The sequence below is a fragment of the Hyaena hyaena genome, unplaced genomic scaffold, assembly GCF_003009895.1.
Source record: "Hyaena hyaena isolate Hyena2069 unplaced genomic scaffold, ASM300989v1 scaffold_366, whole genome shotgun sequence".
In the NCBI taxonomy this organism is placed as follows: domain Eukaryota; kingdom Metazoa; phylum Chordata; class Mammalia; order Carnivora; family Hyaenidae; genus Hyaena; species Hyaena hyaena.
In genome coordinates this window covers 1,644,995-1,767,008 of record NW_024080999.1, presented here as the reverse complement: position 1 = coordinate 1,767,008, position 122,014 = coordinate 1,644,995, and the positions used below count along the sequence as shown (strand labels likewise).

The following is a 122,014-nucleotide window of genomic DNA, read 5'->3' as shown; positions in this document are numbered from 1 at the left end:
GAATTCCTGAGTTTTGGCAGGTACCATGAATTCCTAGCATGGACAGCCTTGACCCCCTCACACCTGACACCCCTGTACTTACTTATTAAGGGGCCTATTACCATGCAGCATCTCATATAAGAAAATTACAAAGAAAGATTATATCCAAGGGTTCTTACTGTTTTCAGAGAAAAAAATGTTACTAAGTTACAATGGATAGAAGTGTAGCTGGAGTGAAAAATATAATCTTTATCTTTGAAAAAGAGCACTTAGTTTAGATATGGCAATTCAAACTAAATATCCTCCCTTCCTCCTTCCCTCTTTCCCTTCCTTTCTTCCTACTTTGTCTTTTTTCAACAAATACAAGTAATAGTACCAGCTAATATCAAGGTACTTGCCTTGAGGCAGTCAGTCCAATTCCCAGGCATTTAGCATCCTAACAGTCCCAGCCTCCCTCAATAGTGGGGAAGCTTTTTTTTTTTTTTTTTTTTTTTTTGCCACTCTTATTAATGACCAATCCTCCAAATCATCTTAGTATTGGTTATTAGCTCTAAAAATCATATATATTAATAACTGCATCCCAGCCACATGTGAATCTTTGCTATTTACTTATCTGTGCCTATTTGCACAAATCTGTCATCATCAAAACTTTGTTATAATTATATTGTAAAAGAATTTGTAGCTCAATGAACTTGAGAAATCACTAGTTTTGCCCTTCATTCTCCATGAAGACCCCATTCAATCTTACTTGTTTTATAGGCAACTGAGGTCCAGGTAGTTCAAGTGACTTTAGAACACAGTTCTCTTACTGTGTAAATTATGTTTCCACCTCCACCCCTCGCCCATGATGAAGAGCTTTCTTCCTCTCTCCTTTTATTTATTAGAAACAATTTTTTATTATGTATTCCTTGTTCGAGAGAGAGACATATACAGAGCATGAACAGGGGAGGGGCAGAGAGAGAAGACCCAGAATCCAAAGCAGGCTCCAGGCTCTGAGCTGTCAGCACAGAGCCCGATGCAAGGCTTGAACTCACAAACCATGAGATTGTGACCTGAGCTGAAGTTAGATGTTTAACCAACTGAGCCACCCAGGTACCCTGCTTCCTCTCTCCCTTTAGAACAGTATATACCAGCTGCTCAAAGCGGGCTCAAACTGGGATGATGTGATTGATCTTAAATTTTTGTCAAGGTGATGGACAGCTTAAAATCAATAAAAATGGGTATCTTTGCCATTGCTTCTGAAACTACGTAGGGACAATTTCTAAGTAAGGGGCCCACATAGTCTGAATTTCAGGAAATACAGTAATGAGGGAGATTCATTCCCAAGGAAACTAAGTAGTTAAGAATAATAGACAATTTACTTACAGAATAATGTTAATAAAGTTCTGGCTTTCACAACCAAATAAAGACAACACTTTTTTCATTACCTGAGATTACCTTTCACTGGCACTGAAATAATAATTAGCAATGTGTCTACACTTTTTCCTCTTGTGCATGGGCCAAGAAGCCATGAATCGTCATCTGGAATGCTGAAGAATAAGCCATAGCTCAGTAAAAGGACTGAGCCACGTGCAGAGGAAGATGTTGTTGGTAAATGTCCTCAAATCCCATAATCTGGAAAAATACAAAGTATATTTCAGTAAATGGGAGGATTAGAGAATTGGGTGATGTGAATCTCTGTCTTCAGGGAAAATCAATCAAGTTGTTTAAAATCTGGGTATTGGTTTTGTTTACTTGGTTTTATTTGGTTTTGTTTTCATAAAATCATTTCCTTCCAAACAACAGCAACAACGAAAATATAGTTTTTGAGATTTATTATGGAATTATGGTACTTAGAAAGAAAAACACCCCATAGAGTTAGGGAAATCTGGAAGACTCTGAGGAGGACAAAGTTTACAATTCATTTCCATGGATTTCCAGGAATTATTGTTCACTAGAGAAATCCCAAGTCTCTAGGGTGAATACTAATTCAGCAGAGAGATTCTTCCCCCGCTACAAGCAGTCCAGACACAGTAGAATTGGTAGAACCCAGCTGGTCTCATTTTCTGGAGTATAGTTACTACTAGTTACTACTGAAGTTCACACCTTCTCAACTTCTACAGCCTTGGTGATAAAAACAACTCAAGATCAGGGTGAATGATGGCTCACTGGGTCCTCACTGATGATCTCAGTATTCAGTAATGTATGAAAATTCCAGAAAAAGAGAAGCCTCTTGAAAAGAACCTCTGTTTTCTAGCCACCATTAACTCCCCTTTCCCTGTAGGATTGCTTTCCTTTCTTCCTTTCTTCTTTTTATTTTTTTTTAATGTTTTATTTATTTCTGAGAGAGAGAGAGAGAGAGAGAGAGAGAGACAGCATGAGGAGGGGAGGGGCAGAGAGAGAGGGAGACACAGAATCTGAAGCAGCTCCAGGCTCTGAGCTGTCAGCACAGAACCCGACGCGGGGCTTGAACCCACGAACCATAAGATCATGACCTGAGCTGAAGTCAGTCGCTCAACCGACTGAGCCACTCAGGCGCCCCCCTCCTTTCTTCTTCTTTGCTGCTCTGTACTTAATGGTTTGAGGTGTGCAGATAGTGGAGGGTGGTTGCTGAGTACTCTTAACTTCATGACAAAGTGAAGGACAGCTAAATGCTAACTATTTCTCTTTAGTTCCCTCAAAGCTGGTGCAAATCTCCCATTGCCAGACTCCCTGTTAGTTTCAGACATGTTATTTTTTTTTAATGTTTTATTTTTTATTTATTTCTAGGAGAGAGAGAGAGAGAGAGAGAGAGAGAGAGAGAGACAGCGTGAGCAGGGGAGGGTCAAAGAGAGAGGGAGTCACAGACTGAAACAGGCTCCAGGCTCTGAGCTGGCAGTCAGCACAGAGCCCGACGCGGGGCTCGAACCCACGAACCGCGAGAACATGACCTAAGCAAAAGTCGGACGCTTAACCGACTAAGCCACCCAGGCGCCCCCCAGACATGTTATTAAGAACTCAGGAACCAAGTTTAGGGCAGTGAGAGGCAAAGGGCCAGTTGTTACAGAATTCAGTGGTGTCATAAAGTGGCCACTGGACTTAGGAAAATAGCTGGTCCATGTTCTGCTACAGTTTGACCTGTGTGACCTGAAGCAAGTCACTTTACCTTTGGGACTCAGTTCCTCATCTACAAAATGAGAGAGTAGAAATAGATTATCTAAGTTCTTGTCTAACTCCATGGTATCTGTGAAACCCTTCTTGGCCTTTAGGGAGCAGGATACTAAACTCAGAGGTTTCCTGTGAGTAAACTGATGTTAAATTCTTAGAGAATTCAGACTTCACAGTTCATATTCCAGTTCCAGATTTTTATGGGAATAGGGAAATGTATTAAATAGCTTCTTTCCAGCATGGTGCACTTTTGTCGCTGAGATCCAAGGGGCTTATCTCCTCTAACAGAGAAGCCCTCATCCTCTCCACACAACCAGACTGGAGCTTCCCAGGACATTCAGGCTGGCAAAGACTGTGAGCATCCTGAACACTGAAGGAGTCCCTCCAAGGAGGCATATGCTTGTTCTCCAACAGAGTTTCCTAATGTGGTCACCACATGCATCACCTCTCTGATATCCCGGAGGTTCTACAAACTGGGGCAATCCCTGGACAAACTGCAGACACCTTAAATATTAGCACTTTCCTTCTAGAAGGCCAAACAGTGATCTTCCATCCTCCCCAATCCATGGTTTGATACATGGGACAAAGAATCAGGGTGAAAGGGTGGGGTGATTTCAAATAGCTAAAGGTGCTCCGACAGCAAAATTTTCCTTGGTTTTCCACCTCCCCCATAAGAATCTTTTTCATCTCTCCCAGCCCTTTTCCCTTTCCCCAGCCACTTTCCCATGATCCATTCTAGCTCAGAGACGGGCTACAACTGATTAGGCATAGCTGACAGGCTAAAGTTGCCATCCATTCTAAGATTATCTACAGTGCAAAGGGAAATCCTTGAAGGAGAGAGGTAGGGAACAAACCACTTCTGGAAGACCGTTGATCTTTGGAAGAAAGCCTCACTTTCCTTCCCAAAAATGTTAGAGAAAGAATAAATTCCGCCTGTAGACTTCCCCATCATTCCATTTGTCTCCTCCAGTCCTTTTTTTCTATCTTTAGCTTACTTCTTTGTGACGAACATTCTTTAGAGATCCAAAGTAGGGTAGGGTAGGCAGAGGCTGGAATACTCCCAAGTTAGGCAACACCTGACCCACAATTGCTAAAAGGCTTGATGTATGCAGAGAACCATCTGGTCATTCTGGTTCTTAATCCAAGACACTAGCTTGTAGATTAGACTCAAGTTATATGAGGATCTGAACATTTATTATATTTATACTATTTTCTGTGTAGTCTGCTAGAAACCAGGAATATAAAACAGAAAAAATTTTCCCTGCACAGAACCTCATAGGCTAGTAGAGAACAGTCATATACAGTTAATTATAAAATAGTATATATGAATAATCAGTGATAGGTCCTCACTTGGGCTGGGGGATTAGGGGTGAAGTGATGATAGTTCTTCAGTCTTTTGAGGTCTAGAATTATAAATTTCTCTATCAGTCAGGCTCCACATGATGTGAGCAAGTGCCTCATATTGACTCCATTGTCACCAAGGTCAAGAACGTTGGGTACTCATACTGCAGGCACTGGTCTCCTAGGAACTTCTTCCCTCCTCCAGATCTAAGAAGTTGTCTGGATATCATGGGAAGGCGGGGGCATTAATTCATTTGTCAACACCACCCTTTTCCTGAAATAAACCAAATGAACAAGCAGCAGCGAATTTATAGAAGAAAACATCATCAAGATTGAAACTAGGGGATGGCCTTAATCTTACAGTGTGAACTTTGAGTCATGTGTGCCTATTCACCATCTCCAATTGGGAGAAACAGAGCACTATGAAAGATAAGTAATACCCTTGCAGCCCATTGCCATTCAAAGGTCCACTGTCTGAGAGCCCAGAGATAAGTGACATTGCTGGATGCTTTTGTCCCCCTTCTGATTCACCTAGCTTCCTAGCGGGAGGAAGGAGGTTTGGAGATGAGGGTATATATAGATATGGAAGACGGAGTTGGTTTACAGCTAGGCTGGAAATGCTCTCTCTATCTCTAGGAATATAAGGATATCTGTTTTTTGACTCTTGGCCAAGATGAGAGCAATGGGATTTATGATGTGCTGTTTAAAGGCTAGGACACTCTAATGATCTGTAGGGTCAGCTTCTTTAATGATGATTTCCAACTGGCCTAAAGATTACGAAAGCCCAGCTGATGACATGGCTAGCGAGGCATAAAACTTGGGAAATTCTGCTCTGAGCTCTCCCAAAGTCAAGATTCCTCGCACGGATCTTGGTAGTTCAGGCAGGAGACAGGGGAGGCAGTGCGGTCTGCATGAACAGATGAGAACCCTGCAGAGTTGAGTCAGGAGCCCTCTCTGGGACTTCTAATGTCCCGCTTCTCCATTTTCTTGCTACACTGTATCCTTTGCCTTTAAATAAAAGTAACTGTGTTCTGTGGAGTCTGGTGAGTTCTTTGAAATACATGAATTTGGGAAATCTTCACAGGGTGGTGTGCATATGTATATATGTATGTTTGTGTGTGTATATATATACATATATATAAAATATAAAATATAATATATAATAATTATATAATGTAATATATATTTATATATAACATATATAAATATATAATATATATATAAGTATGTGTAAGTATTTGTATACATATGTGTATATATATGAAACTTTATAAAATATAACATTTTATATAGCATAGTAAATGTATATAAGATACTAAATAATACACTAAGTATTTTATGATATAGAAGCATGTAATCTAAAAATTCTAGCAGTAAATTTCACAGCTGTAGAGAAAGTTTATGTGCTATTTTCAAGGCACTTTGCTTAATCTGACTTCTTACCAAAGCGGGGGGCCCCATCTAAAGAGGAACAAACTAAAACTCCCCTCCTCCCAGACAGGACACAGTTTTTGCTATCTTTATGGAAATGACCCTCAAACCAGAAGTTTCAACCATACAGAAGAAAAGTACTCATCACAAAGGTCTCTCATTGTGATTTTCTATGGTCCCTGTCTCCCAGTATCCAAATAAACAGCAAATAAGTTAAGGAGATTCTACCTACACCATTTTGTGGCAAATAGTTGGCCTTCGTGGAGTGTTAAACTTTGTTTAAAGATGAGTACACAGAAACCTTAAGGAAGGGACCCATACAAAAGGCATTCAAGCACCTAGTCTAAGAAAATAACTTGCCTACAAAAGGAAAAAAAAATCCATGCATAATAAAAATAGCAGGGAAACATTTAACTTCTTGGCAATACTAAATGATAAAAAAGAGATTTCTGATAGAAAAAAAAAAAACAAAACAGGTGACTCAAAAGAAATATTTTCCAGGGGCACCTGGGTGGCTCAGTCAGTTAAGTGTTCAAATCTTGGTTTCGGCTCATGTTATGATCTCACAGTTCATTAGTTCAAGCCCTGCATCAGGCTCTGTGCTGACAATGCAAAGCCTGCTTAGGATTCTATGTCTCCCTCTTGTTCTCCGCCTCTCCCTGGCTCACTGTCTCTCTCTCTCAAAAAAATAAATTAAAAAAATTTTTTTTAAATAGCAATATTTTCCAGACAAGCTTTTGATGATAGGAAGTAATAAACACTGCAAAACCTGTTTGAGGAATATGACAAGAAAAAATGTGCAGTTAGTAAATAATTGCTAGATGCTAAATAAAAAACAACAAAAAACCCCCAAAAAAACAAAACCAAAAAACCAAGACCTCAGGAAGTAAATCAGCCAAAAACCCTTTCAGAAGAGAAAAACCTATTTTGTGTCAGCTTTCAGCTGAGAGATACATTAGCATTAAAAAGTTATAAATGAGGAAATTATCTGTGATAATTGAGATTACAAACTAAAAGGCAAACTATGAATTCTTGAAAGAAAAGTTACAGAACAACAACAAAAAATTGAGTGAACTTCCAAACTATATCATGCCTATTAAACATGATTAAACACTGTCAATTAAACATTCTTTCCTGAAAAAAGATGTAAGGATTTTTACATTTCCTTAAAGAACTTTTAAAGACTTAACATTTTATCTTCTGGTTACGTAAAAAGGGAAGCTACACATTAAATAAATTAACTAAGCTATTTCTAAAACATCTTCCCATCTTGAGCCAACAATCTTTGAATCACTTTCTGGCGCAGAGCTGCAGATATCTGAAGTTTTCCAGAGTTCTCTGTGCCCTTGAGAGAACTGAAATGATGTAGCATTTCTTAAGTTGCTCTGCTGTCTCCAGGGTTTCCAAAACCTTTCAAGCTATTGGTATCGATTTTGCAAAATTTAATGCTGGCACGTTCCTGATCTTATCAGGAGGGATCTTTGGAAGATTTTCAGACAACAACCAGGACTCTTACCCTCTCCTCAAATGGTTTGAAGTGGTTTGCTGACTGAAGCGTCATCCAGTCACACCAAATGCCTGCACACACAAGCCAAGTCAACTTCATCAACACCGCCACAAGGCGGCAGTTAGTTTTACCTGCCATTGCTTAAGGCATTCCAATTTCAGAGACGGTAACGGGAAAACATGAGTCTTAGAGTAGATGAAATACAGTATAGCTGGCCTGAATAAAATTCTTGAGCTTATTAACAAAAACTGGGAATTAGGAGGAAACACTATTCTAAGTTCCTCACCTCTCAGTGAAAGGATTCAATGACTATATTTTAATTTTTGAAATTGATAAATGTGTAAATAAGGTTCTAAGTTTGCTTTTCTTTTTTAAGTTTATTTATTTATTTTAGAGAGACAGAGACAGCGTGAGCTAGGGAGGGGCAGAGAGAGAGACGAAGAGAGAGAATCCCAAGCAGGCTCCACACTGGCAGCACAGAGTCTGACTCAGGGCTCAAACCCATGAAACCGTAAGACCCTGACCTGAGACGAAACCAAGAGTGGGTCACCTAACTAACTGAACTGCTCAGGTGCCCCTAAGCTTGCTTTTTTAAAAATGTCAAAGTAATTACTAGTGATGAAATAGATTAGAAAGGTAAGTGGAATACATTTCAAATATTACAAGAAAATTTCAAACTGGTTCAAAATATCAAACGATACTAACTTTCTCAAAAACATTATTGTGTACTAATGGAGCAGCCAAAATACACTTAAGAATTCAATGAAAATATGCATAGAACAACGGAAAGAATACTGATCTCATGTTCTAACCTAGCATATGAAAACTAGAAGTTAACAAAAAGATGAAAAAAAGACCCTTAATCCCACAGTGCTTGACTCAAAACAGATTAGTTAAAAAATAATCATAGTGCCGTATTTTAAAGTCTTTGGGAATTGGCCTAATATTTACTTATGCCAAGAAATGTTTCTACTAGTTATAAAAGTGTTCACGTTCACTAATGAACAAGAAGGAATAAATGTGTTTCAAGTACATACGACAGAAAAAGAACATAAAACAAATCTTAGAAAAATGGAACATAAAATAAACTTCAATAAAATAAAAATTAGAAACTGCTGGTTGACTTAATTAAAAAAGAAACCTGTGGAGAAACCATTCACACACAAAATTAAGAAAGAAAATAGAATGATAGTAACAGAGGAAATTAAAAGAATTCTGAGAATAATTCATAGATTCCTATGCAAGTAAATTTGAAAATCTGGATGAATGATTTGTTGGCAAAACATAAGTGACAGAGAGTGGACCCAGAAGGCGGACAAGGAATAAATAGAGAATGTTGTGGGGAATAAAAGTACTCCTCAAAAAGTGCCGAGCCTAGGCAATTCTATGGGTGAGTTCTTTCAAAACTCTAGGGAACTCATAAAGCTGACGTTTTAAATATCTTTCCAGGGCACCGAAGCCAATGGGAATTGGCAGCTTGACCCACACCACATCCGTATGGGATTGTCAGGGACGTGGGTTGATAAATCCCAGCAGGATTAAGTGCATTACTAGCAATGTCAGCAGGTTTCAGTTATCTTGGCAAAGACAGAATGGTGCTTGAAGCAAATAAAACAGCTAGTGAGGGCAAAAGTTCTGTAGGTCTGGTAGGGGGCTGTTGTGATTTTAGTTGAGCAGAGCAACACCTTCTTACTAAATTCGTATTTGAATTGAAAGTTGGATGGTTTTATAGCTATGTTTCATTTTAATTTGTAAATCTGTTTCGGTTGTAAAAACTATGAGCAAAGAAGTTTATCCTTCATGTTGTGTTTGTATGAATTTAAATACATACAGCACAGTAGAGAAAGGCCAATGCTGAAAACTGTGAGAATGTTTTTTCTTCTAAAAGAGGAGAATATATTACTCAATTTCAGAAAGTCAGCTTTAGGTGTTGAAAGGAGGAAAGCCACGGCCTTTCCTTTGAGTCTGGCTTGCTCTGCCTCTTCTCCACACTAGATTGGTAAGAGTTGGTGGAAAAATTCAGGACATACATAAAAGAGAGCCAAGGAGGACCTGGGCTGTGTTTGGTCGAGTCTGTCGGGCCTGTTCAGAAAAGTGAAGGGATTCCCTGTGGCTGCAGAATCTAGTCCAGCTCACATGCAAAAGGGCTTCCGCGTGGGGATTTAGAGGCAAGCCTTGGAATTATAAACAAAGTCATTTCGTCCTGAGTCCCCTCTGCACGTGGACCCTGAAAACCTACAGCAGCAGGACACAGCTGGCCATGGATCTGGGATCCCGGCTTTAGGCCGTCTTCCCTCTACAACCAGCATCCGCGTTCTGCTTCCCCTCAGGACGAGGCACATTGCTGGACCTACCTTTGGTCCTGGGGCCAGTGACAGAGCTGAAACTAGGTTACTGCAAGCCACGCTTGTGGTCCAACCAAAGGCCATTCAGAAACGATGAAGAAAGGAGATTCAGCGTATTAGCTGTAGGTCATAACTGCTTAGACGAGAATCTAAAAATAAGAAGGGACTTCAGAAATCACTGAGGCCAACTTCTATACCAATGAACAAACCTCTTCCAAAGCATCCTGATGGTACGCGCTCTCCCTGAAAACTTCAGTGACCGAGAATTTACTAGTACTTTCTACCACTCTTAAGGAGGGACTTTTGGGGCACCTGGGTGGCTTAGTCGGTTAAGCGTCCGACTTTCGCTTAGGTCATGATCTAGCGGTTCGTGGGTTCGAGCCCCGCGTCGGGCTCTGTGCTGACAGCCAGCTCAGAGCCTGGAGTCTGTTTCATTCTGTGATTCCCTCTCTCTCTGACCCTCCCCTGCTCACGCTGTCTGTCTCTCTCTCTCTCCTAAAAAAAATAAATAAAACATTAAAAAAAAAAAAAAGGAGGGACTTTTGTACTGTTGAAAAGTCATCTGTTAGGAAAGTCTTTGTATAAGGAATGACTGTCCCCCTATAATTTCCCCTGTAGTTTGGTTCTGTAGTGTAGGAAAGACTACTGACACGTGACAACTGTTCTTCTCCCTGGTTATACACTTGACTCCAACAGCACCTGAGATGATAGGATGTGGTTTCTGGAACTCTCACCTTCCAGTTATTCTCCTTTTAAAGCAGTAGTGCCCATGGAAACTAATTTGACAATAAACTATTTGTAAAAAAAAAAAAAAGAAAAAGAAAATTAAGGACAGATGTGTTATCCTAATTAAACAATATTAAAATCATATCATCTATGCTGGAAAAAAAAAAAGAAAATTAAGGACAGATGTGTTATCCTAATTAAACAATATTAAAATCATATCATCTCTGCTGGAAAAAAAAAAAAAAAGCAGTAGTGCCCACAAAGTAGTACAGCGCATCCACACCAGAACCTCACATCTTAGGTCCAGCTCTGTCTTGCTCTCATTAATTGGTCAGTTAACACAAGTAAACCTATAATTACAAATAAAGTAGTTTTAAATAAGAAAACCAAGCTCCATGAACCAGTGAAATCTGCTATTTAATATAATGTATTTAATGTAGGCGACGACTTTGCAAATAATGTAATTTTATCTGTTCCTTAAGATGTTTCTTATATTACATTTCCTAAAAGTGAGGTCTTCCTATATGTGATTTCCTTACCTTTAAAATGAATTGCCACGGGTCGCCTGGGTGGGTCAGTAGGTTCAGCGTCTGACTTTGGCTCAGGTCATGATCTCATCGTACGTGGGTAGACCCCGCGGTCAGGCTCTGTGCTGACAGCTCAGAGCTTGGAGCCTGCATAGGATACTGTGTCTTCCTCTCTTTCTGCCCCTCCCCTGCTCATGCTCTCTCTCTCAAAAATAAACATTAAAAAATAAATAAAATAAATTGCTATAATAATGTAATCTCCCTCTTTCACAACATAGAGTGGTATACCTATGATTATTCTCAGAAGTCAACATTTACTGAAAAACAAAGTCTTAAAAGTTGTGTGAATTTCTTGCCTTACTCCCATTTTTGAAATGAAAAGTACTCCATGTCCCATGTCACATGACAGAGTGATGACTCAAGACATAGGTTTAATAATTGTTTTATTTATAAATCTCCACCAACTCTTGCCTGTCCTATTATTCCAGGTATCACAAATGGATTATAGAACAGTATTTTCATACGTTCATCTGCATGAAAACCAGGGGAAAGAAGAGATATACAGACTGTATGAAAATGACACCTTAAAGTTCACGTCTACAGTGTAGTACTCTGTAAACATTCAGGCCTGTGAGCTAGGCCTGTCCAACTGCCACCCAGCTGCATGACCATGGGCAAGTCACTTCTGCTTCCTCACTTTTTAATTGTCTATCATCTGGATTCTCTACCCCATACTCCACTGACTGCATGCAAAAATATCTCAAAAATACCATGCACTTGAAGTTTATTACTTGAATATTGTTACTGTATAGTTATTTATTACTAGGCTTCCTCATTATAGAGTAACACTATTCATATTCAATGAAAGTCATGTTTGCAAGGTGATCTTTTTAAAAGGAACTCTTAGACATTAGTCTCCCTGACAGTCCATTATGATTCTGAAGCCAAAGTCTTGATTCTTAGGAACAGGATATGATAGTAAGATGTGTAACAAACATGAGTTCTAATGAATAACTGATACAATGAAATGGCTCATTAGTTCTCTAAAATCTAATAATCCAAGAGAAATGAGGTCAAATTGAGGAGAAAAAGTCCACCAGGGCTAGTTTAAATTATTTAAAATCCAAGTGACAATTGTGGTAATTGGGAACAAACATTCACCCAAACTGAAGCTTATTTATATAGAAAAACATCAAAAAATAATCACTGAAAATCAAATTCTCTGTGAATTTCTAAAAATTAAAATTCTAATCTTTTGGTTCTGAAAAATTGCTTCTTTGGCAAAACATTCAGCATAGACTACATTGCCCTCAAATCAATGTTGTAGCCACATAGATGGTAAGGTCCTTCCACCAATTTCTTGTAGAAAGAGTCACATTACTTTTTAATAGCAAAATGAGTTTCTCTAGGGCTTCGAAATTCGAGGGACAACCTGGGTGATATTTCTGATGACAAAGAAGGGAAGACTTTGGCATGCAGAGTAGAACCACATAATTATGAAAATCTGGCAAGCTGATCCCTATTTGATATGTCTAGGGCACAGCTAGTGTGATTACCACACATTTTTTTGGCCCCCTGGAGGACAAGGAAAATAATCTGGGAATGCATACTGTCAACTTAGCAAGTAGCATTAATGCAGTCTCCATACCGTATATTACTCCCGTGTCAGTTCCTCAGAACTTTTTAGCCTTTGGGTCCTCTGAGCCATGGATGGAACTATTTAAGGAGTGTTTAGACATATGCAAGGAATTTTATACTTCAGAAATATTCTTGCTTATCAAAGTGAAGAGATAAATATCACACATGCTGAAAGTGTGCAAATAGTTTCTGAGAGCAGCCAACCATTTGGGTGCCAGTTAGAAAGTATCTTCATCTGACTCAATATCACTTTTCGGTTTGGTAAGTCTTTCCAGTTCTTCTCCATCCTAAAAGGAAATATGAAATCAATAATTAATTAAAACAAAACTAGAAATGCAGCATTTGTAATGATTACTAAGGGGAAACCTTATGGGCAAATGTATTTCATTAAACTACAAATATAATCTAGTCAAATGAAATTCAATAAATACTTATGTTCTTAGAAAGTTCATTTTAGATACATAATAAAAACAACAAAATATCGACAAGCAAGTATCTCCATACTTAAATTTCAAAGTTGACAACAGGACTGTAGTAAGGAGCGCCCTCTGCTGGTATTGAAGGGAAATAACTAGTGGTTAGAGAAACAGGTACAGTAAAAAGAAACTTGGCTACTACCTAAATTGATATATGTTTTTTTTAACCTACAATGTAGGGCAAGCAGTGTTACCAGATCACTGGAAAATAATGCAAAACTTTTAAAACTATACTCTGGCTGACATTAGGGCATTTTGGACCGATGCTTCTAATTTATTTTTTAAATCTTGTTTGTTAATTTTGAGACAGAAAGACAGCATGAAACAGGGAGGGGCCGAGAGAAAGGGAGAGAGAATCCTAAGCAGGCTCTGTGCTGTGAGTGCAGAGCCTGAAGCAGGGCTCGAACCCATGAACCGTGAGATTCATGACCTGAGCCGAAACCAAGAGTCGGATACATAACCGACTGAGGTACCCGTGCACCCCTAATTTTTTCACCTTAGGAATACGTTGTGCCACCACCTCAGTAACATTACTGATGGGAGATCTGCCATGAACACTAATGGGCAAGAGACTGTTTTCCCGAAGAGCGGAATGTTCATTTTGTGCCATGCTTGGTATTTTCGGTGTTCAGGAAAATTGTAAATTTAAAGGTAGTTAGAGGAGTTGGATTCATCTTTTAAACGTATGTCTTACTCCTTACTTGAATCTCCGAAAGATTGGTATTCGTCTGCAAACATCATGCCTGACAGACCTTCCTAAAACATTAAGCAAATGGAAGAATAATGCTTATTCAGAATAACTGCATAAGCAGTATTCTAGAAAAGGTTTTCCTCTTACTTACAAAGATACTTTTGAAAATCACCTACTTAGTGAGTTAAAGCCTGCCTTCTGCCACCGTGGGGTTTATGAGCAACTACAGGGAAAATCAAGGAGCCAGGCCTTCCACTTACTCTTCACAAGACTTACTAATGTCGAAGAAGATCAACTTTTCTTATGAATGAGGCCTAGTTCTCTGATTATGGAAGAGTGGAAAGAGTAATGGACTAGGAGTCAGACCTCGTGGGTTTAGCACAATTTTTTAACAGACTGTCTACAACTCATTTAGCCTCTCCGGGTCTGTTTATGCACTCCACAAACCAGAAAGATGGGACAAGATAACATGTGTGCCATCTCCCAGCTCTGTGGCCCTATAATATTCTAAGATACAACTAAAGGATAAGGTCCTTGAGACTGTGGTTTATACTTTTTCTCAATCACTGATGGCAGTATCACATGCCCTTGCACACAAAAGTCCAGTGAATGTTTGTTGAATAATTTTTGGAAGTCACAGAAATACAATACACCCTTTGAAAAATAAGCACTGATCAGTTTTTCTTCTTATAAGCATGCGCTGAAATTGGGAAGGGCAGGAGAAAGGCAGCATCATAAACTCACCCCACTGGAGCGCTCCCAAAGACTGCCACTCAGATCTCGGATCCTTTCTTGCCTCGGTGCATATTCCAGACCTTGAGGCTTGCTGGCTTTGTAAATAAATATGGAGAGAAGAACGGATGGCGCTTCTAAGAAAAACTCCAGGGAGGGCCTGAAGTCAAAGACCAGGACAGACACTGCTGTGATGATGACAGTGGTGACCTGGGCCATTAAGACGTGGAAAATATTATCTAGGAACTTCAGAATAAAAGCCACTGAGAGGCCCTGGAATGCGGTCACAAAAATAAGGGTGACTGAAAACACATTGTGGCCATAGAAAACGCCGCAGTTCTTAATCTGCATGCTGTGACTGCTCTGAAGGCCCAGTGTCAGTCCATTAAAAAGAACGCCAAAGAAATAGAGTTTGCTGTTCTGTATGAAGATGCTCTCAGTGAGCTGGTTCCCTTCCTTTAGTATCTTTTCATTATAGATATTGGCCATTGAAGAAATAAAACACTGGACTATAATAAGCACATGGCCCAAGCCGAGGCGGATGTGACTGAAAACCACAGCTGTGGTGTTCCACTTAGCTGCGGGAAAAGTCCATGCCTTTGCTGTGCAATTGCCTTTCTCGGGACATTTGCTTTGGAAGAGAAGGCAGGAATTGGATGGGCTGAAGAAGGCATCATGATGAAATCCATGTCCTGCCAGGCTACGCTGTGAAGTTTCAGTCCCAGCAGTGAGTGCCACGATAGACAAGAACAGAATCAAGAGGGAAGCCCACTGAATCCAGCTCAGGTGCCTCCTGTTCAGAAGGGAAAACAAGATTTTACTACTTTTCCCCCACTTCCCATATTAACTGTTCCTACTGAAAACTCTGACACAGAAGTACTTGGCTAAATAAACTGTACCCAGTTTTTGCTAGCATTCCCAACTCAAGTTCAAAGGAGAACTGTTCGTGTCTCTGCTTCTTAAACTAGGTATTTTTATTCATCTTAACAATAACTATTCCTTAATACCATTCAGTCATTTCTCCTCTTTGTAAGTTTCTTTTTAACCTATAGGTTTATCTCAGTCTCCTTTCTACCTCCAGAGCTGATCTTAGAACTTTGTAAAATAACCTTTTATCTTGCTATAAAGTAAGTTGTGGCAGGGATTCTCAACCTGGTTTCCCTGAACCAGAATGTGATGAGCTTCAGAAATCTGTGAGTCCTTGCAGTGGGTGCCAATCTTCTATACAGCTGAATTCCTGTCCCTGCCTCCCCCAATCCCATGAGACCCTTCAAAGCTCTGTCAAATTTCAAAGGTGTTCATGACTCAAAAAAGATATGAGGAGGGAGCTAGCTCCTAGACCCGTGGCCTAATCATGAAGCATTTCATAGCAAACTACTGTTTGGGAAGGCAAGGAAAAAAATATTTTTAGTATTTCAGTTTATGAAGTCTTTTTTTTTTTTTATTTTTTTTAATGTTTTATTTATTTCTAGGAGAGAGAGACAGCGTGAGCAGGGGAGGGTCAGAGAGAGAGGGAGACACAGACTGAAACAGGTTCCAGGCTCCGAGCCGGCAGTCAGCAAAGAGCCCGACGCGGGGCTCGAACCCACGAACCGCGAGATCATGACCTAAGTGAAAGTCGGACGCTTAACCGACTAAGCCACCCAGGAGCCCCCAGTTTATGAAGTCTTAACAGTGCTTTATTTCTTATTTTCCCTCACCACAAACTTGTGTGATATAGATGACACACATTATTGTCAATCTATTTTGTGAGTTTATTTAGTTCAACAGACATTTAGTAAGCAGCTACTATGTGCCAGGCTACTTTGAACCTGGGGAGATAAAGAAGACTCGACCTCCATTCCCAAGGGATTTACACTTTTTTTTTTAATGTTTTTATTTATTTCTGAGAGAGACAGCATGAGCAGGGGAGGGTCAGAGAGAGAGGGAGATACAGAATCTGAAACAGGCTCCAGGTTCTGAGCTAGCTGTCAGCACAGAGCCCGACACAGGGCTCGAACCCATGAACTGTGAGATCATGACCTGAGCTGAAGCCAGACACTTAACTGACTGAGCCACCCAGGCACCCCAAGGGATTTACACTTTAATAGGAGAAGAACCATGAAAGTCCATAATGACAATATAATGTGTGACAAGTGACACACAGAACAATTGCGGTACAATGGGGAAGGAACACTTCAGTATGTAAATGGAGTCAGGTATTGTTTCCAAGAAAAAAGGACACTTGAGCTGAAAACATGAAAAATAAACTGAAATTTGCCATGTAAAAAGGGAGTTGGGGATATAGCCAGGCAGAGGGAAGAGTCCATAAAAAGACAACAAGAATGTACAATGTTAACTAAGGAAAGAGGAGTCACTGACTCAGGTTGGGATAGAAAGGGAGACCTCAGGGAGAACAAAACTTGCAAGTTTAAAGATCTATTAGGTGAAGGAGAACACACACACACACACACACACACACACACACACACTACCATAAGCAAAGTCCCAAGTATAAATAACAGGTAAGAAATAGAAGTTACAAGATTTTGGAGCATTTACTGAGCACCTATCATGGGTCAGGCAATTTCTGTTCTAAGGAAGGAAACAGTACTTTGAGAGGTTAACTGACTTCCCTAAGGTCATGTATTTATGAAAGAGCAAGGAAGGGACCTGAGCGATGGCTTGCACGTTTTCCTCCTGGACCAATGAACCTCTTAAGAATAATGAGTTCTCAAGGTGCATATATAGGAAGATGTGTCTTATTTCACTAATGCTTCCATAGAGCTTCATGAGTTGAAACTGATAAATGCACAGACCAGCCTAGATAGCAGCACATTTGCGCAGTATCATGTCTTCTCATGTATACACTTTTAAAAAGCTAGATCTAGCATTTAGTGATGGGGCTAGCACAGCCCTATGCCATAAGGTCAGAAATTGTTAACTAGTCACATAAATTTCTAAAGGTGTAGCTGGTACACATTAAGTGGTAGAAACTTAATTGATTGGAAACAGGAAAGACATATGAAAAGTGTATGCCCAATTTATAAATATCATTATCTAACCAATTATGGACATCCAGACAAATGAGACAATAACATAATCTATAATTCCTAAAGAAGTTTTCAATTCTGATGGCTGTAGACTTTCCACTAGCATGGACATTGAGAGAAATAATCTAATTAAACAGAGCTTTAAGTTAATCAGTGCCACTCAAACATTACTCATTCAAGGTAATGTTCTAGAAGGTAAAAATTTTTAAGGATTAGGCTGAAAATGGTAGATTTCCAGCAAAAAAAAAAATCAAGCTTAATAAATTATCTCATAAAGTCAGCTGAGGATAGGTGCTCTTACGAATGACTGTGTGAAAGAGTTTGCTCCACAGTTTAGTGGATGAAACAGTAAAAAACTTACCTGATCCCTCCACTGCCCTGGGAAACCTCTCGTAAACCATTTGGATTGCTGCTCAGAGCTGAACACGTACAGCTAGAAGGCTACTCTACCTGAGGGCCTCTGCTCCCAAATGAACTGCTTGCCCACAGAGAGACTTGGTTCCTATGTTTTTGCCAGGTGACCTCATTATTGTAGTTAGATATTTTAATGATTATATAAATGACAAATTATAAGTGGAAGGAAAGGACTGCTATTTTTATGAAATGTTGAATGCTCTGGAAAGATAATGTGCTCTGGCACATTACTTACAAGTTAAACTGCCTTCAAACTGGGTAGTTTTTTTTAAGATTAGGAAATAAAAATCTAAAACAATCTACTTTAAAAGTATTTTTAAGAGCTTGCTCTATTTTTTTTTTTTTAGTTTATTCCTTTTGAAAGAGACAGAGTGAGCAGAGGAGGGGCAGAGAGGGAGACAGAATCCAAAGCAGGCTCTGCAGTGTCAGCATGGAGCCCAACGTGGGGCTCGAACACACAAAACATGAGATCATGACCTGAGCCGAAATCAAGAGTCAGACGCTTAACGGAACGAGCCACCCAGGCACCCCAAGAGCTTGCTCTATTATGAAGAAACTAGAACAAGAAAGCATGGATGATGTAGAATGAATGCAGCTTCAAGTAAGAAGCCAGAGCACTTGGGAAGCTCAGTAGGTTAGGCATCCGACTCTTGATTTCGGCTCAAGTCATGATCTCAGGGTTGTGAGACAGAGCCCCCCACCTTCCCCAGCCTACTTGGATTCTGTCTCCCTCTCTTCTTATTACCCTTTCCATGGTTGTGCATGCACGTGGTCATGCTCTCTCTCTCTCTCTCAAAATAATAAACATTTTAAAAAGAAAGAAAGAAAATAAAACATTCCAATCAGCAAATCCCACACATTCTCAAAGGAAAGGCCTGAGCTCTTCAAAAGAATGATGAATAGACATTTACATATCTTAAACTGTTTAAAGAACATGTTTTTTTTTTTTTTAATGATTTCACTTTGAGTATTCCTAGTAACTCAACAATTAAGTCCAAATTGTATCAGATAGGAGCATCCCTACTAAATTTGGGGATAGTAAAACAGGGCAGAACATAAAAATAAGTGAAAAGATTCACATGACTTTTTAAAACAAAAACTGTACACATTTCTTAGTAGCACAGAGAGTGACCAGTGGCAGATTTGTAATGGAAAATTATAAAAAAGCATTATCGTGTGAATGATTTTGGAGAAATGCTTGTACTACTGAGTGGCGCTTTTATTTATTTCTCTGTTGACTTTGGAGAAACTAAACGTTAACCATAACTTCTAAGACACCCACCAACTGTGCCAAAATGTTCTTCATTGATTTTTTTTCCCCAACAGCTTCCTTTGAAGATATATGAAAATGTATATACTTTTTTTTTTTAGATAAAAATGGTTATCTTTTGCTCCCAGGTCTCAATGTTTAGGTTGATACTACCATTTCCTAAAGACTAATTAAGTAGTATTATACAACTTCACCAAGCCTACCAGGAAGCCAGCAAGGCTTTGAGGACTAATACCAGCCACCAGTTTCCACTGTGGACCAGTGGCTACTCCTCAAAGAACAAATGCACACACTCACATGGGGTTTCTCTAGAGCATATATGGTAAGACATTTGGATGGTGATCTTTTTTGTACCACTTCCAAATTCTTCCAGGAAATTCTTGCATTAGTCACTGGGCTTTTTTCCTACCTGTATAGCCTTATACTCTGTCTGCTTGGGAAAGGTGTTTGGTGGCTCCACCAGAGTCAAGTATAAGATGATGGCTTTCATATTTGCCATGTAAAATGAGTTATTTATGGCAAACACATTAAGAATATGTGACAGAACTCAAGCTGCAACTCTTGGGTCGAAATGTTATTGCTAACGGCAATTCATTCAAAAAGTCCATTCAAGAAGAGTGGAAGTCCATTCAAAAAGAAGGAAAACCAAAAAAACCAATATATACCACCATCAACAAAAAGATCAAAATAGAACAAAGTTGATTTTAAAATATAATAATAGGAGTACTTGGGTGGCTCAGTTGATTGTCTGACTCTTGATTCCAGCTTAGTTCATGATCCCAGGGTCCTGGGACCAAGCCCTGCACTGGGCTCCCCAGTGAGTGTAAGCCCACTTAAGATTCTCTTTCTCTCGCTCTCTCTCTCTGCCCCTCTCCCCTGCTCACATACTCACTTGCTCTCTCTAAAAATTAAAAAATTTTAATTAAAAAATAATAAAATGTAATAATAGATAATATAGTACTTGGAAGACATTCTCAGAAAAGACAGTATTAGATTAATTATATTATTTTAATACTATTAAGAGTAGCTTCAGTGCTGATTTGTGATTCAACTTAAGATTCCCTCTGGGAGCTAAGTTAGTGCTTGTAAAGATAATTTTAAAAAACCAAATGATTTTATTATTTAGTTTAAATAACTTCAAAGGATTCAAAACAGATATTAACAACAAAGCAAACACATGTCTAAGAATATTACTGCTCTGAATATTAAGAGGTAAAATATGTAAAACAAGTTTTTGGGAACTTTAGTTTATAACAACATCAATTATTATTAAAACTAGCAATAATATAATATTTATTATAATTAATAGTATTACAAAAGCAAACATTTCAAGTTTACAGTATAACTAGATTTAGATCACACCAAGAATTAACTTCCTTTCCCCCTTCCTTCCTTCCATCCATCCATCCATCCTTGAGAGAGAGGGGGTGGGGGAGAGAGATTCCCAAGCAGGCTCTGTGCTATCAGCACAGGGCCCAAGGTGGGCTCATCTCATGAACCATGAGATCATGACCTGAGCTGAAATCAAGAGTCAGACACTTAACTGACTGAGCCACAGGCACCCCTAAGAATTAACATTCCTAATACAAATAGTTAAATGCTTAAAAATGTAATGGGCCACCTCTGCCCATATGTTAGCTCTCTCACCCTGATGGGGGCAGTTCAAGTTGTCACTCTGCCTCTAACCCTGCCACTCCACATACTCCCTCCCCCACGGTCAAAGCCACCTATAAATGCTGCAAAATTCCCAGTGGCTCAGTGCACAGACTCCACCTGAAATGACGACAGTAACTCCCACCTCCTGGGGTTGTTGTGGAGTTAAGTCTAGGTAGGAGAAAGGCCCTGGGCTCAGCCTTTAGTCCTGAGGAGTCCTTGGTGTGATACCTTGTCACTGTCCAGCTGAAAGCCTGCCCGCCCCGTTGTCTACAAATCAGTCAGGCCAGCCCTGGATAAGGCCTGAGAGGCCCTTCACCTCAACCTCAGAGCCACAGCTCAAGCTCTGGAATAAATTTATAAAAACAAACAAAAAAACAATAAAAAATATTACATACAACTACAGGCACAGCTAGAGCGATGGGCCAATTTCAAACCTGGCAATATATACTTCAAATTTTTGCTTTGGAATATTTCAATTTTATTTTATTTTATTATTATTATTTTTTTTCTTTAATGTTTTCTTTATTTCTGAGAGAGAGAGAGAGAGAGACAGCGTAAACAGGGGAGGGTCAGAGAGAGAGGGAGACACAGAATCTGAAGCAGGCTCCACGCTCTAACCTGGCTGTCAGCACAGAGCCCGACGCAGGGCTTGAATCCATGAACTGTGAGATCATGACCTGAGCTGAAGTTGACGCTTAACTGACTGAGCCACCCAGGCGCCCCAGGAATATTTCAATTTTAAATTGATACAATTTTGACATAATACTTTGGTCACGTATAATGTAAGTATACCACCACATGTACCCGTAAACTGTCATATCAAAGGAAAAAAATTTAAAAACCCAACATGTTTCTGAGACCCATTTATGAGATACCCTTATTAAATAATGAGACTTTCATTATGTGTCAGAGCCCTTTTTTTTTTTTTTTACTCCATGGACATGCATCTCTAATCTTATCACAAGAATAAATATATATATTACTATATACCTATATGTGTATATATATATTTTTTCTCAGAAATCAACTTTTTATCCTATAAAGTGGCTTTTATGTTGATTTTAAAGACATCAAAACATTTTTGGAATAGCATTCTTTCACTTGCTAGTTGAATTATTTTCACAATTCATAAATTAAATGAAGAACCTGATGCAAAAACAAATTTGAGGGGCACCTCAGTCAGTTAGCATCCAACTTCGGCTCAGGTCATGATCTCACGGTCTGTGAGTGGGTTTGAGTCCCACACTGGGCTCTCTGCTATCAGCACAGAGCCTGCTTGGAATCCTCTCATTTTCTCTGCTCCTCCCCTGATTGCTTTCTCTCTCTCAAAAAAAAAAAAAAAAAAATCAGTGCACTCTAACAGTTAACCTGGATGAAATGTAATGTTCATTTTTTCCCATCTCTCACATCAAGCATTAAATTGAATGCTTCTTCAGGGTAAAAGAAAGTCTTTCAAGAACTCCATATAATTAACGTACTGAATGCATCATGTATTCAACAAATACTTATTAAGGGCCTATGTGCCAAGCCATTCACCCTTCTGTACACATAAATTATGAAAGTGCATAGTATGACATGGAATACTGAGAAATAAGAACTTAAAAGGAGAAAGTGAATGGAAATTAAAAAAAAAAAACAATCACAACAAATATAACGAGAAGGTAAGTTTATTTTTATCATCATCATCAAGTAACAACTTAAACTGGAGTTAAGTCCCCAGATCCTGTTATGCCTTAGAATATGCTGGCCTTTGCTTGGCAGCAGAGTCTATTTACTTAAAAATGTTTACTTTATTCAAAGGTCCTCCTGGCAATAGGAAACACTGGTGACAGCATTTTTAAAAGCGAGAATCTATCATTCTTATTCATTGTAATTTTGACTAGATTCCTCACACAAATCCTTTGCCAATTAGACCTTAAATCATGTATTCAACTCAAGTAGTTTAATAAAGAATTTGCCACTTATCATCTCCAAACTACAAGTAACAAATGTACTAACAATATTTAGGAACTTCCTGGTTCCTTACTAAACTACAGAGATTCTGAAAAAGATAAAAAAGAAAAAAAAAAGCTCATGAATTTGTTGAAAATTTGGCTCTAAAATTAAAATAAGCTGGACAATTATTATTATTATTGAGATGCCAAGAAAAAACTTTTCATACATCTACTTGCAAAGATTTAGACAGGCCAGCACTGGAGCTGCTTTCCAGATGGGTTTAACAACTTGCCCAACACCAATTAGGAATAAAATCCTGGCCTTGGGATTCAGAGGGTTCAGTGCTCTGGGTATATGATCTGAAACAAGGCTGTGCCATTTTAAAGTATGATATATGCTTTCAGAGCAAGTTACTTACTTCAGCACTATCCTGAATAGAAGAGCTGTTGTTATAATGCTAAAATTTGAGAAGATAACAGCCATGGCCTAGAAAGAAGGAGAAGATAGAGTTACAATCCAAACAAAGTAGTGACCTGAGAAATCTCCCAGCTTGCTGGTTCACCAGACAAAAAAAGCTTTCTGGTCAAAAACCTGAGGGGTTATTAGGGCAGCTACTTCACTAGAGGATGAAATTCCATTTTTATTGCTTGTTAAATTTATGCAGATATGATCCAATTATTGTACAGGCTTTGAAAACTTGTTTAAATTCAGCAAATGCCTGTGTAAATAATCTGTATGTGCAGATCAGGGAATACTTATCAACTCTAAATGTTTAGGTCTAGAAATAATAGTGACCTTGCTTAAGAAGCATACTTTTTCAGGCTCTTAAAGTACTTTACAGACGTTTAACACTGTTTCCAGGGGTAGAGAGAAGGCATATATTAGACCCATTTATACATTAAGACAATAGAGGCAGAGGTTTTTAAGCATCTTTACTGTTACAGGAATTGAATCGGTTCTCCTGGTTGAACTGTGGTGATTCGATACCAGTGATTCAGTCCCAAACGCATACCTGACAGTCCTTGGATTTATTTACATTGCTCTAAACACTTAGAAATATGGTAGCCAGATTTCATAAAGGTCAGTTTTTGTGAAGTCAGTCATATTTCACATATGAGAGGATTAATCTAAATATGTATATATTTTGGCTCAAAAAAGTATGAAATTTCATCATTGCTCCTCCATATTTGGATCTGACAATATTAAAAAAAAATTAAAAACAAACCCTACTCATTTAGTTCACTCTACCTTCTTCCCTGCTGTCAGTTCAAATTCCCTAAACCCCAAAGAGTAGTCTTCACTAGTCTTATATAACCAGCAAGCACAGCTACCACACAGGTGAATTAAAGAAATAAGAGTAAATCCAATAAAAACCAGCAAAAATTGCAAGAACACAACATTGTTGTTTTTCTACTGAATTTTTTATGAGAAGCGTTGTTTTAGGAATTTCACTCTGTCCAAATGTTTGTGAACCCCTTGGTAGAAGCAGAGAAAGAGCTAAGGAGGAAAGTAAGTGGCTGGTAAGAAGAGGGAGGACGCAGGGGCTCTGATCAACCACAAAAATGGTGCAGATGCACCTAACCCAAAAGCCTGGTTGGCCTGGTGAATTTGGAAACTACTTCCTATGAAAGAGCACAGAATAAACAAAACACCAGAGCTCTTTGCCCCCAAATTTCCATGCATCCCTATTTAATTCTTTCTAACTAGATTTGGGCACAGCAATACCCAGAATATGTCATGTGATTTATTTTGTAACATCTGTGGTTGTGCACAATCAGGAAGGAAGAGCAAAGCAATAAGGTGGAAGAACAAGGAAGCTGCAATCTTGCTTTCATACTGGGGATATAGGAAAGGGATATAAATTTAAAGCTAACCTAAATAAAGTACAACAAGTATGTACTCATTGATGCAAATAATTATGTTGTTGGGTATAGGAATTCTCAGACCTGAAAGCAAAGTGGAAGTAAGAATTTAGGAGAGAACACATTCTAACATTCAAAATACTTACTAATAATATGGATCATATAGCTGAAAGGAACATGAAGCGATCACCTGGCCGTGGTCCCTGCCTTCAGGTTGGTATGGTAATGTTATTCTATTTTACAAATAGTCATCTTAGAGTAGTTGGGGTTTGCCTGGTTACACAGCTTCTAAACTATGCAAAAGAATCAAATGCTGTTTGATTAGTCCTCTACTGATTCCTTTTTCTTGAGCCACTCACAAACTGACTTGGTTATATGTAAAAGGCTTCACATAGAGAGCTAGGGCCAATAAAAATCCTATTTGTCATCAAAATGCCTGAATTTATTCTTTAAAGGAACTTAAAATACATTTTGGCAACAATGGCAACAGAAATCTTCATGTTATAAAATATTAGGGGAAATATACAAATGCCCCAAAAACTGAGTAATAGGTTAAAGCAGACGCCCAAATTTTAATACTGATTACTAATGAATTCCTAAATTGGCATGGAGGACACCAAGAAAGATGAGAAGCATCCCTAGTATTACCAGTCATAGATAGCATTTATAGTTGCAAGAGTCTATTTTCTACTCTTAAAGAACTCACTGGTTAAATGATAAGAGTAACGGAAAAAGAAAATCATACAAACAGAATACATTTACTATATTAAAGCAGGTGCAGGAAAAAGTAGAACACTGAGTATACAATTTTCCGAGTTAATCATGAAGTCTGTTTGGACGTACCGGATGCTGGAGTTACAGAGGTGGGTGACCATAGGATGGCTCAGAAAACAGGCAGGCTGACTAAGGTTACATAAAGAGGGATGGCTCCCCATTCACTGGCCGGGGAGCAACTCCTCCAGGATAGTCAGCCTGGCTCAATGCAGCAGTCTTTAACAGTGAGAGAATGTGGGGTGCCTGGGTGGCTCAGTCGGTTAAATATTCAACTCTTGATTTCGCCTCAGGTCATGACTTCATGATTTGTGGGATCAAGCTCTGCATCGGGCTCTGTGCTGTCAGCAAGGAGCCTGCCTGGGTTCTGTCTCTCCCTTTCTCTCTGCCCGTCCCCTACTCCCACTCTCCTGTGCACTCTCTCCCCCACTCTCTCTCAAAATAAATAAACATTTTTGAAAAACCACAGTGAGAGAATGTGGCTAACAGACTGGTAATTCAGTATTCAGATGATTCTGGTCAAACCTCAGGGAGACCAATGAGGGTAATGAGAAACTAACATTTTGACAAGGAAAACGATAAAAACATTAGTTCTGGGATTCATTTCTCTGTGTTTTTCTTTTTTTTTTTTTTTATATATATATTTTTTTATTTATTTCTATGAGAGAGAGAGAGAGAGAGACAGCGTGAGCAGGGGAGGGTCAGAGAGAGAGGGAGTCACAGACTGAAACAGGCTCCAGGCTCTGAGCTGGCAGTCAGCACAGAGCCCGACGCGGGGCTCGAACCCACGAACCGCGAGATCATGACCTAAGCGAAAGTCGGACGCTTAACCGACTAAGCCACCCAGGCGCCCCTCTCTGTGTTTTTCTAATGCTATTTTCTATCATATTTACTTACAGGTTGAAGGTAGGAAATGACATAGAAGACAATTAAATTATCCAGGAAATAAAGAAAGGCAGGAATGGACCATTTCATGAAATTAGTGAATTCCTTCCAGGAAGCACATTTCAAGTTTCTACTTTGATGATCTTCTAAAGAAAGAAAGACAGAAATAAACAATCTTGATGAGTATGCCCATATTTTTAGATAAAGTAAGTTGTATTCGATTACTGATACAATTGTTTGAAAGAGTTTTATGAACTTACTTTCCTCAGTGACTATTAATTTAAGAAATCAAAGGCAATACATGATTTCATTATGGTCTCTCATTCTTCAACCCACCACCATATCTTATTACTGACAGTCAGCAACACCCTTAGGAATGCTGATTCCCTTAATTCCTGTTAACTTGAGATAGAAACATCACTTAGAACAACTCAGGATACTTATGGTTTCTTTTACTACTATGAAAGCAAAGAAAGAAGCTAGAATCCAGAGAAAAAAATCAAGTATTTATGTTGGGTTATTTTTCCCCCAAGGGGAATCAGGAAAAGGAGATACCAGCTGAAGATTTATATTTTCAGGAGTAGAGAAATTTAAATTTTGCTAATCCTAGTATGAGTTACGACCCCATCTCCAGAGTTCCAAGAACTCAGGAAAGTACTGTAATAAGAGGATGTAAAATAACACGCAAAAATAGAAAACAATTTAAGTCCTGCAAATAATCCATGAATTTCATGAGATTAATAAATGTATTCCACCAACTGGAAGCTTTGCACAAACTGAAATTTTTAATAATAAAACAGAAATCTTCTTCTTGGAAAAGGCTCTTAATACTTTGAATTCTATGTTTACCTCATATGTGACTGCAGATCAAAGAACAGAGAAAGCTAAGGCTCAATACGGAACTAAGATGGAGAATTAATACACAGAAGGAGTCACAAAAAGCTAGATGGTTTAGATTTGAGGAAGGAAATCAGTATTCCTGCTTGATAACTGATGAAACTGGAACTCAGAGAAGTTAAAAAAATCCCACCCTAGAATACAGTCTCTGACTCCAATCCACTCTACTACCTCTCTTGCAGGAAATGGAGACTGTTTTTACAATGTGCTACATATCAAATCAGACAGCAGTGATTTAGAATATCCTGATTTGAATAAAAATGAACTTGCTGTGTGCTCCAACAAAGGAACAAGTAACAAGGTAGAGCAATGGCCAAGACATGAGGAAAACATGAGCTGGAGTCCTGGCTCTGGGCCCTCCTACCTACCACTGCAGAACATTTTCTCTTTGAGCCTGTTTTTCCATTTGCAAAACATGGGTAATTGTACGTATGTTTGTATCTTCGTGTCCTCATATATAAAATGACTGGGCTAAATTAAATGACATCAAATGTTCCTTTTAGTTCTAAAATGTTTTGATTCTGTGATTTTTAACAAGTATAGAGTTCAAGACTTCAAGACTCACCTTTCTTTAAAATCCAGAATGATACAAGCACACAGAAAACCAGTTTCACCAATTCTGAGCACACGTTCACAGTAGTTGGAAGATAATCATACTTGTTCTCTGAAATGTAAGACATGTTTTCACTATAAATTTTGTTCTGTATAATGCTTATATACAGTTAATAATTGATATCTGTTTTTAAACTTAAAAGCTGGATTTTAATACTGGTTATGTTAAACTTCATCCAATTGGTTTTCTTCTCTTGGATTTTTTAATCAATTCACCTAATGTACTAGCTATCCCCACCACATTCAGTGTTTTATTATTCTTGAACTTCTCATCTTTTCATCCAAGTTGCTGATAAATATGTTGAGGAGGCTAAGGCTAAGGCTATGGGCACAGAAGGCTCTGTGGTATGGCATAAGACATGACCATTATTTAGTGCTCAGAGCCTGACTCATCAAGTAGCTATGGATTTATCTGGCTTGGAATTATGACCCAGCTTATGGTTCCTTTTGTGTCATTTGTCTGCCTTGCTAGAATCAAATTACATGGCCGGTGATATTCCCTTAACTTGGAGTCTTCCTATCTGTTTTCCATCATGGCACATACAGAAAACAGTATTTGTTTGGCACTCTGGGATAAATGGTACATTGTGGAAAAAGAAGGAAGCTACTTGAGCCATGAAGCAACTGCCCGGAGCTCCGGCTACCTCTAAGGCTGAGAGGAAATACTCTGACATGTCGAGACCCACTGACGAGTTGGAAAAATAACTTACAAATCAATCTAATAAAAAATGAGGTTAGGTTAGTATGCCTTGGTCTTAGCTGTTACCTCTATTCCAAATGCTTACAAACAACTTGCTATACAATTTGCCAAGGACAAACATAAATGTTAGTAGGTCTTATTTTAAGGAATGCATTTTTCCTACCATTTGAAACATATGCTTATTTCCCTTGGTCATGATATGAAAAACCAAAACTGGTCAAGTACAGAGGAAAAATGCCAACTCAACACTCTTCCTATAAAGAACACCTTTTTTCTTTTTCTTTTTTTCCTGTGGTTTCCCTTGACCTTCTCAACCTAAACACAGTCAATTCTTTATTCATCTCTAATCCTATAAACCTTTATAACAGTACTTGTCACATTGTATTATAGTTACTTCTGTATATGTCTTTCCCTTGGAAGGTAAGCTCCTCATGAGAGAGGGTCTATGTTATTCATCTTCATAAAACTGGCAGTTAACAGTATTCTGCACTTGGTAGGCACTTAATAAATGTTCACCTGAATTTAATATTTGCCTGTTAAACTTTCTCCATCATTCAAAGCCTAATTAAAATATCTCCTCTCTTCTCTGAGGTTAAAGCTAGAATGAAATCACACTCTACTATCTTCCACTAAAACTTTGTATTGATCTCTATGATACACACGAGTGACCGCGCACACACAGGAATGGGGGCAGGCATCTTCATATTACAACTCTCAAACTCTTATCGCTGCTCCAGAACTCACTTCGGCTTTTATTTATTTTAAGATCTTATTTCCCTCATGGCAGATCCCAAAGTAGGGTTCAGCATCATGTGGCACCCCCTCCACTTACCCTTCTGCCAACACTCATACACCTAACCTACACTGCATTCATCCTTACTGATCTTCCGTTAGTCCAAAGAAAGGGGCCATAGCCCCAATATGACCCATTCTCCCCTTTAAAACTCTCCTTTCTCTTCAGGCTTTGCTTCAGTAAGTATTTCTTCTGGCTTCAGTGTATCTCCTTTACCTTTCTATTAACTGGCTTCTTCCCCTTGGCCTTTAAGGATGCTCAAACAGTCCCACTGGAAAAACAAAATATAGGATCCCACCCCTGCTCCAGCTACCATACTTTCTCCTTCTTTCCCTAAAATAGCATCAACATTCATTATCTCCATTTTAACCACTTGCCATTCAGGTCTTCTTCCCAAGCAATCTGGTTTCTGATCCCATCACTGGATTCAAACTACCTAGTCTCTAAGATTACCAAACATCTTTTAATTTCTAATTCCCAAGTGCATGTTGGAATCCCTATCTTACTATGGTGATGCAATTTCCTCTGTCTTCAAACTTATTTCCTTCCCTTCTACGAGTCATGTGTATTTAGTTCTCTTATTTCTCTAATGATTCTTTCCTAACATCTGAATGTCAGCATGGCTCTTAAATGTTGGCTTCCTTGGAGTTGTATCTTTGGCTCTCATTTTCTCATTCCGTGTGCTTACCCTGAATAAGCCCTCTGGCTCCTATGGTTTTAAACAGCAATTTAATATTAATGTCTCCAAATCTGAATTCTGGAACATTTAATGCTCACTAAGCATATCCACATGAAGAACTACTTCCTACTTATAAATTTAGTATTTCCTTCACATACTTGATGGATTAGATAGTGGAGAATATTGCAATGAACAAGGACATAGCTCCTAACTTCATGGAAGGTACTTAACTAAAACTGTGCAATCTTTCTGAATTCCGTCCTGTCTGCCTACTCCTACTCAGGGCTTCCATCTTCGCTGAGAGCATCATCAATCCACTCAGCACACAGACAGGCAACCTCTGAGCTGTCCCATATTTTATGTCCTTTAATGTCTAAATTCAACACAACCTCTGAGTCCTGTCTTTTCTATGTTTAGTGTATTTCTTGAATCTATCCTCTCTTCTCTATTCCTACCTCCAAAGCCTTGGTCAGTCTTCATCTGTGGCTTGAATTTGCAATAACCCCAGCTGGCTATTCTGCAGTCAGTCTCTTCCCAAGTCCATCCTCTATTTAGCTACCATAACAGTCTCTCTCATTATGTTTATAATCCTTCCAGCATTCCTTATCCCCCAGACTCTAGGGCCTAGAAAATAAAGTCCCAGTTCCTTAGCAGGGCATATGAAGCCCCTAAAGCACTGACCATTACTTTCCCCTCTGGTCACACACTCAATCCTTCCCTCTCTCCTTCAAGCCCTTAAACTTTTTGCTCAGTCATTCTGAAGTACGTGTTCTCACAATCCATCCTTTTTTTTTTTTTTTTAACATATCTATTTGTTTTTATGGATTGTTGCTTCTGTTTTAAGTATCACTGCCCACTTGTCTTCCTGTGCACCAAATTCACCTTATCAGGGACGGGTTCCCTAATCCCTTTGCACTCCACATTATCCTCTCCCAGATAGAACATAGCACTTTCTACTCTAAAACATCTCCGCATCTTTGGTATAGAGCTGCATTTATTATACTGGGTTTTCATGATGTTTCACATGTACAGCTCTCCTAATAAACTGAGTTCTTGAGAACAATGTCTATGTCTGACACACTTTGAACTTTGCTACTAATATTTAGCCTAGTGACCAAGAGATAAATGTTAACCAAAGTAGAGATTTATATACACATCTGACTCCTCAAGCAGACCTTTAAGGATCATGATGTCATGTTTTATGTGTCCTGAATAACTAGTGAGAAGTTCTCAATACAGTTTTATAGAACTAAACTGTTTATCTAAACACAAATTCCTACGTTAAAAAAAAAAAAACCCAGAAGACTTCTTAGCTAATAATTTCAAAGATATCAAAGCAAATAATCTGTATTGCCTCACTGATATAGTAACTATGGCAGTACCTCACAAATGCCAAGTGACCAAATGACACCAAATAGACCTCCTGACTATTTCAAAGTAAGTTATAATTACACGTATTGCTACAGGCCCAGAAACACCTGTTGATGAAAACAATAGTCTGATGCTATGATCTGTTTGTTCTGTATGTAAAGTGTGTGACACTGTACTTAACTAACCCAAATTTCACTCAGCATCAAAAATTGTTCTTGCTGAGGAATAAAAAGTTAAGGAATCAAATTTAAACATGCTTTGTCCTTCACATGAAGCAGAGTACTTGAAAGGGTATTGTCACTATTTTACATACGAGGAGACCAGGGGCCGGAGACATAACGTGGGATTAGATGGAAGTGTTCCCTATGTTCCAAGTCTTCACTTACCTTCATTGGCTGAGTATTTTACCAATAGGATTCGACTTGAGCTTAAAGCAACGAAGACGGTGCCCAGTAGGAATGTATACATGGTTGACAACAGGGGATGACCACAGTACTTGCTTTCCATCCTGCTGGTTTTTAATTGTCTTAAAGAGAACATATTCGTGAGCAACACTGTTGGTAGATAAAGCATAGTACAAATACCATTGATTAGTGACTATCAGAAAAGGAACTGCTTAGATGTTTGGCTATGGTTGTATCTAAATCAAGAAAATTGAGGAGAACAAGGGAAATTATGTGGAAAGAAAATGAAAGTGTCAAAATTTGATGGGGTGGGGGGGAGATTCCAGAGACAGAAAGGCAGCGCCAGATGAGAAGTGCTGAAAAAGCAGCAAGTGAGCAACTGACACTTGGGGACCGCAAAATTCTGCAGAAAACCAATTTTAACTTCCATTCCTATCAGTGACTCTGCCCTAGAGGAAGAGAATTTCAGATTTCTATTGTTCTCCTCAGTAGCAGCTCTTCCCTAGAAAGGGGGAAAAGAGCTTGCTGGGAAAGATTTCACTGCAGTAATGACCCAAAGGGGAATATATGAAACAGTGCTGTGAATTTCCACTTAACTAGTGTTCAAAGTACAAGAGAACTTATAAATCAGTCTCTAAAGTCTTCTAATATATCGAAGAAACTAAACTCTAGGCTGAGTATAAGGGACAGCGCACAGGGCCGGAAGGACTGGTGACAGACGGGCATGAAACGTCAACACCGACAGCCCACCTGCGCGCAAACGTAGAGGTAAAAGAGACACCTCCCCTACCGGAGGAAGCCAGGTTTCCCTCCACAGTCACGGCGGGAGGAGGGGAGGGAGAAAAGACTTCTTGCCACACATGCGCAGTAGTAGGGATCTCGAGCGGCGCGCCCTCCCCTCATACGCACGCGCATTTCTTTGCCAGCCGGGCGAGGTTACCTCGGTCCGTCCGAAGGGTTTTTGACGGAAGAGCGCACATCCTAGAGCTGAAACAGTAACTGTGTGGCTCTGCAAAGGCAGCAGTAGCTCTTAGGGTCCATAGTCGGGGAAGCTACGGAAGGGAAAGAAAAGACGAAAAAGCCCCTGCCCCTAAACCTCCTATTCCGGAACAAAAAAAGCACAATAACGTCCGGACGAGGGAAGAGCGGACCTGGCACCCATTGCGCAGGCGCGCTCAGTGTTACGCTTCCGGAGGGAGGGGAGAAGAGGCCTGAGCCCTCCCCAGCGAGCCCTTTCTCGCGTCACGTGTCGGGAGAGTCCTGTGTCACGTGAGACCCAGGTAGCTGCGGAGCTACGGCAAGAGAGAGAAGGGGAAGCCGGAAGGGGCGCGAGTGAAGCCAGCGGGAGAAGACAGCTCCCGAGAAGGCGAGGGGTGCGCGTGCGCCCGCCTCTCCCTTCAACTCTCCCCTAGTCCCCGCCGCCCTTCCTTGCGGCCGGGGGATACTCCTAGGCCAGGTCCTCCGCGCACTGCCTGGGTTGCGAGCAGCGTGCGCCCTGCCCTCGCGATTGGCGCGGCCGCCCCTCCCCCTCGTCCCGTCCGTCCCGTCGCGTCCCGTCCCCTCCGGTGCCGCCGGCCGGGTGCAGATGCGCGTCGGCGGTAGCGGGGATTTTTTCTGACTCCCGGTCCCTGCCCCCGCTGCCTTTCCCTCCCCATCGCGGGGCCGGCCGCTTCTCCGGCCCCAGGATGCAGAATGTGATTAACACGGTGAAGGGAAAGGCACTGGAAGTGGCTGAGTACCTGACCCCGGTCCTCAAGGTAAGCCAGGCCGGGCTTGCCAGGGGCTGTCAGGTACACGCTCAACTCCGCAGGGACTGGTGAGGGTGGGTACAGGAAACGGTGCAGCCCCAGCGGAGGGCTTACCCAGCTGTTCTCTAGGGCTTTCGGGCTCTTCAGGTAAACTTGGGCATTGCTGTCGCCACCCGTCAGAACTCAGCGCATCTGGGTACGTCAAGTTGGAAGGTGGTAGGCAGCTAAGTAGTTGAGAATGTCAAATCTTAGCATTGGAAGTCTTGTGAACTTCTTAAACGAGGGTTTTGCTTGTCTATTTAAAAACGAATTGAATATTTGGTACTAAAGTGACATCTGTCACTATTCCCCAAATTTCATAGTCTCTTATGATTAGGAGTTTGAAATAGTAAGTTGTGACTGAAGTCTCATCTTGTTAGATCTCAGAGGAACAAGGGGACTTGCAACATTATCTCTAACAGTACTTTAGAGCCTAACAGGCAAAACCTCCCTTTCCTGAGTTTTTTTTAAGTAGCCGAAAAACTATTTGTAAATCTTGGACTGCGGTGATTACAAGGAGCAGCTTGACCCTGCTGGATAGATTTTTTTTTTTTTTTTTTTTTTTTTGCATTGTCAGTAATACAGCGTGTAAAGTAAAAGTGTTCCCATGCTGGTTTTAAAGTAGTGGCTTTATTTTCAAAGATAAGTTTCTACCAGTGCATTTAAGTTTTGATAAGTCTTAAGTTTGTTGTCATTGTAACTTTTTCCTTTCTGATAAGTGAGCAATGAGAATAAATGAATAGTGAGTTCTTGCTTAAGTGCTTTTATTTATTTTTTTAAGCTTTCAATCAAAATCTTACAAACCTTACGGTGGGGATGAAATAGCCTTGGAAATGGTTGGTTCTCTTTATTCCAGAAGTTATTCTGGTAGGCTAAAAATAGTGGATAGTTTTACGTTGCTCCCTTTCCATGACAAAGGGAAATGTTAGTTCTGTACTTACTTTTTAAATTTTTATTTCCAAGTCTGATTTTAAAATGATACTTTGAGCCAGGTTAAAAAGGGGGGGGGGTACAAATGAGAATTCCAAGTTTGCTAAAAACATACATACATTTTTTTTACTGTGAAATCTCTCATAATTAAAAGTACTCGTTTAACTTTGAAAACAATTTTGACATTTGAATCAAATGATTCTTATACATATTATGTCATTTTTCAGAAATATGTCTACCTAGGTATTGCAGAATTTAAGTAATACATGATTGTTAAACTTTTTCCAAGTAAGAGAAAAAGAGTTTCCAAATTAAATATAAAACTGTTGTTTTATTGGCCGGTTGTATTTTATTGAACTTATAACAGAATTGTATTTTGAGGAATCATTTTACGTATTCTCCAAACTGGAAAGCGTTAGCTTGTCAGGATGTACTTGTTAGTGTGTATTTTAGTAATGAGGAAAGCAGAATTACTGATCCTTTCCTTGCCTGTCCCTGTTTACAGAGAGAATCCTGTAGTTTCCTACTAGGCATAAGAAGGCAAGGAAGAAAAACCAAATCCCTTGGAAAGAAACAAAGACTTAATCCTAGCAAGTAGAAATTAAGAAAAGTCTTGGTACAGTAAAGGCCAAAGTCCTCACAATGAGCATCAAGCCTCTCTCCTTGATTGGTAGAGGCCCTTATCTCAACTACTACTTTATTCCTTGCTCACTTTTGTTTAAGCCCGTCTGTCCTCTTTGTTACTCTCTTGCCTTGTGTTTTTGTATTTGCTGTTCTATCTGCCTAAAATGCTCTTTTATAGGGGCGCCTGGGTGGCTTAGTCGGTTGAGCGTCCGACTTCCACTTAGATCATGATCTCATGGTTCGTGGGTTCGAGCCCTGCGTCGGGCTCTGTGCTGACTGCCAGCTCAGAGCCTGGAGCCTGTTTCGCAGTCTGTGACTCCGTCTCTCTCTGACCCTCCCCTGTTCACGCTGTCTCTCTCTCTCTCTCTCTCTCTCCTGGAAATAAATAAAACATTTAAAAAAATAAATAAATAAAATGCTCTTTTATAGCCTTGTGGCTTGTTCATTTTTTTAAGGTCTCTGCTCAGTAGTCACCTATCAGTGAAGTCTTTGTTTTCTTACCAACCTATTCTAAGTAGCCCTATCTCTTCCTCCACCCCTGACCAGTTTCCTCTCTGCCTCATTTTTCTGCGTGGTTTTCATTACCATTTGGCTTTTCTCCCTCCACTAGAGTTTAAATTCCTTATGAGAACAAGGATCAGTTTGGTCTATTTTATTCACTCCCGTAGCCCCATTACTTATAGTGCCTAGCACATACTGGTTTTTCGGTAAATTCGTGTTGAATGAATAATGCTCATAAATGAATCCTTTCATTTTTGTAAACTGTACTACTAAATCTTACATTTAACTTAAAATTTAGAAACATTTGGTAAAGTGCATCTTTGCTTTGAAGGAGAGAATACTGTATCTTGGTGATGTAATGATGGGAAAGAACAAAATAATTTATGACCTCTAAATTTGGTTTCTAATATTACTCTATTAAAATGAGATGTTGGAGATGTTGGCTGAATAGTAAAATGTCTAAACATTTTAAAGACATTCTTAGTGTTGTTTAAAATAAAGATATGTGGTTATTTCACAAAATTATTCTAAGGCTTAATGTATAAACCTTTGGATGTTTTTCCAAAGAGCTTTGTTCTATTATAGCACTGGTCAAATTGCATTGTAATTATTTCATGTCAGTTTCCTTCATTAGACTTGTATATTTTTGAGGTACTAGTGGTACATGCTTTTTTGTATCTCTTCCTTTGCCTGGAAGAGTGTGGGCAAATAACTTGCCCACAGACATTTTTAATTTGAAAGTGGAAGGGTATAATATGTTTTCTTTGCTCTTTCTAGGAATCAAAATTTAAGGAAACAGGTGTAATCACCCCAGAAGAGGTGAGTGTTAAAGATATTTTGAAGCTATTATGTTTTACAATTCTATTAAACTGTGTGGCTTTTTTTTTAAATAAGAAAACATCTTAAAGTTTAATTTTGATTTGATTAAAATTATTCTTTTGACTATATTGGCGATTTTATAGGATTTCTCCTTCCCGTAAGAGAAGATGATGTAACTTCCTTCTCAGTTTGCCACTTCTCATATTTCTGTGTACTTCCTCTTGATTTAGAAATGGTGGGAGAGGGAATGGAAAATATTCTGATGGTCACTTACCCTTCATATTTCTGTTTTTTGAACCTGTGCAGGGGGCTCTTGTGGTGTTTGCTGTGTCATGCCTTTGTCTACATCAAACATGAGTTTTCATGGCTTTTCATTTGGAAACTTTGGCTTACTATTTGTATGTTAAGATTTCTTTCAGTATTTAACTTAAATGTTTTATTGCTACATACTTAAGGCTGATTTTTTTTTCTCACAATTCTTTCACTTTTTCTTCTAACCAAGTAATGTTGAGTCTACCTAATGCTGAAACTGATGGCTATTTTATAGGCCAATTGTGTTTTTTTTGAACTTTAAATATAGAATTAGGTTTTGAGGAATCACTTTACTTGTTCACTGAATCTATATGATAAAAATGTTCTCTCTCTTTTAGGTAGTTTGTTTTGTTATCCTTAGAGGAATAGATACTGTTCTAAAAGTCCTTTTACATTCCAGTTTCATGAATAGTTAATGGTTGCATCAGACTTACTTTTTAGTCTTAATAAGTGGCAAAAAATTTAAGCTTCACCTTTAACTTTCATTAAAAATACCACTCATTGGCAATAGAACTTTACTTACTGTTAAAGAACCGTTTTGAATTGGGCCATGTTTTGTGATCTGGCTGTTGCTAGAAATTCTAAGACCACACCTAAGAATTTATTGATCTTTCAGTTTTCAATTGTGATGGAATCTCTTGAGTACCAAATCCTTGTGAGTTCTGAGAATGGTGTGCTGAACTGATCTTTTATATTGTCTTTATTTTTAGTGAAGACACATGGTGGTATACAAAGAACCAAGGAGATTGGCCTTCTAGACTCATTTCTCTTAATTTCTCCTTTTCTGACTTGGACCAATCAGTTAAGCTGTCTAGACACAGGCCTCACGTTTCCTTGTCTATAAAATGAGAGGTTTGGGCTGGACATTCTCTAAAGAACTAATTCTACCTTATGCACCAAGAGTTTAATATTTTGAGTACCACATAAAATTAAATTTTTATATTCTTAACTTTCTTGCCAAACAAAAGTATAATTTAGACATAGCTCTTAAAACTATCTGAAATCAAGACCAGGGATGAAAGTATGCTATTCTTCCACTCTTTGGCTTTATCTGTGGGAGGATGACTAATTGGTAAATAGATAGTTGGAGTTAGAGATGCAAGTCTGTGGTCATTGGATAGACTTAAGCTAACTGTTTTAAAACAGCTACTAACCATAGAGTGAATAACTAACAGTTATACTCCAACAGAGTTGTATCATTAAGTGGCTTATGAATTTCCTCTTTTAAAAAATGCAAGGCAATAATAGCTCAGCTGGGTACCAACCACATAATGCTAGATTGAGATAAAGCACAGGTACAGAGTTAGATTAGAGCGAGTTTAGAGGAGGAAAATAAGACATAATTTGCTTCAGATAAATGATATACTGAGTTGATCTATTTATTTGTTTTCTCTTACTGTTTTTGGGCTTCTGGCTGTTAGTCTCCAGCTTTCTTTTTGTTTTCATTGAGAGGTATTGGAATTACTGTGTTTACAAAGAGGGGTAGGTGTTATACAGAATTGTCTGACTAAAATTACCTTAATATACATGTGTATGACTTGATTATCAATAATAGAATAGCTTGAAGGATAAAGTTGCTGACTAAAATGTTAATATTCTATCTTGTTGGAATTATTCGGTACAGTACAATATTTAATCACTGAGAGAAGCTACGGCTTGAGAAATTTGAGTCTGCCTTACATTTTGTTTCATTTGAGCATATAAAACATGCAATAATGGCAATTGCCATTATAATGAGGATAAATGTATACATATATTAACTATCTGTACAGTTCTTTGTTCCTTTATAGCTTTTCTTACCTTCTAGTGTTTTTTAATTAAAATTTTTTTTATTTTTTAAGTAATCTCTACACTTAGTGTGGGGCTTGAACTCACAACCTCAAGATCAAGAGTTGAATGCTCTACCAACTAAACCAGCTAGGTGCCCCTATTATTTTTTTAATAGATGCTACTGGAGGTGTCATGGAATAAAATATTAGAGTCAATACAATATCATTAAAGGATTTTTAAGTTTTTAACTGTTTGTTTTGCTTGCATTTTGTTGAGTTAATACTTTTTCAGTAATAAATAGCTCCTGATAACCACAGAGTTAATGGTAGCATTTGATTACAGTGACCTAATATGCTTAAAACTTTGGGGAGGGAGTATTGTTTTCATTTGGGTTTTTGTCTTTACCTAACCTAGTTTAAATAATAAAAAGATTCTTTAAAATGAAAGACCAGAAACATTTGAAAAGTTGCTGTTGGGAATATGCTGCTAAGTCTTATCTTGTTAATGTATCTTCTCTAGGGAAATTACTCTTAGAATTCTTATTTTATAGAATTTTACTTTCTTAAATGAAAATAGACTATTAGATATAGACATTGTTTTCTCAGAAAAGCATTGGAAGATTAAAGATAAGTATTTTTTTGCCGTGTAATAAACCATGAACAAAACATTATTTTAAGTTAGAGCTGTTGTGAAATAGAAGTAATTGAGAAAATCTGTGCATGTGTATTGCTTGAGTTGGGACACTGCAGTTATGCTTAACAGACTTTCATTTTCTGCTCTCAAGAATAAGGAAGATTCCTGTCTTACAGTAACATCAGTTCATGCTCATGTATAATGGAAATTCTCAAAAGGTTAAACTCTTTCTTTCTCAGTCTATTTTTTATTTCTGAAGAAAAACAGACTTGTACAGTGTTCAACCTGCCGAGAAAGTCCAAGGTGTTAGAGGATTCAATTTCTTCACTGTGTTGGTGTTTTCTGAGTCAGTCCCAAAGCTTCTAACTTTTTCTCCATTGTTTGGCACCACATTTCTCATTCTTGTTAATGTGAAAAAGCTTTCAAAATGGGCTGTTATCTAAATTTTTAAAAAACATATAAAGAGAAGTGTGCACTATGATGTAATAAACTATTCTTACATCACAGACCTGTATCTATTTGGTAATTTTTCTCAAAGATCTTCATTGAGTTTTCAGCCACTAGCAAGAATCTCTCTTCATCTTATTTATCCATAAAATGTTTTTGACATTTTAAATCCTGCAGTGTTATCTTTGTTCATTTCATGATACAGTGTCCTTTTGGCATTATTTAATACAATGATAAAAATTGAATTTAAAATAAATAAATAGTAAAAAAAAATAAAATAAATAGCACTCAATACATTTTTTCTTCCAAAATTTAAACTTTATGGATGTAAAATATTTTGCGTTTTAATAGTAATCAAAAATAAATCATCAGACTGGTAGAGCAGGTTTGGTGCTGTTTGTGTTTATGTGATGACTGGGTAACAAGATTACACAGGATGATCACTTAGCTATTTCACCATCTTAAATTCAGTGATGTTCAATTTTTCTTTTTCCTTTTCCTTCTGAATCCTAAATAGTTTGTGGCAGCTGGAGATCACTTAGTCCACCACTGTCCAACATGGCAATGGTAAGTAATCTCAAGTGAGGAGTAGAAAATTAGTAAAAGGTATGACTTCATAATCATGGCAGTTTGCAAAATAAGTTAGGGCATGAACTTTAGAATGACCAGTTTAATCCTCTTCTAGTAATTTTTTTTTTTTGTTAAGCGGTGTGCCAGTGATACTTCAAGTTAAATAAAGGCTGACAAATTGAGTGTTCTTCCTATTTTGTTTTGCTCTATAAGAATAAAAGATATTTTTGAGATAAATGTCTTGCTTTATTAGTATTCCATTTCTTCATAGGGTCTAGGTCTGATCTTATGGTGGATCTTTAAAAATTAATGTTCAGGCATTCAATAAAATTAATGTTCAGGCATTCAATAAATTTGACCATCTCACTTTGTTTTAACTAAAATGTTTATCAAATATTTTTATAACATTAATAAACACAGACATTTTACAGAGTCTTACATTTTTTAATCTTAAGACCTTCTATTCTAAGATTCAAAAGTATGTTCCCATTTTAGGAATTAGCTGAAAAGGTAAGAAGGTTCATGATGCTCATTAAAGTCTTAACTGGAAATTTGCTGGTAATAGACTTTTTACATTTTTATTTTCCTATTAATACTTTTGATTATAAAATTAATTCAAGCAACTTAGCAGATATCATAGTATATTTTAGATATTCTGAATAATAACATTTTAAAACAAATGCTGTTTCAGTACTTTCAGGTACTTAATAGTAAACCTACCTGCCTGTGGTTGAAAAAGAGATCCCAATACTGGCAGAGCTATTTTAATTAGGCTAGAATTGTTTTGGAATTATCATTTTGTTTGAATACAAGTGGCTCATCTTGTTCTTTTTTTCTTTTTTGTTTCTTTTTTCTTTTTCTTTTTTTTTTTTAATTCCCTCAATGACACTTTTACAAATGTTGAAAGATGTAGTTTTGATTTGGGAGCAAGCGTTCTAAAATTAATAAAATGAGAACTGGTAATGTTTTCCTTCTTATCTAAAGAGCTTAAATAGTTAAAGCTCTTTTAAGCCAAAATTGGACCTCTCTTTTATCTGTGGCCTAATACCTTCTTAATTTTTATATTTGACACATACCCAAAATAGTTGTTACTGTTTTTTGTCAACTGCTCTTTATCTTTTAGAACGCTGTTTTTTAATGTACAAAGAAAAGCCATAATGTCAGGTTTATTTTTATGACCTCATCTTCCTTACAGGTATTTCTGTTTCATATGTAGAATTGAGTTAATATCATAGCAGCTGTCTGATAATAGTAAGGGTGATTGGTTTTTTTTGGATTATAAATTGTCTATTAAAAGTATATTTATCTTGATTCTAGTCTATAATTTGTAAATATTTTAAATCAAATAGGTATATAAAATTTAAAATAATACACATTTCATAAAAGGAACTAATGTAGAATTTTCTTTAATAAAATAGATATACATTTTCCTTAGGTTTCTTACTCATAGTCCTTATTTGTCTAATTAGTTCAGATATATGATTTATAGTATTGTTATAGAGGTTTGGTATATGGACAGGCTGTTCCTTTAGCAGGTAGTTTATAGTTTCACTTTATGAAATGTTATGGTTGGAATCATTTTATAATTTTTAATAATTTATAATAATTGAAACTTACAACTCAGTTATACCCTATTCTAGTGTCCATACACTCCAATAGTCATACTGACTGAATAGCTGGGGCCAAAGGAACAATTTATTTTAAACCTATGCTAGAAACAGAGAATTTGCATGTTACATTTTCATGTCTACAGGCACCACCATGACCTTGTTGTATATTCTTCACTCAGAACCTCAGGCATTATCATTTCATTGTTGAATTTGACACTTGAGAATGGTCTAAAGAAGCCTAGGAGACTACTAAAAGATAGTAGGTCATTTCCTGGCTTTATGTATGCTCAAATGTATGGTTTAAACTTTAGACTGAAGCTTTGATAAGGCAGTAGACTACCAGTTTTTGGTTCCATGTTTGTAACAAACCATATGCTGCTCCGGCTCTGGTCAATTCCATTAGGTGACCCATAGAAGAATCTGAAACCAATTCTTCATAGTCCAGAGTAGCTGTGAGAAAACAGAAATGGTTATAGCTGACTCTGACCTACAGAGGGAATAGTTTAAGAGCATTTTGTGACTGTGAGCAACTGACTTCTTTAAGCTAAAATGGGGATGGATGTTAATATTACTCACCTCTTTCAATTCTGAGGAGTAAATAAAAATAATGTATATTAGAGTTTTAAGTCTTACACTTAAAAAATACTCGATAAAAGGATTTTTTTGTTTTCACTCATTATTTTTAACATTATCATCTTGTAATTCAAGGCATCTTTTTTCTCTTAAGTTCCAATTTTATAGAGTGGCGGGAACAAGGATCTTGCCAACCACCTACTTTGTTACGTAATGTCATGCAACTGTTTTTCTTTTTTGCCTCTTCTTGGTTTGAAGATGAGCAATACTTTGGAACTAAAAGAGATCATACTCACTAAGGAACAGCACTTTCTTTTTGTTTAGAGGCAAACATAATAGTTGTTTAGTAGTTCTATATTATTCTTTTTTCTTTAATATGTAATCTAAATTCTGTTAAGTCTGTCTGCATCGCTTAGTGTATTTTACTTAGAATGCTATGTCTTTCCATTCCCTAACATACCTCACTTCACAGTATCCTTCCCTAACCAATCCAAAGACAGTTTTCTCAGGAGTGTGGATTGTGTAGTTTTGGTATTTATGTGTGATAGCTTCTGTTCTGTCTTTGCCTTTTAAAATAATTTCATATTTGGTGCTTTTTACTCTTTAAAGGGCTACGGGAGAAGAATTGAAAGTGAAGGCATATCTACCAACAGGCAAACAATTTTTGGTCACCAAAAATGGTAAGAATTACATTGTATATATCAATAAATTTTGCACAGAGTGTTATATTATTTAAAAAAAAAAAAACCTTAATTTATGCTTGAACCCATACTTATAACTTCTCTCAGATAGTAATTTGGAAATTTGATGAAGTGCTATGTTTTCTTTTGCTGGAGTATTTTTTCCTTATTTGATTTTTACCTCCTTCCTTTTTGGTACTTCTTTTTGCCAAATAGATCCAGTTGTATGGTGTGGAAGAAAAGGACCCAGGCAAAGTTGGAAATGTAATGGCCTTTTTTAAAAGTTGACTTCATAATCATAATTTTTTTAGCTATTTGATTCTGATCGTCTTAAACATTTGTCATGAAATATAAAGTTGATTATTATCTTTGACATCTAAAAGCTCCAAGCTAAAGATTTTATTATCCATTGTGTCCTTGAAAGATTGCCTTTAGGTTTTCTTATTTATGAAAACAGCATCAGAAGATTGTTATAGTTCCTGTCTAATCACAAAACAGCACGTTGATTTATCTGTTACAGGAAAGGAAAATAATGTATAACATATCAGGTTTTCTTTCCTTCCTATGGCATATATTATATTAAAATTGGTCATTTATATCCTGCTTGTTTTTTAAAGAAATCAGGAGTTTAATAGCAGTTTCTTGACTCTGCATCATTGTGTTTTTACCTTATAAATGTTCAGTTCTAGGTTTATGTGGATAATAATAACTGTTAGTTGATACATATGCTATATGAAAAATTTGGCTCCAGTATTATAGAAAATAGTAAAATTCAGCTAATGAATTTTACACTGGCTTATCCATAATGAATAGCTGGAATTTAGGTATGAATTATGAAATACATAATGAAAGTTACTGTAGCATTGCAAACTGGAGGTCACCTCTACTGCCTCTGAGAATGCCAGGTGGTGCCTTCATATTTTGAGAGTAAAGCCATTAAAATAAGGTATTATGATGCATTAGCCTGAAGTTGAACAGTGTCATCTCTGACTTTAGCCTACTGTTCTTCACAGACCCATCAAGGTAAAGAATACATAGAAAATTTCAAGTAGAGGGGCACCTGGGTGGCTCAGTCAGTTAAGCATCTGACTCTTGATTTTGGCTTAGGTCATGATCTCATAGTTTGTGGGATTGAGCCCCATGTGGGGTTCTGTGCCAACCATGTGGATCCTACCTGGGATTCTCTCTCTCCCTCTCTCTCTGCCCCTCCTCTGCTCGTGCTTTCTGTCTATCTGTCTGTCTCTCTCTCTGTCAAAATAAATAAATAGCAAAAAAAAAATTTTCAGTATAGCTTTTCTACCTGTGTTCTGACAAAGCTATTTAGGGAGAGATAAATGTGATCACTAATGTGTCTGATGAATATAACTCTTCAAACTAATTTAAGCACTTACTAGAAATGAAATACAGTATTTCCGTAAAATGGAATAAACTTTATCTTTTTTCCTACTGGGTTTATAGGAAGCAGATTATGTGCTAGTAACTGTGTTTGTCACTTTTTTTATAGTGCCATGCTACAAGCGATGCAAACAGATGGAATATTCCGATGAATTGGAAGCTATCATTGAAGAAGATGATGGTGATGGGGGATGGGTAGATACTTACCATAACACAGGTGAGAGGAGAATAGAATACTGTATTTTAGCTTAAATTGTTTTAAACTCTTAAAATCTTTTGTAACAGCATTGATTTAGAAAACAACAACAACAAAAGATACATAAGGCACAGTTGTCCCAATAGACTTTTGCATAAAAAACAGCAGGAAAACAAATTGGAAAAATAAGAAAAAGTGCCCTTGGAGAACACCAAATTTTGATAGTACTGCTACTTCAATAGCAATTTGAAAACATCTGTATCATTTTCTTTATTTCTAAAGGAAGAAATAAATTGCTATTACTGAATAAGCATACTGCTTTGCTTTGGAATTCTTTATTTATGTGTCATTCCGTTACTATGTGATGAACTTTAGTAACTACACTTATATTTCTTTTTCTCAGTGACCTGACATTTAAAAGTATTTAATAATAATTCATTGAAAAACAAGCACTGTATATTCCATGAAGGTAGATATTCATTGTTGAATCCTCAATATCTATCATAGTATCTGATACAGAAGTTGTTCGATAGATTTTTGTTAAAGGAATTGACTAAATTTAAGCCTTTCATAAGTGTATGTTTGCAGAAGTTGTAAGTCTAAATATGATTTTTTATTCCAAGTCCTAAAAACCTATTTTGCCACTATATTTATTTAACTATTTAGAGATAGATTAATACGTTACTGTAGTTAACTACCATTTATCACTGCGACGGCAGCATTTACTAATCAGCATTTACATAGTTATATGGAGTTACATAATATACAGTTACATGAATTAATTTATGTAACTTAATAGTTAACAATTAACAGTTAATTTACATAGTTATGTAAGTACCATTTATGGCTTAATTTTTAATGGAGAAAATGTGTTCTGAGTTTAAATCTAGGATACTAAAAATAAATTTTTCCTCCTAAGTCCTAGAGAGTAGCAGGTGTTTCAAAAGTAGTAGCAGCGCAGGGCTTCTCAGCCTTAACACTACTAACATTTTGTAGTTATGATTCTTTGTCGTAGCATTTCCTGTGCATTGCAGAATATTTACCAGTATCTCTGGGTCCTGCCCTCTAGATGCCAGCAGTACTCGCCCGATTGTGGTAACTAAGAATGCCTCTAGACAGTGCCAAGTGTTCCGTGAAGGACAAAATTGATGCCATCTTTGAGACCCATGAAGTAGTCAGAGGGCTAAGTAATCTGCACAGGAAAAATTACCTTGTTAGGTCAGTTTTTCTCTACTCTTTAAAAGGGACACTGTCCTGTGTTTCTTTTTGGTGATAGTAGCATAGATTCAGTGCTTGGGCTTCTTCATTTGAAACTTGTTTCTTTTTCTTTCTTCCAAGATTTTATTTAAATTCAAGTTAGTTAACACATAGTATAGTATTGGTTTCAGGAGTAGAATTTAATGATTCATTACTCACATATAACACCCAGCGCTCATCCCAACAAGTGCCCTCCTTACTGCCCATCACCCATCTAGTCCATCCCCCCCACCTTCCCTCCAGCAACCCTCAGTTAGTTCTCTATAGTTAAAAGAGTCTCTTATGGTTTGCCACCCTCTCCGGTTTTAACTTATTTTGCCTTCCCTTCCCCTGTGTTCATCTGTTTTGTTTCTTAATAAGTAAATATGACTGAAATCATATATTTGTCTTTCTCTGACTGACTTGACTTAGCATAACACATTCTAGTTCCATCCTGTTGTTGCAAATGGCAAAGACTTCATTCTTTTTGATGGCTGAATAACATTCTGAAACTTGTTTGTTTCTTAATGTGTTGAATGTTAATGTCAAGGCCTTGAGAAAATATGGTTTAAAATCATTTCAGGGGTGCCTGGGTGGCTTAGTCAGTTAAGCATCTGGCTTCGGCTCGGGTCATGATCTCACAGTCTGTAAGTTCAGGCCCCACATCAGGTTCTGTACTGACAGATCAGCGCCTGGAGCTGCTTCAAATTCTCTATCTCCCTCTCTCTCTGCCCCTCCCTAGCTCACACTCTGTCTCTCTTTCTCTCAAATATAAACATTAAAAAATTTTTTAAAAAACCATTTCAGAAATCATCCTCTTTTCCCCACCAAGTAGTGACATTAGACTTCTTTATTTTTTTATCTTTCCAGAATTGTTCAGCTGCTCTGCTTTAGTTTTCCTGTGCCTGGAAGACCAGGGCAGCACCTCTGTAGGAAAATTGTTGACTAACTAAAGCCATTAGTTGTATCACTATGTTTCTGATGTCAAGTAAATGAGCTATTCTGTTATCTGGTTGTATTCTATCCCATAATCACTAGCTCAAAATCTAGGTGCATATTTACAAAGGAATTCATTACAGAGAGAAATAGTTATCAGTATGATTGGATTCATGAAAGTCTATTAAAGAATATCAACAACTGAAAAGATATTTGCCTTGCTGGAGAGATATACTTAGAATTTTAGTTTAAACTATATCTTGATCTGATTAAAACACTGCTTCCAGTGGACTCAGAAGGCCATGTGCCTGGTTTCTTAGTTACCTTAGTTCTCTTTGCTTCATCCTTGCTTCTTATAGGTTTCTTTTATTTCTCTTAGCCCTTGTATTAGTTACGGTTCTTTAGAGAAACAGAAACAATAAAATGTGTATATAGATATAGATAATAGATTATAGAGGTAGATACAGGTATAGATATGTAGGTATCTGTAGATTTATTTTGAGGAATTGACTTTAGTGATTGTGGTCGCTAGCAAGATTGCAGTTTATAGGACAGACTGGCCAACAGGCTGAAGACCTAAGGTAAGGGTTGATTGCTTCAGCCTGAGTCTTAAAAACAGACTGAAAGCAGAATTCTCCCCTTTGCCTGAGTACTTCAGTTATTTCTTATAAGGCTCTTAACTAATTGGATGAGACCCACCCACATTATGGAGAGTAATTTACTTTACTCAGAGTCTACTGATTTAAATGTTAGAGTCTAAAAAATCTAAAAAAACACCTTCACAGCTACACCTAGAGTGGGTTTGACCAGGCACAAACCCAGTAGCCAGGGTGACATAAAATTAACCATCACAGTCTTTGAGAATTTTACCCTCATTAGAGTCATTTGAGCTTTATTTTTTCTTTGTTAGTTCTACGCTTAGAAGAGTCCAGTTTAGTGGAATACTCCTCCATTATTATATTTAGATGAATTGAAGAGGTTTATTTTCTTTGTTTCTATGTACTGGATTCAGGGAATCATTTTGTAATACCCAAGCATGCTAAGATTGGGTCTTATTATCGTTAGGAAATAATCATATCTATTATGTAATAATTTTTAGAAAGATTATGAAGTAAAATCATTGTGCTAAAGCTGTGGATTGTGACATTTTCTATTACTAAAAGTGAGTTATTCTTTGGTTTGGACATGTTGAACAGATACACCAAAGTTTTAGCAGATTAAAAAAGAAGCAAAGCATATTTTGTATGCAATTTTCTTTGCTAGTGTATCTCCTCCTTGTTAAACTATCAAATTAGAAACACTGACATGTTCTCTTTCTCCCTGTCTTTCTGCCCCTCCCCTGCTCATGCTCTCTCTCTGTCTCTGTCTCTCTTTCTCAAAATACATAAATAAGCTTTTAAAAAAGTAGGGGTGGGGGCTGCCTGGGTGGCTCAGTTGGTTAAGCAGCTGTCTCTTGATTTCAGCTCAGGACATGATCTTGTGGTTTGTGAATTTGAGCCCTGTGTCAGGCTCCACACTGACAATATGTGCCTGCTTGAGATTCTCTCTCTTCCCCCGTGTCTCTGCCCCTCCCTCGCCTGTTCTTTCTCTCTCTGTGTCTCTTTAAATAAATAAACAAACTGACATGTATTTTAAATTAGAATTATTATTTAGCTGACTTGTGGTGCTGCCATCTGCTTAGTGCCACCTTCATTGAGACAAGTGCGTTCAAGGTAGTTGCTTAATGGAGTGCAGTGGATGGAGCATTGAACTAAAAGGTAGCAAATACGGATTTGAATCCCAGTTTATTCACCAACTAACTGTGAGACTCAGCAAGTCTCATTCGTTTCTTTATAAGGAGAAATGATGACCTAATTACCTCAAAGGATAGATAGTGTTTGTAAGGATAAAATAAGCTATGGAAACAATAAAATGGAAAGGTCCATATAAATGTGGTACGGTATTACTACTTCTGGCTATCCTAGATTTCTGAAACAAATAACATTAATATCTTTTTAGAAAATTTCAGTGTAGGTTTAAATAAAGTATAAATATGAATCCTATAGTCTCCTAATGTGTTCACCCTGAGAATGAATATATATTTGATAGAGAATTACACAGGGAAAGTAAATGAGTGATAGAATAAATTAATTCATGGTAAAATATCAAATTGGTTTGTTTTTGAATTTTTTAATTTGAGAGGTGATTTTGGTGTTCTTTATTCCTATTAGTGTTTATCTGTAAAATTACTGCTAACATTGCCTTCTTATTTCATAGAAGTTGTGAGAATTTAGGTGATTTTAAGTGTTTATATGTTGCTTGAATCTGGTAAATGGTAGATGTTTACAATTTAATTTCAGTTATTTTTTTGAATTTTAAACAGGTATTGCAGGAATAACTGAAGCAGTTAAGGAGATTACATTGGAGAGCAAGGTACTGGTTAATTACATTTCTACATTCAGTGTTATAATTATTTACATATATATATATTCTTACTCAAACTGATTACCAAACTTTTTAAAATTCTAGTTATTTTTTCTCCTCTGACTTTTTTATACCAACATATCAAAACTACTGCTTCCCAATGCTTATCTTCCTTAATTTGTGTATGATAAAAAATTTTTTTTGAGATTATAACTGGTAAAAATGACTAATATTCACTAATTGGGAAGGCTACTAGGCTAGTTTAAAAGAAAATTTTTTTTATTTTTAAGTAGAAGTATAAAATTTCAGGTAAATAGAGGTTTTTGAAGAGGTTCATATACTTAAGTGATTAGTAGGTGCTGATGATACATTGTTCAAAATTTGTATTTTAAACATTGTCTTAAGTAATTTATTTATTCCCTCTGTAGTTTCTTAACTTACTGCTATTTTGAGTGGAAGTTTTTGTTTTTGAAAATTTAAAGGTAAACTTTAACTTCATCCTGAATATATTTTGACTGAGTGGGAGCTAAATGAGTGGGGTTTCATTGTATGGTTTATTGTGAGGATGTGGGGTGGGGGGGAGTCTGTACTGAGTGGAATTTTTCTGCTTGAAAGTTTTCAGTTAATTCAAATTAACTTTATTATAGAAGCTTTTCATTTCTAAAGAGCGGATGATTGCAGTTGTCTTCATATTTTTGAAATAAATGTTTGAAATATGAAAAATATAAAATGCCTGTATTCTTTTTTCTTTATTATTTTGTTAATAAATCTCTTAGAGAACAGAATATTTGGACAGAATAATTGTGTTTCTTTTGTCCGTATGCAACGTTTGCTACAAGTTTAAGATACTCTTTTTTGTGTGTTTTGTCATTTGGATCTTTTGGGATTCATAACTGAGTCTTAACAGGAAGGGTTAGAAACTAAAACAAGTTTGTTTTTTTAATGTACAGTGTTAACACTTGCTAGGGATTAAGGTTCAGTTCACTGGCCTGAAAATTCAGCCTTTTGAAATTCTACTTTTCGGAGAGTTTGAATGACTAGGAAACCCCAAAATGGCTTTGGCTACTTTAGAAAATCTTGTTTACTCCAGCTGTTAGTTATGTATGCTTCAGCCTTTGGGAATGATAAATGGCAGCATAGTATGAATAGCATTTTATGATAGGTTTATGGTAATTCTTTCAAGAATTTTTTATAAATCCAATAGTGGTTAATATGGTATTGGTATCCCATCTAACATCCTTATGCTCTACTAAACTATGAATACTTAGAATAAAGTACAACTTGAATATATCTTTCCTGTCATTTTCCATTTAGTATAGAATTTATATTATTTTTCATAATTTAATGTTTAGAATATTTGTTGTCCAGACCCAAATATTAATCTTTCTTGTTGATTTCTACTGTATTCTATTTCAAGTTTAATCACCATGACATCCACATGATTAAAATTTCCCTTAATGATCTCTTTCTCAGATATTGGCTCACCTGATAATTACCCAGATGCTATCTTTCTTTTGTGGTTTCACATTTTGATTATGGTAATGATACATACATACTATTTAAGTTTCTAGTGGTAAATCTTACCTAAGTAAAATTGTAAATTAGGTGAAACTAGATATCCATTTTTTTTTTTTACTACATTGACCTCAGATTTTTAGAATATTGATTTTGTGAAATAATTCTGTATTAGGCTTGCCTCTGGTTAGCATTATTCTTTCATTCTAGTGCATATATAGTTTAAAAACTAAACTGAAATTTTACATGTTATAATAACTGTAAAGTCTAATAATATTACTTAATTCAACTGAAGATACTGTTAACAAATTAGAACATAATACTGTTTGATTTATAATAAGGTTAACTTATAAATGTATTGTGACTTATAAATATATACCTTTTTCCTCTTAAATTACGTGTGTAAGTTATAACTATGAACCAGTTTCCTAATACTAGTGAATTGGTTAAATAAAAATAACATTTTTTTTGGAAGTGCAACTGACAGCTGTTTTAAATGGTTAGCTCAGATGATTCTTGATGCTTCTATAATACTTTCTATATTTTTCAGTCATAGCACTTAGCATGTCACTTTTAACATTTGGTTTATGTATTTGTCATCTCCAGTGGACTAGGAGTTTCTTGAGGATAAAAACTGTCTTTACCACTCTTATTTTCACAGTGGTTTGCACTGTGCTGATGCATGAGTGCTCAGTGTTTGAACTAATGGACATATTTAAGTGACTTTAAATATAATTAATTTCAAAGGACAGTATAAAACTTCAAGATTGTTCAGCTATATGTGAGGAGGAAGAAGAGGAAGATGAAGGAGAAGCTGCAGATATGGAAGGTATTTGTGTTCTAGATTTGCTTTAATCACACTAGAACATTGATTTTGGAGTACTTGTAATTGAAGTGGACAAGGATTCAACTCCAATGAGTACTAGATTTTAACATTTAACAGCCAAGGGAGTATTTTGTTTAAACTTAATTAGTGCAGAACTTACCTTGGTCTTGGACTCTTCTACCTTACCTAGAGCATAGCCTTGATAGCATTATTTCTAGTGGGATACATCTTAGAATAAATTTTTAATGCTGGGCATAGCTCTAATTCTTTTCCTTTTTAATGTTTATTTTAGAGAGAGAGAGAGTGTGCCCGCATGTGTGGGCACACACTTGAGCAGGGGAGGGGCAGAGAGAGAGGGAGACAGAGAATCCCAAGCAGTCTGCGTGTTGTCAGTGCAGAGTCGGATGCAGAGCTCAGAGTCACAAACTGGGAGATCATGACCTGAGCCAAAATCAGGAGTTGGATGCTTAACCCACTAAGCCACCCAGGTGCCCCCTTAAAAGCTAATTCGTAAAAACTATTTCAGAGCAGAGCAAAGTTTGCCATGTCTTATGTATTTTCTTTTTTTCATTTAACCAAGTACATAGAATTTATGGCAAGAATAGAAATGTTCCATAGCATGCACAAGTGGAAGATGGTGCCAAGGAGAGTTGAGGCACTATAATAGCAAGTGGTGTTTGCTCATGAGGACATGACGCATAGCTGAATTGCCAGAAGTCTTGACTCAAAGTACTTTTCAGTTTCATTTTCTAAATTAATTTTGAGTCTTCATGAAGCCTAGCTGTATATCTGTTCATGAATTCTAGTAAGAGTTTTGCCCTTATTTTTTGTGGTAAACTCCCATTCTTGGAAGAAATCCAGATGCGTTACTTGTAACCAGAATTGCTCACAGCAACTTCACATACCATCCCAGTGATCAACTTCCATATCTAAATCTCCAGTCCAGATCTCCTGAACTTGAGAGATACTTATGTAATTTCCTTTGCACCTGGATGTCTCATAATTGTCAGAACCACCTTCTTGAACAAATACTTTTTGTATTCCATCTGTCTGAATGATGTACATTTATCCAAGCTGGGGTGGAGGGTAGAAAGAATTCTGTGAGTAAAGCACTGTTTTTAGAGTACAAGTTGTTGACTTCCTTAAATATCTGACAGCCTTTTAGTGTATTTGTTACATTTCCCTTGGATAGAGCTGAAGAAAAAAATTGCTGTGTACAGAATTTTGCTTAAAAAACTGTGTTGATGGTATAGCAGGTAATATAACGGAATTTTCATTCGTCATTCAACAAATATTTATTGGGCAATATAGTATCTATGGTAGCAGGTACTATACTTGGTGCTAGAGATAAAGCAGTAGACATCTTATGGAGCTTATATTCTAGGTATGGGAGACAAACAACAACAACAACAACAAAACAATAGATAAGGAATATACTTTATTAGGTGGTTATAAATATTAGCAAAATAAAGGAGGAGGAAGGAACAGGGAGTCTTAGGCAGGGATGACTGTTACTTAAAATAGGTTGGTCAAGAAAAATCTCATTTGAGAACATGAGTTTTAAGTAAAGCCTGGCAGGAGGTGAGTGAGCAAGCTATTTGGATGTCTGAGGAAGAATGCAAAGGCCTTGAGGTTAGGAACTTGTGTGGCTTATGTAAAATACTGTGAGCAGGGGCGTCTAGCTGGCTCAGTCAGTAAGGCATGTGACTCTTGATCTCAAGGTCAGGAGTTCAAGCCCCACATTGGTATAGAACTTCCTTTAAAAAAAAAAAAAAAAATCCTGTGTCCAGAGACAAGCAAGGGCAGAGAAGTAAGGCATGGAGTCAGTGAGGTAACCTTGGGACTGGATCATATAGGGCCTGGCTTCAACTCAGTGAGATGAGAAGCCAGTGGAGGGTTTTACCAACTCGAAGAGCTACTTAGAATGAGATTTAACATTTTAACAGAATCACTGTAATTGCTGTATTGAGAACAGATTGAAGAGGGTTAGGGACAATAGTTAGGAGGCTGTTTGGATAATCTAGGCAAGGAATCATAAGAGCTTAGGCTCAAGTAGCAACACTGAAAGTGATGAGAAATAGACTTCTGGACATATTTTGAGGGTATTGTCAAAGGGATTTGTTGCTGAGTAGGAAGTGGCATGGGAGAGGCAGAGTAGCCAAGGATTTTTGGCCTGAGTGTCTGGCAAGGTGTCCTCAATGACACCTTGATGAGGAAAATTACAGGACCGAATAGCTCTGGAGGGGGAGTTTAGGAGTTCAGTTTTAGGTGTGTGCTGTTTGCCATGTACATTAGTCATTCTATTGGAGCCATAAGTAAACAGATATTGTGAGCAGGGGTAAATTTGGTCATCAATAACATTTAAAGCCCTTCAGACTAGATAAAATCATCAAGGAAGTAAGGGTGGATAGAGAAAAGACAAATCCAAAAACAGCCCTTGGTTACTATAGAGTTTAAAAAAGAAAGAAAGAAGAAACAAAAAAAGTTGAGATGAAGAACCACAAGCATAGAAATTAGTAAAGGAGAAGCCACTGAAGTGAGAGGCAAAGCCAAGGAAAGTGTTCCAGGAAGGTGGGAATAAATCATCCAGATGGTCCTGCGAGGTCAGTTAAGATGAAAACTGGGAATTTACCCCTGGATTCAGCAAAGAGGAAGTCACTGATGATTTTAATGAGCACACTTTATGCGATTATATAAACAGCCTTCGTTATACAGTGGAGTCACTAAGGGTTCTATAGTATTGTGCCATTTGTTTTTGCTAATCGACAGTAGCGGGGACCAAGCCTTGGCATGCTAATATTCCCTGGCTTTGTCAGGTAAAGTGCCTGCTGCTTTGAAAGTGTGGAGTTAGCCCACTCGTACCTATACGAGATCTTCAGTTAAAAACAAAAGCAGGGGTGCCTGGGTGGCTCAGTCGGATAAGCGTTCAACTCTTGGATTCGGCTTAGGTCTTGAGCTCATGGTTTTGTGAGTTTAAGCCTGTGTCAGGCTTTGTGCTGACAGTGCCAGAGCCTGCTTGGGATTCTCTCTACCCCCTCTCTTTCTACCCCTCCCCTGCTCATGCTGTTTCTGTCTCAAAATAAATATATAAGCTTAAAGTCAATAAATAAGTACATTAAAAACCCAGGATTTGAATGATACTCTGAAGTAATATATAATTTGGTTTAGGAAATCTTCTTCTACTTGATTAATCTTTTGTTGCTTTTTATAACAGAATATGAAGAGAGTGGATTGTTGGAAACAGATGAGGTTTGTAAATTGATTTTTTCAGTTAACTTTTACTGAATAAACTTGTGGATTAATAGTCCTACTAAGTATCTTGATCTTTCCAGTAAACTTTTATTTGTGTGTTTACATTGGTTGTAGCATATGACATTTTAGCTTTGACTTTTAAGTTTTATTTGTTTTTGGAAAAGAATACAAGGTGGGAAAAGTACCTTTTCTAAATTGTCACATTCATACTAATTTTAATGGGTATAAATTTTTCTCTGTTATTATCAGGCTACCCTAGACACAAGGAAAATAGTAGAAGCTTGTAAAGCTAAAACTGATGCTGGAGGTGAAGATGCTATTTTACAAACACGAACTTACGACCTTTATATCACTTATGATAAATATTACCAGACACCACGGCTATGGTTGTTCGGCTATGATGAGGTACAAACAGATATTTAAAATTTTTGGATTTCATTCCTTTGTCATTAGGTCTGTGGGTATATACTATGGTCTTTTAAATTTTAGAAATCATTTGTTTCATAATTTCATGATTAATATTGAACTATGAATTATTCAGTGTGACCATAACACTACTAAGAATTAAACAGAAATAACCTAGTTCATGTTTATTGCTTGGTCCCTGAGGTTATACCTTCAAAATATAAGAGAAATTGAACTTAGTTTGTTGTATTAAATTTTTTGGGTATTACATTCATTGCATGTATAAGGCATTTACAAAATAATCATGTTGCATGTGTTTTTTTTCCTTAAGTCGGATAACCTTTTTTCTTTTTTAACTTATTTACTTACTTAAATTAAGGGGTAACTGAAATAAAAAAGTTGTTTTAACATGTCATTCTTATGACTATAAATGGGAAATTAAAAAGTAAAACAAGATAGGCCCAAAAGATGAGTTTTATAACTCATAAAATGTTTGGCAGCTATGAACTTGCTTTTTTGTGGGATCTTTACTGCATTGGGTGGTGGCTGAAGTCATATAACCTTGGTATTACCCCTTCCTCCTCCCTTCCCTGGTGTGAATAAATTGTAAACTCTCCCCCCAAATAGTCGTGATTCTAAATAAATAGTCTGGAATTCTGTATTGCAAGTGATATGGGAGGGAGGGATATATCTATTTTAAACCTTGAAGTTTAGGCCTGAAATTTTTTAAGTGTTTTTGTTTCTTGAGAGAGAGCGTTAAGCGAGGGAGGGACAGAGGATCTGAAACAGGCTCTGCGCTGACAGCAGCAAGCTCAAAGTGGGGCTCGAACTCACGAACCACACAAGATCATTACCTGAGCCGAAGTCGGATGTTCAACCGACTGAGCAACCCAGGTACCCCAGGCCTGAAAGTTTTTAAACATTGGTTTCAAAACACTTTCTATCATTTCAGCAAAGGCAACCTTTAACCGTTGAACACATGTATGAAGACATCAGTCAAGATCATGTGAAGAAAACAGTGACCATTGAAAATCACCCTCATCTCCCACCTCCTCCTATGTGTTCAGTTCACCCATGCAGGTGTGTGTGTGTGTGTGTGTGTTGTGTACTTTATGTATTTATTAGTTGGGAGTCTGTAAACAAAGTGTCCTAACAGAAAAGTTTAATAAGCAAGTACAATTCTCTTTTGTCTTTTTAGGAATGTTCTTGTGTTTAAATATATAAGAAAAAGGAAAAAGACACCAAAATAAGTTTAATTCATTAAGAGTATTTTTTGTTCTCTTTGTGGGTTTAGCTATAGTATAGATCTTTGTGGCTTTACTGTTTTTAGCTCCAAGAATAGTTTAGAAGATGCTTTTTAGATTAAAAACTACTCCTCACTTAGACATGGTTTGTCCTATTGTGATGAATCTTACAATGAATGTGGAGTACAAAGTAATCCTTGTGTTTTTCTGTGTAACCTATTTATCTCCTTTTATTGGTTAATGAAGGGAGATGTATGCAGAGTTCCTATTTTCCTTTACTCTCCAGTTAAGAGATTTTTAGCCCTGCTAAACCAAGTGTGTTTTATAATTTGGGATTTTCTTTGTGTCATTGTGTTTTCTTAGGGCCAAGAAAGTGAAGCCGGCTCTATATGCATAATTTATTCTGTTATTTCTAATGGGTAACTCTTATAAATCACTGAGAAATTCTGGTAACTATTTTTCAGATGAAAACTTTGGTTTTCCATTGACTATTTAGATGCAACATTCTAGTTTTTAAAAATTCTTAATATTTTCTTCTTATTTTTTGCAGTCTCTTCTCAGACTGTTTCCAATGGAAAGCCTAGTTCATTTTTCCAGTTTATTTATGTCAAGAGTTGTTAGTATTGCTAGCTGAAAAATAATTCAAGAGTCCTTAGGTTTTAGTTTTGAATTATCTAAAAGGTTTTCATTTTATTCTGTTGGCTCCTCTGATGGTTTGAGGTTTTAGGATGATGCTTATCAAGCAGAGACATGTCTCTTTCTTAGCTGTGTTAGAAAAGAGATAAGTAATTTAACTGGTAATTAATGTTCAACATTTTAATAAATGACTATATTCAATGTAATGTAAGTTGGGCAAAAAAGTTGGGGGCCTATAAGGTAAGATTTCAAGTACATTTTGGGCATGGCCATGGGCCACCTCAGATTATGTTTTTGGATTCTCAGAACTCTGAGAATCTTTTTTTTTTTTTTTTTTTTAATGATTTTTTTAAAAGTTTTTTTATTTTGAGAAAGTGAAAGAAAGAGTGAGCCCAAGAGAGCAGGGGCTTATTTTAGCTTATTCTCAGTTAAATATTTGAGCAGTTGAAATCCCAGCATTGTAAATATGTCTTTGGTTTTTTTTTATTAGCTGTTACCACGTAGCTTTTTTGAATTTGCTTGGTATGCTTCTTATTTCTTAGAGCACAAAGCCTTTGTGCCCTGGCATGATTTTCCTTTCTCTGGTTTTCTGCTGCACTACCCCTCAGACTTCTTCAGCCCCCATTGTAGGACAGCTAACTGGTGCCATTGTGTGTGTAACTACCATAGCTTTTAAAATTTAGCCTGGGCTCCAGTCAAATCGTCTACATGACTCAACAAACTGATATGTTGGGGAGTAGAAAGGAGAATATTTTATCATATGACTATTACGTTAAAATTAATTCACTGACAGTAATAAAGTAGATTACTTCATAGATCAGAAATTGCTTTTCCTATTTTGATCTAATTGCTAATAAGACTTATTTATTCTTTTGCTTTTAGGCATGCTGAGGTGATGAAGAAAATCATTGAGACTGTTGCAGAAGGTGGGGGAGAACTTGGTGTTCATATGTATCCTTACCTGCGTATGTCATTAGTGGCACATTGACTCCTAGGATTTTTTTTCTCTTTGACACATGCAGTATAATGGTAAAGGCACAGTACCTATAACTTGTTTTAGCCCCTCATATCTGGAAGTCTTAATGGGAGTCTTTATTTAGAAAATGCCATCTTGTGGTAGTTATGCTTTGTTCAGGTGATTAGCACATGTTCCTTTGTGCACCTGTCAGCTCTGCCCTAAGACAGAACCTCAGGTCAGTATGTGTTTTTTAGGCAGCAGCTTGCCAATTGCTTTTGCTTGTTGAAGGGGCAATGGCTAAGAGGATATGAGTATATAACCATTGCTCTGCATGGAAAAGAAACTCATTGGGCATAATTTATTGGTGAAAGAAGAGTGACCTACTAATTTAGAAGATAACACATGAATATCGTTTCCCTAAGTATGTTTCCAATGTAACTATTATAAAAAAAATGTGCTTCTCATCAGGTAAAAGTTAGGTTGTGTTATTCTGAGGTCTCTGAAACAAAGAATTCAGCTTAACCAATAGGCTAATAAAAAGTAAAGCACGCAAAGTATATTGCATATATTCTTAAAATATAGTATCTTTTTATTTTAAAAGCAGCTTTTTTATATCTTACTATGGTTTTCCTACTTCGTTCTCTCGGGTTGACAAGAAGAATAAACTAAGTAAACTGCTGGGTCCTGAAATACATGTACCCATAGCATGGGTTATCAAAAGCAGCTAAAGTCAATGAGGTAGATGCCAAATAGTTTGAATCAGCTTGGTGCTAGATTGATCTAACACTTGATGGTTCATGCCACTCAGTGTTGTTAGATGTAGACTCTGAGGGGTCACCCGTCTTGGAACTATAAGTCACCTACGAATTGTTAACAAAGTGTGTCCCTCAGAGGAACACTGGACTTATTTGATATGGATATTGAAACAAACCAAGAACCTTTGGTCCAAACCAGACTGACTCTTGAAACCCTATTACACATAACTTTAGCATGCATCTCTGTGTTGGAGACTGAGTAGCAACTTGTAAGACTCGGTGTTTAATAATTGAGTCATCAGTTCCCCCAATAAAAATTAAGGTCTTAATATTTTCAAGTGCAGTACAACATAGAAAAAAATTTCAGGATTTTATTAAAGACAGTCCAGTGTAGCAGATTCTATGGCAAGTATATATACTAACTAGAATCTGTCCTTTTGGAGGGATTCCACTTAATTTTTTTTTTCTCATTTGGTTCAGTTCTTTTATATTTTTTACACTATCTTATTTTCTAACATACTCTAGCAAACTAATAGGCAGTAAAGGAACCATTTCCCACTCATTTAAACATGAACGACCTTGTTCTTACTTTTATATCAAAAAGTGGGTTCATGTGAACTCATTAGGAGGTTTCACATGTAAATATTAAATGGGAATAGGTCAAGTAGTCTTAAATTTACAGAGAACCTCATATTGAATAGACACAAACTTGCATGAGTATTTTTTTTCATATAGTTAAGATTTTGTCTTATTCTTTTTTCTGAGAAATTGCTTAATAAGAGTAATTACAGTCTTAGCTTAAGTCTTAGCACTATTTACCAATCTATTTTCCTTAGCTAAAGACCTTTAGGTATCTTCTAATTTTCTTGAAGTTCGTACAAGCTGTCATTCCAACAATAGAATATGACTACACAAGACACTTCACAATGTAATGAAGAGAGCATAGAATTTATCCTAATTACTGGTTCTGATTTTTAAAGAATTAACCCATAGATGTGACCATTGACCATATATACCAATATGTACAATTTCTCTAATAAAGGGACTTATATGTTTATGCATTAAATAAAAAAAAGTTCCACTACCAGCCTTATTTGTTTAATAAAAATGAGTGTAAAGAGACTGTTTTTCTTGCTTCTTATCAAAAGGTTATAGCAGTATTTTCTTTAAATAAGAGCTGTGGAAATGGGGGTATCTGGGTGGCTCAGTTGGTTAAGCATCTGATTCTCAATGTCAGCTCAGGTCATGAGATATTTGTGTGCACGCTCACTTGCTCTCTTTCTTTTTCTCTCTCTGTCTCTGTCATTCTCAAACATTAAAAAAAAAGAACTCTGGAAATTGCATGGTAGAATATTAGAATGTAAAGGGATCTCTTGGTTGTATCACATCAGCATATAGATCTGGGTGTAGAAGTTCAGACAGGTCAAATGCTTTCTGCTGTGGGACAGTCAAGGAGTGAGACCAGAATGCACATTAGGATATTCTCTTTATACTTTGCCTTTTGGCTCTGTTCTTTCCATTCTGACATAATAGAATGGCTAACCTTGTCTCTAAGGAAACTTGGGGTTTTTTTTCTCATTCAAAAACTCTCTCCTTACTTTCAGTGCCCCTTTACTTTTTCCTTTTTCCAATTGTAGTACAGTTCTTTTTATTGCAAGGACATCTCCATAATAAAGTTAATGACTTGGTAGAGTTAAGATGCTGTCTGATATGGTGTAATACGGAGATACAAACTTGAGCATCATCTTCTAACATACTTCAGATATCCTGCCTTGTTCGTAAAGCCAGCCAGCTTTTTTCCTTTCTTAATTTAATCTTCCAAACTGATTTTACTGAAATGTTCTAGTTTTGAATACCTTTAATCTAAATGATGTCCATTCTTAGATATTATCACATAGTCAACATGTTTTCCGAGTTAAGTCTTATCACTAGTACAGGTAACCTCAAATCTTTTCAAGTCAGCAGTCATATTTATCTCAGTCACCACTAAGTGGCATAAGCTATTTTGTTGTTCATACCTTTTTAGTTTCAGAAATTTTTTCCAATTGAAATCTTTGTATAGACCCATAATGCAAACAAAATGGATGTGTTAATGGTAAGAATGTGGTTTTGAACTCATGAATTTTATGAGAAATTGATGAAATTCAGATTATGGATGACAGTCTTAAAGCCTTTGCATCTAAGTTTTATATTAGCTTCATGGTATTTTTAAACATCTGATTTGTGTAAATAGTAGCAAATGGCAGTAGTTTTTCCTTTATTTTCTAACTCTATTTTGAAATACTTTTATATTTACAGAAGCATTACAAGTCCTGTATACCCTTCACCTGGCTTCCTCTATTGTTAATATCTTATGTAACCATGATGTTTATCAAAATTAAGAAATTAACATTGATGCCATACTATTAACTGCAGATTTTACTCAAATTCCCCCAAGTTTTTCTCCTTAATGTCTTTTCCAGAATCCAATCCAGGATACTACATTGTATTAGTTGTCGTGTCTTAGTGTCTTCCAATCTGTGACTGTTTCTTTGTCTTTCATAATCCTGATAGTTTGAAGAGTAATGGTCAGAAATTTTGTACGATGCCCCTCAATTTGGATTTATCTGATGTTTTCTCATGGTGAGACTGAGGTTAAAAATTTGGGAAAGAGGGGCGCCTGGGTGTCTCAGTCGGTTAAGCGTCCGACTTCGGCTCAGGTCGTGATCTCACAGTTTGTGGATTCAAGCCCCATGTCAGGCTTTGTGCTGACAGCTAGCTCAGAGCCTGAAGCCTGCTTCAGATTCTGTCTCCCTCTCTTTCTGATCCTCCCGTGCTCATGCTGTCTCTATCTCTCTCTCAAAAATAAATAAAACATTAAAGCAATTTTCTTTTTTTCATTTTGGGAAAGAATACCACAGAGCTGGTGTGCCCTTCTCTTTGCATTGTGTTAGGAAGCAGTTGATTAAGGTGGTGTCTGCTAGGTTTCTTTTTTTTTTTTTAATGTTTATTATTTATTTTTTGAGAGAAAGCACAAGCAGGGGAGGGGCAGAGAGAGAGGGAGACACAGAATCTGAAGCAGGTTCCAGGCTCCAAACTGTCAGCACAGAGCCCGATGTGGGACTCAAACTCACAAATTGAGATCATGACCTGAGCTGAAGTCAGACAGGGTTTCTTATTTTTAAATTCCAATTGTTTATTGCTCGTAATAGGAGTACAACAGACTTACATATACTGATGTTGTGTTCTGTATCCTTGCTAAATTCCTTTTTAATTCCTATTGTTTGTTGCAGGTTCTATAGATTTTCTATATAGACAATCATATCATCTGCATATATAGATAATTTTACTTTTTTGTTTCCAATCTATGTGTCATATTTTTTTTACCTAATTGAACAGTATAATGTTGATTAGGAGTAATGTGAGTGGACATCCTTACCTGTTCTTGATCTTTGGGAGAAAGCACTCAGTTTCTCACCATTAAGTAGGGTATTATCGTAGCTTCTTGTATTATGCCTTTACTAGGTTAAGAAATCTCCTTCTCTCCCTGTTCGCTGAATTTTTGTTATAAATGTTAGATTTGGTCATATTTGTCTTCTGTATCTATTGAAACAGTCATATAGTGTTTTGTATTATGCCTGTAAAGACGGATTACATTGATTGAGACAGCCTTGCATTCCTCAGATGAACCACATATTATTTTTACATATAGCTGGATTCAGTTTGCTGAAATTTTATTGTTGAATTTTACATCTGTGTTCATGAGGGTTATTGCCAGTGGTTTTCTTCTAATGTCTTCAATTTTGATTTTGGTTTTACAGTAATGTTAGCCCCATAATATGAGTTGGGAAGTGTTCCTTCTCTATTTTCTTAAAGATACTGTATAGAATTAGAATTTTCCTATGAAATCACCTGGGCCTGGAGATTTTTTGAGAAGTTTTAAATACAAATTCAGTTACTTTCTTTATGATGTAACTATTCTTGAGTTTGGTAATTTGTACTTTTTGGAGGGATTTTGTTCTATAGTAGAGATAGATGGGAACAGTCTTGGTGGAGTTTCTGCCCCTCACGTGTAGCTGGTGTTGCCCTACCCTAGGTCTGCACCACAGTGGATCCTTCTTAAGCCTCCTTCCCGTCTTCTCTGTGAGTGCCACGTGGAGTCCACGGAAGAAGAGCCTGTAAGAGAATGTGGACGCCCTCCCCTCTCCCTATGTGTTTGGCCCCAAAGGTTTCACAGTATTCTGCATTCTGAGTCTACCTCCACCTGCTTCCCAGCCATACCAGTTTACTCCATCTGCTGGGCTTGTGCCACCCTCCTTTTTCTTGAGGAGAAGGTTTTGGGCCACTTGTTTCCTCTGCAACCTCAGGTCGCCTACAGGTTCACGTAAAGTCTTAAATTTGAAGCTAGTTTTGTTCTTTTTTTTGCCACAAGGACAGAAGAAATACTTTTTCCAGGTCTCTGCATCTTTAGGCAGAGGTCTTTATGTTTTTTACAACACCAATTTCTGGGGCACCCAGGCAGGTCTTTTGGTTAAGTGTCTGACTCTTGATTTCGGCTCAGGTCATGATCTAACGATTCCATGAGATCGAACCCCATGTGGGGCTCTGCACTGAGCATGAAGCCTGCTTAGGATTCTCTTCCTTCTTCTCTGCCCTTCCTCCGCTCATGCGTGCCATCTCTCTCTCTCAAACTTTAAAACACCAATTTAAAAATATACTCCTCGGCTAAGCCAAATGGTGAAAGAACATTTATTCTGACCTCTGCACATAAATGATTTGCCCTGGAAATACATGATAATGTGATAATGACTTGAGAGCTCCTAAAGCACTCTGTGAAACTCCCTTATCTAAACAATACATAATTTATTTTTAGGATACAGACATCTATTTGAAGCCAGGAGGGACAACCAAGCAACTTAAGCCTAGATTTTCCTAAAATACTAGGTAAGAATAACAGGCTTGTTAGAAGGAACTCTTTTATACACACATGAGCTCTAGTAAGTTGATTTATAGATAAAGCTTATTCCTTTGTAAGCTGCAGAATGGAAAATGCTTATAATTCATGCTTTCCACTTGTAAACAGAGATTTGAAGGAGCATATTCTTGCAGTAAAAAGTTGTATATGCCTGAATTGAGGTAAACTTGTCCTGAAGAGAGTATGAAGTAGGCCAAGATAGCCATGAAGGGTAAAATAAAAAACTTTCTAGAAGAAAATGTAGGAAATACCTGTGACCTAGGATATAGAAGTCTTCTTAAATACCAATCCTTCCCCCTACCCAGCATGAATCATAATTCAGAAAATAGATAAATTTTACCATATCACAATTATGAATTTATTTTAAAAGACAATACAGACAAATTTAATAGACAAATGATAGTTTGGGAAAGGATATATATAAAGTCTAACACTGACAAGGGACTCATCTCTTTAGACTATCCAAGGAAGTCCTACAGATCAACAACAAAGAACAATCAGGGTATCAGTTCATTGAATAACAAATTGCCCCAAAATGTAGTGGCTTAAAACAATAATAAGCACTTACTATTTGACAGTCTCTAGGTCAGGAATTTGGGAGTGGCTTAGCTGTGTTTCTGGGTCAAGGTCTTAGTGATGTTGCAGTTGGCATGTTAGCTCTGGGTTGTGGGTGCTTGAAGGTTTTATTGGACCTGGAAGTTCTACTTCTAAGATGACTCACTTGGCAGATGACCAGCAGGTTGGTGATGGCTAGTGGTTATTTCTCATCATGTGGACCTCTCCATCAGGTTCCTTGAGTGTCCTCAGGACATGACAGTGGGCTTTTCCAAGAGCAAGTCCTAAGAGTACGGCAGAATCCACAAGATACTTTATGACCTAGTCTGAGAATTCACACATTGCAGTTTCCTTAGTAACCAACTGGCTACACAGATAAACCTATACAGTGTGGAAGGAAACTATAAAGAAGTAAATGCCACAAGGCAAGGATGATTGTGGGCCACCTTATAGACTAAGTCCACGGCCAGGAATTCTAATTTTTTTTTTAAAAAGATGAAATATGAATAGGCGATTTATAGAAGAAAAACTCAAAAAGCTAAGATGTGTGTTAAGACACGCAAACTTGGGGTACTTGGATGACTCAGTTAAGTGTCTGTTGATTTTTCCTCAGGTCTTGATCTCACAGCTCCTGAGTTCGGGCCCCACATTGGGCTCTTCCATGGCATGGAACCTGCTTGGGATTCTCTCTCTCTCCACCAATTCCCCTTTTCAAAAATAAACAAACATTAATAAAAAAAAAAAAAAAAAAGATACTCAAGCGTACCAGAAAGATGTTGAAACAAGTTGATGCTTGTTTATATCTGTCCAGTCAGCAAACATTTTGTTGGATAATGGCAGGCATTCAAAGACATGTGAAGATATTGGAGTGTATAATCCAGAGGAATGGATGCAGAAGACTTTATAGGGATGTATTAAACAAACTCAGTTTTTGCACCTGTGTTTCTCCTTTACTATTTCTGTAGAACATTTTACTTAGTCACCAAATGTGTGGAGGTTTTTCCCCACATCAAGCAATTTTCTGACATCAGTTGGATGTCCTGTAATTCAGCTCAAATCTCACTACCAGGAAATAGTATCAGTCCCAAAGGTTAAGGGCTCAGTCCCACAAGACTGTATCCACCCTACTTTAGATCCCAGTTCCAAGTAATAGGGCCCCAGGTTACTCACAGCTTAGTCCAATTTGGCTACAAATTACAGGTTCCCACAGTGCCCTTCTCGGTCTCGATTAATTTGCTAGAGTGGCTCACAGAACTCAGAGAAACACTTATGTTTCACTAATTTATTAAAAGATATGATAAAGGATACAGATGAACAGCCAGATGAAGAGATACATAGCGTGAGGTCTGGGAGGGTCCTGGGTGCAGGAGCTTCTGTCCCTGTGGAATTGGGGTGCTTCACTCTCCCATTGTGGCTGTGTTTGGTCAATTGGAAGCTCTCTGAACTCTGTACTATTGAGATTTTTATGAAGACTTTCTCACGTAGGCATAGTCAGTCATTAACTATTTCTCACCCCTCTCCTCTCTCTGGACGATGAAGGGTGGGACTGAAAATTCCAAGCTTCTAATCATGGCTTGGTCTTTCTGGTTACCAGCAGCCAACCAAGAACCTACCCAGAATCACCTCAATAAGAACAAAAGATGCTCTTAGTGTTCTTATCACTTAGGAATTTCTAAGAGGTTTAGGAGCCTCGTGTTCAGAGCTGAGGGCAAGGACCAACATATATATTTACTATTATTTTACAGGGAACAGATAGGAAGAAGCCATCGCTGTTATTTGTGATACCAGGAGGTGAAAGCAATCTGGCTATTTTCATTGGTAGGGTTACCGGGGACTACATGGCCATTAGAAACAATAGATAAACATGACACAACATGGATAGATCTTGAACACAGTTTTGAATTTAAAAAAAAAAAAAAAAGTCCCAGTTATTTCCCTTGCAGTTTCCTCTGATTTCCATTTTGATTCGGCTGTTAGACATTACAAGCTCAACATGTCTAAACCAAACCTCCCAGTTGTGTATCCACTGCCAAACACCAACTACCACAACTGAGCTGCTAAGAACCCATTCCCTCCTTCCAGTTTTCCCCATTTCAATTAATGTCATTACTACCACTCCTTTTGCTGAGCCCAAAATCTTAGGAATCATCTTTGATTTCTCATTCTGTTCACCCCTGCACTAGGAACACATATGAGGCCTTAGTAACAAGTCCTGTCCTCTCTACCTCCATAGTACATCCGGGGGCCTGGGATTCTGTATATCGAACCAGCAATTCACATGATCCTGATGCAGAAGATTCATGGAGCACACATTGAGAAGCCCTAAGAAACACTCTCTCCTGATCTTGATTGAGGAGTAACCTTTTCCATTTTGAAGAATTTGGGGGCTTCCTAAGAGGGAAAACTTAGAAGATACTCATTTGGACTTTTTAGAATAAAGATCATTTTCTTGATTCCATTGTTAGTGAATAAACAGGTCTCAAATGAAGATACTTTTCCAGGTTTATTTCCAATACAGTTGATAGTATGAAAGTGTTGTATTTAGTGAACAAGAGGTAACTAAGAGCTGGTCTCTTGGGCCAGTATTGAATTCCCAGTTCCCTTACTTTCATTGTGCAAACTTAGTTTACTTGCCTTTGAACCTCCAGGTTCTTTGCCTACAAAATGAGAATAGCATTTTCTAGCCATAAGTTATTAAGAGGATTGAATGAGATAGTGCATGTGAAGCACTTAGCACAGTGTTTGACCATTAAGGTTGCTGCTAGTGTGATAATGAGCAACTCTTGCAGCCTCCCTGGACCTAGTTTTGAGGTCACAAGTATCACATACGTCCGGCAGAGGGCAGTAGAATAGCACAAGAATTAAGTAAGCATACTGGAGATGTCAGTTATTAAAAATCACTACCTCTCTCTCTCCTGATGTTTCTTGTAGTGATGGAGGAAGGAAATAGATGGAGGAATGTCCTTTATGTTTAAGATTCTCACTCATCCGTTTATTGAATAACAGTGATGGGTCCAGTTTATTTTGGCTATTAACCCTTTATCAAATACAGTTTGCAAATATTTTTGGTTTTGTTTTTGTAATTATTTACAGTTTTAATCTCATAACACTGTTCCTACCCTTCACATCTATCCTAAAATTAGGGAAGTGGACTTATTATATTTGTCATATCAAAGTATAATTGATCAAATTATGATGTGTTTAATGTGTACAAAGTGATGATTCGATATATAAATAAATTGTAAAAGGGTTCTCACAATTAACACATCCATCACTTCACATATTTCCCTTTTGTGGGTGGGGGTAGGTGGGTGAGAACACTTAAAATCCATTCTCCTACCTAAATTTCCATTTATACAGTAAAGTATTGGCAACTATAGTCACCATACAATTCATTAGATCTTGATACCTTATTCATCTCATAACTGAAAGTTAATGTACCTTTCTTCCAACCCCTTCCTATTTCCTCCAGCCCCTGATGACTACCATTCTACTCCTAGTTCTATGAGTTTGACTTTTTTTTTTTAGGATTCCAAATATAAGTGGTGATGTGTGATATTTGTTTTCTTCTACCAGAGTCATCCATGTTATTGCAAATGACACAATTTTCTTTTTATTTATTTTTTAAATTTTCTTCTTTTTAAAGGCTGAATAATATTCTATTGTGTGTATATGGTGTGTGTGTGTGTGTTTGTGTGTTTGTGTGTGTGTGTGTGTGTGTGTGTCACATTGTCCTTATCCGTTATCCTTCGAAGGACAATTAGTCTGTTTCAATATCTTGGCTATCATATATAATGCTGCAATGACCATGGGAGTGTAGATATCTCCTTGAGATAATGATTTTATTTGCTTTAGAAATACATCCAGAAGTGAGATACCTGGATCATATGGTAGTTCCATATTTTTATTTTACTTTTTTAATGTTATATTTACTTCTGAGAGAGAGAGAGAGACAGCGTGAGCAGGGGAGGGTCAGAGGGAGAGGGAAACACAGAATCTGAAACAGGCTTCACGCTCTGAGCTGTCAGCACAGAGCTCGACGTAGGGCTTGAACCCATGAAGCGCGAGATCATGACCTGAGCCGAAGTTGGATACTTAACTGACTGAGCCACCCAGGCGCCCCCATGTTTTTAATTTCTTGAGGAAAGTCCATGTTGTTTTTCATACCACCTGTACCAGTTTACGTTCCCACCAAGAGTGTACCAAGTCCCTTTTCTCCACATCCTCACCAACATTTGTTGCCTCTTTTTGATAATAGCCATCCCTACAGATGTGAGGTGATATTTTATAAAAGTATGATTTGCATCTCCCTTATGATTAGTGATGTTGAGCATCTTTTCATGTACCTGTTAGCCATTTGGATGTCTTATTTGGAAAAAAAAATATCTATTCAAGTCCTTTGACCATTTTTTAATTGAGTCATTTGGGGGTTTTTTGCTATTGATTTGTAGGAGTTCCTTGTATAGTTTGGATATTAACCCTTTATAGGATATGTGGTTTGTAAATATTTTCTCCTACTCCATAGGTTGCCCTTTCATTTTGTTGATCGTTTCCTTTGCTGTACAGAAGTTTTTTAGTTTGATGTAGTCCCATTTGTTTATTTTTGCTTTCGTTGCCTTAGCTTTTGGTGTCAAATCCAAAAAAATCATTGCCAGACCAATGACAATAGTCTGCTATGTTTTCCTCAAGGAGTTTAATGGCTTTAGGTCTTATACTCAAGTCTTTAATACATGTTAGTTCATTTTTGTGTATGGTGTAAGGGATCCCAAATTTCATTCTTCTGCATGTGTACATCCAGTTTCCCAGGCGTTATTTATTGAAGCAATTCTCCTTTCCACACTGTTTATTCTTGACACCTTTGTTGAAAATTAATTGCCCATGTATGTGTGGGTTTATTTCTGGGCTCTTGATTCTGTTACATTTGTTTGTATGTTTGATTTTATGTCAATACCATACTGTTTTGATTACTACACTTTTACAATACAGTTTGGAAGCAGGCAGTGTGATACCTCGTTTGTTCTAGCTCAAGATTGCTTTGGCTGTTCAAGGTGTTTTGTGCTTCCATATGAATTTTAGGAATGATTTTTCTATTTCTGTGAAAAAAAAATAGCATTGGAATTATGATAGGGATTCCATTGAATCTATGGATTGCTTTGAGTAGTATGGACATTTTAACAGTATTCTTTCGATCCATAAACATGGAATATCTTTCCACGTATTTGTATTATCTTCAGTTCCTTTCATCGATATTTTATAGTTTTTGTGGGAACAGATCTTTCACCCCCTTAGTTAAATGTATTCCTAAATACTTTATTGGTTTTGAATCTATTTTAATTGGGTTGTTTTATTAATTTCTTTTCTGTTTTGTTTTGTTTTATACTTATTTATTTTTGAGACAGAGAGAAACAGAGCATGAGTTGGGGAGGGGCAGAGAGAGAGGGAGACACAGAATCTGAAGCAGGCTCCAGGCTCCAAGCTGTCAGCACAGAGCCCGACGCCAGGCTCAGACTCACAAACTGTGAGATCATGACCTGAGCTGAAGTCGGACCCCCAACTGACTGAGACTCCCAGGCACCCCACATTCCTTTAATTTACTACTAAATTTGGTTTGTTAATATTTTGTTGAGGATTTTTATATTTATGTTCATCAGAGGTTTTGGCCTATAATTTTCCTGTACTGTCCTTGTCTGCCTTTGATACCATGATATTGTTGGTCTTGTAAAATGAATTTCCAAGTGTTTCCTCCTCCTTTTTTTTGGGGGGGGGGGAGAATTAGAAAAGGCTTGGTATTAATTCTTCTTTAAATGTTTGGTAGAATTCACCAGTGAGGCCAGATAGTCCTTGACTCTTCTTTGTTGGGAGATGTTTTGTTACTGATTCAATTTCCTTATTTGTTATCAGTCTGTTCATATTTTCTGTTTTCAGGATTCAATCTTGATAAATTGTGTATCTCCAGTAATTTATCCATTTCTTCTAGTTTATCTAATATGTTGGCACATAATTGTTCATAGTAGTTTCCTATGATCCTTAGTATTTCTTATCAGCTGTATGTCTCCTTTCATTGTGATTTTGAGTCTTCCCTGTTTTTTTTCCCTAAAGATTTTTCTATTTGGTTTAACCTCTTAGTTTCATTGATCTTTATTATTGTTTTTCTAGTCTCTCTTTTTTTTTTCTGCTCTGATACTTGTTTTGCCTTCCTTCTGCCAATGTTGAGCCTCGTTTATTCTTTTTCTGGTTCTTTGAGGTGTAAAGTTACTATTTGTGATCTTCCTTTTTTATTATAGCTGTTTATCATTATAAACATCCATACTGCTGCTTTTCCTGTATCCCATAGGCTTTGTTTTCATTTTTGTCTTGAGATGATTTTCAATTTTCTTCTGATTTCCTTTTTGACTCAATAGTTGTTCAAGGGTTATTTAATTTTTCATGTATTCGTGAATATTCCTTTTCTCTTGCTTCTATTGAACTAGTTTCATTTGTCATCTGATGCATATGTGAGAGAAATCACGAAAGGGCATTGTAGTAGTCTGCCCGCCATAACAAAATACCACAGACTGGGTGGCTTAAGCAACACAATTTAGTTTCTCACAGTTAATGATCAAGATACTGGCAAACTATGTTTCTGGTGAGGACTTTTTTCTTGGTTTGCAGATGGCTATCTTCTGTCTTCATATGGCCTTTCCTTTGCGATGTGCAGGGAGAGTGAGAGAGAGAGATTTCTTCTTATAAGGATGCCAGCCCTAACATAGTAAGGCCTCATTATTATTACTTCTCTTCACCTTTATTACCTCCTTACGGATGCTGTCTACAAATACAGTCGCATTGAGAGTTAGGGCTTTAACATACGAATTTGGAGAAAGGGGAGGGACACAGTTCAGTCCAGACAGACATTTTTTAGAGATGTGAATCACAATTCCTGAAGAAACAGATAATTTCTTCACAGAATAAGTGCTAGGGAAACACTGAATAAAGAGAAAAGTAATAGTGTCAGCCTGGGGTGTGGAAGGCTTTTGTAGGACAAGAGGCATTCACCTTCATTCATTTATTTACTTGGGAAAGAGTTGTTGGGCATTTACTGTATGCCTAGGACTATGTTTGGCATTAGCATATAAGATGAACAGAATATGATAAATGCCACTGATGATCTCAAATTGACGGGCATGTGGAAATGTGCACATTCTCTGACCTGTGCAGGGTGCTGGTAGCCTGGAATCCTGAGTTGGTGAATCATGAATCCTGTTATGTAAACTGGCTCTGTGTTTCAGATAAAGGTTTTTGTTTTAGATTTCCTGTGGTTTTGATGATGTGCCATGATTAGAGATGACTGGAGATTAGCTCAGAATAGTTTTGCAGAAAATCTGGTTCCCTGAAGTCCTTTCTCCTGACCAGCCTTCCAGCCTCAAAACATAACAATACACTTTAAGATATTAGGAGGGGGGTAAAGGCTTCCAGGAGAGGAAAAAAGTTCTTTCCCACTTAGGCATGGAAGTGAGAATGGGCAGAATGATCATTTAATCAGGCCATTTTGGTTTCAACTAACATTTAAACACCATACAATCTAGCCTTTATAGGGCAGATTTAGTCCTCTTACTTTACAAGCAAGGGACTGGAAGCTCAGAGAAGTTAAAAGGCTTGCCAGTAGTCACAGTGCTAATAACAGAACTGGAAACAGCAACCTGTCTTGGTGTCAGTTCCTCTTAGACGACTCAGATATGTTGGTGTTTATATTTACCACGGTGTAAGTACAGAAATTGAAAGTAAGCTTTCAAAATTTTCACAGCCAGTTTGACATTGCCAAAACATCCAAGCGCTTAATCATTTTTTTTTTAGTGATTAACATATTGATTTCATTGAAGTATTGATTCCAACAAACTGAAAAGAAAAAAACTGGTCTTTGGTCACAGGCTGTGAAGTGCTGCTCTACCGTGTGCCATCTGTCGGGTAGTGAGTACGTGGCGAAATGGGTAGGTGGATGTCATCTACCCTGTGGGGCAGCGCGAGCCCTGGGAGACGCCAGCGTATGCTGCAGAATTTGCACCGGGTCTCTGCCCTCCTCTCCATTGATTCATTCCGTCCTTCCCAAGTATCAGTCTCCCCCAAGAGCCTGTCACTGATTCCCTTCTTTTCTTCCTCTGCACTCCCTTGAGTTCTCGTTTACTCTCCCAGAGGTGCATTTTGGGCCTGTCTCAGAAAACTGTGTCCTGCCCCAGCCCTTCTCTGATTCCAGTTTCTCATTTCAATTGTCCTGCTTCTCCCACTCAACATACTTCAAGCTGAGAAGACACAAAATTCTCTCTCCTCTCCAACCATAGCTCCTAGTGATCGTGTAGTTTCAGTTAACCCCGCCTGCTTCAAGTTTCTCAACTCCGTATCCAGTCATTCATCAAGAATCTATTTTGAGATTTCATTCAAAATATTTCTGGCACCCCTTTCTTTGTTTCCATGCCCACTGCCACCATGGCAGCCCAGTCCTTTAATGACTGCCATGGCCTCCTCCCTGGTCCCTCTGCTTCTGCACGCCCTTCCTTTGAGCACATCCTTCGTGGACTCTTAAAATGCTTTTCAGTTGGTAGGAGTCTTATTCCATTTGAAAACGTTCAGTGACTCTCTATTATGAGATCAGTTCTAAGCTTTTACACCGATGATGAAGGCCTGTGCAGCTGCCTGCTCCCAAATCATCTTTCCAGCCTTGTCTCTCACCTCTTTATCGCATACCTACTCTCTAGACAGTTGCAATTTCCTACTGCAATTTAAGACAGTCCCTGGACTTCCCTATGCTGCATTTCTGTCCAAGCTATTTCCTTAGGCTAGCATGATTTCCCTCTCCTCTCTGCCCACTAGATGCTACTTGTCCTTTAAAGACCAGCTCCGATCCTACTTTTCTCTCTCACCATTGTCAGAAGTGATATTTCTGCCTACCAAACTATAGAATTTTGATTGTGCCTGTATTGTGGCACTAATTTCATACTATTTGGCATTGTTGTTATTTGTATGCATGTAAAATCTTTCTAGATTGTCTGCCCCATGGGGACAGAATTGTATTTTATGCATGTGACTGATATGTTGAATAAACAAGTCACATGGATTATAATCAAGACATCACTTTATTATTTTTTTTAATCCTTCACCATTCCTTGAAACTTTATTCATAGGAATAATCCTTCCCTGACTCTGGGTAAAGGCGCCAGCAGGCCCATGAGTGTTCTGGTCTTCCTTGAGTAATAGATTGTCCTAGAATCATGTTTGCAAACACAGTCATGATTCAGTAGCACTGTGCTCAATCCACTCTAGAAGACAAACCCTTCAAATTGACATAAAGTTTTCCCTCTTGGTCTTGCTAGGATGAGCACCCTGCTTTCTGTTTTCTCCCTGCTCACTGCTTTCCTCACACTTGATAGATTTTAATAAAGTGCGTTATCTATTTCAAGGCTCTACTGTCCCACCTTTGACCATTAGGATCCTTTTCAAGTTTTCTCCAAATCCTTTTCCTATAACCTAGTAGTCTTTCATAGCTTCCTTGCTATCTTTCTGATGAGATATTCTAGGTTTATTTTGTACGTTTCTTGCCCTACGCGCTGAATTAACTTTCTCCAACAGCCCCTGGTTTTTGTCTTTGTTTGCTGTTTTGTTTTTAAGTGGGAAATGTTATGTTAAGAGCACAACTCAGGTACTAGAGATGCTTATTGCTTTTGGGTTGGTCAGTTTTTAGGCCTCTTGGGTGGATAGATCTTGGAAGATCTCCGTCCCTCCTTCTTCTGTCTTTTCTTCTCTTCCTCCTTCCTTCCCTCCTTTGCTTTTTTTTTTTCTATCCAACTATCTCCTTGTAGTGTGTGTTTAAAAATATACATACTTTAGAGTAAAATATTTAATACCACCAACCAAAATTTGAGAATGCAACAGTCTTTGACCTCTATATTATATCTCTTTTCTTTCACTGAGACTCATGGTTCTCAGACATAGGAATTGGTAGAATTATATTGTCCTATAAATACATACTTACTTTTTTTTTCTTAAACAGTTTATTGTCAAGTTAGTTTCCATATAACACCCACTGCTCATCCCAACAAGTGCCCTCCTCCATGCCCATCATCCCCATTTCCCTCTCACCCATACCCATCAGTCCTCAGTTTGTTCTCAGCATTCAAAAGTCTCTCATGGTTTGCCTCCCTCCGTCTCCCCAACTATTTTTCCCCTTCGTCTCCCCCATGGTCTTCCATTAAGTTCCTCCTAATCCACCTATACGTGCAAACATATGGTATCTGTCCTTCACTGCCTGACTTATTTCGCTCAGCATAACACCCTCAAGGTCCATCCATGTTGCTACACTTGGCCAGATTTGATTCTTTCTCATTGCCATGTAGTATTCCACTGTATAGATGAACCACATCTTCTTGATCCATTCGTCAGTTGATGGACACTTAGGTCCTTTCCATGTTTTGGCTATTGTTGAGAGTGAATACATACTTACTTTATCTCACATTGCACACATAATAGTCCGGATGCCAATATTTTGGGGTTTTTTTCCAGGAAAATTGTTTAATTATATTTATAAGTATTTTTGTTCTCTTTGTTTTTTTCTTCACCAAGGATTTATATTAATCCCATATTGCATCTTCTTTTTTGGTTTGTTTTTTGTTTTTATAATTTTAATTTAATTTAGTTTAGTTTAATTCAATTTAATTCCACTTTAGTTAACATACAGTGATATATTAATTTCAGATGTAGTGATTCAGCAATTCTATACATTATTCAGTCCTCATCAAGATAAGTGTACTTTTACTCTCCCTCACCTATTTCACCCATCACCCTACCCACCTCCCTTCTGGTAACCATCTGTTTATTCTCTATAGTTAAGAATTTGTTTTTTGGTTTGCCTCCTTTTTCATATGAAACCATATGGTATTTGTCTTTTGCTGACTGACTTATTTCACTCAACATTATACTCTCTAAATCTATCCAGGTTGTTGCAAATGGCAGGATTCCATTCATGGCTGAATAATATTCCCCTGTATATATATTCCACATCTTCTTTAACCATTCACCTATTGATAGACACTTGGACGGCTTCCATAATTTGGCTATTGTAAACATTGCCACAGTAAACCTAGAGGTGCATATATTCTTTCAAATTAGTATTCTCATATTCTTTGGGTAAATACCTAGTATTGTGATTACTAGATCAAATGGTAGTTCTAATTTTATTTTTTAAATTAAATTTAATTAAATTTTTAATTTAATACTGTCTTCCACAGTGACCACACTAGTTTGCATTCCCACCAACAGTGCATGAGGGTTCCTTTTTCTCCATATCCTTACCAACACTTATTGTTCATTATGGTTTAAAAATTCTAATAGGTGTGAAGTGATATCTCACTGTGGTTTTGATTTGGATTTCCCTGATGATAAGTGACATTGAGCATCTTTTCATGTGTCTGTTTGCCATCTGTATGTCATCTTTGCAGAAATGTCTGTTCATGTCTTCTGCCCATTTCTAAATTGGGTTATTTGGGGGCTTTTGGTGTTGAGTTTGTATAAGTTCTTTATATGTTTTGGATACTAATCCTTTGTCAAATATGTCATTCTCCCATTTAGTAGGTTGTCTTTTAGTTTGCTGATTGTTTCCTTTGCTGTGCAGAGTATTTTTATTTTGATATAGTCTCTGTAGTTTATTTTTGTTTTTATTTCCATTGCCTCTGGAGACCTATCTAGAAAAGAGTTGTTATGGCTGGATGATATCTGAGAAATTACTATCTGTGCTTTCTTCTAGGATTTTTATCAGTTCAGGTGTCATATTTAGGTTCATAATCCATATTGATTTTATCTCTTTGTCTGATATAATAAAGTGGTCCAGTTTCATTCTTTCACAGATTTCTGGCCAGTTTTCCCAAAACCATTTGTTGAGGACACTACCTTTTTCCTGTTGCATATTCTTGCCTCATTTGTCAAAGATTAGTTGACCATATAATTACAGGTTTATTTCTGGGCTTTCTATTCTGTTGATCTATGTATCTATTTTTGTGCTATTACCATACTGTTTCAATGACTACAGCTTTATAATTTAATGTGAAATCTGGAGTCATGATACCTACAGCTGCATTTTTCTTTTTCAAGATTGCTTTGGCTATTCAGGGTCTTTTGTGATTCCATACAAATTTTAGGATTATTTCTTCTAATTCTGTAAAAAATGCTATTTGTATTTTGATAGGGGTTACATTAAATCTGTAGATTGCTTTGGGTAGTATGGACATTTAAAAATATTTGTTCTTCCAATCCATGAGCATGGAATATCTTCCGTTTCTTTCATCAGTGTTTTATAGTTTTCGGAGTACAGGTCTTTCTTATTTTTGGTGCAGTTAGAAATGAGATTGCTCTCTTAATTTCTTTCTGCTGCTTCCTTATTAGTGTATAGAAATTTAAGGATTTCTGTACATTGATTTTGTGTCTTGTGACCTTACTAAATTTGTTTATCAATTCTTGTAGTTCTTTGGTGGGATCTTTAAGGTTTTTTATATATAGTGTCATGTCAAAGAAAGAAAGTTTTATTTCTTCCTTACCAATGTGGATGAGTTTTATTTCTCTTTCTCATTTGAATGCTGTGGGTAGAACTTCCAGTACTATGTTGAATAAAAGTGATGAGAATGACATCCTTGTCTTATCTCTGACTACAGCTCTCAGTTTCTCACCATTGAGTATGATGTTAGTTGTGAGTTTTTCATATATGGCCTTTATTTTGTTGGGGTATGTTCCCTCTAAACCTACTTTGTTGAGGGTTTTTATCATGAATGGGTGTTGTACTTTGTCAAGTGCTTTTTATGCATCTATTGAAACAATCATATAGTTCTTATCCTTTCTCTTTTTGATGGGATGTGTCACGCTGATTGATTTGTGAGTATTGAACCACCCTTGCTTCCCGGGAATAAATCCCATTTGATCATGGTGAGTGATTTTTTAAAATGTATTGTTGGATTCAGTTTGCTAATATTTTGTTAAGGATTTTTGCATCTTTGTTCATCAGAGATATTCTCTTTTTTTGTAGTGTCTTTATCTGGTTTTGGTATCAGAGTAATGCTGGCCTTATAGAATAAATTTGGAAGCTTTCCTTCCTCTTTGAGTTTTTGGAATAGGTTGAGAAGAAGAGGGATTAACTCTTTAAATGGTTGGTTGTCTTCATCTGGGAAGCTGTCTGGTCCTAGAGTTTTGTTTGTTGGGAGTTTTTGTTTTCTGATTCAATTCAATTACTGATGGTAATCGGTCTGTTCAAATTTTCTATTTATTTTTTATTGAGTTTTTGAAAAATATATGTTTCTAGGAATTTATCCATTTCCTCTAGTGGTGCAATCTTTGTGCCATATATTTTTTCACAATATTCTCTTACAATCCTTTGTATTTCTGTGGTGTCAGTTGTTATTTCTCCTTTTTCATTCCTGATTTTGTTTATTTGAGTCTTCTCTCTCTTTTTGTTTTTTTATGAGTCTGGCTAAAGGTTGATCAGTTTTGCTGATCTTTTCAAAGAATCACTCCTAGTTTCATTAATCTGTTCTATTGTTTGTTTGTTTGTTTGTTTTTTAGTTTCTATTTTGTTTATTTCCGCTCTAATCTTTATTATTTTCTTCCTCCTACTGGTTTGTTTGTTCTTTTTCTAGCTCCTTAACTGTAAGGTTAGGTCGTTTATTTGAGATTTTTCTTGTTTCTTGATGTAGGCTGTATTGCTATAAACTTTCCTCTTGGAAGCAATTTTGCTGGGGCAGCTGGGTGGCTCAGTCGGTTAAGCGTCCAACTTTGGCTCAGGTCGCAATCTCACAGTTCATGGGTTTGAGCCCTGCATTGGGCTCTGTGCTGACAGCTCAGAGCCTGGAGCCTGGTTTGGATTCTGTGTTTCCCTCTCTCTCTTCTCCTCCCCCATTCATGATCTGTTTCTCTCAGTCTCAATTAAAAAAAAAAAAAAACATAAAAAAGAAAAAGAAACCCTTTTGCTGCATGTGAAAGATTTTGGACCATTGTGTTTTCATTTTCATTTGTATCCATGTATTTTTTAAATTTCCTCTTTGATTTATTGGTTGACCCATTCATTGTTTGATAACGTATTATTTAACCTCCAGGTGTTTATGTTCTTTCTAGATTTTTTTCTTGTGGTTGATTTCTAGGTTCATAGTATGTGGTCAGAAAAGATGCATATTTCAGTCTTTTTGAGTTTGTTGATACTTGTTTTGTGGCCTAATATGTGATCTATTCTGGAGAATGTTCCATGTACACTTGAAAAGAATGTGCATTCTGCTGTTTTAGGATGAAATATTCTGAATATATCTGTTAAGGCCATATGGTCCAGTATGTCATTCAAAGCCATCATTTTATTTTTGATTTTCTCTTTGTATTATCTGTCCATTGATATAAGTGCTGTGTTAAAGCCCCCTACTATTACTGTATTCCTGTTAACTACTTCCTTTATGTTTGTTATTAACTGTTTTTGTATTTCGGTGCTTTCATGTTGGGTGCGTAATTACTTATAATTGTTATGTCTTCTTGTTGGATTGTTCCCTTTATGATTATATAATGTCCTGCTTTGTCTCTTGTTACAATCTTTGTTTTAAAGTCTATCTTGTCTGATGTAAGTATTGCTACTTCTGGCTTTCTTTTCACATTTATTTGCGTGATAAATGTTTCTTTATCCCTTCACTTTGAATCTGCATGTGTCTTTAGGTCTGAATTGAGTCTCTTGTAGGCAACATATAGATGAGTCTTGTGTTTTTATCCATCACATCATCCTGTGTCCTTTGATTGGAACATTTACTTCATTACATTCAAAGTAATCATTTATAGGTATATACTTATTGCCATTTTATTACTTGTTTTGTGGTTGTATTTGTATTCTTCTGTGTTGCATATTGAATCTTTGTCTACTTTCAATGTTACTTGCTCACAAATCCTTTTAATTACTTACTCATTTCTTTTGAATTTAAAAATTTGTTTCATGTTCAAAGGCATTCTGCTGTGCTAATTCACTCTTGTGTTCCTTCTTATTTAGTCTTTGTTTTGAAATACATTTTGCTATTTTATTTCTAATTCTTTTTTGAATTATAACTTTACTTTGAGTTTTTCTGATCTAAATTATATTGTTCTCTCATGTCTTGTGTTATTTAATTGCTTTTAGCTCTTTTGTAATCTCTTCTGCAAACATGTCTTCCTGTTATGCAATACTTTCATTGTTTGTAGGGAAGCTATTCTTTTTCTATTCTCTTTTCTTATAATAATTTTGTATGGGACTTGACCTCAATACTTTCCTGTTTCTTAGTTTTTCCAAGTTTTTAAAAGGAAGAATGATTCAGTATAGCTTTTATAACTTCAGAGAGCTCCATTTTCTTTCTTCCTTTTTTTTTTTTTTTTAATAGAGTTCAAAAATGTTGTGGCTTACTTTTTGAACTCTATTTCCCTTCCCCACCTTTTCTTTTTTTCTTCATCTTTATCATCTCTGTTCTAGTTTTCTCTGATATCACCCCTAATAGGGAGGGCCCTGTTCTGGGAGGGAGCATGGGGCTCCATTTTGAAGGTTCATGGGGACTAGGCTTCTCCAGCCCTCTAATGGGCTCTTGTGTTTACCTGCTGATTGAGGTATCCCAGTTTCAGCTGCTGTTTTCCATTTGGCTTGCTATGTGCTCCAGTGATTTAGTTCTCTCAGCTATTTGGTGGTTCTCTTATTCTCATATCTGAGAGATGCCTATTGCATCCCTCTTATTCCTCTACCACAAAGCTGATATCATACAGATTTATCCCTATTGGTAGTCTGTGTTCCTCTGTGGTCTTTTGGGGTTTTGTTTATTTATTGTGTGTGTGGTGTGTGGTAAATATGATTTGTGAGTTTTTGGTTTTACTATATAGTTGCTCTATTTGTTTTGATGTGGAGACTTGGAAAGATTCAAGAAACATGCTGCTCAACTTCCCAAGATGAATGATGAAGTCCTGAATCATGTTGAACATAAAATTTTCCAAAATTTACTGTTTCTCTTAATAAATCACTTTTGAAAGGAAAAGGTTCCTTTGACTTTTCAGAGCTATCTATCTTTTTTTTTTACCGGTGTTTTTTGTAAAAATATTTTCTTTTATTTGAGAGAGAGGGACAGCAGGGGAGAGTCACAGAAGGAGAGACAATCTCAAGCATAGGGCTCAGTCCCACAACTCTCGGATCATAACCTGAGCCAAAATCAAGAGTCAGATAGTCAACCAACTGAGCCACCATGTGCCCCTTAACGGTGTTAAAAAATATGGTGCTTGCTTTTTGAATTCTGTGTCTCTCCTCCACCTTTCTGTGAACATTTTCTTACATATAGACATAATCTTTACATAGATATCCTATAGTTTTTAATCCTCTCACCCTCCCTCTCTTCCTTTTTTCTCCCCTCTTAAACAAAAACAAAAACTAATAAAAGAGTTGTGCTTTTTGATCATTGACTTATATCCAAGAGGAACTGTGCCAGATGCTGTCTGAGCCCCACCTATATTCCTCACTCTCAGCCACTTTTGTGAATATTACCCAACTTCCAATTGCTGGAACCTATACTTCTCTGCTTACAGGCTTTCCCTGGCCTCTAGAGCTGGCCTCTGCTTGGTTTACATGAGCAGCAGTCTGGAAATGATAATACCCCTCTTGGGAGCAATCTTTAACTGATGAGAGCAGATGGATATCATTGAAAAATGGCCCACTCAAAGATATCTACATCCTAATCCCCCAAATCTATAAATATGTTACCTTACCTGGCGAAAGTTATTCTGTAGATGTGACTATGTTCATGATCTTTAGAAGGAAGATTTTCCTGGATTATCCAGGTGGGGCCAGTCTTACCACATAGTCCTTAAAACTGACAGAGAAGGAAGTCACCGTCCCAGCCTCCTCAGTCATTGAGTTCTTGAGTGGGGTGACTCTGAGTCATCTGTTCAGTGTTGGCTTTCAGGGTTCCCAGAGATAAGGATTAAGTACCTTATTCACAACAATAACTTGCTAGAAAGCAAACCACTTATTAGTCTCCTTCTCTTTCCTGTCTTCTTTGCTCCCCTACCATATAGGGAACATCTCAAAATAACCTGCTTACACTCGAGTCCTTGAGCTGGGGTTTGCTCTAGAGAGAACCCAATCTAAAATGGAACTTGAGATGGCTTTGATGAAAGACTGATAGAGGTACTTCTTCAAATTCTTCAAGTTTGGGTTGAAGGAGAAGAGTTTTATATTTATTATAAATTTTCATCAGTTCCAAATTGCAGTAATCCAGGGGCCTTGGGAAGTGGGGTGGAAGCCTGAAACTCAAGTGGTCACAAAACATAGTCCCTTATATTTGTATTTGTTACAGTCTTTTTTTTTGGATGTGATCATCATGTGGTTCTTTAGTACTTAGTATATGACTCTGCATTCTGAGTCTCCAGAAATAACTTCTAGTGCCTCCACTGCCACCAGAGGATATGAATCTAGAGAAGTTTGAGACAGACACTGCATATTGGTTCATTCTGCACCAGAATTTCTCAGCCTTTGGACCATTGAATTTTGGGCTGAATAATTCTTTGTTGTGAGTTCTGTCCTGTGCATTGTAGGATGTTGAGCCACATGTCTGGCCTCTACCCACACGATGTTGCTATTACCCCCATTCCAGCGTAACAACTTAAAATGTCTCCAGTCATTGTTATCCCTAGGAGACAAAATTACCCCTCTGTGAGAACCATCTATGTAACTCCAACTCCTTTTTATGCTGCCTTCTAGTACTCTGCAGGCAGGCAAACTGAAGACCAGATTGCCTAGACTCCCTGGCAGTTAGGATTCTGTGTATGATACTTGGAACATGGAAATGAACATCATGAGTTAGTGGCCATGTGACTTTTATGACAAGCACCATCCTGGAGGCATTTGTTTTGTTTTGTTTCTAGAACAGTAGCGAAGGTCTAGTCTCTGGCTCTGCAGAAACTGACAGAGCAGGGTGATTTTGTCGTAACAACCCTCCTGGATGACGAGATATGTCTTTTCAGTATTTCTTCTCACTGTGTAGCACCTAAGTTGGTTTTTTGGTACTTCAAGAAATTTGAAATGAATCCTTTCTTTCTTTTTTTTTCTTTTTTTCTTTTCTTTTCTTTTCTTTTTTTTTTTAAACTAGTTATAGACAATCCTGTTATCTGAAATGCTGTCACTTCTACCAAGACAGTGCACAGAGAATATGACAACCTAAACTGTGGCTTTGGCTATAAGAAGGGTGTAACGAGGAGTCTAAGGACTTAGATTTTTTATACTGGAAAGCTTGTGAACCAGGTTATATGATGTCAATCCTTGGAGGGCAGAAGTCATGCTAGCTATGCCTGTCACATTAACCAAAATATGAGGAAGAATTCAAAATGTTAGTGTATGTGTGCTGATTCCAGCTGCTTTCAGCAAAGTCCTGTAAGATACAGATCAACTCAAGGTAGAGGTGGAAGGAAATAACACTTGGCTAATAGAGGCTACGTGCCCTTCAGTCTAAAAAGACTAAGCCTTCAGGAATTTGGAATCTTGCAGAGTTAAAAAATTCACCTGTGGGACTTACCCAAAGGTATTGAAAAGTTGTGTCTACACAAAAGCCTGCACGTAGATGTTTATTGCAACTTAATTAATAATTGTGAAAATTTGGAAGTAGCCAAGATGCCCTTCAATGGGTGAATGTATAAACAAACAAGTACATCCAAATGATGGAATATTATTTGGCATTAAAACAAAATGAGGTATCAAGTCATGGAAAAACATAGAGGCATCTTAAATGCATATTATAGTAAGTGAAAGAAGCTGATCTGAAGAGGCTACACAGTGTATGATTCCAACTCTATGACATTATGGAAAAAGCAAAACTATGGCCATAGTAGTTTCCAGGAGATAGAGAAGAGAGAGGCAGAGATGAGTAGGCAGAGCACAGTGATTTTTAAGGCAATGAAACTATTATGATACTATAATGTCATCATACATGTGTCAAAACCCATAGAAAGTACAAAACAGAGTGAATCCTAATGTTAACTACGGGCTTCAGTGATAATGATGTGTCAAGGATGGTTCATCTGTTGTAACAAATGTGCTGCTCTTGATGGTAGGGGAGGCTGTACTTGTGGGGGAAGGGAGTATATGGGAACTCTGTACTTTCTACTCAAATGGAAAAAGACCAGTCTGTGGAGGCTCCGATGCACTCCAGATCCCCCTTCAGAACTGAAGGACTTATTTCTCCAGCTGCTTAGAGTATTCCTGGCTGAGGGTCCTCAGCTGTCAATCTTATCTGGGAATTTGCCAAGGAGAAGTGCTTCACCAAAGGACCTTCCTTATACACAGCTTATATCCAGTGATTGGACAATCTGGGTACATAAAGCTCCTGTCTTCTTAGCCTAGGAACTAGCCAAAGAAGCTGTCCACTGTTGCAGCAGGGTACCCTTGCTCCTCACCTTCATTTTCTTTATAAAATTTTCTGTGTGTGTGTATGTGTCCTAAAAACTGTAAAGAAATCATATTGACATTTTTGCCCTTGAGGACCTAAAAATAAAGATGCAGAAACATGTTATTTTTATCAAAATGGACCAAATGTTATCCAATGACTACTAAATATTACAATTGACTACTGTCATGTAGTAATTTAAACTATGAACATTATATTCTTTCCTCATTTTGTTAGACTCGTTCTAAAAGTGTGACTTCCTTATATTTTATTATAAGTAACACTTCATACAATAATCAAAAATTGCATATGAAAAAATTTAAAAATGCTTTTATGGGAATGTTGGGAACCTATAAATTGCCTTTCAGTTCATAGGCCATGGAACCAGGAGAAGCTTCCTCTGATGGGGAGGATATGTGTCTTCCACATGTCGTGACTCGGACAAGCTAGCAAGGTGAGATATTGATATTGTTTCTTTTGGAGAGGGGACTGTGTTCTTCATAGATATTTGGGTGGCCAAAGTGGCAGATGTGATAGAGACTGCTTTGGCTCATCTTTGATGCTTTCGCTCATCTTTGACTGCTTTGGCTCATCTTTCTCAGTAATGGAAATTAGAAATTTAGCTGGGTACTTTTCATCCCTGGATAGATTTTATTTATAAGTCTTTCTTGCAGGAAGATGTGGTTAGTAGTGTGTTGTAGGTGAAAGTTTGGTGTTGGGTTCAAAGAAAGCATCTCATTCATCCTCATGGGCTACCTCTTTTGACTTTCTGCCTCCCTCTTTGAGCCTACAAGTCAGATATGATGACTGGAGCTGAGAACATCCATCATGGACCATGGACTCAGAGGACAGATGTCAGAGTTAAGAAGTGAAGCAAAAAAAAGGAGATGTGGTTACGGATGAATGAGGATCCAAGATGTTAGCAGCCCTATTCCTGCCTACCTCTAAATCTCTTTTGCATGTGAATGGAGCAATCCTGTATTTTTTAAAGTTTATTTATTTATTTTGAGGGAGAGAGAGTGAGCAAGGAAGGGGCAGAGAGAGGGGAAGATAATCCCAAGCAAGTTTGTGCTGTCAGCATGGAGCCTGACACAGGGCTTGATCCCACAAACCCACGAGATCATGACCTGAGCCGAAATCAAGAGTCAGACGTTTAACTGACTGAGCCACCTGGGCACCCCAAAACAATCTTGTATTTTATTTAAGCTAACACGATTTTGGATTTTCTTACTATATACAGCTGAACTTAATTCAAACTGATACAGAATTCAAATGATGTAATGCTGAAATAGTCCCTTGACCTGTCATTGCTCTACCAAGGGAAGATTAGGGATGTACTGCCTGGTGTCCTCCATACTTACTGGGTACACTGAGATTCATAGACGATAATTGGGCCTGAACACAGAGCTTCTTATGGTTGAGCTGTATCACACTCTTTCTAAAAGAAATTCCATGAAGTTCTATAGTGATGCCACTTTCCTCTTGTATTAGTATAGAATATTTATGGGACATTAAACACTTTGATACTTCCTAGGAATTTGTGTGATGGAGAGCAAAATAACATCACTCATTACTTTTCTCTTGCCAGTGTAACAGATAACCACAAACTCAGTGGCTTAATACAACACAGATCTATTCTTTTATAGTTCCTGAGATCAGAAGTCCAAAGTGAGTCTTAACAAGGTTAAAAGCAAGATGTCAGCAGAGCTGAATCCTCGTGGCTCCTGGGGCAGAACCCCTTTCTTGTCTCTTCCAGTTTCTAGAGGTTGTTGACATTTCTTTTCTTGTGACCACATCATCTCAACCTCTGCTTTTGTTGTCACATGGCCTTCTCCTCCATCTTGGACTCCTATATCTCTTTTGTAAGGATGATTATGGTTACATCAAGCTCACGGCGATAAATCAGGATACTCTCTCTGTCTCAAGATCCTTAATCAAATCTGCCAAGTAACTTCTACCATGTAAGGTAGCAGTGGGTCCAGGGTTCCAGGTTTTCAGATGTGGAGACATTTGGGAGGTGGTTATTTAGCCTACCACATTCACCTAGACATCTTGATTTAGAAATCATCTAGGAAGTGTTTTTTTTCTAATTTAAAAGCAACAGAAAGTATTAGAATTGGCTACTTTTAAAAAGACAACTTCTATAAATGAAAAGCTACTATTAAAATGTTAAAAAGCAAGAACTATTTGCTGCAAATATAGCAGGCAAGGTGGCAAGTGTTTGATATAGTCAATACATACACTATTAAATTTAAAAAATAGTAAGAAAGCCACTGATTCCAATATCTTGAAAGCATTTAATTGCACATGAATAACAACTCACAAATGTAAAACACCCCACAATCTGTTCATCCTCATGAAGCTTAAAAACCCAGAACAAATTGAATGTTGTACTTTTAAAATTATGATGATCATAATAAGATATTTCTAATGGTAAGGGTATAGTTAACCAGATCTGGACGGCCTCATAACTTGTCTCTAGGAATGTACTCTGATCTGTGAAGTTATATAGTACTAGATATAAAGACTCCTAGAAATGTTTGTATCTTCAGTCCACTAATTCCACTTTGGGAAATCGTCCAAGATGCAGTAGAGCCAAAGTGTTCGTCTTTATGTGAAAAATTGGAAAAACCTTAATGTCCTATAATAGTAAAATGGCTAAATAGTCCTATAATTATAAGATTTCATATTATTCAGCTATTTAAATATATGTTACTTGGGACGCCTGGGTGGTTCAGTCAGTTAAGCATCCAACTTCGGCTCAGGTCATGATCTCCTAGTTCATGATTTCAAGCCCCACATTGGGCTCTGTGCTGACAGCTCAGAGCCTGGAGCTGCTTCAGATTCTGTGTGTGTGTGTCTCTCTCTGCCCTTCCCCCACTCGTACTCTGTCTCTTTCTCTCTCAAAAATAAATTTTAAAAAAATATTAAAAAAATTTTTTAATGTTAAATATGTATTACCAGAGTGTATTTTTTCTAAATCAGCTGGAGAAATGCCTGTGACAAGGCCAGGAAGAGCAGTCGTGCCAGGCAGCTGAGCAGACTGCCAAAAATTTGCTCAAGGTCTGGGACAACATGCTTCCTTGGGCTTTCTGAGTTTCCTTTCAAACCGTTATGTTGGACAATTGAGAAACACAGTTGACCCTTGAACAGCATGGGTTTGAGTTGAGCAGATTCACTTACACATGGGTAGTTTTATTTTTCAACATTTTATATTTTGGAAAATGTTTTGGAGATTTGCAACAATTTGAAAAACCTCTCAGATGAACCCCATAGTTTAGAACTATAGAAAAAATTAGGAAAAAAGTATGTCATAAATGTATAGATACTAGCCTAGTTTATTATTTACTACCATAAAATATACGCTAATATACATAAAATATACAGAAAATGTAGAAAGTTAAAAGTTAACAGATCTCACACACACACAAACACTTAATGGACTATATATGGCGGCATGCGCAGTTGAGAGAAACGTAAACAAACATAGACATAGTATTAAATTGTAATTGCATAAAATGTACCATAGTACACACTGTAGTGCTGTAATCATTTCATAGCCACCTCCTGCTGCTGTACAGTGACCTTGAGTGTTGCCAGTATCCTCTTAAAATGCCCTGTGAGATTAATCATCTCTATGTGAGCAGTTCCTTTCTCTGGCAAATTGTAGATCACAGTAAAAAGTGATCTCTCCTGGCTCTCACTATTAATACTTAAGTTTTGGGAGCATCAAAAGTTTTATTTTCAGATTTTGACTGTGTGTGGGGTCAGCGTCCCTAACCCCCATGTTGTTCAAGGGTCAACTGTATAATTTGGGTTTATTAACACTGACTAATCAATATTAAAGGGATAAACAACTGAAAGATAGTCAGTTGCCATTAGCAGGGCTCTACCAGATGTTAAAATATGAATACTGCACTTCCAGACCAGTTGGGAATGGCAACTATTTGTTAACCTGAGCCCTCAAATAGTCCCTGCTTACCTGACTTCTGAGGACCCTTCTTTGGGGCCTCTCATTTTGGATCTCCTAACTATTGAGAAAGTAAGCTGACTGGCACAGTTGGAGCCTTCAGAAAGCTTTTCTAGCTATGGCCAGCATGCAATCTGACTGGTACCATGTTGGTTCTTAAATGTGTATATATTTCATTTCAGGACTGACTTCTTCCAAATTATTTCTTTAACCTTACTCCAAACCAAGCTAACTCCATTGTGTTTTGTTTCAAACTACTGTTTACTTCATCTGCATTTTCCCCCCTCATAAAGCCATATAAATAAGAAGAGGACTCTGCTGTGAAGACAAATGTGAGTGAGCATGAGCAGTCAAGCTGTGAAAAAAACCTTTCACTTTTTTTTGGTCAAATTCTCACAATGCTCTGAGCTACGGTTATAGTTAAAGTAATGTAACTTTTGCATGTTTCTGTCTTTTTTCTATGCCTGTGTTTTCACTGTTGTCTCCATGATTTGGCGGATCTTTATGGTTTCTCCCCAATTGACTAATTTAATCCTGCTATTTTTGCTAACTAGCTGTCATGCCTTCCTACCTTCTAAAAAAAGATTCCCCCATATAAAGATTACTACTCACTGAACAAGAAGAAAGGGGCAGCAAAATATGAAATTGTATGTTCTATGTTGTCATAACTATGCAAAATTAACATGTTAGACTGGGTTCTCCAAAGGCAGGCTCCAAACTGTGCAAGGATTATATTAGGAGAAATGCTTGTGAGGAAAAGTGGAGGGATCAGAGAAAGGGGAGATGGGAGAAAGACCACAAAGCAATCCTGATCCATAATGATGGGGGGTGGGAAGTGGGTTAGGAGGAATTATCCTAGACGAATCTGAAACTCTAGGGAGTTTGGCAAGGCTATAAGGGAGGCCTTAAGCCAAAGTCTATCATGTAGTAGTTCTGTGTCCCAGAAATGGGCCTGCCTTGGTATTTCTGTTTTCTTTAGTCACTGGCTAAAAATGTAATGTAATTACTAGCTGAGGTAGAGATTTAAAGGAAAATGGACTTGTAGATGAGCTAACAAACTTTGGAATCAGGCTTCTTTCCATTCTTCTTACTAGAACAAAGACAGGAGTGAGATTCTGTCTCTAGTGGGTCTCCCAGGACTGCAGCAGTGGAGGGATAAAGGGCAAGTCATGCTGATAGAAGTAACAAAATAGATACCTTACAAAATACGGTAGATGTTACATAAGGTCTTTTCCAAATTTTATGTAATTAATATGGGCTTTTTTATATAGGAAAACACCTTTAAAAGAGTGGATCATAAAAGTTTTATGCTGAGATTAACAAAGTGTATATGACTTCTCTCTGGTTTGGGACAATATCCTGAGATCCTTGGCTTATGGTTTATGGCTTTTGACTTCGGAGACCATTTTGAAGACCTAAGGAGCCTTGCCTCAGCTGTCACAGGAAGTTTGCATTCCACCTCGAGCACCAGAAAGAAAGTTTATAAATGCTGCATAAATATTTCACAGGATGTTTACTCGGTAAGTAATTGATGCTGTAGGACGATAGGTACAATTGCTTTATGTTAAACTGTGGTGGTTGAAATGCATGAATATTACAGTTCCAACACTGAAGACAGATATGAGGAGATTACAGCACTCATTCACTGAGCTCTTTAAAGTCAGGAACAATCTTGGTGCCGCCAACCACCACACAATGTCTGTTTAATTCAATATACAATATACAATGATAACTATTTTTTTAACTTGTGTACTTAAAACCATTGAAATTTGCCCTTGTTAGAAAATCACCGGCCTCTAGGAGAAAGACGTACAAAATCAACGTCTGTCGCTGACCAGAGATGTCACAAGTCTCAATTTCTCATTTGGAATCTCAAATGGGTGAATTTAATGAGCTTCTATAATTAGAAGCAGAGCTAACTTGAAGAAAGCAGTCCTACCTCGACCCTGAGCTATCTGATCTTCAACTTTTCCATTTCTTCCTTTTATTATTTCTATTCTATTTCATCCAGACAATAACCACATGAAGAATGTTGAAAATGGAAGTTTCCTTTAATTGATATTCAAGATGTCATTTAGCTCAGAACTTTATTATTTAGAGAGAACATGTAGCTTATATTAACGATGGTCTTGTTCCATTGATATTTAACTACAGATTAAAGACACTTGCCCTTCCCTCATCTGTTGAGGAAGTGCTTCCTGTCACTCATATTCTCCATAACCTCAGATAAATCACTGGTGTAATGACAATAAGCATTCTCATCTTGCCATGACATGATGTTTGGGAAGAAAAACCTAAAACCTTTTAGATAAAAGAAGTTTCATAATCTAAAGCTACGAAACGAGAAAGGCATACTTACCATAGGTACTTTTTACCATGAATTCCCTGAACTTAATTTGACTGAAATCTCAACCTAAAGATTGCAAGAGTATAGATTTCTTTAAAGTTTGATTTTTCATGTCACTGAACATGAGAAAAACCTCAATGTGGGGCAAAAAGGGTGGTAAGCGGAAGGAGAAGTTAAGGACTGTGCTGCTTTGCAGATCATAGTGTTTGAAAGTGAGAAGCCGATTTGACAAGAAGCAAAAACCACAGAAGAGAGTACCACGTAATCTTTCTGCTCACTTTAACAAACTTATTCAGGCTCTTCCTACTATCTTCTGCTGTCTCCTTGCTCTTCTATATTTCACAGATGTCACTGAGGTAAGTAACCTGGTCCAACCCTGAGGAATTCAAGGAAGGAAAAGAAGTCTACTGGTGGTTTCCCATCCCTGATATGCACAGGAAATGAAGAGATCGCCTGGCATGGTTAGAACTGAGAAACTGTTCTGGGTGCTCTTCCTAATCCCACATCTGGGCATCAGGAATATCAACGGTAAGGCACTTACTTAGATAATGTCCTGTTTTATTTCCCAGGGGGTGTTGGAGGGAATAATTTTGCTTATTTATGTCAAGTGGGTAATGGAAGATGAAACCACATAGTGAGGTTTGCTCAGTGAGCACATTCTAGAACATAAACCAAATAAGAACATGGTTTTCAAGTCATGGCTTGGCTGATTTTCTTAAAAAACATGTTCTGTTGGGGGGCACTCGGGTGGTTCCGTTGGTTGAGTGTCCGACTCTTAATTTCAGCTCTGGTCATGATCTCACAGTTCATGACATTAAGTTCTATGTTGGGATCTGTACTGACAGAGGATTCTCCCTCTCCCCGTCTTTCTCTGCCTCTCCCCAGCTCACACTATTTTTTCTCTCTCTCTCAAAATAAAACTTAAAAAAAAAAATGTTCTGAAAGTAAGGAAAGAGAACTGGGCGGATGTTATAAATAAAGTACAAATGTATCACTACTCTCAGCAAAAATGCTCTGGATGCCATCCTGATGGTGACTAAATGGCTGTTCTTTTCCAAACTGAAGCAAGCAGAGTGCTATAGTGTTCAGTCGGATAGGTGTTGGATAATTAGGGTTATACCTGACTCTCTGGTTACTCTCGAATAATGTCACCAAATAAAGTTGTGCTCTTTGCTTCAGTGGGGTGTGTACCGGGAGAATCCTGAAAGAGAAAATGCTCAGAAATCTAGCATCGGAGCATTCCATCATTGCTTCCATTAGGCTGAAAGAGAATGGTTCCTACTTGCGTGTCATATGATGTACGTAGAAAACAGCTTGGGTTCTACATAGATGATGTTCTTCTGCCAAGATTTTTTACAGGCAAAAAAGCAATTTCTTCCTCTGGTGAGTTCCTTTGCTCCCTTACGTTGATATAGGGGCCCATATATTGGAAAGGCTATAAGTAGCTAGCAGGCATTTCTGATGTTCTCAGGTCTGATTGCAAATACCCTGCCTTGTTTTCCCCGCAACTACACATACTCCTATTAGTTTGTATGCCATGGTTTTAAGTCAGAAAAGATGGTCACTGAAATCCTGTAGAATGGGATCTTAAATTCTAGAACAGTGTGGTTTGGAATTTGTCTTCATGATGCTAGGATGGCTCACAACCAGGTGCAAAATAAAGATTTCCAGTCACCTAAACATTTTCATGTGTGCAAATATTTGGTATTATGTTGATGGGGTGCTTAAGTGGCTAGCTGGATTTTTCGCTTTCCATCAGACGCCTAAAATCCCAGTTATAACTGGATCAACTATTAAGCAGAATTCTGGGACACCTGGGTGGCTCAGTCAGTTAAGCGCCTGACTTTGGCTCAGCTCATGATCTCACAGTTCACGTGTTCGAGCCCCGCATCAGGGTCTGTGCTGGCAGCTCAGGGCCTGGAGCCTGCTTTGGATTCTGTCTCCCTCTCTCTCTGCCCTTCCCCCACTCATGCTCTGTCTCTCTCTCTCTCTCTCTCTCTTTGTCTCAAAAATAAATAAACATTTAAAAAAACAGAATTCATACCAATTTGAAGAACACATAAACTATCCTTTGTGAAATGGAGTAAAAGAATTTTCAATGCTATTTCACCCTGGGAGTAGAGTACAACTTCTATTCCTTTCCCAATATGCTTACAAAACCACACATGAGTGTTAGGCCTGGGTTTGTTTACTGGCTCAGCCCATTACTGTGTGACCTTGGTTAACTTTCTTCTTCTCTCTTATTCTTCATTTCCTCATTTGTAAGATAGGGATAATAATTTTCCCTAAATTATGGGTCTATTGTGAAGACTATAAATGCATTCATATGGATGAAGTGACTAGCATAAAAAGTACACATAATAAAAGCTGGTAAAAGTTAACGGTGTTTTTGCCAATATTACTTTCACCAAGCAAACCTCCCAAAAATTCAGCTAAATGGCAAATAAAGGGTAACATTATCATTTAAAATAGTTGAGCTTTTAAAGTTAAACAAAATGAAAAAATGAAATATATTGCACAATATGTTTAGTCCCAACTAGAATGGATCATCTTATTTGGGAAATGAAATAGAAAGTCTCATACAAGTCTGCCTGGGGGGCTCAGTCGGTTAAGCATCTGACATCAGCTCAGCTCATGATCTCACAGTTCGTGAGTTCGAGCTCCGCATCAGCCTCTGTGCTGACACCTCAGAGCCTGGAGCCTACTTCAGATTCTGTGTCTCTCCCGCCCCCCCCCCCCGGCTTCTCCCCCACTCACTCTGTCTCTCTCTCTCAAAAATAAATAAAAACATTTAAAATTTTTTAAAAAAAGAAAGCCTCAGACAAAGTACCAACCAGGTATATTATAAAAGAGCTGATAGATTGCAGCATGATTCGCATTACATTTAAGATACAGATTGAGATACATGATGAAATTTGTTCTTCCAGACAGAGCTGAAGGCTCTGTTCCTTAAAACCACATTCGTTTTAACCTATACATCTTGGGGATTTCCTGTGATTTACTTAATTACTGAATTCTTTACACTGGCACAGTTTCTTAAAAATAATTTGTATAGATTTCTTTCCATCCACTTAAAAGCAATGTGAGATTTGTGTGCCTCTTCCCAGGGATGAATCTGTGTCTATAATAAGATTGGAAAAATGTTACCTTCTCTACAAACTTCTTGTTTAACATTTTTCCTTATAATAAAATTACACTTGCTTGCTTTTTGTGTTTCTCAAAAACAAATTAGAGGGAACTCTGCCTCTTGGTCTCTGGGTATGACTTCTGTCCTTATGAAAGTAATAAACGTGTCAGCACCTTCCCTCCGTGCACAAATGGGCAGATTATACCAAAAAGAACTAGGCTGCAGTGGAGACACGTGCTCCACAGTGCAGGCCCAGCTATGAGGCTTTGGACCGAGGATTCTGTCTTCAAGCAGGCAGGAGTACTGGTTGTATCTAGGAGTATCCAGGTAATATCTGGATATTGCTTGGCACTGTATATGATCTGACATGAAGACACTAGTAAATCTTTGCTGCTTATTGTGATTTAAAAAAAAAAGAAAGGAAAAAAAAAAGCCCTAATCTAGTCTAGTACCAGTAGACACGTACAGTTCCATCGAGAACAGAGTAGTTAGGGCCAAGTCTCCATTTGGCTCTTGTCTGAGTCCTCTTTCTCCTTCATCGTGATAGTTCAGAATGGCCCACGGACCTGCACCCTGCATCCCACACAAATCGTGCTGCCCCATCCCCGCATCCCATTCAGATCAGGCTGCCCCACCACAAGCCGGCCATATCCTTGAGTCCGGACAGAAACAGGCAGAAGGTGCTCTGCGCCTTTCTATCATTTTTTTAAGTTTCTGTTTTGTAACACAGTGTCTTTTTCAGATTTATTTCTATGGCTGTAGCAATCTGTTCCTATTGAAACGTGTACATGGTATACTAGAGATAGAATTCTGTCTTCTGCAAATGCCTATGTATTGTTATTACCAAAATGTCTGTCACAAAATATGATTACTTTTTAGGTAAATGTCTAGGAATATATTCTGCAGCTAAAGGACTTCATGGATTAAGGCACAAAAAGATTATTTCCTGTGCCGATAAGAGCCTTGAATAGACTTTTCTAACACCGATAAGCTCTTTAATTAATAGCTCCTTCATTTGTCCCACTATCAAAATTTTCTCTATTGTAGTACTGAAGTCAAATGCTGGTTATCTTGCTTCACTGGGGCTTTTCTATTTAATTTTCCTTATTTGTGAGTTTCCTCTTAAGAGTTCAGAATTGTTGGGGCTCTTGGGTGGCTCAGTCGGTTGAGCATCCAACTTCAGTTGAGGTCATGATGTGGAAATTCATGAGTTAGAGCCCTGCATAGGCCTTGCTGCTGTGAGTGCAGAGTCTACTTGGGATCCTCTGTCCTTCTCTCTCTCTGCCCCCACACCCCGTCTGCCCATTCACACACTCTCTCTCAAAAGTAAATTTTAAAAAATTATTGAAGGCAAAATCTTCACAGGCATTCATAGTCAGGCCCAAAAATTAGGTCAATCTTTTGCAATCTTGGAAAAGCACTGGCAGAAGGGTTAGGATCAGGGACTTTAGAGCCAGACCATCTAGACTACTGTCCCATCTTTGCCATTTCCTGGTCCTGTAACTATAAACTTTCTGGTTCTGTTTCCCTATCTAAATGATGAGGACAATATTGACACTGATCTTATAGGATTGTTGTGAGTATGAAGTGAATTAATTCTGTAAAACACTTAGAGCACATTAAGTTTAACCTTTATATCTTGAGGACTTCCCATGATTTACTTGATGCATCATTAAGTGTTGTTGTATACATTTAGCTAATAATGTTTTGTTTTTTTTATTTTAGCCCCAAATTTAATTAGCTTGTAATTCCCTTAAAGTAGTATTGGGAGACCATCTCTCATTTGGAGTTGAGAAAAATTGTCTATAAATTCCATATCATTGTCTACGATCATCCACAGTTACCAAGAAATAAACATAAGAATTTGGTAGTCATGTGAGTTGAGTTACATTGTATCAGCAAGCTGTTCAGTCATATGTAATACACTTCACTTTTCTAATAGTCCCTAATCCCTTCCTTCCAAATAAGCTCAATATCATCCACCTATCCTTTCATGGTTATGGACTCTGATTAACATGCTTATCTCTGTGGAAGAAATTACTGTGTGCGGGTGTCTGTACGTACCCATGCAGGGCTCTCATTTTCATATGCTCGGAATCTGAACATGTATAATTTGGGGTTCACTTTGAAAGAGTCCAGGAGAGCGTTGGAGGGGCCATCTGTGTCAGTCATAGGGAAACCTCAGGTTTAGCTGGTAGAGCTAACTTCTCCTTTTCTCCTTCCTGTTAGCCATATTTGTGTTGTGAGAACCTGGAACTCACATATGTCACAAGTAGCTCATTGTCCAGAAGTAGCTATAAGGCAGGCAGGGGCATTCAGGTTCTAGCCGGGTGGTCATGTCCCTATTTCATTTTCTTTGACCATATTAAAGGAGGAGAACTAATGTCAGGGGACAATTGGCAATTTCTGCTCACATGGATATTGTTAAGTAGCTTCTTGGGCTTTGAAAAAGCCAGTGACTCTCAGTGTGATCTCTGGGGTAGGGTGCATTAGGAAGGTGAGAAGTACCTGGGAAAGAAGTAGAGGTGGACTTTCCCTATGTCTTTGGAGTAACTCATAACCCACACTTACTCTGAGCATCACAAGTAGCTACATTGTCACTGAAGGCAATATTTAGAAATACGTATGTTGGTTTCTGATACAATGACAAAGCTCTCTTTGATACTACAGGCCATGGCTTCTAAAGTATGTTCCAGGCTTTTTCTGCACTGATTTTCTTTCAGAAGGCACTGTGTTCAAGGTGGAGGGCCTAGCATTTCTGAAGGAAAGGGCCCCTCTTTAGTAGGCAGTCAAAGTCTTCCAGAACTATTCTTTCAATTGTCAGTGTGAGTCATTGTTCTTTAGGGCTCCTTAAACTGTCTAAAAACATTTGCTGCTCCAGAGAGAGGATTGCAGAATTGGCCAACGGCCACTGCACTAGATACTCATTCTTGTCAAACAGGGTGGGCAGGACTCAGCAGAAATGGAACATAGGTGAATCCTTTGGAGAGACAAAGTCAGTGACAAAGGGCCATTTGTCACTTGGTAGAGATTTAATGGGGAAGTACTGAGAGAAAGCTTGGAAAAGTATCCACGGTCAAAGGTATTTTTACTTCCCACTTTTGGCTAGGCTGACCTTGGTGGTAAGTGTAATCCAATAGGACTTCATCTCTCATAAAAAAGGACATTTTCCCATGGGATATACTGCTTTCTCTAGGTCCATTGTATTTGTTTGCCCAGTGTATATACCAGTCATTTTTTTGCATCACTGCTGATCCTTGAATGCAGTTGGGAATAATGCTCAGAGCAGAGGCACTCGGGGGAGACCTTCTGGTTGTCATCTTGTCTCTGCCACCTGTAGGCTTTGCTCAACTGCTGTGTCCCTTCCCTAAAGACATCATAGTACCTGGCATTTATTGCTGTTCATTACAAGCCAAGCACAGTGCTAAGAACTCCTCCTGTGTGTTCTCAGTTACTTCCACAACCACCCTGGCAGGTAAGAGCTCGCGCCGTGGAGTTAGCCAGGCCTGGGCTCAAGTCCTGGTCCTGGCTCTGCCTCTCACCAGAAGTGGCTTGGCTTCTCGAGTACTTGCTTTCTCCAACTTAAAAATAAAGCGACTAATTTTAAGGATCCAATGAAACGATATATGTATGGTACCTAAAAATGAATGGCACATAATGAGAATTCAAAACTATTAGCCATGTCCCTATCTTCCTCCCATCTGGAGGATCTAGGATGAGCCGGCAGCACTTTGGTAATGCAAGGTGTGTGTGCTTGCGGGCAAGCAGCAATGAGCGTGAGGCAGTGATCCCGGAGGTGGCTCACACTCCCCAGGTGCTGTCTGACGTGATGATCACTGAAGCTCCCTTTGGGTCCTGTCCTCTCAAGGAGAGGGAATGGCACTGGCACTTTGTCAGTTTGCTGACTATTAGACAAAGCTATGGCAAATACTAACATGACCATTTTAAGACAAAACAATTTTAGAATTATCCCAAACTAGATAAAACCACGAGAGTCTTCAAGTCTCAAATTGCTCAATAAAACTAGATCGAAGAGATCGTCTTCAAATTTTCCTTCAAATAGTCGTGCCACTCAATGAGAGATTCTAGCCCTAGAAGAAATTGTCTCGATGTGTGCTAGGTAAGTACCACATGAAAGCAGACTTGCAGAATGTTTTCACACACCAGAATAACATGATTTTTAAGGAGGAAATAGTAGTAGAGATGATTGTGAAAACTCTCTCAATTTTCTCATTTCTTGTCTTTTGTTTTTTAAGCAAAGGGAATAAATATGGATTTGTACTATGCGTATTCTTGTTGTGAAATTAATTCCTTAATTCTTTCAGTTCCATTTTTGCTAAAGAAACTTTATATTATGTGAGAGTCTCTCTCTCTCTTTCTCTCTCTCTCTCTCTCCCCCTCTCTCTGTATGTGTACATGTTTGCATGTGTGTGTTTGGACAGGGAAGAGATACCTATCCCCATCTGAAGACATGTTTCACACAATATACACAGAGAAGAAGAAAAACCTGAGCTCTGATTTCATACTACTTCTGTGTTTCGATCTATATTACATTGCATGTTGTTTGTCAGGTAGATACATGTGAGTAGCTTTGATCTTGTGGTAGGGACTGAGGCTCAGTCAGTTTTCATTGTGCCCCTGAGGTCATGTCACAGAGTTTTGCTTAGATCACCAATGGTTGCTCTTTACAACAAGAGCTGTGTTTTAACATTGCATGCATACAGTAAGTTTCCCAGGTATTCCTAAAACTTTGCGGGATATCTGACATATGTAGTGGGCTTGTTTACCAGAGAGTTAAAGTAATGTTTACTCAATACTGCATGATACATTAAAATAGTGGTGTCTATAGGAGGTGGAACTTCATCTCAGGTCGCCACGTTTCTGATTTTCTGAGACTTCACCAGCCAGCTAGATGGGAACTGTGCCACGGGGCTTTCTGATGCTGTGCGTGGGATTCCTTAAGGTGTCTGGGTGGATGTCCTTCAGAATCTTTGATGTATGATCACATGGCTGCTGTTGGTGTGAATGAATTGGCCTTGACTTTGTTCATTGTGCTGCCTCAGGAGCCCCCAAACTCCTACCAATTTGTACGGGAAGAGACACTTGTTTCCCTTCCCTGATGGTCATCAGACCTCCCCTGCCATCCATCACGCCGGTCCTCGAAAGTAAGGCAGATTGTACCACCATGGCCACCTGAAGGCTTGTTTTCCTCCTAAGTCTGAAGACTTTTCTCCTTTTGTAGCCGCCTCCCCCGATGTGTCTGAAGTTTTTTTTTTCGTGTTTGTCTATCACAGTATCTTCAGACAGAAGCTAAAATCCTGCTTCATGCCACAGAAAATGATTGACGTATTATACCTTTCATAGCCATTGTAGTTTTCAAAAATTATTTATTTACACCCTTATGTTTAACTCTGTCTTAGTTCAAATTAAGGCAGCCTGCATTTAATACGGTCATTCATTTCTTTCAGTAAATGTAACCATTTTGAGCTTTCCATGCATACGTAAGAATTTTTCCATGGAGAAAGAGTGAAACTCAGTTGGGATTTTCCTCACGGTAATACTTATAATCAAGGTGTGTGGTCTTTAAAAACAAGAGCTAATTACTGCACATAAGATTCATAATCACAAAGCTCTTTAGTTTTTTTTAAGAGCTAACAGATTTCTCTACCCTCTCTGGCTCCTGATGGTATTCATACCTGCAAATACACTTGCTCAGCTGGAGGGTATTGGCCCGTGCAGTGGTTTGTGGCTGGTACCCTTTCTGCTTGGCTGGATCTAGGTATCTGGATGACCACAGAGTATCACTTGTGAAGTATTTTGAATATCACCCCTGAATGGACCTATGTCAGGCCTTCCCACACTGTATACACGTAAGGTCTAATTTTTCTTTAGTGGTTATAACGTAACCACTTTGGGGTATATTGAGATGCATACATTCTTCACTTTTGTGCCCTGTAGGCCACCTTTGTAAGGACTCAGAGGTGTCGGCTCTGCACCCTTAGTGCATAGAAAGCATTAGTCAGAGTTGTGAACAGGAAATTTTTCTCTTCCTGTGCTCTCTTTGTTCAGTCTCGGGCTGCATCATGCCTTCTTCCTTTCATACATTTTCTAAGGGACAGGTACTATCCCATCCAGAAAGTTGTGGTCCTTATGGGAAGACAGATGCACACACACATTTAATTATAAAAGAATGCAGCCCGTCACACAGAACAGCATGGGGCATTCGCGGAGTAGGGGGGGTTGTCAAGTGGACTTGGGTTGCTGGAGGAGGGGGGTGCAGTGAGTTTGCATAAGGAAGCAGGGGCTAGATTTCATTTGATCAAGTCCGGACATTTCCTGCAGGTGCTGAAGAGTCTCTGGAGGGTTGTAGACACAGATCTTCCCATTGGATTTTAATTTTAAGAACGTAAACTGTGGGGCACCTGGGTGGCCCAGTCTGGTTAAGTGACCGATTCTCGGTTTCAGCTCACGTCATGATCTCACAGTTTATGGGTTTGAACCCCACATCAGACTCTGTGCTGACAATGCAGAGCCTGATTGGGCTCCTCTCTCACTCCCTCTCTCTCTGCTGCCCCCGCCCCTCTTAAATAAATAAACTTAAAAAAAAAAAAAAGAATACAAAGTGTGACAATGATGTGGAGAATAAATGAGGTGGGGGCAGGGAACAAGGCCAAGTTTGGACTGTAGAAGACTAGTTGGTAGGCCATGACAATAATCCGCATGAAACAAAATAAGACTCACATTAAGGCGGTGTCATGGAAACAAATTTGAAAGTTATTTCAGATGCTGAATTAACTTGATGACAGATGGAATGGGGCAGAAAGGAGGAAAGAACCAAGAGGATTCCCAGGTTCAGGCCATGTCATAGGTAGGCGAAGGTGTCAGACTGTGATAATAGAAGGTGGGCCAGCTTTGCCCCAGGGTGAGTTTGGTGCTGGAGGGAATTCAACCTCCTCCTTGAACCCTTTCCTGATTAACGTAACCAGAAGGCTCTCTCCTTGAAAATCTGAAAGCTCTAAGGACTTGTATCTTGTTCAGGATAACCAAAAACCAAAAACCAAAACAAAACAAAAAAGATCTGAAGGGAAAATTGAAGAACAATTTACCTCTGCACTAGAAACTGTCATGTTACTAAGTAGTAATAGACGGGGACGTGTCCACATCCCTGGGTGTGGGCAATTAGGGGACATTATCTGTACAGAATTTAAAAAACAAGTAAAGGTGCTTTTAATTATCACCATGTACCAACAATTCTGAACAATATGAGTGATAAAATATTCTTCCCCCTCATAATATCTTTGGTCTAAATTCTGAATAATTATTCTAAATAATATACATGTACGTTTCAAATTAGCACATTTTTAGGACTTCCCTTTTGATAAACATTGTGTTCTACATTTCAGATAAACATTCTGAAAGCTAAATCAGAGAACTTCCCAGTGATGGGGCTGGCGCTGGACACATACAAATTCCTGTGTTCATTTCATGAGTAAATTTTAACGTTCGGAATCGCTGGAGCTTGCTCTAGGCAGCTTGTGTCTGATCCCTGTGACACCACATAGTCCTTCATTTCCAGAGAAGATTTTAAATAAACAATAGCACTGTGATTATGGAACCAAAGAAACAGAATGTGAGCCATTTCATTGCTTTCATCCTATCCAACCACTTTGAATATTTATTTATTTAAAATCTAAAACAATGAGGGGACCCTGGGTGCCTCAGTCAGTTGAATGTCTCACTCTCGATTTGGACCCAGGTCATGATCCCAGGGCCAGGGGATTGAGCCCCGTGTTGGGCTCCATGCTGCACATGAAGCCTGCTTGGGATTCTCTTTTTCCCTCTTTCTCTTCCCCTGTCTCACTCATGTTCTCTTTCTTTCTTAAAATAAATTAATTAATTAATTAATTAAATCTAAAACAATGAGTTCCAACTGTGCAGTATAATTTGCTTCCAGGTATGAACTTCAATTTTTCAGTTTAAGATTTCATGTTTTATTGATTATTATCTATACAACTGCTATGTAGTCTTCTCCTCCAAGTGTTGTTTTATTTATTTTTGTAAAGCATATTTAAGTATTAATTTGAGAGAGAAAGACAGGGAGAGAGAGAGAGGGAAACAGAGAGACAGAGACAGAGAGATACAGAGCGCCAGTGGGAAAGGGGCAGAGAGAGAGGGAGACACAGAACCCGAAGTAGGCTTCAGGCTCCAAGCTGTCAGCACAGAGCCCAGCTCGGGGCTCAAACCCACGAATCGTGAGATCATGACCTGAACCAAAGTCAGTTGTTTAACTGACTGAGGCACCCAGGTGCCCCCTTTAAATGTTGTTTTAAAATTAAAGAATGAATCAAAATAAAACCTCTCATTCAGGGTACAATTTAGTAATTGCCTAAATTGTATCTTTTGTAGAATTTTAGTTTTAATAAAATTTATTTATTAGTTACTGAAAAATTATTTATATAAACTACCATATCAGACCATATCAAAGTTCACACTGCTTAAGTAGTTACAAAATTATTAAAATTTTTTAAAGGTTTATTTATTTCTGAGAGAGAGAGCGAGAGAGAGCAGGGGAGGGTCAGAGAGAGAGGGAGATACAGATTCTGAAACAGGCTCCAGGCTCCGAGCTGGCTGTCAGCACAGAGCCCGACATGGGGCTCAGACCCACCAACCGTGAGATCATGACCTGAGCCGAAGTTGTACGCTTAGCCGACTGAGCCACCCAGGCGCCCCACAAAATTATTAGATAGCTGTGCATGTTTTCCTTTGTTTTGTATTCTAATTATTTTAAAAATATTTTTAACTTGCATGGTTTTATAATAGGAAGTTGGAAGAATATTTCTTTTTTGACCATTTATCGTTTGTTTCATTTAATGACTTCTGAAAACATTTTTCCATATAGAGGAGGAGGTTGTTAAAAATGATGCACTCTGGGCATCAAATACAGTGGGTAAACCCTGGTCATGGAATATGCATGCTATACTAAACAGTCATGGTTTTCATAAGGATCTTTAAAATGTAAGTCCTCCTAAACCTACAGTTACTCAAAAAAGGACACTTCATCGTAAGAAAGACTGAGGTAAAAGAAATTTCACTCTTTTACTGCATATGTTTATTTGAATTATTTTTAGCATTGAAAATTCCCTATGCATTAATATGAATGTTTGAGAATAACGTCAGGAACAATTAATGTTGGCCGATATATGCCAGCCCAAACCAACTGTGATCTTCACCTCTCTTTAGAAAATAATTGTTTGACAAGACAAACCCCTTGGGGCAGCTTTTGATTTCCTGAATGTCATGAAACAGCTATACATAATTCAGGACAAGCAGCAAAGTGTCTGCGTGCCTGTCGGATGGAGAATTGGAACGGCGCCATTTAGCTCTGTGCGGCATTGCCGTGCTACAAACATCAATTTGAATCTCAGGGAGAAGGGAAGTGTTAATACTTTCTTTGTACAGAACTGGGTATACTCTTGATGACTTTTAATGCCTGTTGGCAAGCCTGCATTCGTCTATTCATTCCTTCCTTCATTCAAGAAAAATCCCAGTGCCAGCCAATGAGACAGTCAGTGATCCCCACCCTGCTGATAAGAGGATGCAGGAACCACAATGATGTTTCTATAATCCCATTGAGAGAGTCAGGGATGCGATCGGGAACATCAGCTCACTCTCCTTGCCTCCCCTCTCTGTGTGCTCCCCGCAACAACAAAATCACATAGGGTAGGACTAGAGGGGATGTTCACTTGTGCTGCTAGCATTGGGTGAGAACCTCATGGCTAAATGGAAAGGTAACATATTGTAGTAAGAAGAGAGACTTAGAGTTGGTTTTATCATGTCAGTCACACACCGAGGAAGGTGAAGTTGTATATGTGTTTGTGTAGGAAAGGATGGTGGGTAAGAATTTTCCTATTTTCATCCTGTTTTACAGAGATTGAGGACCAGAGAGACCGGGTGGCCATCTCATCATCACCCAGCGTGTTAGTATTTGAACAACCATGTTTAAATAAATATTCCAATTTTTAGCTATTTACATGACTTTTATAAATGTCCCAAAAGAATCAGGCTCTGTATTTTCTCGTGGTGAAGAAGCCAAGTTTAAGTGCATCCCACCTACCGCTTATTGCATTTATTCTGAAATGACCAGTGATTTCCATCTCACTATTTGAGAAAACCGTGATTGAAGTGGGTTTCGATTTCCTGAATTTGCCATGAGTTTCCTGGCTTCTCTGCCTTTGCCCTTCCATGTGCTCAGTCTTAAAATGTCTCCGGTATCCCATTCAGTGCTCTGATTATCAAAGGGCTACTCATTCACTAAGGTTCAGCTCAAGTATAACCTTTCCATTAAGCCTCTTCCCAATAGTCCCAGCTGAAGTTAATCCTCTGTACACACAAGCAAAGTCTACACCTCTTTATAGTGGTATTTCATTCTCCTATTTGTCAAACATCTTTATTTCCCACTAGAAGGCAAGCCCCGTGATGGAATACACCTTGCCTTATTTATTTCTCTACCCCTAACAACTAACATACAAGGACACACAAGGTCCCTCTGAGCCCTGCTTTCAACTCAGATAAATCTGAAGACTAAAAACATGGTAGATAGTAAATTCATTCTGGGAAAGTGGCTTTGTTAGTTAATCTTGTCTCATCAATTAAATGCTAAGCTCCTTGAGGGTAGGAGGGTCTTTGTCTAAATCTACCTTGTTGTTTTCCACAATGTTGGCACCAAGTTCTAGGCTCCACACACTGCGACTGACTTATCCAAGTACCTGAAAAGGGAAGTGAGGAGGTTGAAATATTCTATTAACTTATTAACTTTAGGGGGGATGGAGTTCTGGAAATGTGAGTTTCACTTGGCTTTTCTGATTCTGGCCCCTTTGCTTTTTTTGTTGTAAGTCTAACCACATCCAGGTGTTATATTGCTAGACACTTCCTTTTGGTAGATTATCTTACCCTTTCTCTTCAAGTTTTTGAAAGCTTCATGCTTATAACTTGGCTTTTAGTTTGCTTTCATTTTTATTTTGAATTTTTGGAAGCAACTGAATTAGTAAGTCTTAAAGTCAACTTGGTTAAGGTTTCAGTGTATTTATAAATATATAATCAATACTCACAAGTTTCTAAATGTTCTCTGCAGGCCCCTTGTCTCAATTGGTTCCTGGAAACAAGCGAGTTTCTGAACAGAGGTTGACAAGATGTGAGCAGAAATTACAGTGAGAGGTATTTTTGGAGGTTAGGAAATAACTAAAAATGAGAATACTTATGCTGGCAAGGGTATAGAAATAAAGTAGAGCAGTGAGATAAAAGTAAAGCAGCAGGTGTAATGCAGGACCAAAAGCTGTCCCCCACTTCAACATCAGAGTGGCCCTTAACTTGCTTTGTTTTTAAAAGAAAGCTTGGGTTGGGGCACCTGGGTGGCATCCGACTTTGGCCCAAGTCATCTCACGGTTGTGAATTGAAACTTTTCCTGTGGATTCAATCTTCTCATTATGAACACAGTTATTACTCTGTTATATAACACAATCATTCCCTCTGGGCTAATTAGGAAATAATGTGGAGTTGTGAGGATTCTGTATCAAATGAGAAGAGTTTGGGATCTTGCCGTACCTATTTTGCTTGTTTAAAGAACATTTCTTCTTCATGTATCTTGGTTCTCAGTTGCGTCCTAGATGTTGAGGTTACCAGGTAAATACTTTCATGATAGGTTAAACAGAATAGAACTTAATAATATAGATAATTAAAAAAAATTGTTTTTCTTGGGGCACGTGGGTGGCTCAGTGGGTTAAGGATCCAACTCTTCTTTTCAGCTCAGGTCATGATCTCACCGTTTCGGAGTTCAAGCCTTGTATCACACTCCTGCTTAGGATTTTCTGTCTCCTTCTTTCCCTTTGCCCCTCCCCTCTCACTCTCTTTCTCTTTCAAAAAAATAAACTGTAAAAAATACTAAAAATAAATTATTTTTCTTGGCTGCAGACTTTATGTATAATTGATAATTACTAACAGAAGTTTCATAAAAGATAACAGAAAATCTATTTCCAAGAAAAAAGTCTCCCCACCAAAACAAAGGGAGAAAATTTCCTGTATGTTAGACCAGAAAAGGTACATTGTGTTCATCCTCCCACTTTAGAAGACAAAACATTCAGGTTATGTCAGAACATCCTATCTTCCAACAATTATCTCGAGCTGCATGTGTCCTACATAGAAAAAGTTGTGGGAAAAAATTGCAAGGCAACACTAAAGCCTTTGAGAAACAAGCGAAAAAAATTTCTAATGCCAAGTACTATAGGGAAGTAGTTGTCAACACAAGTTCCTCTCTCCCACTTATTGGAATATATCAGAGCTAGTAATAGAAAATGTGATTACTCCCCAAGACACAGTAACAGAGTAATGGTTAATAGACTCTAGTATGAGTGTGAGTCATGAGTCCCCCCTAATTATTAGCATATCACACTAGGCAAATGTTTCAGTATGTCAATTTCCTTATCTATAAAATAGGTTTCATAATAATATATATTACTTTTATTGTGAAGATTAAATGAGTTAAAATATTTAATGTGTTTTGAATAGCCCTTAGAATATAATAACTAATTGAACAGAAATTGTTATTATTATTTGCTACTATTGAAGTAGCTACCAGGTAATAAAATAAAATGAAGATTTTATAATAAGAGTCAACTTGACAAAAAGTTCTACTTAATAAAAGAAAAAATATAAAAGAATTTAGTAAGTGCAAAAACTAATATTTTGGAAATTGAGGAAGTTGTTGAACAATTGAATTCTTTTTTCTACAAATACTCATTATGTGCCTACTATGTGCTTTGTTACTAAGGGTTAATGGACTGGGAATGTTATCTGGAAAAATTATAGGATCATACTTGAGAAATCTTTGGCAGAAACTGTGGAGTCGCCAATACCTGGTCCTTCTGGAGCATATTTGATTTTAATTTTGTATTCACCTTTCAGGGGAAAGAACATGTAGAGAACAACTGTATGTAAAGAGATATTCCAGCCACACTGTGCCAGCAGGGAGTTCATTTGAACTGGAGTGCCCTGTGAAATACTGTACTAAGAAACCTCATGTGACCTGGTGCAAGCTCGAAGGAAAAAATTGTTTACTTCTTGGATATAAACTTCTGGGATACATGAATTGGAAAGAAAATGAGAGTATTTCAATTTTTGTTCTTCATTTCAATCGCATCCTGGCTCATGACACCGGTTCATACCGCTGTTCTGCGACTTTTACATCTGGAGTTATTGAAAGCCATTCAATAATCATTAATGTAACAGGTGAGTTCTACACTCCAAGACTATCTGATATTTTTTCATCATGTTTCAAGGAAAAGGAGGACCTAGACTCTCAAGAGATTCTGTTAGACACTGAACTCATGTCAATGAGAAGACTGCCACACTCCTCAGATTGTGATCTGTGTGAGCATGTGTGTATGTAGTTTTGGGGTGAGTTAGGTAGAATATAGAGAACAAATATCATAAAATTCTTGTCCTTGCCTTTAGGGATGATAACATTTATCTGATAAGTCCAAAAATAGATCACTGAAGTATGGAAAAATTACCAAGCGAATACCAATAGTAGTAGATAGTTCTCTATTCTTTGTCCTCTTTTCCTTCTATTTTTTCATCCACTTACCAGTCCTTGACTTTTATTGATAATAAATCCTCGAAGTTACATTTGTGGTGCTCAGAAAATTATAAGCTTGTTAATAATCCACAGTTTATACAGAGAACACACAGCACACAAATACACCTGACTCCCTGATGTGCTTTGAGGATGTTCATAGTTTTAGCTGCCTCCCCAGTCTCTCCCAGAGGCCCTCAAACAGGCTCAAATATCAGGATAACAGATTGGAGTTTAAAAACCTGGAATAAAACATGGAAAGCAAACAGAGAGAAGTAAGGAAAAAATGTTTTTCAAAAGTTTGATTTATGAAAATCTCACATCATACTCAATGGTAAAATATTGAAAGCTTTTCCTCTGAGAACAGGAAGGCGACAAGGATGTCTGCTTTTGTGACTTCTATTCAACACTGAACTGGAAGTTCTAGCCAGAGCACTTAGGCAAGAAAAAAGAAAGAAAAGGCATCCAAATTGAACAGAAAGAAGTGAAACTATCTCTATTCACAAATGATATGATTTTATACCTAGAAAATCATTAAAAATCCACAAAAGCTACTATAGTTAATAGATGAATTCAACAAGGTTGTACGATCAACTAAAAAATTAGTGGTATTTCTATACATTACCAGTGAACTATCTGAAAAGGGAACTAAAAAAAATTCTATTTATAGTAGCATCAAAAAGAATAAGATACTTACAAATAAATCTAACCTGGGAAGCTCAACACTTGTAGACTGAACAAAATGTGGCTGAAAGAAATTAAAGAAGATATAAATACACGGAAAGATATCCCATGTTCACACTGGAAGACTTAGAATTGTTAAGGTGACAGTATTTCCCAAAGGAATCTATAGATTCAATACAATTCCCATCGAAATCCCAACAACCTTTTAAAATTTTTTTTTCATAGATGAAAAAGCTGATCCTAAAATTCACACAAAGTTACAACAAGATCCAAAATAGCTGAAAAAAGTCTTAAAAAAGAAGAGCAAAGTTAGAGGGCTCACAGTCTTTTATTTTAATATTTATTACAAAACTACAATAATCAAAACAGTGTGGTACTAACACAAGGATAGATATCGCGATCAATAGAATAGAATTGAGAGTCCAAAATAAATCCACACATCTTTGGCCAATTGACATTTTTTGTTTTTAATAATTTGTTGTCAAGTTAGCTAACATACAATGTATACAGTGTGCTCTTGGATTCGGGAGTAGATTCCTGTGATTCATCACGTATATAAAACACCCATTGCTCATCCCAACAGGTGCCCTCCTCAATGCCCATAACCCATTTCCCTGCCCCCTCACCCCTTTCTATCCTCAGTTTGTTCTCTGTACTTAAAAGACTCTTATGGTTTGCCTTCTTCTCTGTTTGTAACTATATATATTTTTTTCTTTCCCTTCCCCCGTGGTCTTCTGCTAAGTTTCTTAACTTCCACATATGAGTAAAAACATATGATATCTGTCTTTCTCTGACTGACTTATTTCACTTAGCATAATGCCCTCCAGTTCCATCCACGTTGCTCCAAATGGCAGGATTTCATTCTTTTTCATTGCCAAGTAACATCCCATTGTGTATATAAACCACATCTTCTTTATCCATTCATCAGTTGATGGACATTTGGGCTCTTTCCATAACTTGGCTATTGTTAATAGTGCTGCTATAAACATTGGGATACCTGTGGCCCTATGAGTCAGCACTCTTGTATCCTTTGGATAAACTCCTAGTAGTGCTATTGCTGGGTCGAAGGGTAATCAATCTTTAATTTTTTGAGGAACTTCCACACTGTTTTCCAGAGTGGCTGCACCAGTCTGCATGCCTACCAACAGTGCAAGAGGGTTGCCCTTTCTCCACATCCTCAGCAACATCTGTTGTTTCCTGGGTTGTTACTTTTAGCCACTCTGACCAGTGTGAGGGGGTATCTCGTTGTTTTGATTCGTATTTCTCTGATGATGATGAGCATTGGAGAGCATCTTTTCATGGGTCTGTTACCCATTTGGATGTCTAGTTTTGGCCAATTGACTTTTAATAAGACCTCCAGACCCATTCAATGAAAAAATGATAGTTTCTTCAGTAAATAGTGCTGAGGTAATTGGATACACATATGCAAAAAATGAATTTGGACCTCTGCTTCATACAACATACAAAATAAGTAAAAATGGATCACATATTTAATATAAGAACTAAAACAGTAGAAACTATGTTTGTATAAAATTTGAATACTATGTTTCCTTAGAGGAAAACATAGAAGTAGATCTTGGGAATCTTGGATTTGTTAATATTATTTTGCTACAACATCAGAAGCATAAATACATAAACAAATAAATAAATTATACTTCATAAAAATTAAAAACTTTTGTACATCAAAGGACACTATCAAGAGAATGAAAAGACAACCTATGGAATGCGAAAAAATTTTTGCAAATCATATATCTGATAAGGGACTAGTACCCAGAATATATAAAGAAGTCTTACAACTCAACAACAGTTAAGCAACTCAATTTAAATGGGCAAAAGACTGAGCAGACATTTCTTCAAAGATTTATAAATGGCCAATAAGCAAATGAAGAAATGCTCAACGTCATTCATCATTAGAGGAATGCAAATCAAAATCACACCCACCAGGATTACTAGAAATTTTTTTAATGGAAAATGACAAATGATAGCAAAGATGTGGATAAATTGAACTCCTTGTACTGTGCCGGTTGGAATGTAAAATGATGCTGCTGCTTTGAAAAGGCCTGGCAATCTTTCTTCAAAAAGTTAAACATAGTTGCCACAAGACCCAGCAATATACAAGTGAGATGAAAGGATGCGTCCACACTAAAACTTGTACCTGAATGACCTGAATGCTTATAACCACACTGTTCACAGAAGTCAAAAAGTGGAACAATCCAAGTGTTCCTCAACTGATAAATAGGTAAAGGAAACATGTTATATTCATACAGTGGGATATTATGCAGGCTAAAAAGGAATGAAGTGCTGGTATGTATTACAAAATAGATGAACTTCAAAAACATTGTGCTAAGTAAAAGAAGCCAGATATAAAAGATTACATGTTATAATCTTGATTCTGTTTGTATGAAATATGCAGAACAGAAAAATCTGTGGAGATAAAGAGTGACTAATGGTTGCCAGGAAGGGTTAATGGGAGTAACTAATTAATGTGTATGGAATTTCCTTTGGGAATGACCAAAATGTTCTGAAACTAGATAGTGCAAAACGCTACATAGTTGTACAAGATTGCATTGAGCTATCCGCTTTAAAATATTAAAATAATAATACTTATGTTAATATGTATTTTACCACGATAAAAAATATATTTGGATCAAAGGAGATCACCCTTTAATTATAAGAAATGAAATGGGGTTTATTTGGGACCCATAAATCGACCATGAAGGTTATTGCCAAGAGAAATTTCAAAGAGTTTTGATGCACTGGTAGTATGTCTGAAATCTATACGCAGACGTACATAGTCACTTCCTCTATGGACACCATTCACTTGAATGCATACACTTTGTGTTTGTAAAAAATTCATTTATTACTCTACATGTGTACTTTGGAGTCCATCTTTTAACTCCCTTAAAGTAGCCCAATGAAGGAACCCACTTAAATCCCTTAAAAATCTTTTAAATTACTTTAAGACCTCTGAAAACAGCCTAGTAAAGGAATGCATGGTACTCTAGTGCTGGTTACAACCTTCTATTATCAAGCATAGAAGGGTAGAAGGGATTTTGGGTAGAGTTGGAGACTCTGCTTTTGCAAATTTGGGATCAAAGTCAATGCTAATTGCCTGTGACTATCCATGCATTGGCTTATAAACCTCTTTGGAATGGAAGCTGTGTCCTAAACATCTTTGCTTCTCTGCAAACAGATGACATAGTATATAGCACATAGCAGGTGTTCAATAAATATTTCTTTATCATTCTTAAATGAATTAAATAACATAATCTATGCAAAGTGAAACAGTTGCCTTTAACAACCTGGAGAAGCTTATACTGTAGATTATGAAATGAATCCTTTCTGGAGAAAATTGCACTATTAATTCATATAATGAGATAAAATATTGAGTTTTTAAAGAAGTATTACTTTGTAACTGGCAAAATAAATGATAAAAATAGGCAAAACTTGCAAGACATTACTTCCAGAATATTAATGATACTATGAAATAGACAATAATTAAGGGCTATTAGAGTATTTACATAATGAATATTAATATAATGTATAATAAAATTAAATGCAGTGGCATTGAGTCCACCCCTCCTTGGAAAAGCGACCTTCTTATGTAAGTTTGTCTTCTTTTGTGGGAACTAATCCCCGTCTGTGCAAGAGGGAGGAATTTAGCCAAAGTCAGAGGCAAGCCAATAATGACTTATGATACGGGAGTGTCTCAGGGGTATTACTGTGTCTCCTGTGTCCCATTTTGGGGTCATTCCACAGCCACTACAGATGGTTGCACAGTTTGTAAAGTGCATGAAGGTGCCTGTTCTAGGAATCAAGTCAGAGCTGAAATTAGGATCAACAGTCTGTCTCCCTTGGGGAGGAGGGAGCCACAGGGAAAATAGGCAGCTTCTCTCTTGAACCCTGAGCCCTGGGGGCAGGATGCTTATTAGGATCACACTGGGGAGGAACAAGAACCACGGAGTTGTGAGAGGGAAAAGCTACCTAGGAGAGAGGAGGGCCTTTTAAATTTCCCTTTGGAGACTTCTAATTTCCTACTCTCCCGACTTCTTATCACTTTGTGAATCAGTGCTCCTGCCCTAAGGAGGAGACGCCCCCAGGACTTTGCTTTGGCCGTCTACTCTCATCTGGCAGCAACCTGCACTCTGGGATTGATTCCCTCCTGTAGCTTCATGAGAATCTCAAACCTTCATTATCTTCCTTCCAAATAGTCTAATCAGCTGGATGGACTCTTTGTCTTTAGTGTTTCCTGTTTTAGTCCATTTCAGCCAAACATCTTCCTAATAAATGTCTTCCATAATGCCGCTCCTTTACTGAGTCCCCACAGAGTATCCATGGGGCTTCCCATGTTGGGCTCACATTTAACCAACACTCAAGGCCTTCGACAGTCCATCCACACCTGCCTTCCTTGATTGGTTCCAGACTCCACTGTGAACCTCTACTCCAGCCCCGCAGCCCATGCCTGCTATCGCATGTCTTCACCCTACTCTACCTATGTTGCTCTCCCCGCTCATAGGGCACCCATTCATCTGCCTCCACCTACCACAATTCTGCCCTTCTCATTTCCCATGTTCTTAAGAAAGCTTTCCATGTTCACCCTAAGGGAAGTGATTTCTCTCTTCTAGCCAATTTTATGCCATTTAAGGTCTGCGCTTTTCATTTATCAGACATTCCTTTGCACTATAGTAATGTGTGGACATGTTCTTTATCCCATGAAGAATTATAATGAAGCAGGAACTGTGAGGTACTTTTCTGGGTTTTCTTGCTTCCTTCGCAAAAGTCAAATGAATTCTTTCAGAATTGGCTTTGAACTGAGTGGGAATTTGCCTTTCAAGAAGTGATGAAAATAAACATAATAGGGAAAGAATTCAAGAAAAATTCCTTTTCCTTCTGTATGTGGGAGTAGTCAGTGAGCCGAGTATCGAAGGACAAAAATATACTATAAAATTATATTTAAAAACAATGCTTTTCATAAAAATAATGTAGAGGTATGACAAAAAATATTTCTCCCCTTCAAATACCTTTCTTTGGCACTATTGGGAATTTTTCTGTTTTTGTATATAACTCTCTCTTTTTGGTACGTCCAAGTTAAGAATTGGTCCACTTAAGAACAGGGCTGTGGCAGAGTCAGGGCTTGGACGCTGTTGGGAAAGCAATATTGTCCCAGAATGAGGAAAAGTGCAAAGCCCCAGAAGAAAAGTTGACAGAGCTGGGGAACAGTCACTGGAATGTGCATCGGTCTGTGACTCCATTCCCACCAACCTCCCTTAGTCAGCCCCTGGTTAGGAACTTCACAAAGACAGGTGGTCATCCTCATAGCAGAGAAGTGAAGTATGAGTCGTAGGAAGTGAAAGGAACTGAAACACAATCTCTGTTTCAGAATGAGTAGTCAGCATGGCCTCAAAAGCATCTATTCCTTGTGGCCCTCCACACTCACTCAGAGCATCTGCTGAGTGAGCATCCTGTTTTTCCAAGTGCCAGGAGGCGACATACAGGCTATATTCTGTTCTTGTCCTTAAGTAATAGGGAAGAGGAAATCAAGGCAGACAGATGACGTTTGTGTTGTATTTGCAGTCTTCTTTCAAGCCTCAAAATAAATCTAGGAGCTTAACTTTGTGTCCATAATCTTTGAGGTGGTGATTCACACATCATGCAAACTCCTTTGAGCTGGGTTACTGGGTTCGGTTAGTGTGCAAATGCAGGAGTCCTCTCAGACTAGCTCTGACTTTAGACACACTCAAGTATTGTATTTGATTCTTCATCTTGCTTCTATTTCAGAACGGACTCAAAATAATTCAGAATACCCTCTAATAAGTGAGTATCAAACTTATCAAATAAAAATAAAGAAATAAGATTGTTTGATGGTTAAAGAAAGAACAAAAGTTGGATTTTCCTAATTGAGTAATTTTTTTTTTGTATTAGGTTATCTATGTGGGACCCTTGTCCCTATTTCTATTCATACCCTTCCCCCAGACAGCTGCGTCTGTCATTGGTAATGACTTGGCTGCTGTCCTAACCTAAGCAACAGCTGCAGCATGAATAATGAAGAATTTGTTACCACTCTGTTATCTAACCACTTATTTGCCCAGCTTCAGTAGCTCCTGACCACCTTTACCTTGAGCCAAGCATGTGAGGAAGCAGATAGATAACAATGTTAATATATTTAGAAATAAAAATTTCCTGCATAAAAATACTTAACATATATACAAAACTAATGCTGTGTGATGCATTCTGATTTTTTTCTATTCTGTTGTGATTCGTATTTTTAATGTTTTTTTGTGGTCTACTAACTTGTTTCATGATCCATCGATAAGTTGCAACCTATCAGGGACAAATAGAACATTAACTCATGTGAACATTGATCAGAGCAATGAGTACCATCTGTGTGCCCAGCAAAGCATGTTTGGAAATAACAAAGCTATCTGTAGATAACAAAATAATATAGTATGTGGAGATACCAAAGAGTTACAAGACAACAAAAAAACCTTTGTGGTAAAGGAACTGGAACTTAGCATCAAAAGCATGTTGGCTTCGGTCCCAAGTACAACTCACTACTATCTGACCTTGGGTGAGAGTCTTGGAACAATAACACTTTTATCAAGGCATGGAACTAGATAATAATAACAGTTTCCTTAGTTTTTCATTAGTGGTGAATATGAGAGTTAAGTGAGACAAGGTCGATGAAAGGGCTTGGTGAAGTGCTTTCTGAGAGCTGTTATGGGCATTTTTTTTTTTAATTTTTTTTAACGTTTTATTTATTTCTAGGAAAGAGAGAGAGAGACAGCGCGAGCAGGGGAGGGTCAGAGAGAGAGAGAGAGTCACAGACTCTGAAACAGGCTCTAGGCTCTGGGCTGGCAGCCAGCACAGAGCCCGACGCGGGGCTCGAACCTACGAACCGCGAGATCATGACCTAAACGAAAGTCGGACGCCCAACCGACTAAGCCACCCAGGCGCCCCTATGGGCATTTTTTTTAGAGGGGATTAACGCTAGCAGAATTAAAAATTCTTACCAAAGATGAATTATAACCCAGAGCCATCCACATATGCTCATCAATAAAGCACGAGGTGGGTGGGAATACTGAGGCCAGGGCTTCTTGGGGAATGCATCCCGGAAGGGAAATAGAGGCATCATTCATTCCAGTTCTGATGATGCAGGAGATATTACTGATCCTATTACATCTGAGATTCTCTAACTGCTTTAGCATTGACTCACATTTCAGATGCAACTGGTGCCTCAGGACCACCCTCTCTGGAAGTGATGGAGGACAAACAATGGATGCTTTATAGTTTGCTTTCTTTGGGGGCATTGCCTCTGTTTGTTACTTGTTTGTACCTATTCTTCTGCCTGAGAAGGCACCAAGGTGGGTTCTACCTTTCATCTGCTGCTCTATGCCACACATTTGGGGGTCAGTTATTAAGGCCGATTGACTTTTAGTTGGTTCTTGTTTTCTTTCCCATATTCTGCAATGAACCATGGATCATGATTTCCTCAGGGACAACATCCTTCCACCAAGAAGACAAAGGGACTAATTCAGGTCCCTTTCAGGCATATGGAAGCACGTTCTCCATGGCACAGTGCGCCAGGCAGGGATTGTGCTAAGGAGGGCACACGGCTGGGACTGACCCATTCTACTTGGGTCTGTCTTAAGTTCATGTAAGAAGCAGCTCGTCTTTACACTTTAAGCAGCTCTTCTTCACTACTTTAAGGGTAGTGAAAGGGAGGTGGAAATAATCTCTCAGGTCAACAAGTCTGATTTGAATTAGTCTGTCTTATCCTCTTTTTCACAGTCCCAGCACATCATGGCCGTCATACACACCCTCGTCTAAATGAAGCCCATATGTGCCCAAAGGAAATTCCTATCTCTGTACTTTCGCTCGCCACCACAAACACAGGGCTGAACTGAACTCTCACCCAAAAGTAATGCATTTGAAAAATGTGGGTTTGGCTAGGTGTGAAATCTTGGAAACAATTCCTTTCTGCTTTCTTAAGAATTCCTTCAGTGCCATGAGGAAACACTTAAACATAGTAAGAGGGAGATGTGTGGAGAATTCAGATGCAACACCTGTCCGCAACACCCCTGCTGTCTCTCTCTTTACTTTTCCCTCAGCCATCTCGTCCCATCCTGTCTCCCACATGGACGTCCTCAGGGTAGCTACAGAAGCAGAGCTAGACAGAGCAACCCTTTTCTCTGCCACAAGAGAAAGCTTTGTCTGGGCAAAAGTACTTTTGGTGTTTTGTGGTAAGGACTTCTGGAGCCCAGAACAACCTCAGAATACTGAAGGAATCCCCCATAACCCCTACTTCACATCTGCAGCTCTAAGGCTCTTTCTGTGGTCCCTCCCCAGCTTTCACCATCTTTCTTAAGGCTGCTTTAGAAAGCTTCAGAAAAAGAGGTAGGAAGAAATCCTTTGGACCACCATATCTAAAGTTAACTGAGCCATGGGAGATCCTGACCTATGTAGGTGAGGAGACAGCGGTGTGTTTGGCATCAGGTATAGAATGTCCCCAGAACAGGATTTCCATCCTGTTTCAAGTGATAATAGTAGATCCTGCCCCTTCCTCTTCGATATGCCATAAGGCTCTCTGGAGTCAGAAGGGAAGAGCCAGCGAATGCACACACACACGGAAGTATGTGTGCCTTGCTGGTTCCAGGAAATAAACAAGCCAAAACAAATAGCAACGCTGCCACTGGCCCGGGAGGCATCCCGCCTCTGCCCAGAATTTCAGCCTAGCAATCTGGTTCCAGAACACATATTCTTTCCACAACCTTAACTTATAGGGAATTGGGGAAGAGTTGTGTGTTGTTCTTTACTCTTCTTGGTTTCTTATTTGTCTTTTTGAATTCCAGCAGGAAGAAAGGAGCCTTCTGACATAGCAAGAAGGGAAATTAACCTGGTATGTTCCATGCATCTGTTAAAACAAATGCAATCTATGTTATACCATGTTAACCTTGATATAATATTTCAAATTTAATAAGTCTATGTAACACCTACTCTGTGCCAGGAATGGTTTTAAATGCTATATATAGCCTTAATTCTAAAAATGTGTTAATTTTTTTATTGTTTATTTTTGAGAGAGAGAGAGACAGACAGACAGAGTATGAGCAGGGAAGGGGCTGAGAGGGAGACACAGAATCCAAAGCAGGCTCCAGGCTCTGAGCTATCAGCACAGAGCCTGATGCAGGGCTGGAACCCTCGAACTTCGAGATCATGACCTGACCTCGAATGGATGCTTAGCCGACTGAACCACCCAGGTGCCCCTAAGAATGTGTTTATTTTACACTTACCTCCATCTGCAGCAAAGATTCTTCAGAATTCACAAGTTTCACAATAAGTGGCCTTTTGGAAGGGCATTAGTGGCAGTGTAGACCTGAAGTAGAAAAGTCAGAGATTGGATTGTATGACCTTGGCTACGCTCTTGATCTGTTATGTGACTTTGGGCTATTTATATATTCTTACAAAAACACCTTAAAATCTTTTGGTAGAGAATTGAGAGTTAATGAAAGAATGAACCATAAATAATCTCATAAATGATATGTGACTTCTTCACAGACTCCCAGTAGATAAAGAAATATGACCATAGGTCTAGTTATTATGCAAAAAGCTCTTGTAATGCATGTGGGCTCATCAAGGAAGAGACCTCCCAGACAAAGCAAAGGGCATTTTGGAGGCAGTGCCATGTTTTCCTATAGGTTCTTGGAATACAAGCATAAGCTTTTTTATTTGGGGCTCAATGTTGTGTAAATACTGGAACCCGAAAAAAATGCAAGATGAGGCAATATATTTCTGAAAAAAATTTTATGAGGTTGTTTGGTTAAAAAATAATCATAAGTGAGGTACTGCAAAGGAACGTGTGTGTGCACGTTTCACTGTGGAAGGGTAGAGATAAAGATGTAGTAACCTTCTCAAAAGTTCCAGAAATGCCAAATGCAGATATAGCCAGTAATTTTGCATATAATATTAAATGACACTCAGCATTCCTCAGCAGGTTGCCCAGTTTTAAATCAAACCAAATATATTCAACTTTGTAAACTGATATTAAGTTTTTAGTAAGCAGCAGTAGGCACCATTGTGTTGACTGCTAAGGTTTTATTTTTTCAAGTAGGGAATTTTCTTAAATGTTGTTTTCTTCCTATAGTGAACAACAATAAACTACATTCTATTACTATCAGGACTGAGGTCTATGGAACTATTTAAAACAATAATCTAAATGGTTTCTTGTTTAAATAAAGCCCAGCTTGGTTAAAATGTAGTCATATTTCTTCCTCTGTAGGCTGGACAAATTATCTATCATCTGAAGTTGAATTCAAGGGGCTTCTCTATGTGTGCAATTGTTGGAATTTTGTTTTAAGATGCCTGTATCTTCACAGCTTTGGCCCATTTGAGTTGGCCAACATTTCAGAAAATATGGTGAGGCCATATTAGACCTTTGAGACTAAAGATTTCTTAGGAAGGGACTCATATTGGAATCAGTGGAATAGAAACCTAACAGAGAGAAAGGAGCTGGTAAAATATGGCAGGTACATATGAAAGGCAGAGTTCTCATCTTACTCCACAAAGTTCCCTGGAGGGTGTAAAAGTACTTAAAATACTAAAAAAAAAAAAAAAAAATCACTGAACTGTGTATTTTTTTTTAAAGTGCTTTGTAAACTGTAAAACGGCATTACAATATAGAGTAGGGTAGCAGCTTCGGTATTTGTCGTATCTATCCACATCAGCCTTGTGGCATCCACCCACTTTGCTGATGTGCTACACCATAGGCTCAACCACAGGCCACCACCATAGGCTCTACCATGTTTTCTTTTACCTCGTTCATTCTAACCAAGTTTTCCATGGAAACCAGCCATCTTTGGGGAAGGGAGCCAGGTGACTGAGTTGACAGACTTCTACACAACTGTAAAAGTGCAACAGAGATCTTATTGATATATTGAGGACTATGGCTATTTATTAGGTCACATGACAGTTTTCTTCTTCAGTGCTTCTCTGGAGAAATTACCCAGGTTCCTTTGAGTGGGGATTGGGGCACTTTTCAGCTGAGCCAAGAGACTGGGAGTGAGAAAGCTATTCCTGCCTCATTCAACTACCCAGCCTTAGTGTTACTTCCTGGACAGCCACCTCATTGAAGAGAAGCCGTATACTCAGTATCCAATGCTTAGTTTCTTGACATTGGGCCAGATATGCACATGTGGTAGAGGTCTGCCAGGAAGGGGTAGAAGATGGGCTACTTCATATACAAAATAAAGACGATAAAGGAAGAGATAGGCATGTAGACTGTCAAAGACTGTGGATCTGATACCTTCACAGAGTTAGGCTACACTTCAAGAACATAAGTTGACTGGGAAAATTGCAATTAAAAATTGAAATAACAACTGTTAGCATTAAAATGATATCTTCATTTTTATCAGGTAAGGTCCTTGTATAGTTAGGAGTGGTTAACTGAAAAGAATGAGAAGCATCAGGACGCATTTTATCTTAGTTTTTGTAAGTCTGCCGCTTTTTCTCTTTTTTTCTTAATTTTTAAAAATATTTACTTATTTTTGAAAGAGAGAAAGCACGAGTAGGGGAGGGGCAGAGAGAGAGGGAACAGAGGATCTGAAGCAGGCTCTACGCTGACAGCAGAAAGCCTGATGCAGGGCTCAAACTCACAAACTGTCAGATCATGAGCCAAAGTTGGATGCTTAACCGACTAAGCCACCCAGGTGCTCCTCTTTTTTTTTTTTTTTTTTTTTTTTTTTTAAGTATCTCTTTCTCAGAAGCTTTAAGATATTTGATTTATTTGGAGGTATAATAATTTTCTTGTGATAATCCAGATAAGTTTTCCTGCAGTTAGGCCCTCCTTCCCAAAATTGAAGGCAATTTCTAATTCCAGGTTTTAAATCATAATAATGTATCTTGGATAACTCATAATTTTTACTCTTTCTGACCCATTAGAGGACATCTGTTCTATTTTACTTTTTTTTTTTAATGTTTTATTTATTTCTAGGAGAGAAAGAGAGACAGCGTGAGCAGGGGAGGGTCAGAGAGAGAGGGAGTCACAGACTGAAACAGGCTCCAGGCTCTGAGCTGGCAGTCAGCACAGAGCCCGACGCCGGGCTCGAACTCACGAACCGCGAGATCATGACCTAAGCAAATGTCAGACGCTTAACCGACTAAGCCACCCAGGCGCCCCTGTTCTATTTTACTTTTAATCATTTACTTCTAAACTGTGTTAATCCTTTATCTTGTAAGCTGTCTGAAGTTTCTTGTGGGATTTTTATGTTTTTCTTATTAATTTGGGCTGAGAGATTGAAAAGTATTCTGTTGGGGTACCTGGGTGGCTCAGTTGGTTGAGCACCTGGCTCTTGATTTTGGCTCAGGTCATGATCTCATGATTCATGGAATGAAGCCCTATGTTGGGCTCTGTGCTGACAGTGCTAAACCTGCTTGGGATTCTCTCTCTCTCTCTCTCTCTCTTTCTGTCTCTCTCCCTCTCTGCCCCTCCCCAGCTCCTGCTCTGTCTCTCAAGAAAAAACAGAGTTCTGTGACCTCAATAACGAAGCACAAAATTACTACTTGGGAGGAACATAGTGGTCCTAAGACTTTCATCTTTTAACAAGTAAGAATCTGCTAAAAATGTAAATGTCAGCAGCAAATGTGAGGAAGAGTAAATTAATTCTGTTGATGTGTTGACTCCATTTAGCACATACCCATAGTTTGCTAATTGTGTGTACTATCGCAACCTTAAGTGGTAGTTAAAACAGTTTTGTTTTGTTTTTTTCTCTTACAGGTTGATATTCCCCAACCCTTTCAGAGTGAGGAAACTGATGTGGGAATCAGGCAAAATCCCCAAACACTGCTATCAGAAACTGGTCCTTATGATAATGACCCCTGGTTCAAGGTCCAAGAAGAGTCTGAAGTTTATTCTAACCCATGCCTGGAGGAAAACAAACAGGGCATTGTTTATGCTTCCTTGAACCATTCTGTCATTGGAATAAACCCAAGACAAGCAAGGAATGTGAAAGAAGCACCTACAGAATACGCAGCCATATGTGTGAGGAGTTAAATTGGATCTTGATCTCCAACCAGTGATCACTGAATGATCTGCATGTCCACACATTTACTGAGCCCAACAAAAGGTCAAAAAATATTCCTTGACCTGAGAAGCTTCACTTTAAGGAGTTTCATGTTGGTGCTTGGGTCTTAAGGGACCATAGGACAAATGACTAAAATTTCTCCCCCAAATTCTGAGGGAACTTTTTATATGATACCCTTGAACAACAACACAAAAACCCTTCCCTCCAAAACTAAGTGATATTATGAATAGCAGAGTGGTAGAACACTTAAACTTAGCCACATTTTACCAATGTACAAAGTTAATATATTTTTTGGAGGATAAGAGACACATGTAAGTAAGAGAGATTTGTGTTACCTGGATCACTTCACTACACTTTCTTGACAAAGAAAGGATGTCCCAATTTGACTAACTAACCATCAACCCAATAATGATAGTATGTTTATTTCTGGTCATTCTTCTGTGATGAGAAATATTCCTCTGTCCATCTAACACTGGGTTTTGTTTTTTTTTAAATGTAAAGAAGAAGTAATTTTAGACTTGATATAAGAAAATAATGGAAAACATAAATGGCTCAGTGAAGATGTGGACTATACCAACTGCTGCAGAGCAGACGCTCCCTGTACCAGGCATGCAAATGGTTTTATCTACCCTATTACATTGCTGAGCAAATATAGGTCGTAATGGAGCAATTAATGTGCGGTGCATTTATAAACAAAGTTGTGACTCAGTGGCTGGGTCACATGGACTAATGTATATGAATGTGATATAATGCTGCTGAATTAATATACTTGTGGGTTTTTAAATAAACATAAAAGTAATTATCATTAAGCAAGTGCAGATTGATGACTTAAACTGCTTCATAGTTGATCTGATAGCAAATGAAAAGCACAGTTCATGGAAGGGAGAAGAGTCTTAATATTCATTTGGCCAGCCCAGGTTACCATACATTCATCAACCACATCTGTATCTTGCCATTCTTCTTACTCCTTTCTCAGGAAATCAGGGCAAGCCATCCAGAGTGAAGTGGTGCAGCTTCATAACAATTCATTTAAAAATATTGTAGTTGTGGAGCGCCTGGGTGGCTCAGTCAGGTAAGCACCTGACTTTGGCTCAGGTCATGATCTCATAGTTCGTGAGTTTGAGCCCCACGTTGGGCTGTGTGTTGACAGCACAGAGCCTGGAGCCTGCTTCGGATTCTGTGTCTCCCTCTCTCTCTGCCCCTACCCTGTTCATGCTCTATCTCTGTCTCTCAAAAATGAATAAACATTTAAAAAGGTTTTTTTTAATATTGTAGTTGCAGCCACTTAGGTACAGCAAAAAGAGATGGTTTCAAACTTTTTGAATTTCCAGAGTACTTGTGTCTAATTCTTTCAAAAATAGCTTACAACTTTATTCAACAGTGTGAGTCTATTAGACTTCTCTGGTGCTGCTCTTGAACAATGCAATAGACCTCTTACAAAGTGGA

The 122,014-nt window shown here is 37.9% G+C and overlaps 3 protein-coding genes across 11 annotated transcripts; 2 read left to right on the top strand and 1 right to left on the bottom strand.

The window, feature by feature from the left end:
* Window positions 1-11,408: 11,408 nt before the first annotated feature.
* On the bottom strand, window positions 11,409-32,992 carry SLC35A5 (solute carrier family 35 member A5). 8 transcript variants are annotated; one of them, XR_005531450.1, is made up of 8 exons: window positions 32,591-32,992; window positions 31,783-31,922; window positions 27,807-27,905; window positions 26,357-26,490; window positions 23,245-23,312; window positions 14,532-15,312; window positions 13,593-13,733; window positions 12,850-12,907 (listed from the first exon to the last, which is right to left on the bottom strand). XR_005531450.1 is itself a non-coding variant. In XM_039250353.1 (7 exons), exons 1-7 carry the CDS (start codon window positions 32,713-32,715, stop codon window positions 12,839-12,841), a joined length of 1,416 nt encoding a protein of 471 aa, XP_039106284.1. In that variant the 5' UTR covers window positions 32,716-32,992; the 3' UTR covers window positions 11,409-12,838. The 8 variants fall into 8 exon arrangements, 7 of the variants coding, with proteins under 7 accessions (XP_039106284.1, XP_039106285.1, XP_039106286.1 ...); XM_039250353.1 differs by lacking the exon at window positions 13,593-13,733 and having other exon boundaries at window positions 11,409-12,907; XM_039250354.1 differs by lacking the exon at window positions 13,593-13,733 and having other exon boundaries at window positions 11,409-12,907; window positions 32,710-32,992.
* Window positions 32,993-33,079: 87 nt separating this feature from the next.
* On the top strand, window positions 33,080-59,935 carry ATG3 (autophagy related 3). Of its 2 annotated transcripts, XM_039250361.1 has the most exons (13): window positions 33,080-33,557; window positions 36,420-36,461; window positions 40,141-40,190; window positions 42,986-43,056; window positions 43,273-43,320; window positions 44,561-44,668; window positions 49,182-49,231; window positions 51,485-51,566; window positions 54,778-54,812; window positions 55,065-55,220; window positions 56,173-56,300; window positions 57,983-58,051; window positions 59,664-59,935. In XM_039250361.1, the coding sequence occupies exons 1-13, from the start codon at window positions 33,486-33,488 to the stop codon at window positions 59,743-59,745; spliced, it is 993 nt and encodes a 330-aa protein (XP_039106292.1). In that variant the 5' UTR covers window positions 33,080-33,485; the 3' UTR covers window positions 59,746-59,935. The 2 variants fall into 2 exon arrangements, with proteins under 2 accessions (XP_039106292.1, XP_039106293.1); XM_039250362.1 differs by lacking the exon at window positions 43,273-43,320 and having other exon boundaries at window positions 33,083-33,557; window positions 59,664-59,900.
* A 29,608-nt stretch (window positions 59,936-89,543) lies between these two features.
* BTLA (B and T lymphocyte associated) lies at window positions 89,544-121,636 on the top strand. The gene is made up of 7 exons (XM_039250337.1): window positions 89,544-89,590; window positions 90,403-90,585; window positions 106,142-106,465; window positions 113,274-113,309; window positions 114,716-114,856; window positions 116,345-116,391; window positions 120,262-121,636. The coding sequence occupies exons 2-7, from the start codon at window positions 90,498-90,500 to the stop codon at window positions 120,535-120,537; spliced, it is 912 nt and encodes a 303-aa protein (XP_039106268.1). The 5' UTR covers window positions 89,544-89,590; window positions 90,403-90,497; the 3' UTR covers window positions 120,538-121,636.
* Window positions 121,637-122,014: the final 378 nt, after the last annotated feature.

Coding starts and splice junctions, on each gene's coding strand:
- SLC35A5 (XM_039250353.1), bottom strand. CDS start 32,715: ATGCGCGTGCGTATGAGGGGAGGGCGCGCCGCTCGAGATCCCTACTAC. Junction 26,491..27,806: donor ATTCTGGATTTTAAAGAAAG/GTGAGTCTTGAA, acceptor TTCTTTCTTTAG/AAGATCATCAAAGTAGAAAC. Junction 23,313..26,356: donor TCATTTCCTACCTTCAACCT/GTAAGTAAATAT, acceptor CCTTCTTTCTAG/GCCATGGCTGTTATCTTCTC.
- ATG3 (XM_039250361.1), top strand. CDS start 33,486: ATGCAGAATGTGATTAACACGGTGAAGGGAAAGGCACTGGAAGTGGCT. Junction 36,462..40,140: donor GTGTAATCACCCCAGAAGAG/GTGAGTGTTAAA, acceptor AATCCTAAATAG/TTTGTGGCAGCTGGAGATCA. Junction 55,221..56,172: donor GGTTGTTCGGCTATGATGAG/GTACAAACAGAT, acceptor CTATCATTTCAG/CAAAGGCAACCTTTAACCGT.
- BTLA (XM_039250337.1), top strand. CDS start 90,498: ATGAAGAGATCGCCTGGCATGGTTAGAACTGAGAAACTGTTCTGGGTG. Junction 113,310..114,715: donor TTCAGAATACCCTCTAATAA/GTGAGTATCAAA, acceptor CTCACATTTCAG/ATGCAACTGGTGCCTCAGGA. Junction 116,392..120,261: donor CAAGAAGGGAAATTAACCTG/GTATGTTCCATG, acceptor TTTCTCTTACAG/GTTGATATTCCCCAACCCTT.